Source organism: Larus michahellis, chromosome Z, assembly GCF_964199755.1.
Source record: "Larus michahellis chromosome Z, bLarMic1.1, whole genome shotgun sequence".
Lineage (NCBI taxonomy): Eukaryota > Metazoa > Chordata > Aves > Charadriiformes > Laridae > Larus > Larus michahellis.
In genome coordinates, this window is record NC_133930.1 from 16,154,668 (window position 1) to 16,298,846 (window position 144,179).

Genomic DNA, 144,179 nt, shown 5'->3' on the forward strand with positions numbered 1-144,179 from the left:
CCGAGACGGAGGTGCCAGGGCAGGAATTTAAATGGAAAGAAAGAGAACACACCCGTGCAGAACAGAAACAGCAACAGCAAGCACAACCCAAGTAGTTTGCCCTAAAAAAAAATAAAGTCTGGAACAGAACCCAAAATCTCCCAAATACCCGGCGTGCATCCTGCCCTGAGGGCAATGCTGCGTTGAATCCCTCCTCACTCCAGCAGACTGGCAGAAACATGTCAAGATGACACAGTCCTCAAAACATATTTTCCAATTTGTTGGGACCCAACAGCATATATATCCTTGAAAAAGAAAAACAACTCAGAGCTTCCTGCATAGCTTCATTTTCCAGTTGCCTTTGCAGTTGTTTTTTTTAATTCTTATTTTGGCCAAGGAAGTGTTGTTACACAACTTGAGGACACAATTAGCAAACTGATGTTCTGCCAGATCCTTATTACATTGTGTAAACTTGTCATGAGAAATCAAAATAGCCATCACTCTGGCTCCATGGTTGCTGCTGGGTGGGATTTGTAAAGTTATGCGAAAAATACTGGCTTCTGCCTTTCAGAGAGCATCTCCTAACCCTCAGCACTTCCAGCTCACCGAGGGCAGCCCCTCCAGCCCCAGCGGGACCCTGGACAGGAGATTCCTGGCTTCTCCCAGGCTCATAGAAACAAAGGACAGCTGTGAGCTGCAAGTCAGTGTTTATAGTAGCATAATGCAGATGGCTACAAGCTTCTAGCTGAGATACTACTTTTACACTTTTTCTTAACAGGAAAACAAGGAGTTACTAAATAAGTTTATACATTTTAAAATTATTACAAGGCAAGGGTGCTTCACACGATCTATAAGCAGCCTGTGCCGTTCATAATCAGAGAACAAGCTAGCAGACAAGCACCACAGTTAGCATTAAGAGAACTGTTAGGCGGAGACTGGTACTGGTATACTTCATACAGAAGTCAGGGCTTGAGGAGAGCATGAGTACGTCCACGTTGAATCCTTAGATTTATGTGAACTTAAGACAGTTGCCCGAAGCTGATGGGCTGCAGCAGCAAAGAGCACTGCTTGAGCTAACTCATATTTTGGCAAAGCTTCGTGCAACTGCTGATGTGCCCCAGGAGGCTGTCAGCTCAAGCAAGCAGGAGAGATGATCAGAGGAATGAAGGGTCTGGACCAGGACAACAAATCTGGGACTCACACAACCAAAGTGAATAGAGAAAGGAGGTTTTCCCAAGTGTGGCAGCTCACCTCATGACATTGCAGGACTGCTCTGCATATATATTCCTCAGTTCCTCACAGGCTTGTCTATAGGATATCCTCAGAGCCATCTCAGTCTCTTCTGCCCTGGCTGGAGAACTGCACTTGCATATGTGCATCCTTTCCTTATATCACGTTAAGGCATCAGAATAGCAGGCAATACCCTAGTGCTGACACTCAGCCTCGTGTTCACTTTTTGTCCTCACAGTCCTCACAGCTACTCACAAGGTTTCCTCACGACCTTTTAAAAGTATGACAGATCAAATTAGTCTGCTTAGAGAAACAAGCACTGAGAAATTTAGTCAGCAACATGGCGAGTGATGGCTCAAGCAAACAAAGGTGTCTTCTAGGACCGATTTTCACATGGAAAGTCATCAGCACCAAAAGATGCTCTTCCTCTGGACTGCTGTTCTGCAGGCTTTCACACCCATATAATGCTGTGCCTTACCAAGTGTCTGGTCTCAAGCTCTGGTGCAGTATTCCCCAAAGGCCAAAGCCCTATCACTGGAATCAAGTTGGGAGGAACCCAGAGAGGTCAGTGTATAGATGCATGCCATTTTACAACACTGAAGACTTTGGCAGTGTCTGTGCACATATCCATGGCCTGAATTTCATTATTTCTACAAGAAATCTTTCTCCAGCAAAACAAACATAACATCCCTTCATCTCTGCTGCAATGCATTTATGAAAGATCATTTCTCAAAGAACAGGGAAATGTTTTCTCAAAGGGACTGGAGAAATCCCATGAGTATTCTGCTTGAGATTGTAGTGTTTCTATCTGGCTTTCACAAGGTCACATCTCATTTATTTCATCCTATATCTAATTCCTCCTACCCAGAAAAACCATATTATCCTCCCAAGTCAACCTCTAACCCCCGTCTGAGATCGGCCTGTCTTCTGACCCCAAAGCTCTTCTCGAGGGAGAAACTATGACTGTAAAGGGGAAAGAGAAGAAGGAAGGGGGCAAAACATTTTATGGGAGGTAAGCAAAACAGCAGTCAAACAGCTCATCAATTTAAGTGACATCCTCTGGTGTTTTCCAGATCCCCTAGGTTCAGGGAGAGGAAAAACTATTCATCCTGTCCCATAAAATTCGCAACTGCCTCCAGTTCTTTGGATGACGAATAGCAAGAGTTTATTGAACTGCACCCCTCATGTCGCACAGATCTTGCAGACATGACTTCAGCTCTCTGCTCTCTGACAAAGTCCAGAGTTTTAAAAGCATAAACTGATAGTATTCACTAGACAGTTTTTTCCCCTCAACATCTTCCTGAAAACAAAGTACAAGAGAAATCTTTCATCCCAACACGGCAGATTAAAATTTACTATCAGGCTGGACTGAGAGGAAAATACACTTTGCACTTAATTCAATAATTCAGTGAGGTATTTTTCCTCCCCTTTAAACTTTTATCACCCTATGTGCCCCCCCATGAGAAGGGATAGTGAAACAGAAAAACGAAGGCACCTTTCAGCACGAAAGGCCATCTGAGTGGCTTCATTACTGAGCTGTTTTGACATATCCCGTGGCAATAAGAAAAGTGAACCATAAAATATCTTATTTACCCTGCCTATCACCGGGCTGTCTGATGACAGGGGTGGCAGTGTCCCCCCAGGCATGGCAGGGGGGTGGCGGCAGCCTTGCCTGCAGCCAGGCGCCCGTCGCTCATGCTCTGCTTCTCCAGGAGAGCCGCGCTGCTGCCACCACTCCTCTGAAGGAGATGTGGGATCAGAAAGCTGAGAGAAAGGCTTTGAGAAGAGGAATTGCATCAGAGGATGCTGCGAAACAGCAGCACCCGCGGAGAAAAACAGCTTCTGCTCAAGAGTTGTGTTAGCGGAGTCAGCTTTTATGCTGCAGGATTTGCAAGTGCCGAGTTGCAGCTGCCCTCTCGGGCTGCTTTGTCAAACGAACAGTCAGGCGTCCCCTCTCTTGTACAGAACTTGCTGCTCCTTGACTTTAATCAACAAGCTGAAAGTATTTGGTGCATTAGTAGCAGCCCAGGACTCAGGATTTCATTGTGGCGGGGGTCGGCACCAAGGTCACTCCAGGGCGTCCCATGGGGATGGCTGGGCTGCAGCCAAGGAGGGAAACCCCACCTCAGCACCTTCCTTTGTTTCCATGCTTTCAGGCTACTGTTTTCTCACTTCATGCCACAGATCACCTGGAAATCACCTCTGCAATGTTTATGGTTAAGGAAGGAGGTCAGAAAGCACCTGGCGCTAGTGATTCAGGTACACAGCTGGAAGGACGCATGAGCTGGGCTGCTTGACCCACACCTGGTATTAGCCCAGGTGAACATGACCTTACCTTACAATATTTTTCAGAAAAAATAAGAGCTATCATTAAGTAGCTACTATTCAAGCCGTTTGTATATTGAGGAATCTGCCTCTAAAGCATGCCTACTGTACGAAACAAGTAATTCGTTTAACTATTTTGTTTCCTGGTGTATGCTTCACAAGTACTAATGAGATGGCATCATTAGTGACCAGTAAAAGGTACTCTGATCATTATTTTTATAAGGAATCTGTTGAAATGTTTGTCAAAACTCTGATGGAAATTGCCTTTTTAACATTTTTCATAGAAAATACCTACTTGCCCTTATTTTTTTTTTAAATGTGAAAGCTTGCATTTATGATGACTGACATTTTTAAAAGGGAAGGGGTTTGGTTTTGGGTTTTTTTTTTCCTCCTGAAGAAATAGTAAAAGTTTTCACTTGAAAAATGCTTGAAAATTATTTGGAAAATGTAAACATATTTTTGCATTGCCTTGCAATTTTTTTTAACCGCAGTTTTCTCTGCTCAATAAAGCTGATCTGTGGTGTGCCCAGAAAAACCTGAATCACAGGTGTACACAGGCCCCTCCTACGATCCTTTGAGTGCTTGAATCAAGGTGAATAAGCTTGACATTAACAAATCACAGAGCAGAATTTCCTCAGTACAGTTATGGCTTAATTTTTGATGCATCTAAATCAAATAAGACTTAAAAAAACCCTGCAAGAACCTTGAGAAAAAATTATCTCCTAAAAGATGCACTAGGAGAGGTCTCTCTTCTTGCCTTGAAGGGGTTGGAGATCAACTGGAACTGCCAAAACTTAAACCCGTTAGTTTCTTCCAATGCCAAAAATGTGCCCCTTCCCCATACTGATTGTAACAGTCAGCTGCCAGTGCCCTGAAACATCACACAGCCAGTCGTGCTGGAAGTTGTGTCTGTGTTTGGCTCTTCCACGAGAAATGCCAATAGTTCTGGAGTGCTAGCAAAGGAGGGACAACAGAGCTGTGAGGCATTTGTATCCCATGGACAAGCAGGTATTCTAGAAAAAAAGACAGGAGAAAATACCTGCCATTTCACTTAACAAATAACTTTGCAGCTGTATCAGTGCTCGATGCAGATCGGTGGCACTGTGAGAACCTGTGAGCATGAACTGAACTGTTCCAGTTCAGGAGGCAGCGGCTTGTGACACGGCTGATTTACCCAATATTTACTAGGGCAACCGCTCCCCATCTGCAGCGAGGGAGCCAGGGTGCGCATCGCCTGCCTACAGGCTTTGGAAACTCCCAGAACTCCCAGGGAACCAGCTCTCAAAAGCTGACCTAAGTCATGGAGAAAAGTCTCTGTTCCAGGCCACTGGAAATAAACTTTGCAACTGCGTGAGATATCCACTGTACTGGGCTTTCTTGCATCGGGAGGGGAGGTCTAGTAATGTGCATGCGTGAGGCAAACGCTAGAAACGGAAATTTTCCTTTACAAGTTCCACAGACTGATTTCAATTTGCTTCCAGCCAGTTTGATGGTAGGTCTCAACTTCCTGAAACAGATAACATTGTGCTGAAAATGCTGAAGGTAGGAAGATAAGATCCTGCCTGATAGAAAAAGGGATAGAAAAAGCTTCAAAGGAACAATGTGAAGCAGTAAGTATTCACTATCAAAAAAAATCTGATAATAATCAATCAAAGCATCTGGTAATCACCTTGTTTGATTAAACCAGCATCTGAAAGCCAACCCACATGGACGAGGTGAACTGGGTGCATCCCTGATCACCATTCCCATCCCAGTGCTTCCAGTTCCTGCTCAGACTCACTGCCTCGGTGCGAAAAGAAATGATCCTCTGACTCCGCTGTTTTCTCCGGGGTCTTTTGAAGTCCTGGGACAATTTCCCGTTCTCAGCAGAATCTAAATCATGACAGTCAACCTTGTCCTTTACTGGACCGGGATTAGTGGCAGTTTCCCTGGGGCAGAATCATAGAATCACAGAATCTTCATGGTTGGAAAGGACCCTTAAGATCATCGAGTCCAACCAAACACCCTACAATCTCTGCCACTAGAACATGCCCTGAAGTGCCACATCTAGACGTTTCTTAAACACTTCTAGGGACAGCGACTCAACCACCTCCCTGGGCAGGCTGTTCCACTGCCTGACCACTCTTTCAGTAAAGTAATTCTTCCTAATATCTAATCTAAATCTCCCCTGCCACAACTTCACACCATTTCCTCTGGTCCTGTCATTATTCACCTGGGAGAAGAGGCCAACACCCACCTCTCTACAACCTCCTTTCGGGTAGTTGTAGAGGGCAATGAGGTCTCCCCTCAGCCTCCTCTTCTCCAAGCTAAACATGCCCAGCTCCCTCAGCCTCTCCTCATATGACCTGCTCTCCAGACCCCTCACCAGCCTGGTAGCTCTCCTCTGGAGACGCTCCAGCACTTCAATGTCCCTCTTGTACAGAGGGGCCCAGAACTGAACACAGTACTCGAGGTGAGGCCTCACCAGTGCCGAGTACAGAGGCACGATCACTTCCCTGCTCCTGCTGGCCACACTATTCCGGATACAAGCCAGAATGCTGTTGGCCTTCTTGGCCAGCTGGGCACACTGCTGGCATCTGACTGCGTCTGTGGACATGGAGCTGTGGTACTCCCTTTCCCGCAATACAGCTTTAGCAATCTTTCAGATAAATGAACCTCAGCCAACACTATTGTGCTGGGCTCGAGAGTTTGAGAGCAGTGTAATTTATAACATACATATGTGCTTTATATGCTTATATATATGTTACATACGTGTATTTAAAAGATAGCAGATCTGGATATATCAACTGCACCAACTTCTCCTTTTGTTCTTTCATTTGCCTGCGTAGACATAAATCCCAGCATGTGCTGGGGAAACCCAAAGGCTTTAGGGAGTTCATGCTGGAGGAGATTAACCCTAGGAGGATTTACCAGTGCAAATCCAGTCTGCAGGTCTTCGTCCATCAGCTCAGGCTCAGAGTAATTCCTGTACCATGGCTGGCCGTGGATAAGGGCAGAATAGACTTTTTTTGGCTTAACTGCTGTTGCTCAGGGGCAACATGGTTATGCTTGGCTCCTGCTGCACGAGGGAGCTGTGGCACTTGGCTGCGTACACCTATTTTGCAGGCAAGGGTAGACTCATGGCTGTGGGGTTTCCTCCTCTTTCAGATATTTCTCAAGGTGGTAAAGTTCAGCCCAAGAGAGGGGCATGGGTTGATGCCAGTTTGGCATTCATCAAAGTCCCTTTGGCCAATGCTTTGTCCCCAGCCTGTCAGATTTAGGAGCCATGGAGCCCAGCACAGGAGTGACCACCCTGCTGGGAACTGCACCACTTGCTGCTGGAAACGGACCCCGGGGATGGGTTTGGGAGCAGAAACATTCTCCATGTCTGTGTGTGTCTTCCTGACCGCATTGCTGCCTGGCTTTCTGTCTGATACAGAATGAGAAAAGAAACAAGAGGGGCATACCTTGTCTTACTCAGGAAATTTTATGTAGCACGTTAATGCCAAGGACAGAAATGAAGCCTAGGAAGGAAAAAGCTTTTTCTTTGCTGCTGTGTACATTTTTCACATCACAAAGCCCTGTGCTACATGAAAGAGCAGTCCTGCAAGCACTGATGCGTGCGAATGACTTTATACCCCCAAACAGGCTTTTTGAGGGACTTAAATTTAAAGCAATTAAGATACGGAATTGCACAATCATTACCAAAATTCCAGCAGCTTTACTGCAGGCAAACTTCACCACTAGGGAGCACCAACAGACAAAGTTTTCTAGAGCTTTTCTATACCGAAATCAAACCACAAATATAAAATAGATAATGCGTTTAGCACTGACACAATAAATATTTTAAATTGCGATTTTTTTAAATCTGCCCTCTGAGAAACTAGATGAATCAGGAGTAATGGGGCAAGAGATTTTAATTTATTTGTTCACTAGGCGAGGTCTGTAAATTGATACCAATCGAGAGCTCTGCTGATTCATCTCCGCAACTCGTGGATATTTTTTTCCGAGTTTCTATGTGATTGGTAACTTTATCACGATAAAAAAGGACAAACAGCAGGCACCAAAGGAATCTTTCTACACCAGATACGAACTTTCTAGTTCAAATACAAAGTACACTACAGATCCGAGAGAAAAAAGAGCTTTTTTTTTTTCTGTGGCAAATCAGGATCAGAGGTTCCTGATGGCGTTTGGCAGCGACTCAGAGGCAGACAGAGAAAATTCAGAGCTGTAGCTCAAATCCCACAGATCCAGTTGACATGGCAGAACTGACCGACCAGACATGGTTGCTAACAGCTACCCCCCTACACCTTCAGTTCCTCTTCCTCTTGTCAGAAGCAGGACTGTATGTCCTCCTCACCCTCTCTTTCTTTCTGAGTTGGACACAAAACATGAGCATTGCTGTCACATCCCTGCAGAGCCGAGTGACATTAAGGATGGTGTCAGACTGCACTGTGAAACTCTCTGGCTGTTCTGATCTTAGCTGTACGCCCCATCGGCCAGGTTCCACAGGGACACTTTCAGGAGCCTCAGGCCATTGAAATGAAGTCAAGGCTCAAGTCAGCACACCCTTGACTCCTAAATGGCTTTGTGGGTAAAGACCAATGTGTATAATAGGCTGATCATTAATGTAAAATTTCAAATCTCATCTTCTGCTTCTGACACGAGAAGATGGGGTTAGCCTCGATTATTCAGTGACTCAGGAGACACCCAAGTTGCAGCTCTTCCCAGTCTTCATTTTCCCCAGCAACCTGGACACGCACTCATGCCAGTGTCAGCTTGGAAAGCAACCCTCCCATACCTCACACCAGTTCCCGCAAAGCACAGGAGGTTTGACTGGATACCAGTCTGCAGCCACTGCTCACAGGGCCTCTCCTCCTCGGCTGGAGCCACGACCGCAAGGGAATTCTCCAAGCAAGCATGCACCTGCTGTAGCTGTCAAAAGATACAAGGTGCAAAGCTCCACACACAGCTCTGATGCAGTGGATGATGGCACACCGAGCACTCTTACCAAAACCCTTTTGGTTATTATACGGAAACCAAACTGCATTAACCTCGCTTGCCATGGTGTCCCAGTTCCAGCTGGGTTAAGGCATGTTATTTCATATCTTGCTCTTCCCAATAGTCATATCACTGTGGTGAACATGCTCTAAACATCAAGAGAAGGTGTAATTGAATTTAGTAGGAAAGCTCCTGTTCACTTGCGCATTGCAATGACATTTAAGGTGGCATTCCTGACCATGTGCAGAGGGATGGCGTCTGTGCTGCGGTGCTGCTGGGCCAGCCAGGGACGCCGATCCCTGGCTGGGGGCTCCTTAGCTCACCGCGGCACTGCATGTTTGAGGGCGATGGGGATGGGAGCCCAGGTGTGGCAGCTGAGATGAAATTGAACTGAGAACAGCAGGCGCATACCTGAGTTACGCTTGATAAGCTCTGCAAAGCTGGATGGGAGAAACCATACAGAGGGTGAAAGTTTTGAGAGTTGCTGGGTATCGCATCGGCTGTACGATGCAATACAGAAATAATGCTCTATGCAGGAAGAAGCTGCTTATCCTTTAGTATCAGAATAACTATCCTAAATATCATATCTTAGGGACTCTGTTTCTTCATAGTCATAGCACCCATCTAAAGGTTGTCTCTCCAAAACGCCCTGCAAGCCACACACTCAGTGGAACAGCTGAAGTTTGGTGGGGGGCAGAGGTGCGTGAACTGTGCTGTGAGGGGTCCCAAGGTCTCTGCTGCAACTCTGCTGTGCTTTGACCTCTGATATTTCTGGGCAGACCTAACAATCAAACCATGGCTCTTGTCAGCTGAGATGCAAATGCTCAACACCAGTGCTCATGAAAACTCTCAGTCTGGAAAGCTTTTCCTCTGGCTGGTGCATGCATAACCCAGACTCTGCCTATTCGCTGCAGGGCAATGCTGACTACTAAAGAGCTGAAGATCAGCCCCAGCTTTGCAGAGCCCTGCTGTATCTGACAGGACTGCTTGCCCTGCGAGGTCCCAGGGCCAGCAAACCCAGCTTCAGCAAACCCAGCTTCAGGGAGAAAACTGCAAGGTTTACATGCAGGCAAGCTTACCTCTGCTTATTTGTACTCATGTCCTGAAATATCTAACACACCCGCTTTCAGCGAGGCTGAGCATCAGCTACCAGCATCTGCTAGCAGTCAGCCTTCTCCAAAGAAAGCACTGGATGAATCCTACTGCGTCTTTCCAAGGACATGAACTCCCCGTGATTGCAGCCATCCTTTTGGGAAGCTGGGAGATGGGCTCAGCCCTCCCTGCCAAAGCCTTTGGCTTGCCCAGGCCACCCTGTGCCCCCATCCCAGCAGCATCAGGAGCAGCAGGAGCTGGCCCTGGAGGCAGACACTGCTCAGAAACATCAGCTGCAGCAGGACGGTGCTGTTTGCCCAGGCTCCAGCACTGATGAACCTGTATTTTGGGAAAGGTGTAGGAGAAAGCAAGGCAGCCCTGACCTGGTGTTAATGAACTCGGTCACGACTGCATTGCTATAAAATAGTTTCAACCATTCAGCTCAGCTGAGATATTTTTGTTTCATGCTAGTGAGTGGGAAATGTTGAACTTTAATGTGCATGCAGTGATTGACAGGCTCACGAGGCGATCTGAAGATACCCCACTATCTATCTATCTAAGACAGCTTTTAAAACTGAGCTTACAGTAGTCAACCCTTCTTTAGAGACTTAATGAGTTTAACGATCATCCCAGTGCCCACATCCCAATGCTCACTTGACAAAAATAAACCCAGAGGACAGAGAGGGAAGTCAGGTAGGTTTCAGCCCCTTAAGCCAGCCCCACTGAAGACAAAAGATGATTTAAGGTGTACCTGTTCTGCAGATAAACAGGAGACCTGAGACACTTCTGTAACTACACATGTGCCCTCCTCTAGAAGCAGTGGCTATTTTCATACCACAGCTCAATAAAGGAAATGTGAGAGGCATCTGTGCTTTGTTTATAGCTCCATTAGCCTTTCTTGAACTGTAAATTACTTGGCAGCAGCTAAGACAAAAGGAAAAGACAGGGCTGGATGCCAAAGAAAAAGTTTGAAGTTCACAGCTAATTCAAGTCTTTCAGATTTTACTGCCTAAAGTTAGAGTTCCTTTGAATAGTTACTCCATAATTACAAAACTCATTAGTGGAAATCAACACATTTACTACATGTTTAGTTGTACAACAGACTACTGTAAAATATATTTTTTATATATAAGTGCTTTATAACATTTCAACTATGATCATTTTCCATGGCAGTCTTCACCCTTGTCTCCTTATTCTTCATCAGGTAGTGAACAGAAAAGAGAATAGACAAATGGGTTTGGGGTCTGCCTAGCACACTTGAAATTTTCAGTGAGGGGAGTTAGGAACAATAAATTGTACTTTTCTCCCATTTCCAGCCCCCTGGTTTAACCACAATGACAACACTAGGAGAACATAAAGGCGCAGCCTGCGAGGGCCAGCAGCAGGAATCATAGTGCTGTAATGGCATCTGGAGCATTATCAGTAGCACAGTTGTGAGTAATTGCATTAATTGCCTTTAATTACACTCTGTGACCTGAAACAGGCTGCTTCCAAGAAACATGACACACAACCAATCACGATGGGTTTTGAAAGTGACTTGTTCAAGTATATGGTTAGATCTTTCTTTGCAGAGCTGCAGCTGGAATGACAGATGTGTTCAGGCATATTTGTGTGCTTGTTTTACAGGTCACCCACAACAGAAGTAGAAGAGCAAGCAGCAGGCCCTTCTTCCCCTAGGAAACCTTATGCAAACCCCCAGAAAAAGGGCAAATGCGGAAATGGTTCTATGCTTTCCTTTCCCTAGGACCAAACATCACTTCTGTCTTATGCCAATTAGTGTCCCTACCCCTAAAGAAAGGCTTTAGAGACAGCACGTTACAACACAATTCCTGCTGGACGGTAACATCTTTGCTATGCGGACGGTGAGAGTTATAAATTACCACAGCTTTCTACAAATCCTGAAAGGAATTTTGCCTCAAATGCAGCTCTGTCCCCTTTTTAGTTACAGTTCTGCAAACATGAATAAACATCTACATGTACGCATTCACATGTGAGGCAGTTCTGTCCAATGCCGGACAGAATTTACTGATTAAATTCACAAGTGGATGAAGGAGTTGCATTAGAAAAGCATGATCTCAGCTTTCCGCCCTAACCTTGGGATGGACCTAAGCTCCTGGTCCAGCATGCCGGCAGCAGAGCCAGGGGCTGTGGCTGTAGATTTATCTGATGATACTTTGCAGGTGCACACGTGCCTCCGTGGCAGGCAGGCAGGCTCCTGAGATGGCTCTGCTGACAGAGCTGAGATGGCTGTTTCTCTGTCACTCCCTGTGTCCTACAGTGGGATGGAGTTGGTGGTGTTGCCACGCCATCTTTACATCGCTCACCTGCAATTATGGGAGCTGTGCTCTTCTCCATGACTCAGAATGTTTTATTCATGATCCATTTATGGTAAGACAAAGCACAGGGGACTCTGATGATACTGAAACTCCTTTGCATGCTAATGGCTAGGTTTTCAGCTGTGGGTCTCTAATTCTCATGCCTTATGCTGACATTTGCGTGTCTGAAGGAGAGTTGCACTGCCAAACCTGAAGCGTGTGCATTTACCTGCGTGTGACCTGCACGCAGAGCACAGCTGGCTGTGCAAATTTAATGTGCCTGACTTTGTATCCGAGGATAACTGTGTCTGCGTGGCTCCTTGAACACCTGTATGAAGATGAGAGAAAAATTATATGCTATGTCATCTGGCCCAGGCAGTCACCCTGCCAGACTCTCACCCTTCCCACTGAGTTCCTTCAGAGCATGTGGTGAGACCCTCAGGCTGACCCAACTGCCAGCTCGGCCACATCTGGCAGCCTTAATCGCCTTAGCTGCACTATAAATCCTTGCATATCCAGGAAAATAAAGGGGGAATCCATTATGCCTACATGATCTAGTCATGCTGCTAAGTGCTCTGTAGCAGACATGGGTGGCAACCCACACAGCTAGACTGATGAAGAGGGAAAACCAACTCCTTCCTTGCTCCCCACTGTGGATGTCCATTCAGTCACAGGCTATCCCTTCCCCTGCCCAGGGTGTCCGTAGGTTCTCAGTGACTCATTTTTGAGTTTATGATCTTCAGCCTTACGTGTATTAACACATTTTGAGGCATTCAAGAGGTGGATCCAGTATCTCATACTGTGATTTTGTTGTTCTAAGTCTACCTGTCACACAAGTCTTAGTTTTACATTTTTTGGGGGGAACTGTAGAAAGCATACGTGCATACTTAACTGTCAAGGAACCTGACGGCTATGTGCAACAGTCAACAAATACAACTACCAACTGACAGCGCTTCTGGGGTCCATATAATTCTTCTGACCTTCTGCTTTGCAAGCAGGAGGCGAACAAAAGAACTTCAAATTCTCTAAGACACCATTTACAAGTAACTGAGATCTCAGCTTTCCAGTAGGTTTTAAAAACAACAAAATCACTCTGGAAACCAGCAGTGAGTCTCTGACTCCCTCAACTGTCCATGAAAATCCCAGACTAAGGTCTTGCTCATGTTCCCATTGAAGTGATTAAATTAACAAAGTTCAAGATAGGGCAGCAGAGGGTAGCGTAGTCCAGACAACCAAACACAAGGTTAAGAACTAGAAATTACAACACCCAGTCCCATGCCTTCTTTTCTATGGACTATGCCGAGTCACTTACTTTTCTTGCCCTTTTCCTCATCTATTTTTAGACTCAGAGATTTATTCACCTGCTTAAAAAAAAAGGATTTTTTTCACCTCTAAATCCGCTATATGATCTTCAAGTCATTAATTTTCTTGGGTAAAGATATCGCTGACAAGCAGCTCTGCTTCTCATCACACGTGTCATCACAGCCGAGCGCAGCCCGAAGCTGCTCAAACTCACACCGGAGACAGAGAGCAGGCAGCGCTGTGCTGAAGGGAGGAACGCACCAGAAAGGGTTTTGTTCTGTGCTTGGGAGCCACAAGGACGCAGGATGCACAGCGGCTGCTGCTGGAGGAAGCTGCTGAAGGTGCAAGCCCACACTGCCCTCTGGAACTTAACTCCACAGGAGGGAGGTCTCACGACTAACACACCACGCTTGGGACCCCGGAGCATCAACGTTGCTAACTGCAGGCATTTTGAGGTTTACTTTCCCACTCACGCTTTCTCCACTAAATCCTTCAATTCTCAGTGCTTGGGCACAAACAGCCCTGGCTCCCAGCTTCTGTATATGTTCCCGGTGCAAAATCACCCGAGCTGTGACACTCATCTTTGCTTGCCCAGTTTATAGTGCAGCAATGACCTGTTGCCACTGTCCTCCACTGGTCCCATCCTCTCCATCCATCCATCCATCCATCCATCCATCCATCCATCCATCCACTCACCCGCTCCGTCTGCCCCGAGCCTTGGCAGCACTCTAGGCTGCCCTGGTTATGGTTTCTCCTCCACAGGCTGCTCCAGACTGCCATCATATCCCTCTCTGCTGAGGCTTCACAAGCTGCTTCACAGCCAACTGGAGGGGGATGTAGGGCTTCTGGTGACTCTGAAAGGGATATTCCAACATCACGGTTTTGGCTATACAATTTCACATTTCAACATTTGAAGTCAGTCTTGGAGAAAGAACCTGGAACAAGTTGAACACTTAGTGCAGCATCAGCATATTGCAATGGCCAGACCCGCTGTACACGAACACTTGCTTAACAGCACCTTTGCCCTGTAAAGATATTAATAATGACAGTTTTTTTAGCACTGCTAATGATGGTGGGCCTTGTGAAGAGAGCTGACTGTACCACTGCACCAAGGGAACCTGTAGAAACAAATTAAGCAACATATATCAGAGATTTGCCTTCTTTTTGATCCTATTCACCCCAGCCAAGAAGGTCATACAAAATATCTTTCATTTTATTAAAGGCAATTTAAGTCATTAATGTCCAGCTGATACTGTACTGCTAATTCTGTTCTGTAGGGCTGAAAAAATGGCCAGTGACCGGAATTCTTTAAGCTGCATAGAAACAGCATGGTGCAATTACGATGCTTCAGCCACAGTTAGCTCCATCTCTGGGTATAAACAGGCTATTCCTTCAGAAAAAAATTAGAAAAGATCAAACTTAAAAGCAAGGTCAAAAGCAGAGCATTGGAAAGAACAGTAAAGGACTCTTAATTTTAAAATTCTTTTGGTATTTTCTGATCATAGTGGCTGGACCTTTTTTTAATTTAAAAAAAAAGAGTAAGTCAGGTGAGAAGCTTCTCTTAGATGAAATGTCAGAGAAACTCAATGAATGTAACAGAAGGCGAGTATGCAGAGGAGGGATTAGTACAGTTAGTAGAGCTGGAAGTTTGGAGAAGAAGATGATAGCAAAGAGGACCACGACCAAGCCCGGGAAGGAATTTTAATTGTTTTTGAACAAGATACCAAAATAAAACAATCAGGGGTTTGGTACCACCACATCAACTCAGCTTCATTTTTCTTATGAATGAGTGAGGTGAGATTCAGTTTCACTGACAAGCATTTGGCTTTATTGTTTTCATGATCGTAAAGGTCTTGTGGAAGAATTAGAGCAGTTGAGGAAAAGAAGCATCCGTTGCCTAAAAAAAAATTAATTACCCAGAGTGTGTGCTATCTAATTAGACATGATCCAGCTGATGTCTCATAGCAGCTGTGAATAAAGACTTCCCCTTCTAGAATCCTCACAATCTGACTAAAATGAAAGATGGTGTGATCCAGAGGCAGTTTCTAGGGTTACTAAATTAAATAAAGCAAAATACTACCGAAACTATACACGGTAGATTTGTAGGACACATTCAGCTACAGGTGAAGCAAGAGAACAGTTCTGTACAACAGGGAGCTTGTGCCGAATGCTCCCCCAAAAGAAATCATGACTTCTTTAATATAAATATTGCCTCATGTATGTCTGCATGCATGTGTGTTTATTATAGCCAGGCTTACTGTTTTCTGCCTAACAGAAAGCAAGAATGCTGAAGAGGTGCTTCTAAAATATTGATTTAATTTTTTAAATATCACTTGAAGCCTAATTGCACTATTCACTTGAGAATTTACAAACATGAGCAAGAACTGATCTTTTCAAAGTCCTTGGGGATAACCACAAAACCTGGATCTGTATTAATTAAGTCACAGCAGAACCTTGTTATCTGCATTCAGGTGAGTGATTTGCAGCCGCACCATCACCCCATGCAAAAGGAAGCAAACGCTGCCATTTAATGCCTTAGTATTCAGTGCTAAGCTCAGGGCTAACGTATGCTGAGACTGTATGGATCAGCGCTGCAGTAAGAATTACTGTGTTTCATAATTCATGGCGATATAACTTTTATATCACAGCACTGCTGAATGAAGCAGCAGAGGCTGACAAAGCCAGTCGTGCCAGCCTTAACAGTGGCTGGCACTGGAAATAATATACTGAGCTCTTGCAGAGCAACCGTTACGGACTCCAGGACAAAATGAGCACATCCTGCGTTACATGTATTTGGCTCCTCAATGTAGGATTTTATAGGTTGCTAAGCCACTGTAAAGCACTCATCTCGATTTAAGTCTCAAATTGTTCACAGTACCGCACAAACACATTTGAATGTTTGGCTGGTGGCGCTAAGGTAAATAGTCCCCGCAGCCTCACACCTGCCCACATTGCACATTCATTGTTTGTTTCCCAACAGCCCATTTTCTCCTGATTTGGTCCTTGAGCGACACTGTGAAAGGAATTATCACAGACTGATGCAACCCAGATCCTCTAAATCCTGTCAAACTTTAGTGTATTTTGGTTTCAGGCAGGAAGGGGACAGGGAAGGGGGCGACATTGTCCTGAAAGTGGATATTTTCTTCTCCCCCTCCCTGCCAAAAAAAAGTGTATGCTAAACTTTTGGGTTTGAAAACAGAAGGACCAGTAGAGGTACCTGGGAAAACCTTAGTTCACAATTAGCCACTGCAAAATTCCTGTAAAGCCCCCAATACCAGTACAACATTCTTTGCATGGGACTTGCAGGTCAGCCTGAGTGGCAGCATTTTGAACACCTGGTGATTCTACAGCTCTTTAAAGAGCTTCAAACTACATTTGAACGGGGAAAGGGAAAAAACCAGGCTCACTAGAGATAAACCCTGTACGTTAGGGAGAGTTTTGACCATCTAGAGCTTGATGATGGTGATGAAAGCGTTGAGTGTTTATGGGTAAGAATCAGGGGGAAGGCCAACAAGGCAGCAGTCATGGTGGGATTCTGTTATAGAACACCCAACCAGGATGAAGAGGCAGAAGAATGCATCTGGGAGAAGTCTCGTCATCACTAGCCCTTGTTCTTGCTAGGGATTTCAACTTACCAGTTGCCTACTGAAAATAAAAACTGCAGAGAGGGAACAGTCTGGGAGGTTCCTGGAGTGTGTGGAAGATAGATAACTGCCTGACACAGCTCATGAGTGAGCCAACTAGGGAAGGTATCCCACGGGACTTGTTGTTTGTGGGCGATGTGGTGGTTGGAGGCCCAGTAATCGTGAAACGGTGTCAGTTCTTATAGAAGTAAGGAGGGGCATGAGCAGAACTGCTACCCTGGACTTCTGGAGGGCAAACTTTGGCCTGTTTAAGGGTCTGGTTGACAGAGTCCCTTGGGAGGCAGTCCTGAAGGGCAAAGGAATCCAAGAAAGCTGGACATTTTTCAAGAAAGAAATCTGAGAGGCACAGGAGCAGCTTGTCCCTGTGTGCCAGAAGATATGCCAGTGGGGAATAAGACCAACCTGTCTGAACAGAGAGTTTTGGCTGAAACTCAGGGGAAAAAAGAGAGTTTATGGCCTTTGGAATAAGGGGTAGGAAGACTACAAGGATGTTTTGAGGTTATGCAGTGAAAAAATTAGAAGGGGCAAAGCTGAACTAGAAATTAACCTGGCTACTGCTGTAAAAGACAATAAAAATGTTTCTATAAATACATTAACAACAAAAGGAGAGCTAAGGAGAATTCCCATCCTTTATTGCATGAGGGAAGAAACACCATGACAAAGGCTGAGGAAAAGGCTGAGGTACTTAATGCCTTCTTTGCCCCAGTTTTTAATAGTAAGACTAGTAGTTCTTGGGGTAATGAGTCCACTGAGCTGGAAGACAAGGACCAGGAGCAGAACGAAGCCCCCATAATCCAAGGGGAAATGGTTAGCGACCTGCTGCACCACTGAGACACACACAAGCCTATGGGGCCAGGTGGGATCCATCCAGGGGTACTGAGGGAGCTGTGGAAGTGCTCACCAAGCCACTTTCCATCATTTATCAGCAGTCCTGGCTAACTGGGGAGGTCCCAGTGGACTGGAGGTTGGAAAATGTGATGCCCATCTAGAAGAAGGGCTGGAAGGAGGATCCAGGGAACTACAGGCCAGTCAGTCGGACCTTGGTGCCAGGGAAGGTTATGGTGCAGATTATCTTGAAAACCATCATGCCTCATATGCAGGACAACCGGGTGATCAGGCGCAGTCAGCATTGGTTTATGAAAGGCAGGTCCTGCTTGACTAACCTGATCTCCTTCTATGACAAGGTGACCTGGTTAGAGGATGAGGGAAAGCCTGTGGCTGTTGTTTACCTGGACTATAGTAAAGCCTTTGACACCATTTCCCACAGCATTCTCCTGGAGAAACTGGCTGCTCATGGCTTGGATGGGCGTAGTCTTTGCTAGGTAGAAAACTGGCTGGAGGGCCAGACCCAAAGAGTTGTGAAAAAAGTATTCTGTCTGCCATCTGGACACACAGCTGCAACATGGATGCACCTGGATGTGTTATGGAGCCATGCTTATATCCTGACATGCCTGCAAATTGTCAGGGTGGTGTTACCCATACAGGAGAGCCAGCTGCACCTCTGAAGGCAAACTTGGAGATCTAGCAAAGAAATGAAAGAGCCATTTCCACCTACCATAAAAATGCAATTAATGGGATCCCAAGTGGCATGGCTTAGATCCAGTCAGAGAGACAAAGAAAATTCTGTTGTTTAAGAACAGCTTGAAGGTATAGAAACTGTCAGTCATCTTGTAGTTTGAAAGGGAATCCTTTGCAACATGATGAAGTGGAGGTTGCCTTCCCCAGCGATGAGAAGGCTGTTGCTGCTTCCCCGTGGGCAGCTGCGCACACGCCAGACCCCAAGCCTCCCATCCCCGGCTGCCTGCAAAATCCACAGAGAAGCTCCCGTTTCCAAGGCTTTATGTTTTTTCAAGTGAATACGAAGTGCTAGAAAATTAGAGCACCAATATCTTACCCTCATTTTGTAGAGGTATAAATGTCAGGCAAATAAACCGAGAGCAGGCAAAACAGCAAAATCTGGGCACATCCTCACACCAGAAATGTTCTAAGAGGCAAGCACAAGGCAACCCCATGTTAAAAGAAGGCACTTGACCCCTAAACAGCTGCACATGTGCAAATACATGTAACACAGACAGGGAGAATCAATAGCGGTCTTCACTCAAAAAGGAAAAGAGCTTTCTGTTTGCAAGGTCAATGTGCTCTGAACCACCCACCACACAGGTTTTGTATAGCAATTAGAGAAAAGATGCATGAGAAACAACCGGAGACAAACATGTTTTGTCTTCTCCTTTACCCTCTAAAGGTACCCATCCCCTTTATAATCACAAAAATAGCAACAGAAATGTCCTCAAACCATTTTGTTTCCTTCCACCCTGTCCAATTATTAGGGGAGTACGGGCTTGAATCAAGATACTCTATTTCCACATATCTGTTGGTATTTAAGTGCTTTAAGCAACATAAAAGAGCCGCAGGAGAAGAGAATGGAAGAGCTGCTGACCAGGTGGCAGATGGACCTACTCCTGGGGAGCTGCCTGGGGCTGGACCCCAGGGCTCCTGCACCACCAAAATATTTGGCCAGCATAATAGAGATTAGCAATTTTGTGTTGAAAAACTGTGTTTCAGGAAATAAACTTCAAAGGGGAAAATGAGCAACCCCAAACCCATAGGCAAGCTTGTAAAGTATAAAACCAGGACAATTTCTCTTTTGAGGAGGTCACCTCTCCCCTTTAAGTGCATACTCATAGGCAAGTGCTCACACATATGCACGTACGATGTTTACAGGGCAGAATCACTTTTCCTTTTTTTTTAGAGGATACAAATCTATAGATTTTCTGACAAATCTTTGTAAACATAGTTTGGCTCAGCTCCTTTACATGGCCTTTCAAAAAAAATTGACTAAGTTCTTGCAACTCAGTATCATAAATTCTCAATGCATCAAAATAGCACTCAGATCATTAATGCTACAATATTTACCACCTGCTTTGAAGTAAGAGAGAGCTTGTGCAGACCTGTAAATAAATCCCATTTATATCTATCAACAAACTGTTTCTGAGCATGCACTGGGTCCCACAAGACAAGACCAAAAGTTACCACTGATACTCTGCTCCCACGAAGATTCCACTAAACCACTTCTTTCCACTCACCTGATCCAACCAATGCCGCGAAGGCTGTAACAGAACATTGGCATTAAACACCACTGGTTTATGGTATCAGGTCTTTGTCCAGATTTTGTCCACGATGCTCAAGAAAGAAAAAAAAGACCTCCTTGCAGCAGTAGCAGGTCAAGCAGTTGGTTTGATGTGAAAAGTGAAACATTACAGTCCAATTCTCTATTCTTCTGCACAATGTTATGGGACTAAAAGTTACTACAAAATTGTCAGCGTAATTCTCCAAGCTATTTATTCAATTCTTCTAGAAGGTCAAGAGCTTTTCCTGAATTTAGTAACGTATATACAAGTTCTCACATGAGTTACTTGGCCTTTTAATCCACAATCTAATCTTTGCTGCACAAAGAGAACACCAGGGGAAAAGCTCAGAGCTCTACTGTGTTAAACATTATGATTACAGGCAAATTAACACACTTTACACACATTTGTTAACTGCAGCCTTTGCACAACTGACACTTTCAATGTACAGAAAAAGCAGCCCTGAAAGTTGAAACCAGCTTCGTCATAAATTGTTGATTTACATTTTTCTTTGTCAAGTCCTTTTAGCAAGCTCTAATTTCGCCCTCAGGCTTTATAAAAAAGAAAGATGGGAGAGGGAAGATGACAAACATTCAGGAGCAGCAGCAGCCAAGCAGCAACCAGCAAACAGCCTTACGTGGCTCCAGGAAGGGTGAGGCTGCATTTGCTTTCGTGTCCTCCTGTTTCTGGTTTTAAATTGCCAATTTGTCATCATCAGGCTAAATTGCAGCCACATTTTATAAAACCAGAACCCTTTAGTTGAACCTTTAGAAAGCCGAGATCCTACCTGATGTGCTCTGCTCTAGACAGAGTGGTGGGTAGGGCGGGGCACCAGCTCTTAATAAATTATTGCCAATAAAACTCAAAGGCTAAATTTCTTGTACCTTAAGTACTCCGTAATGTCCGGCTGGGTGGTCCACGCTCCGCTTCTGCAGTGAATGCAAGGACCCTTAGCTCTCGCTAAAAAAGCAAACGTACTTCCAGCACCAGCTGGCGTTGCGTGATACAACAGCCCCCATCGGCTTTCACCAGCCTGAAGACACACCACCTTTGCCTGACTGTGTTTCAGAGAGGAGGCAGCTAATTGCCTCAACTGTTCCCTCGCTTTCGACTTTGACTTTGCTAAAGCTGAAATCCCAGTGTTCAGACTACGTAGTCGGTGCTTACGGTGGTGCTGTCGGATTTTGCAAGCGGCTTTTGAAAGAGGTTCCCCCTCCCCTCCCCGTTACAGGCAGGATGATTATGCACACATACAAAAAAGGTTCAGCCAAGTTTAGCTCGCACATTTAACTGTTCTAGTAAGGAGAATACAGATTACCTGATTTTCTTGCAGAGTACATTGTCTGCGCAAGTAGATGTACAGAGTTATAATCCTCATATTACAAAAAAGCACCTGATCTGACCACATTAGAGCTTTAGTAATGCAGTAATTCAAGCAGACGACAAACTCGTCTCTAAAAGGTTTGATTAATTGGAGCACTGCTATTTTGTGCAAGTCCATGAATCGTGGGTATGATTACCTATTTGTATAACTACGTAGTTAATCATCCCAAAGCATTCAATGTGGAAGCCTGCTTTGCACCTGGAAAAGGCTATTGCGGTCTTTATTTCATTGAACACGGAGCATGAAGAGACTATAGCTTGTTAGATTGGTCTATGGAGACAAGGCATGCAGGTCGGTTTAATACCAGGCCCTGTGACAAGCTGTGACTACAGCTAATAAAGCAGTCCTGGCTCTCCACTCAGCTGTAAATTACGTGCCCAAATCTTTAGCCCACAAAAATAGTACTACACAAATGCAGGTTGGCTGAACAGCCAGGCAGCCTTATGAAAATATGTACATCAAATAGATGAGTGAAGGCATACCAGGATCTTTTCCTCCAAGATAATGCTTTTAGCATCTGATAATCCTGTCTAGCCAAGGATATTAGGATGGATTAAACATGGAAATAGATGAACCTGAATTATTCTGTGACTCTACGATAACAAATCAGTGGGGTTCTCATGGGTGCGCTACCCAAGCACAGTATACCTTTACATCCATATAACATGAATTAACTTTTTTCTTATTCATCACTAGGCAAGTGCTATTGCATTTTGATTTCTGTGAAAGGTTATGCTTTATTTACCAGCCAAATGCAATAGTTTTTCTTTGTGTTATGAGACAACAGCATCTAAGCACCATCCCAGCCCCCAGCTGTTCACAGCTTAGGAACTGCCTGAGATTAATCCATTCTCTGTGTATTTATTTTCAATAAATTCATTTTTCATGAACTTGCCTAGACTCCCTTTGGGCTGATGAAAACATTCAACGCCCACCCCAGCATCTCATGGCAAGAAGCTCCATGGTGTAACTACACAGCAGATGAGAAACCCTTCCTTTTGTTTGATCTGAACATGCCACCAGCAAGATGCAGTTGATGCCTCCTCCCACTTGTGGGCCACCAGTTGCAGTCCACCCTTTCCACGCCACTCATGGTTTCATAGCCATATGTTGTACCTCCTCCTATCAGCCTCTTCCCAGTCTGATGACTCCTGGCTTAGTCTTTCCTGGGGTGGAAGTTAGCCGCAACTTTGCTCATCCTTCTTGCCCTTCTAAAAGCCTTTTTCAGATCTGTCACATGCTCCTTAAGTCTGGGTAACAAAACTGCACTAAGTACTCCAGATGCAGATGATGCTTAGATGAACACAGTGCATAATGATGAGATCTGGCTTGTTCCTATTTCTTTCATCACAATCCCTACTGTGATTTGCTTTTTTGACCTCCAAAGCAAATGAATTTTATTGCTCCATTTTCATTGTTGATGCTAACAGCCATTAGAGGATCAAAAGGTAGAGAGATGACAAACACACGTTTCTCAATAGCCTGGAGAATAGGCTACAGCAATTCACTGTCTGTATTCATTGCTAATTGCATATTTCATTTCAGATAAAATCTAAAACCAGACACTTATTTTTGAAACAATCCAATGCCAATGGGATTATTGAAATGTATTGGCCACGTCGGGAGCTTTCAGTGACTCTGTATGAGCTACAAGGCTGCAGCATGTAAAAGTACATGCAGTATGCTTTATTTCTGACAGCTTCTCATGCTTTACTTTTTTTGACATTGTAATTAGAGGAAGATAAGAGGTGAATTTTATAGGGTAGCAGGTGCATGACACAGGGGAAAAGGAGTTCACTCAGATTTTGGGTCAAGTGTTTTAATGAACATGGGCAAATCTTCCCATTACTGTAGGGAAATAAAAGGTGATTTGCTACTAAGAAACTAAACTTCAAAAACCTTTAAGATCTCTGATGGGTCCGGTCAGACGACTGCCAGGTTGAGACGTACAGCACTAGAGAAAGATGAAAGCGCTAAACCCCGGCTGCGTCAGTGCTTTCACCCGCAGCACCTCGTCTGCCGGCTCCCTCTGCACGGGGCAGGCAGGACACAGAAGCTGGGGAATAACCAGTCGTTCAAAAATGCCTTCTGCTGTTTCCTTACAAAATAAAAGGTGAAATAACAATCTACGTGAATGTATGTTAAAACAGATACATGTTTACCCATGTGTATAGCTTACCCTCCTGTTTAGCAAAGACATACCAAGGCTAATGTGCTATTCCACAGTTGCTAAACCAGGTCTTAATGTTAATCTGTACAGATTAACTGGCCTTTAGACAATAAAAAGTCAACAATGAAAAAAGGGAAAGCAGGAATAAAATTCATTATCTAAATCACTATTTCGTACTTGAAGATTTAAACCTAATTAAGACCAGTTATTTAAGTTATTTTGATTTCAATCAATACATTTAAAATGCAATTATTTTTTCCTCAGAAGTTTCACAGTTGCTGGGAGGAAAAAAAACAGAAAAAAAATAATGCCAGAAACTGTAGCTAGGGCACTAAGGAGCAAGAAACTGGGCCAAAAATGTGGAAGTCCCATTTATCACTTACACTGTGCCTATGCCCACAAACTGCTTATTTCCATAAAATCTATTTAAAATTGACCTTCCAAGAGAATAGTTGCATTTTAATTGAACTCCCCTATCAAATTAAAAATATGTAAAACCTTTTTTTTTTTTTTCTTCCCTCCTCTCAAATCCAGTGGCTCAATACACAATTACTTTCTAGAATCAGAACTATTTCCTAAGTAACTGTCTCACCTAGTGTTACATATGATTGTTTAAAGGCATCGCCACTGGCGGTGTTCTCACATATCATCAGAGCACTACATTAACGGTTAGGACAGAGACAACCCATATTTGGAATAAAGCAGCTATTGCAACAGCAGGATAAAGTTGGCCTGCTGATTCTTCTATTGGAGTAGTTTAGGAAGGAAAAAAAACCAACAAGAGAGAGATGAGAACCGCTTTTGCAATAAGGAAAATTCATTCTGTGTACTGTGCAACCCATACTCTCCGGTGGTAGGACAGTACCTGTGGGGCAGGAAGAGGAGGAGGAGAGATGTTTTAACGTGCAGGCAAATTTCATCCATGGGTTTCTGCAGGGAAGCACTGACAGAGAGGCCTCCTTGGCACTGCTCGTCTTTCATGGCATCTTCTTCTGCAACCCTGGCAGCCTGTGCCTGACTCCTTCACTTCAAACTGGGCCAAGGGAGATGGCAGGGAATGTGCGGGTGCAGAGCACTTGGGCTGGGTCTGCCTGTGACTCGGTCAGAGAGGTGAGCAAAAGAGGTCTGTCTGGGAAAAAAACACGTCTGGCCTCGCTAGGAAGAAAAAGTACTATGAGCCGTAAACTCCCAGCTGTTGCCATGCAGTACGGCTTTAGTTTCTAACATGCCACACGTCATTGCAGGAGGCTGCAAAGCCCAGCCCTGTTGTCCATGCTCCTTGGTGGTAGAGCTTGCCTGTCTCCCCTCCGAGAAGTGGGTCCCCAAACCCCACAGGAGGCACCAGGGAGATGAGGGAGGGAACTCACCGGCTGGCTGGCATGTCCTGGAGCCAGGCTTGAGGCAGCGGCTAGTCTGCTCCACCAGCACCTGCAGGCAAGCTGGGCTGGCATCAGTGGTGGGCACTGCCCACCCTGCCCACGCGAGCTGCAGGCAGCAATGGTGAGAGGGCACAGGGAAGCAATGGGACAGACTAACACATCAGAGGTCTAGTCCCTGCTTTCCATCTCCCTCCTCACAAGATACCACCAATGGCAGGAGTCAGCAGCACGGGCCCATGCAGGCTACAGAGTTGGGTGACACGCTTTTGGTGCTAGAGGCAAACTGGGGCTGGAGAGCGCTGGAAGGAAAGAGGTAGTCGAGAGCCTGCTGTGCCCCTGGTAGCGCAAACACATCATAGCATCCTGTGGTATTCAAGGGGCCCACAGTAACCAGGTGGAAATGGTACTCCTGCTGTGATGCCCTCATGGGGTGGTCCACGTACGCCCCTAACAATACAGCACAGCCTGGGTCTAACATCTGACTCCACACCATATCGCAAAACTGTGTTTAAAAAGCCTCCTACGTGTAAAGTCTTGAATACAGCAATGAAGCCATAAAACAAGAATACAGGTACCAGAGCTTTATTAGATGTTTCACTGGATACAAAGAAACTGGATTTTATATTACTCTTTTTTTACATTAAATACACATTCCTGTCATAAAAATTCACATTTGCTATACAGAACCGTAGGCATTTTTTACACAACATTAAAGTACCATTGAATAGATCCTAAAAAGAGAAGGTGCAGCTCTGTGAACCTTTGTGGGCACAACACACAGGGAGCTCCATGTCCTCAGTGTTACACAATTGTCCTTCCCACCAAAACAGAGAAAAGTCATTCAAATGCATTAATGCTCATTGGGAATAATAAGGCTTCTGTACAGAGACCCTGAAGATGTCAGGAGGCAGTGTGTCAATCCTAATCATCACTTACACGATCCTAAAGCTACTGATGACTGAGGCAGTCAAAAACTTAACAGCTGTTCTGGCAAGCCCAGATATTCCTTCTTTTTCTCCTTTTTAGAATTGTATTTTTAACAACATATTTTTATTATCAATAATAATAATAATAATAATTACACATAAACCCAGGATTCTGCTTTAAGGATCCCAGCTTCACAGCAAAACTGATTTCAGCTACCCAAGGAATCTCTCCTGATCAAATTGACTTTTGTGGGACCCAGAGCTGAGGGAGGCTCAGATGACATGTCATCTCAATGAAGTAAAAAAAAAAGCCTAAATGTACCTCCGTCTTAGCATATACTCATTGGCATATCATGCAATCTGGTTTTAATTTGGAGGGAGAAAGTTTATAACTGAATTCTCATCAGCCAAGGTGAGACCCATCTAAGAGGACATGTGTACATAACTTGGAGTGTAGAGATAAACCATCCCGGGGCATCAGATGTGGGACACTGTCATCTTTTAGCCCCGTACTTAACATCTTATAAGAACCTGTGGTTTGCTATGGTCTACTGAGGATGCCAAACTGTAACACTCACTTCGAGCAGTGCTGCTCACAGCTGGCAGTTAAAGGGGGGCGTATGCAGAAGTTGAGATAACGAGCACTGAGCAGAGGCAAAGGAGAAGAATGGGAGGATGCTGCATTTTACCTAGACAAAGATAACAGAAGAAGGTCTGAAATCAGACTTCTGCCTTACCTCAATCACTGTTCAGGTGGGTCTGACTGAAGCTGCCCTCACACCAAAGGTACGGTAGGGCAGGCACACTCTGCCTACTCCTGTCCAACTGGCCCTCTCTGTGTTCAGCATGTCTTTCAGAATTACCCTTGGCATCAGGCAGAGGCATGTCAGACAGAATAGCTGGAGCTGGCTATGGGAATGGCAGAAGGGTCGTACCTGTGGGCAATGAAGAGATTTCTAAGTGGAGCACTAGGTCCTGTGAGCCACTGTGGAATTACTATAGCCTTTTAAATTAAAGCTGCCATGGCTCCTGAAAGCAGAATGCTGTATGTGGTCAGGCCAGGCTACGCTGCTCAGCCTCTGACATTTATCATTTTCACATAAAGATTTTTACAGTCCAACCTAGACTGCAGCAGAGTTCAAAGCTCTTCCTGTGAGTTTACAGCTACGCTCCAGCATGGGACATGAGCAGGACTGCACAGCACCCAGGCACTTCCCCAAAGCCGGGTATCACCTTCCTGCTATCGTGTCTGTATCCCAGAAGATGAATTTTAGGCCATTCAATTACATGCTCACAATTCCAGCTGGCATCAGCAGAAGCTGTGTGTGCACAGAAGTGATTTGATCTGTATCACACTGGAAATCACGTCTGTACCACCTTGTACAATCAAGGTAGTCAGTCAGGCAAACGTCCTGTTCTTTATTTACCAATACGTAAGTGAGCTCCAAGTAACTCCAAGTTTGACTCCTTAGTGCTGAAAAGTGAAGGAGTCAGCCCTACGGACAATCCCCATAACATTTGAAATCAGAACTGATAATTATGGGATTTAAACATTATTATGCAAATGCATTAAGGCAGGTTACATAACTGCCCTTTTCCTTTAGGATTAATTATTATTTCCTCATACACTGTAGACAATCCATACTCCCATACACACACATACCTACAAAACAGCAGCACGGTAAAAACTAAACAGATCACTGAACTCCAACATACTTGTAATCAATACGTTGCACATACTATACAGCATATTTTAACCTCATTATTGGGTAAACATACACAATTCAGAACAACATTGACTGTATGTAACACAGAAGCTACCACTGAGATATGGCAAACACATCATATACGCTATTAGCTTTTACTTCACTGAAAAGGCGTTTAGAAGTTTAAAATGGTGTTAACTGAACCATTGAAATCACCAAATAGCTTACTCAGTTGCTAATACCTAGTGCTCCCTATACTATATTCAGGATGAACAGCACTGGAGCTGTGTTTTCAGGGTGCTCCACTTTTTTGATATTGTGGAGTTAAGCTCCGCAACTTTAAATTTCTGTTGCAACACAGCACATGCTTACTACACACTGACTATCAGCTCCCCTCTCATCCCAGGGTAAAGGTTTAGTAACTACTTTGAAGTTAGTAGAAATGGCCTAGATGACAGAAAGACTTCGCCCAGCCTACAGGATCGTACATTCCCTCTCACACACATATGTGTATATATATACACACACGGGTGTATGTTTAAAAGAATGGCTTGAAATGGCAGGACCTACAAAACCATTAATGTAACAAAAAGCAAATGGATATATAAATAACCCACTGATTTTTAAAACTAGGCTCCTGGGGTCTGATTCTGATCTTACCCCTCTCCACACAAGGCAGGAATCAGACCCCGGGACCAGATGCTCTTTGGTCCAAATTGCTGCAGGTTGGATCCGTACCGAATAAAGACATCTCAGCTTGTGTAAACCGAAAAAATGTAGCCAGGCAGGTTTACACCAGCCAAGACACTGCAGGTGTTGTGCAGCGCAGTCGCAATTTTTTGAGTATGACTGAAAAGAAAGGATCAAGTAATGACATGAAAACGTCAGAAAACAAAACCCTTGATGTGTACATGATGAACACAGAAAGGGGGGAAATGAGCACAGGAAGAAAAAAAGTGTTTTGGCAGAGAATGACATGACAGTTTGAGTAAACAGATGCTTATGAAGATCAATAGTGTAGACAGGTATTTTTCGTCTGATGGGCTGATTACAGTCATCTAATTTCCCATGTAAGATTCCTCATAATACGTGTGTAGAAACCTCCCAAATGAATCGAGTCAGAATAACTCATCTGACCCAACCCTGCAAGCACATTTCTGGTTGAAATCAAAGACAGTTTTAGCTGCATATGGGTGGTAAAACCGGGCTCTTGAATGGTCCAGTTGTGCTGCATAGTCCCTTCTGGCTTATTCTTTTCTGGCGAGATCTCCCAAACAGTATCAACAGGGAGTGAATCCCTATCAGGACTTACAGTTTTGGGGCCTCGCAGATGAAATCGCCAGAAAAGCGTAGATAATATCCCCAACACACACTTTTTTGTTTTAGTAATTAAGGCAAGTTTGTTTACCTGTCCCTAACATAAAGTGCTGTGCTTCTCCAACAGAAAGAAGATCAACAGCTAAATGAAAAAAGAACTTTTCTGACCAAAATTTAACATTTTGCTAAGAGTTTTTTTCCCCATTAATGGAGAAACTATATGATTTGTCTATTATCCTTCTTATCAGAGGATTTTTTTTTTTTTGCTTTGCTTTTATTTACCAGCACCCAAATGATAATTACAATAAAACTGACGCTAAGCAAACATTTCATAACAATGCTAACAAGCTCAAGATAGCTCTATGTTTATTCATATATACAGGCACACACACACACTTTTCTTAAATACAGCAGAACATTTGCTTTAAGTACACCTCTGTGTAAGCAAAAAGCCTGGTGTGTCTGGTGTGTGTTTGAGTGGAGGGTCCCAGGAGGAACTCAAGTGTCATTGATGCTCCCAGATTAAATAGAATTTCAATCAGAACCCAAAAAAAGAAACCTAGGTTTTGCTTCACCCAAGGATTCAGATTACTTTGCTATATTAAAAGGATAGGTTAACTCTTTTGACTATACGTAAGCAGCTGAAGGATGACAGTAAGAGTCTGGAAGGAAACAAATCCAGCTAAAGAGAAAAATTAAAAAAGCATTTTATACCACATAGCCAATAAATAAGCAAACATTTACATGTTTCTATGTGGGACACCCACATAGGGTGGGTTCAAAAAAAACCATATGCTCACGTTTCATTTTATGTGTCTGTTACATGAATTTTGCTTGGAGAGCCTGTGGAAAATGGAAACGAAGTGCATCAACCCACCCCTTACCTTGCTCAGTTGTGGGTGAAAGCACTAGAGTCCTCCCCCTTGTTCAATGCAAATATGGGCTGTGACTCTTGGTAAACTTTTGAGGCAGTTCAGGCATAGTTTTAACACTGTAAAAAACCTAACTGGCTTAGATCACAGATTTCACTGGGGATGAATCTTAGAGTCCTAACCTTTACAGAAAAAAATGCCACTGAAGGAGGCATCATAACTTTGTAATAGGTTTTTTCAACCAAATTTATAATATGCCTGTCCAGAAACCCGAGTATCATTACACAAGTGTGTATGGATGTCTTTGTGTCATATACGCACATTTAAATGTCTCATTACACTACACATACACTTAAGTGTTTCTTTATAGCACACACTTTTTCCAAGGCACCCTCTCAGTACAAAATAGCAGCAACTGTTCATTTTATTCCACTACTTCCTAAATTAAAAACAACAACAAATCCCCTATAATCTGTCCATAACCCACCTGTTCAATAAGACCATTTTTGTTTTTCTAAACTCTGATGTTAGATGGTAGTCCTTATCATCTGACAGAAAATAGCAAAGGACCGTATGATGCCATTCTCTTTTCTCACTCAAAACAAAAGTTTTAGTAGCATCAATGGGAACTTGAGCTTAGTCTTATCCCATAAAGCTCTGCAATATTTCAAAGAGCATTTTCTATTTTTCGTTATAGCATCTAATGTTTTGCATAAATGAAATGTTTTACTTTCCAAAGTTGTGTGCCTGTGCATGGATGTGTCCAGGAGATATGACTGATTGCATTGTATCCAGTTAGGTGTCATACAGTGGCAATGCTCTCATTTTATAGATCAGTAAATTTTCCATATATTTGAGTTTTACATATGTTTCAGGATGATCAGCGATTCTGCTGCTAGAACAGTGCCATTCAGTAGACTTCCAACCATGTGTTACGCTGTATTATATCCCACAAACAACTGAAGGACTATATTGTTACTAGCTAGAAACTGAACTACTCTTCAGTACAGCAATTTTTCACTGATGAAACCAGCACTGACTTTTTTTGTAATCAGCAGAAAAGTGTTGTATTTGTAGCTGCCTTAAAGAGAATCTTAGACTGCACCTATTTTTTTTTTTTTAAATGCAGTTTTAGTTCTGCAGAAAGCAGGTTTCCACTATAGGAAAAAATCCTGTCCATCTTACAGTACACACGATTTACTAATCCTATGCCAAATCCATGCTAAACACAGGAAATTTCCCTATTAAATTAAGTGGATGACAGATCAGGCTCTTACATGAAATGAATCCTGGGAGGGAGTGCTGCTCCAAGCTGGCCTAACTTTGTTCCTGCTACAACCAGGGAAAATACACCCTGGCAGCTCCTGGTACAGAGTTAGGCCAGCAGGACGTATCTGCTGACTTGGCCTAGGGCAGAGACGTTGGAAATCCCCATTTTGAGAATGAAAAGCAAGCAGTATTTAGTCTGTGCTCTGTGCAAGCTATGTAATACACCATGTTTACTGTCCACTGATGATGAGTGTGTTAAAGGCATGACTTTGGACTTACTTCACAAAGGCATTTAAACCTGTAGCTCACTGATAAATACGATCAGTTAAACCACCTAAGAGATGAAGTGTAGCGGCTTAAAATTTTTGGGCCAGATATACTGTCCTCGGTCTCCCGGTGTGACGTGCACACCATTAGGAATCCTGCCATGGGCAGGCAGAGGGCAATATACATCCCGTTGCTCCGAAAGCAGCAAATTTCTTGGCACTGTTCATAACCATAGAAGACAAATGAATCGTATTTGGTACCTTATGGAAAACATGTAAATGGCCTTCTTTTATCAAACACTGTAAACATGTTTGGTTTTGCTCTTCACATGAAACAAAAATGTAAAAAATGATCATAATTGATTAAAACATTTCCCCCACGCCCACCCACTAAAGCCCTAAACACCTCAGTGTGTTATAGGAAGATCAGTGTTTTACAAGATAATTCTTTTAAAATGCAATTTTTTTTTTTTAATTCTAAGTAATGCAACAACACACATATTATAGTACTATCAAGTAGTGTCATCTTCACCTTCATCCAGGTCATAGTTGAGCTTTATGACTGTGCTGATAAAGTCACCAAGTTCTACAAAATCTGCAGTGATAATATTCACACCACTTTCTCCTGGTTTCTGAGTTCGGACCCACTGCATCATTGCAGGAAGAGCCCTAAGGAGAAAACAGGAACAATAATTACTCAAAAATCAGCAAGACAAATGCATCAAGGCAGGATTTACCAATAGTGACTCTAAGGGAACCATGTGAAAAAGGACACAGGTTACTGCTCAGGCTTTTTGAAAACGCTTCTTTGTATAATTTTCATTCTCTGTGGAAAGAATATATGTTGATTACATTTCAACTTCTCAGTAGAAAAGAATGAAAGGAAGATCATACAGGCTCACATTGATCTTGCCTAGGGGCAAGGACCAGATACCGTTTTGATGTTATCTGGCCATATGACTCCATTGGATTTCTTAATGGAAGAAGAAGTAACAGAGAACTCAAGTCGTCTGCAGAGCATGTTTGACACATTTAAGTTAATACTGAAACTAATATTTTGGGGGACGCTGGAGCAACCATGATTTCTGCAATATAAGTACAGCATATACCAATGACCCTTTCTTTCCCAGTATTAATATCCTAGCCATGGATTATATTTAATCATAAACCAGCAGTTAGTAACTGAAATAAAGCACACCACAGTCATAACAACTCTTTTCTAAGATGGCATATTTTATTATGTAGGACCCTTAGCATGGGAATACTGAGGTGTAAAAGATGTCTGCCTAATTGCGTTTGTGAGTATAAAGAATTTTTTCTAACACCATGGAAATATAAATTAATGATCACAAGAAATATCCATGGGAAAATAATGGAATATGGCTCAGTCCTTCTGAGCAAGTCAAGCAGCAAGATCCAGAAGAAGTGATCAGAGTTCCAAAAAATAAGGTACAGATTTTTCAGAGAAAGTGTATTTTTCAGAGAAAGGGTAATTGGCCATTGGAACAAACTCACAATGACTGTGACAAACTCTGCAGCACTTGGAGTCTTTAAATCAAGCCTGGATGTCATTCCAAAAATACACTCTCGGTCAACCTCAAGCTGCTGAGTTAAATAAAAGAACCTACAGATTGGGCAGGACCACAGTCAGTTTAGATGAAGACTGTGTTCTCCCTTTGCTCTAAAATCTATACATCTGTGGTTCCCCCTCAGCCAGCATGTTGTACAGCCTTTTTCACAGAGGCAAGGTACATGTAAAATGTTGGCCTGACAGAAATTTAAATCAAGCTGAACACGCTGAACATAAATCTGCTCCCCAAAGCCTTAGGAAAACAGATCTAAAGAAAACAGAACTATTAGCAGTCACAGACTGTACTTGTCAGTGGCCACCAGAATCAGTCATTTTTTAAAACAATTTTGTACAGTAAAAACCCAAGTCGTTATAATTAGCCCCCTCTATGATTTTGCAAGAGAATGAACAACATCAAGGTTTTGCTTCAGCAAAATGGGCTTAAATCCAGAGTAAGATCCACATTTAAGACTAGCAACACATTGATTCAATATGACTGAAGCACATGAATGTATGCACATCAGCTCATAAAACTGAGCTTAAGCACTCTGCTATATAAGAACCCAGCCAGAATCTTTAGATTTAAGTTTATGCAATCCTGAAAAACTGCACTCCGTGGCATTGTAACAGGCACAGGTCAGGTGTTAAATATCCATCAATGCTTGGACTGTTTGAAAAGATCTGTGAGCAACCAGCACCAGGACAGATCTCAGCAGAACAGCATGGACCACCAAGGTGATAAAAGGCAGCTCAGAGAAGCTGAAAACTCCACTGCGTCTGTCACACGCAAGAGAGACTGACGAACACTGGGCAAAGACACAAGGCTGAACTTCTAAGATGGCAGTATGTTGCCTTTGTCTTTAATATCATCCTACTTAAGTTCAAAGAGTTTCAGATTTAAAGGTGAACTGACTGATCGTAGACAAGCACAGACTTTTCCTTCCTTCCTTCTGCGTAAGTTGATACCCTTGATATTTTACTCCCCCTTGAGGCGTAATTAACTTCTTTTGGTGTCCTTTATTTGTTCTAAAGCTGGTTCTGATGTAATTCTGTCTTCACACCATAGGGTTTACTGTCTATACACTTAGCCTTATAGACTGAAACACTGTTTTCTTTTTCCTACTGTGCTCTTATTAAGCCAGCCTTTAATAGTCATGCCTCCTTTTGATTCGTGCTCTAAGTTAAACTCAGTTTGCCCTGCCATTTCATCTCCAGTTAGGCTTGATGGTTAAATGGGTTATTTACATTTTACTGATATTTCACACAGGACACAGTTGCTTGACCCTTTGCTCGTATGCAAACTGTTAGATAAAGTCACAGATATCTTTTGTTCATGAGACTAGAGTGCATTTAAAAATAAGTCAAAAAGTGAATCAGATTATCCAACAAAAAACTTATTGCATAGAAAAGCAAATGAACAAAATCCTGTAAAAAAACAATATCTGAAAAAAGATTCCACTGACCTTTAAGATTTGATCTAGGCTACGCAACCCTGCTTATGATAAAAATTCATAGAAAAAACCCATACAGATCATCTTCCTCCCACAGTGCCATCTTGAAAGTAGATCACATCAATGACTGTAAGAAGCCCTACGTTGCTCCGTTTCAGTACAAATATCTCACATGCTCACAATAATTATTAGAATAAGCGTGCTTTAACATTCCTCAGGGTGCCTTTGTGCTAGCAGCACAAACCTTGTTCACCCTTCCTTGTAATTTCCACTCTCTGCATGCCTCAAACTTGTAATTGTTCTCATTAAGGGTTTTAGTCAGAAGAACAAACCATGCTGTGTGGCAGCCACCTACATGACTGTGCTCACAGAAACCCAATATATACTATGGTCTTTGTAGATATCTTGCAATGTTGATAAGAAATGATCTTGCGCACGAGCAACAGCCAACATGGCTTCACCAAGGGCAAGTCATGCCTGACAAATCTGGTGGCCTTCTATGATGGTGCCACAGCATTAGTAGGTAAGGGGAAAGAAACAGATGTCATTTACCTGGACTTATGCAAAGTGTCCCACACAACATCCTGGTCTCTAAATTGGAAAGGCATGGATTTGATGGATGGACCACTTGGCGGATAAGGAACTGGCTAGATGGCCGCACTCAAAGGGTTGCAGTTAACGGCTCAATGTCTAAGTGGAAACCAGTGATGAGTGGTGTTTCTCAAGGGTCAGTACTGGGCCCAGTGCTGTTTAACATCTTTGTCAGCGACATGGATAGTGGGATTGAGTGCACTCTCAGCAAGTTTGCCGACAACACCAAGCTGTGTGGTGCGGTCAACACGCTGGAGGGAAGGGATGCCATCCAGAGGGACTTGGACCGGCCTGAGAGGTGGGCCTGAGCAAACTTCATGAAGTTCAACCAGGCCAAGTGCAAGGTCCTGCACCGGGGTCATGGCAATCCCAAGCACAAATACAGGCTGGGCAGAGAATGGATTGAGAGCAGCTCTGTGGAGAAGGACTTGGGTGTACTGATGGATGAAAAGCTGGACATGAGTGGGCAATGTGCACTCACAGCCCAGAAAGCCAAGCTTATCCTGAGCTGCATTAAAAGAATTGTGGCCAGCAGGTCAAGCGATGTGATTCTGCCCCTTTGCTCTGCTCTGGTGAGATCCCACCTGGAGTACTGCGTCCAGCTTTGGAGTCCCCAACATAAGAAAAACATGCATCTGTTGGAATGGATCCAGAGGAGGGCCACAGGTGATCAGAGGGCTGGAGCATCTCTCCTGCGAGGACAGGCTGAGAGACTTGGGGTTCAGCCTGGAGAAGAGAAGGCTGCAGGGTGACCTTATAGCAGCCTTTCAGTACCTAAAGGGGGCCTACAGGAAAGATGGGGAGGGACTCTTTATGAGAGAGTGTTGCAATAGGACAAGGAGTAACATTTTTAAACCGAAAGAGGGGAAATTTAGATTAGATATTAGGAGGAAATTCTTTACTGTGAGGGTGGTAGGACACTAGAACAGGCTGCCCAGAGAAGTTGTGGATGCCCCATCCCTGGAAGTGTTCAAGGCCAGGTTGGATGGGACTTTGAGCTGCCTGGTCTAGTGGAAGGTGTCTCTGCCCACGGCAAGGGGCTGGAACTGGATAATCTTTAAGGTCCTTTCCAACCCAAATTATTCTATGATTCTATGATATGCAAGCGTTTCAAGAGTGCAAACCCCAATAGCACCACTGCCTCTGTGTTATGCAGGTCCTGGCTCTCCTATGGAGGATGTTGATCTCCATGCTTAAGGTCTCACTAGAGCTCTGGCACCAATGGTTCAGATCCCAACCTTGCAAGGGCTGAAGACAGCACAGCCATGGGCGTACAGGCCATGTCTGTAGATACTCAAGGTTAGTAATCTCTGCTGTTACTCCACTAACAACAGAGGTGTAGTCATACTGTAACTACAGACACAACTCTGTTACGCTGGTGTAATAATATTTCCTAATAAAACAGTATCATGCTGGTAACAATGACAGCAACACCACTACTGAAACTGCATGCAGGACAGGCTCTAGCCCTCCTGAGGGCAATCTCAAGTCTTCCAGCTCTCCTGTGCCTCAGCTGCCTCTGCTGTAAATGATACAGTGAAAGCTGGATGAGTTGCTCAGGAGTCCTACTGGCCTCAGAGATGTGTTATGAGGTTTCAGCACAGTGAGTAAATGTTCTGAAGGGCATATAAGATGAAAAGTACTACGTTAACATGCTAACAGATGGAAAAGCTGACAGATGCAGAATACTTGCAGCCCTCAGACTTACTGAGTCGGCTGCATCCCGCAGCTGTGCAGTCCAGCCCTTGCAGCCACAATCCCAGTTCTTGCAAGGAATCACTTCTAACCCTTAGGGGTTGCAAAGACCACTGTGTAACATTGAGACACACACACACACGTGCTGCTTGGCTTAGCCTAGAGCCCGGGAGGAGAGAAGGTGTATTTGTCAGCAAAACCTGAGTGGGGAGAAAGAGAGGAGTCTCCTCCTCTGCTCTACCACCTGGGACTCCTGCAGCTCCATCAACCTGGGTTGGTGCTGGCCAGATCTGACCCTGCCAGGCCAGTGCAGCACTCCCCCACAAACCAGCATCTGAAGTCAACTACTTTTTCCACATCCCCATCAGGAGAGGAGAGCTAGCAGCACAAGCAGGGCAGGGATGGGAAAGCCACAGGACTGGGGGACTTGAGCAGTGGTGGGGAAGGAGGGGAATGGCACATTGCCCGGGTTTGACTATGGATTGAGATCAGTAATCTTGGTCAAAAATTTTCTGTCCTGAAGGGATATGCAGAACTATCATTTATTTGCACTGACTGGGAACCAGGTGGTACCACACTGCTGTCCCTCACTCCCAGGAGGGTGAGAGAGCAGAGGGATGAAAGCGATGTGACTGGATGTGATGTGGAAGGACCTCGTGGGAAGGGCTGTGGTCCAGCCCAAGCCCACCACCGCTGCACCTTGCCACCAGCAGCCAGATCCACCCCACCACCCATGCTGCCCAGCAGCCTCCCACAGAGGCTCTTGGATGCATCAAAAAGCCCGCATGAGAATGGGGAGAGCAGAGGAGATCTGAACGGTAGGGACCTATCTATGCTGGACAATGCAGTGTCATGCAGAGATATTTAATGTGGCTATATTTCTTCTGAAACCACAGCTTTTATCTCTAGGTGGCGTCCAACTAGGTCAGTCAGAGGTATTAATCATGGCAGCATGGCTTGGATATCAGGATGGCTAACCTCATGCATGTCCTACATCACCGTTTCCAGACTTTTTTTGTTGAGGAGCCACATACTTTGTCATATAGGATTGAAATAGTGATTTTCATTTACAACCCAGTAAAATCTAGGTTCAGCTTTGACAGTTATTAACTCTGTTTTCCCTGTTCTGTTTGCTCGCTCATATAAACAGCAATGTGTGCAGATTTCTTCTTAAGTTTTTCATTTCTTTCAGGAACCATTTTCTGATGCATTAAACTCAGCTGAGAAACACTGCTCTAAACCACAAAACATGCACAGCCCTTTTCAAAGCTATTGAATATTCAAGACTTTTTTTTTTTCTTTTAATCTATCAAAGACCTCAAGTGAACTCCAATGGTATTGAATTTTGTTTAAAAAATAATAATTAAACATTCAAGTAGCTTCAGTTCAAGTAGCAAAACTGTGAATCCCACTATGAGCTTTCATAAAGAAAATATGACATAACTAATTGCATTAAAATTTGGTTTAAAAAATTTGCTCTTAGGCTATTTTAGTTCAGAAAGAGAGGTGGTCGGGTTTTTTTTTTTAAATGTTTGAGTCATCAAAGCCTGACAACGTGACAGAAGACTAATGACAGCAGCGCTCTAAGACAGGACCTCCTGTGGCGAAACAGCCATTCCTCTCTGCAGAGCTTTCAAGGGAGAGGAGGAGGAAAAGCAACTTCGTAAACACAAAAAAAAAAGAAAAAAGGGGCTGTTCATTGTTTAATGAGAGTTTGGTCACTAAAGGCAGGGAACAGATTTTCTTCTGGAGTGCAGGGAGCCAGCAGAATCTAATCCAGACTGAGAAACCGGTCTCACTTACAGAGCGTGATGCTGCCTAGCATTAAGCACCCATTACCAATAACACCAGTGAGAACTGAAGCAGGTCCACTTGCTCAGGGCAGAAGTGACATATGGCATTTTTTCCCTCTCCAGCAAGGCACACACCCCGCTTTCCTGCAGCCTTTTGCAAATAGGCATTACTGTTCAAGAAAAACAGCACTCCTCTGCAGGAGGATGTATTCACATGAGCCTGAATCCCTACTCTTTAACTTTTTACCCCCTCCATCCAATTTTACCCATGTTTGCAAGTACACTGATTAATTCTGGAGCCATAATTCAGCACATGCTGACTTTGGCTTTTCAAGGATGCTGAGAATTCATCGCTCCCATGGGAGCAGTGGATGTCTCGTGTGTCACTGAATCATAAACAGCATGACTGGAAAGAACCTTGAAAAGTCATTCAAGTTCATCCAGCGCATCCTGGGCAGGATCAACTACACAAAGATCAACTATTCAAACCACTCCCAGCAAATGTTCAGTTTAATCAGTTCTTACAGGGCTCCAGTGATGGACACATCACAAGCTTCCTCTGAATAGAGCATCCCTAAGTTAATATCCTTATGCATCCTCATTAGCTTCAACTGGAATTCTAGATGCCACCAGAAATAGTGGCATTAAGGTGTGCTATTCAAGAGCGTTCACCATGTTCTCACTCTGTTCCTGCTTAAGATTTACTGTTCATCAGTAAATAAGTTTCCCTGCAGAAGAAGAACCTTAGGTACCATTCCACAGTACATCATTCTACCATAATTCTCTTCTATGGCAAAACTAGTTTAAAAGGTCCTCTTCTTTCACATGCCAGCCATTTGTTTCTGCCCCCTGATCAAAATTTACCTCTGATTAAAATTTATCTCAGTTGTGCTGAGAGACCTGTAACGACAAAGTAAAAAGCAGCATATGGAAATGGTCTGGATTACCAGAAACAAATCAGCCATTTTTGCTCTCCCTCTCTCCCAAATGGCTGTAGTTCATTGAAGAGATTTGATTTACACCAGGACTTCACGAATTGTCGAATTGTCACAAACAAGGAACAAATTAACTGAAGCACAGAGATTTACACGAGCTCAGCATGAACAGGCTGTGAAGGAACTCCTTAGATGCACTTCCTTACTCTTCAGATCCTCTTTAGGCAGCAGTGGTGTGGTCATAAAATCGGCACTACCAAGGCCAGACCAACTAGAACCAGAAAATTTGGGCAATGCTGGGTGACAGGTTATTATTAATAGTCTCAATGGCACACAGGTGGGAATTCCTTTCCCTGGATCCTGAATGGATGTTACACTGCCCATTGGCTGCCATGTTGCAAAAACTACCAACATTAACATCCAACAGCCCTGAATCCATTACTCCAAAATACTTATCTATAATTCAGTCACCTCCAATTGCTTTATACAGTTTGGAAACACATCTAATCAGATAACACAGACAACTGTGCTGGGGTCAGATGAATATTTTAACGTAATTGATCATAGCACTGTACTCTGCAGAGTCACCAGGGGCCAGATGTCTTCACTCTCCAATTGAGCTGTTCTTGGTTTTCTGGGTTTCATTTTTAAGGGAAGGCAGATATGAGCTCAAAAGGGCCTTTCCTGCCCTCCCTTCAAAGAACATTTCAGCTGAATTTATTGAACCTACACCTCTAACTTGTACAAAAACCCCACAATAGCAGCAAATGATGGTTCTGGAGGTGATTAATGTTCAACATCCTATTTTTTTTGCCTGATTCTGTGTTTTTAGACATTGCCCCTACAACAACAACTAACAGCACGAGGAATGCAGACAGACAGCAAAGGAATCAGCGGACCCCATAGTATAAAAGACTTCATTAATGAGGCAACTTTGGTATTTTGGCTACTCTCTTGGTTAATGTACTCTTGAGCTGACGTGGGAAATGCCAAAGTTAAAAGCTTGACTGACTACCACACACGAAGTGAGGCATTTAGCTTTTACATCATAACTGAAGAAGGCCTTGTAACACACCGTAGTTACACTAATATGGACAAATATGTGATAGCCCATGGATTAACAGGAAAACTACTGCCTGCCATGAGGATGCCTGTGATCAAAGCCTGTTTTTTTTTTCAGCGATCCAATAGCTTAAGTTATACAAGCTCATCAATTGCTCTTTTAATGAGTTTTATCTTTGGAGATTACATGGGGGAGTAACATCTTCCATTTCCATATCAGTGGTGCATGTTTTAAGCTATGAAAAAGATGGGAAAGAGAGATCTGAGTGCTGTTCAGATGTCATTCCTTTCAAGCTTTTGTGGCCCAAAGAGAGATAAGCCTGAACATCCATTTACACAGGTATCTGCATGTGGCATAGTTTACCTGCTTGACACAGTCACTCCTGGTCCCAGTTCCAGCCACAATTCTGTTCAAGAAATGCGAAGAAATTCACAGAAATGACAGAAAACATGGACTATCTATGGAAATAGGAACTGAAAATTATTCCACTGCCAGTGAAACAGAGAAAAACCTCTGTGGAAGCTGGAAATCTTATTCATTCGTGAAACATCAGTGAGTATACTACAAGGAAGCAATCCACCCAAGAGAGTTCAAATGGAAAATTATGACAAAAATAATTCCCCTTGATAAAAGGTACAGGGAGAGTGTCATTTTTCATCACTGCTGCTATCTGGACAGCAAGAAGCAGCAGAGAGGATAGTAAGAGCTTCAGGCTGCACATCCAAGTAATAGAAATTGGGCATAATTACAGCTTTCATTTGAATGATATTGTGATTAAAACAAGTCAGGAAATGAGATGGTGGGGGACAAAATTATATAGGAACATAAATTTCTTCTGTTAATTAAAAAAATTAAATGTCTAGTTAATGTTCAATGTAGCAAATTAAACATTCTTTTCTTACTTTTTGGTCTCTTAAAATTTAAATAATTTTAAACTAGGTGTCATTTTAAAATAAAGTTATTTTGAAACTGTCAAAATACTTCAATATTTCTAAAACATTAAGTTAGAAAATATCAAGGTGAAATGTTTTCCTACATATTTCCCTCAAATTCAATTAGTCATCAAGTTTGACCCAGTTTCCCAAATAGTACCAATCGTGCTCAGAGATCTATTTTTCCAGCAAATTTCTGTTTAGCACCAAAATTCCTCCCTGCTGTACCTCTCTCCATCTGAGGCATCACCTCTTCTGCTTCCTGCTGTTGTTACTTTTGATAATATTAGCAACCGCCTTTTTGCCTGGACTGAACTTCCTCCGCCTCTCTCTCCACCAAGCCTTTACATGCCAGGACAGTTTTAGCGTTTCCCTTGCAAGGTCTGTATCAAATAGATACACAGTACCCAGGATCCTTATTACACTGCTGTAATTGCTACCCGAGGTTTTGCCACCCAGCACCCCAGCCCAGCACCTGGAGCGCAGGCTGCGGGGGTCTAGGCTCATCACACACCCACCATCTCCTGCGCAACAACTGCTTCATCTCACCAGTGAAGGAGACTAAGCTGCTTATTATCCTTTATACATTTCCTGGCTTCTAGCTCTGGCCTCACACAGCTAAACCAGCTTTGTTAATCAGCTGGATCCCAGAGGCAATATCCTCCTAAATAGCATCCTGGGCACTGCTGTGAATCATTTACCAGGAGCAGCCTTCCCCGAGCTATTCCTCATTCCTTCCACTTGCTTTCCTCACCGCCCAGTATTAACAAGCCCAAAGCATTCATATGATAAAACCTGTATTATACCAATTATAATTATGCCAAATACAGTACCCAGGAGACATTACAGAATAGCCACTGCCCTTTCACAGTGAAAAATGTTTGTTCTGGCTACAGCTGGGGGAGATATGCTCACCAGGCCACCTTCCTGCCAACGTGGTCCCACATCAGGGGGATTTTTCCCCTAACAGAGACTTCTCTGACTTCTCAATAACCAGTGGGTCTATGAACGATACTGCAATAGCAGCTGCTTCCCCCATCTCTGGGTGGTGGCTTCTCACATGCCTTGAGACCAGACTGCTCCTGGGGCTCCCATAAGCAACCCAGCAGGGAGAGGAATGCTGCGCCACCCAGTCCTGTCCTCCCATCTCCAGCAACAAACCAAGTGGGATGGACAGGGCCGTGCACAGCTGGCTGTGAAAAGGTGGGTTAGCAGCCGTGCCGTCCTCCTGTAGAAGGGATCCTGGGAGGAACCTGGTAATGATCTCTGTTCCTCTTTCAAAAGCTGAGAGAGCTCAGCTTAAAAGCAGTCAGCTTTCTCACTCCTGCTTTTCCAGCTGTAAAACTGTTGGAAAACTTGACTGCTCTGATGGGAGGGAGCCCTTCTCTCACTTCTAGCCTAGATTTATTTAGTCAGTGTATAACTGTTGCTCTTGTGAGAACACTGGCCTTTAGCCTGAACTGTTCTTTTCCCTCCCTGGTATTTATTCCCCTGTGATATTTATAGACAGTAACCACATAGCCTCTCAGGCTTCATTGTGCTAGGATAAACAAGACAAGCTCTCTCCATGTCTTCAGCAATTCATTCCCTGATTATCCTAGTTAGTAGTCCCTCTCTGCATCTGTTCCAATTTTAATCTACTCCCCAGAACACGGATGATCAGAATTGCACAGGATATCCAAAAAGATACCCTACCTGCACCTTGGCAGCAATATCCCCACCTTTCTGCACATGCTAGAAATGCCTTAGTGCGTACCAAGAGGATACGGCTCTTTTTCCCAGATGCTTTCCACTGAGGGCTCAGCTTTAGCCAGCCATGGGTGACACTCCAGCATCTGCTGTGCTCGGCTTCCCCAGATGATGAAAACCCACTTCAGCCACGCTCCCACCATTATGGCCTTGCATTTTATACCACTGAATTCCAGCTTATTTCTGAATATGGCAGGCATCCGCTTCTTGCCATATGCTACCCCTCAGCTTTCCTCTGTTACGATGATAGCCTCTTACTTTGTGTTATCAGCAAAATCCATTAGCAGTCTCCTACAGCTGAATCAAAGGTCCTTCATGGAAATATTAAAGACAACCGGGCTCTTTGAGGAATGCTACCATTACCTTCTCTTCAGTCTGACACTTCCAACCAGTCTCAGCTCCATTTCTGATTCCCAAATTCCTTTTCGGTTGATAATATCCTACTTAACACTTTACCAGCTACATTATTGAAATCCAAAAAATTTCCTGTAAAATTTCCATAGAATTAGTTACAAAAACAAATCAAGATCATTTGACACCACCCACCTTTGGCAAAACCTCATCAAGATTTATCCTATTTTCCATTAACCTCTGTATCTTTAATTATCACTTCTTTCCAGTTAAACTGTTCAGTCTTGCCTTCTGAAAGCTTGGGGGGACTCAGACCATTCCCCTGACATTTTTAGATAAGGGCATTATGTTTGCTGCTTTTCACTCTAAGCCACTGTTTCCATATGTCTGCTTTAATGCTTGCACTGCTCATGCTAGTCCTTCAGCAATTCTGCTATGGAGATTACACAGATCACACTCCACTCTGCTTGAATGTATTCACTTCCTACAGCTTTTGTAAAATATCTTCCCCAGTGATACTGGGAGTCGCAAAGAAGGGTCCAAGAGGAATCCTGACAATTTGAACACTGGATGAAAAACTATTTTCCAGGCTCCACACTGAATATAGAACAATTTAACATGATGATAAGCAGGATTAATGCAGTTATTTTAACCAACTCATGAGGGCTATCATTAAGGTAGAAGAGGTACAGTTTACTTACTGCACTGTGCAAAGGAATGCACTCGAAAGAATAAAATTTGCTTGTTTCACTCTGGTAGATATTTTTGCTGATCTTTTAGCCACCCTTTTTAACATTTATTACTGGCAGATTTTGTAATCAACTGCTAGTAGTCATACTTTCTTTTAACTCAGCATTATAGCCAACAGTCTTGAAATGTCTAGGTGACGCAAGCAATGGCAACAGAACATGACTGACAGCAAAATCAGATCAGCCATAAAGCTGGGTCAGGCTCTTCCACATTGCACAGTCCCAAATCAGTAACTCTAGACTACATCTACCGTCTTGCTGCCCATCTTGGCTTCAAACCATTTTATATTTTAAAGAGGGCAGCCATAGAATCATAGAATTGTTTAGGTCAGAAAAGACCTTGAAGATCACCGAGTCCAACCATTAACCTAGCACTGCCAACTCCACCACTAAACCATGTCCCTAAGCACCACATCTACATGTCTTCTAAATACCTCCAAGGATGGTGACTCAACCACTTTCCTGGGCAGCCTGGTCCAATGCTTGACAACCCTTTCGGTGAAGAAACTTTTCCTGATATCCAACCTAAACCTCCCCTGGTGCAACTTGAAGCCATTTCCTCCTGTTCTGTCGCTTGTTACTTGGGAGAAGAGACCAACACCCACAGCTGGGCCATTTCACTTTTGGTCACAATAATGAGGTTGAACTTTCTTAGAGAAAAATTAAAAAGAAGTTCTGACTTATTTTTTCTGCAAAAAAGTAAAGATCCTGGAGATGTGTCACAGTATTACTTAGACGATAGTGTCTCCCTGAAGAACTCTGTCCTTCTGCAGGTTTTATTACCATGCACGCTAGGTGAATTATTATTGTTAATAATACTGCTACTTTGCTTAGACAGTGGTATTCACTCTATATCTAATGGATAAAACTGTAATTTCCAATATTCATAACCAAACTTAAAATGGACATTAGGAATGACAGAAAAACTATGATATTGACTGCAGACTGTCATTTGATCAACACTGATATTGAGGGACAGGTAAACGCTGAGTACTTTAGTGCTAGACACCCACTGTGGTATTAAACAGATCTGGCTCAAACCCAAGAACTGCTGTTCTGTGAGAAATTCCAGCATTTCAAAATGTGATTTTGTTTCGAATTAGAATGCAAATACAAAATGTTGGCCTTTCCCATCAAATAAGGTTCAAGACCTATTTCTGAATAGAAAAATTAAAAGCTAGGAATACAGAAACAGCATTAAATATTGCAATTAACACTGTAACATAAATCTGAAGAAAAGACAGAATTAATAGAAGCAAAAAGTTGAAATGTTTTGACATAAACTATTTTGCTAAAATAGACTTCTCCCTGGAGAAAAACACCGAAAGATGCACTCCTGAAAAAAACAGGAGACATTGAGATATTTGCAGTTTTCAATAAAAAGCTGCACCAATGGGAAAAAGAACAAACGTTTTTGTAATCTCTGGGTTGAAACAATTTACGCAAACATGCACTTGCTGCCACAACTAACAAAACTAACAACTGTAGACCAAACTCTTAAAAAAGGAAATAAAATATTAACAAATACACTACTGATGTGATCTCAAATTAGCTTTAAAAACAAAAATGTTTTGTGATACAGAGAGCTCTTACTGGTTCTGATCAGCACTAAAAATAGGCAGACGTTGTAAGAAGTCTCATGTTTCCAGTAATACTGGTAACTGCTGAACTGATCTCATATTTTATTTAATGAGAACTCCACACTGATGAACTAGGGTTTCTATACCACAAATGAAACAAACCACATCACAGACCACGAGGGAAAAGGCAGACTAAAAAAATACATTATGTAGCTCGTAAAAATATAGCAAGGGATTGCAGAGGACACATCAACAATAAACTAAAATCCTTGTGGAGTGAAGCCAGGATAGATATTTGGTTGAGACACACCATAACAAAGAGGTCACAGAATCATAGAATAGTTTGGGTTGGAAGGGACCGTTAAAGGTCATCTAGTCCAGCCCCCCCTGCAATGGGCAGGGACATCTTCCACTAGATCAGGTTTCTCAGAGACCTGTCCAATCTGGCCTTGAGTGTTTCCAGGGATGGGGCATCTACCACCTCTCTGGGCAACCTGTGCCAGTGCTTCACTACCCTCATCGTAAAAAATTTCTTCCTTATATCTAGTCTAAATCTTCCCTCTTTTAGTTTACAGCCATTACCCCTGCTCCTGTTGCAACAGGCCCTGGAAAAAGTTTGTACCCATCTTTCTTATGAGCCCCCTGTAAGTATTGAAAGGCCACAATAAGGTCTCCCCAGAGCCTTCTTTTCTCCAGGCTGAACAACCCCAATTCTCTCAGCCTCTCCTCATAGCAGAGATGCTCCATCCCTTTGATCATTTTCGTGGCCCTCCTCTGGACCTGCTCCAACAGGTCCACGTCTTTTCTGTACTGAGGACTCCGTACCTGGACACAGCACTCCAGGTGGGGGTCTCACCAGAGCAGAGTAGAAGGACAGAGTCACCTCCCTCGCCCTGCTGGCCATGATTCTCTTGATGCAGCCCAGCATATGCTTGGCTTTCTGGGCTGTGAGTGCACATTGCCCACTCACGTCCAGCTTTTCATTCATCAGTACACCCAAGTCCTTCTCCTCAGGGCTGCTCTCAAACCTTTCATCACCCAGCCTGTATTGATACTGCGGGTTGCCCCCCAGGTGCAGGACCTCCTTGCACTTGGCCTTGTTGAACCTCATGAGGTTGACATGGGCCCACTTCTCAAGCTTGTCTAGGTCCTGCTGGATGGCATCCTGACCCTCATGCATGTCAGCTGCACCATTTAGCTTGGTGTCACCTGCAAATTTGCTGAGGGTGCACTCGATCCCACTGTCTATGTCATTGATGAAGATATTAAACAGTACTGATCCCAATATGGGAACACTACTCGTCACTGATCTCCATCTGGACATTGAGTCGTTGGACCACTACTCTCTGGATGTCACCATCCAACCAATTCCTTACCCACCAAACAGTCCACCCATCAAATCTGTATCTCTCAAATGTAGAGAGAAGGATGTTGTGGGGCACCATGTCAAAGGCCTTACAAAAGCCCAGATAGATGACAACCATAGTTCTTCCCTTGTCCACTGATGTAATCACTCCATCAGAGAAGGCCACTAGGGTGGTCAGGGAGGACTTGCCCTTGGAGAAGCCGTGCTGGCTGTCTCGAATCACCTCCCTGTCCTCCATGTGCCTTAGCACAGCTTCTAGAAGGAATGAGTTCCATGACCTTCCCATGCACAGTGGGGAGGCTGACAGGTTGATAGTTCCCAGGGTCCTCCTTTCTATCCTTTTTAAAAAGGGGTGCAATGTTTCCATTTTTATGGTCACCAGGGACTTCACCTGACTGACATGACTTTTTAAATATCATGGAGAGTGTCTTAGCAACTACATTAGCTGGTTCCCTCAGGACTCTGGGATGCATCTCATTAGGTTCCATAGACTTCTGTATGTTTAGGTTCCTCAGGTTATCACAAACCTGATCTCCCCTTACAGTGGGAGGGACTTTGCTTCCCCAGTCCCTGCCTTGCAGTCCATCCACTTGAGAGGTGTGGGAAAAGAGGTTGCCAAGAGAGGTCATTCCCTCCTCCTTCAATGTGACACGGAGTCCTGCTGGACCACTCTGCTCCATCACCATTGAACATGAGAGTCTGTGCAGTGGCTCACTCTCCTCTTGTGGGATAAGGACCAATCTGCACATTCACCATAGAGCTGCTGCAGTCCCCTTCCTCCTACAGACCTCTCACACCAGATGCTGATGGTGGTCAGCCTCAGCTAAGCATCTGCCTCGCATCAAGCATCAAAGACCAGCCAGAGAGACCTTGCACCCCTCCACCCAGTACTGACACAGGGGGAGATCTGCTAGACAGCACAGCCTCTGTTAGTGTGACCCAACGTGCTGGTATATTGTGCATCAGCACACACATTATTTAAGAGAGTACAAGAATTCACAAGCATGGAGAAAAATACACGCCACTTAAAAAAAAAAAAAGGCAGATGTGAATCTGCATCTCAGAAGAGCTGCACAGCCAGTATGGTTGATGCTGGCTGTAGGCAGGAGAAAAGCCCAGAAGGTTACTGAGAGGGAATTACAGTAACTGAGCCTTGAGGTCAGCCCATCCAACACGTTATTTCCAGTTACTACAGAATAGAGAAAAATCCTGCCTGAGCTGGAAAATATTTTTCCAAGCGATGGCCCATCTATAACTCTAATGAGAAATAGCTTAGAAGGGAAAAACCCCAGATTTTCATCATATGGATTACTACTTCCACAAATGTTCCTCAGACTGCAGAGGTCAAAGGAGGGAGCTTTCCACCATGAGAAAAGTGTTCAGTTGGATTTATGTCTCTTCTGTTCTAGTGCAGCCAGACAGTAATAGCACTGAAATGCTGTCTGATGGAGAGAGGGAGCCAGCAGCCAATGCCACTAGGTGAGACAGATCATTATCACCCTCTCAGCTGAGATTAGCAACAGGCTCAGAAGAACTCACTGTGCCTCGTGTGAGCGCAGGGTGAGAGACCAGCTCTCATTTCCAGTGCCACAGTGGTGACCTTACTCACCACCCTTGGTGAGCCCTGTCCTTTACCTTCTACAGAAGGATGCTTAACAGATGGACCAAATGGGGCGCAGACACTCGCCATGCCACATGCTCATACTTCTCAGAGAAACACCACTGGTCTTAGACAACACTCATGTACATTGATGACCTTCCAACAATGAGCTTCAGGACTGTCTAGCTAGCACCCGATGAAAGCTTGAAATGAAAGCCTGAAACAGCCTCTCAGGGTACAATACACCCTTTCGTAATTCCTCCCAGAGGCAACTTCAAAGGCCAATGGTAACACTCTGGTTTCAGATTTAATTATCTCATCTTAACTGTCCAAATCCTAATCATCACCGCACATGCAGCTGAAGCAAAAATGAAACTTGCTGGGCTGACTGCTTGCAACAGCCCAGAGGAAGAAATGAAAACAAAATAAGAAAAACTGTACATGGGAGGAGAGAGGTGGCAAAAGGCAGCTGAGGAAAGGACGCAACTGCAGCAGTCATGAGCGGAGGCAAATCCTCCTCCTGACACAGGGACAGCAGCCACGAGCCCCACACAAATGACGGCTCCGTTGAGACATCAGGGAAGGGCAGTGAGGAGCTGAGTCCTCGCTGCTTCAGCATCTTCCTCTATCAAAGGCAGGGAATGGAGGGGTGGCCCTGTTGTTTCTCTCCTGTGGTATCAGCAAAACCAAGGCAAACCATAATGAACTTAGGTCTGAGAAAAAGCCAGCTCACAAGGAGGCAAGTTTCTTTCCAATAGCCACTCACCCTTGGGAAACAAGGCAGCAAGCACACTGGCTAAAATGATCCCCTCCTAGTTTCTCAAGCAACACAGTACACTACCATACCTATAGGAATTATTTGGATTATGGCATTGCCTCCGAGATGTAATTTGAATGGGTCTCACAGGAAAAGGAGAGAAGCCAGTTTCAGACTTCAGAGTATGTAAATCTAAGTAGGACGGGAATAAAGGTCCATGGCTGTCCCCCTTCGCTTCCACAGCAAAATTAAAGAGCTCATCTCCTGAGACCTGATTTCATTCTCGATTTACTACACAATAGTGTTTGCTGGCACAACTGAGAGCGCCACAGCGCTGGCTGAAAGAACGTTAAGCCGGTTTTGATACCTCACCCTGAAACAAATCACTGTAAGGTTCCTCCCTTGTGCTGTAGCTCAGAAAACAAAAATTTTCAGTGGGAAAGTGCCTGCATCTCACCACAGCCCCTACTCCACTCTAACCGTTCAGTCTCCTTCAAATCTTAATACTGTTTTATGATATAATACATTCTGGATGACAGTTGCTTAGTTACAAAAACTCTCAGATCAACAGCTACAATATTAAAATCTTGCCAAAGGTCAAATCCCATTGTATGATCATTCAGTGTCTTAAAGACATGTCTTTTATAATTTTTCTTAGTGTCTGACACAAATATTGAAAGACATTTTACTGTAACAGGCTGTGCTCTGTTGAAAAAACTGTATAGCCTAGGACAATACATGCAATGCTATCATCATAATTATAGACAAAACTCTTATTATAATCTTTGACTACATGAACTTTATATCTTATCCACAAAAAATAGATCAATCAATCCTGGAAGAAAATGGAATTATGAAAGATTTGCCTAGGAGTAAAGCTGTAGAGAAAAGATCAATAAAATGAGGTTAAACATTTCCAGGCTTTAAGAACAAAAGAAATCAAAAATAAGCCTATATTTTATCAAAAAGGCATCTTTCATGATAACAGTGGCTCCCTAAGAAAGAAATGCACTGCACCCCACATTACTGAATTCTTAGGGAACAAATCTGTGTTTTAATAGAAGAAAAACATAGGCATTTTTATAGCCTATGCAAGTTCTGCATTATACAGAAGGTGGTACATCACCAAGATCTTTGGCCCGGCTGCTTTTCCTATTTACAAGTCCATTTCCACTCCCTCTATTCCAGACGTTTCTTTTGTGCAAACGTGGCAGCAGGGTGACACTGTCCCTTACTGCTTCCTCTGCGTGGTTTGCCCCAACACAACGCTGGGGATAGCCTGCACGCCCAACTGCTCATTCAGTCTGCAAAGGCTACTTGTTTGTAAGCACAGGGAAGCATTTAATAAAATTAACTGCAGGCTTGGTGCACCTTCTGACAATAGATCACAGGGGCTTTCTGTAGCTAAGGTTTCCTTAGCCTACCATCCAGGTGGAGATAGCCAGGTGTCTTCTCTAGGGACGGAGTGGATGCATTCTCTTTAGATTACAACTGAAAGCCCTCTGAGGCCTTGGAGGATGCTGAGAATTGCCCAAGTCCATCTGGAATGATACAGTATGTGCAACAGGGTTTTAAGAGCTCACAGAATTTTTTTTTTTTGACAATTTCTATCCGCATCCTAGCACTCTGGGACCTACAGGGGATAAAAAATTCAAACTTCCAAACATATGCATGTTACTGCATGTTGGTTAGCCCAGAACTGCCCAGTTCACTGCTTAAAAATTGCCAAAGATGTGCCTATAGATCTACTAACTCATATAGTCCTGAAGGCAATGGTTTGCAGCATGCAAGCACTAATACAACATAGAGACACGGATGTTGTCATACCTGGGGAGTTTGTATTTGCTTGAGTTTGTATTAAATGTCTTTGTATTACAGAAAGTCATTAGCAGCTTGAAAGCCACCTTGAGAATAAATCTGGAAAGGCTTGTTTGTGTAAGTCTCTGCGCTCATTTTTTACCTTATAAATGAAGAGGAGAAGGACCAACCCATCAAGGAACTGTTTCCTTCACAACAAGGTAAAAGCAGCTAGGCAGACCCAGGCCCCGCACCAACAAATGCATTTCCCCCAGGGTCAGCACTTGTTAGCATCCATTAGCTGTAGAGTTTCCTTAGCAATCTCAATAATGTCAGAAAGATCAAAGAAAACCCAACTGGCTTAATGAGCCATTTGCAATTTCACTACAGCAGCCACGCAGATTGAAGCATGAAATCTTTGAGACAAGTAGGTGTTAGTGACAGCTTACAGCAGCGGGGCTGGGGGAATGAACATTTCCTTTTTGTGATGAAAAACACTTGCTGCTTTCTGTATACACAGGGTCAGACTGTGCTCAGACTGTGATGATGGCATCACATAAAATATCTTTACAAGTAGTCACACAGCATATACTGTAACTGCAAGTGGGTGTTTTGGTGCATAACATGATAAAAGTTACAAGCAGGCCAAATAGAGGAAAAGACTGTGAGACACCCCCACCAAGACAGCTACCCCAAAGCTAAGCCACCAATAATGCTGGTGGTCACAGAGCTGGTGGTCACCATGCCAATCTCCCTTCTAGACTAAATCCCACAGGCTGCTAATAGGTATGTAGATAAATACTTTTCCCTAAGGAAGTTATTAAAATTCCTGTGCTCTTGTATTTTGTGGCATTTTAATACTACTCCAGGTTCATGACCAAAGCCATCAGACACAATCACCCAGAACTTCCCCAGGGAATGCTATACTAAAATCCCCATGCAGACGGATACTCCGATGATGAAATGCCGCTAAAACGGCTGCCGGCAAAATCAGCCTCAACATACACGGCCCATTCAGGATTTTACTGTGCAGGCCTGTTGACACAGCAGGTAGATGCTTCAAATGAAACCAAGGTCTCCCTTGTGCTGCTCTCTGTTCAAACATGGAGACTGCCTCTTGTGTGGAAAGATCAGGGAAGTAATGAAGGATAGTTTGAGGAAAAACAGAAATACTAAGGATTTGGCTGGATTGCCCAGACTACTTTTGAATTCCCTAGTAATATTCCAGAACGATAGTTTGTGCCTTCTGGGCCAAAAAAAAAAGGGGAAAAAAAAGGAAAAAGGAAAAAAAAAAAAACCAAACCAAAAACGAGAACCACCTCTGAAGTCAAACACGTTGAGAGACAAGTGTGCTTGTACCATACACGCTAACGAGGGACCGAGTCTACACTTGCTTCTTGGCAGTCAAAGAGCTCACATGCTACCTGTGCTGCTATGGGGTCGCCAAGTCCTAAACCCAAACCAACTCATCAGAGCCTGCTGCTCTCCTGCAGCCTATAATGGAGACAGACATCAAGGTCACAAGCAGGAAGGATGCCCAGACAAGTAGCAAAATACAGTTGCCGCAGTTGCTATTTCTCTTGTTGTTTTTCTTTTTCCACATAAAATAGTTTAAGAATGGCATCAGTCAGTACCAAGTGCGGATCAAAATATCATCAAATACCACTCTTCCAGCAACACAGAAACTCTCAAAAATTCAGCTGGCTGAGATACGGCTTGGAGAAGGAGCATGCCCTCAGTAACTGACTCAAAAATCCCACTTCTTGCAACTTTAGGGATTATTTTTCGTATAATATCCACCTATTTGCTAGCCAAATCTGAACCTGCCTAGTTTATGACTGCACCCAGAGATGGCTTTTCCCCAGACAACTTCTGTGGCCTACTTACTACCCCTGCTGCTAATAGAGTGGCTGCTTTGCCTGTACTTCAAAGGCTCATTCTTGTGCAGGATTCTATTTTTTTTTATTTGCTTTGGTTGCTAAGGGGGAAGCTTTAGCATAGTGGGCAAGGATTTAGTCACATGTGAGCTACAGAGAACATTATCCTTAGAGATTAATTTGGAAATCAAGTGACAATTGGCTGGGTATGTGTTTCTTTCTATTTCTTGAAAGCTCTAAAAGTACCACAGGATTTTTGCAGCCTCTGAAGGAGATCTGTTTTTCTTCTTCTATATCATTCAGCCTCAGAGACAACAAAAAGAATATCATGCTTGTCTCCAGTGTCAGAGATAAAATCAGTAATTTCACTGCAAATCAGAAAACAAACTAGATTATTATGAAGAACAGCTCTACAATCATCAAAAGGTTGTTTCACAACTGTCTTTCAGATGTATTAAAGGCAGCTGCCTAACAGTGAAGTTAATTCAATAAGCAGAGGGAACGTAATTCATTTGGTACATAGTGTTTGCTAATCAAAGAGTATTTCCTGGCATCTAAACTGTGCGTGACAGAATGTTAAGCCTGAAAACATATTGTTAGTCCTCGAAGTTTTTCATCAAATCCAAGAAACATAACATGCATGCATGCAAGTGATTCTCCTCATTTAAGTAATGAAGATGAAAGCTGAATTATAAAGTTTTGTAACACTGAGCTGTGGTCCTAGGCAGAGCTTCTGAGAAATGGTTTTTCCTTCTTGTATTTGCGCAGGACAGAAAGTTGGATGACTTTATAATTTCTCCTTCTTTCAAATTATTGTCCCACAGAGCATTAATGTGATGACAACAGCAAAGCCTATGAGCAAGCATTATCAGTAAAAGACAGACCTGGTACATCTTTACTGAATTCAGTCTTAAGAACGTGAAACTTTTTTCCTTTTTTTTTTCTTTTTTTTTTTTTTTAACCAAGGTTACCGTGGGCCTCCCATCTTCCACATCTGTGCTGTGGGGAACAGGCTGAGGAATAACACCACTTCTCCTTCTGAAATACATCACATTATCAGACTGCTCTGCTGCAGTTGGAACACGTGGACCCCCACCACCACCACAAGCAGCTGCGATGAAAACCTATTAAACCAACCATCTTGCCTACGGAGGAATATTTCACCACGATATCTTTCACATGAGATACAAAGCAGCAGAAAGGAGCATAGATTGCTGCACGGTGTCTGCTTGCCGTTTTCCTGGTGTGACAGATGCTGCAACTGAGACAAACCAGCTTCTCCCTCTAAGGTGGCCACTGCTCTTCAAATCATAAATAACCTCATGACTAACAAACAACTTCAGAGATCAAAACCTGGTGTATTTTATCGGACCTGAAAGGATCTAAACTTTGCTCAATTTTCAGAATTAAATCGGTATGTAAATTAAAATGGCAACTGTACAGACTGGGGCGGGGGGGAAGAGGAGACTACGGGTTTTATGTGAAAATTCCAAAGGAACAGTTCTTAAATGTAAAATTTAGTTTAGGGGAAAAAAACCCACCACACCAGAATTATTTGAAAAATTCAAACTTATTCCACATTTGCTTTCAGATCTTTCAAAATTCAATGTGAGGGGAAAATCCTACCCAAGTATTGTTACAAAACTGCTGCCAAAGGCAAGATAATTGCATTCTTAATGCAAACCTCTTTGCCAGCATTTATTAACAAGTAGAAAATAGGACGTATAAAACTATGCAGCAACTGGCAACAAAAGCACGTTATCTACCTGGACACAATAATGAGATTTGATCTGTGTATTTGTTCTGAAAAGGACAGAATAATCTTTTTACAAAAAATTATGAAATGTTTCAAAGTGGCAAACACAGTGCAGCTGGAACATATGCTCTGGCTCCTTTTGTATGAATTACATACCTTTAGGTTACTGAAACATTAATGCAGTGAGACTGAAGAGAATTCTGCAAACTCTACTAATCGTGCTGCATACTTTAGTTGCTCATCTATTTTTTTAACAGGATCATCACCAAATGAGAAGGAGTTCTGAGCGTATTTGATGTTTGCTTTTAGAACAGTTAACTCAATATACAAGCTCAGTTTCTATGCTGATTAACACACATTCCAAGCCAGTACCTTCCTGCATTGTATTTTTGTAACAAAAATACAAATGAAAGTTCAAAATGAGATGCCACACTTGGAAGACTAAATACTAGCTTTGGAGATAATTTTAAAGGTCAATTTCTTTTGCAATGGTTAAAAGAGTTATGCAAAGAAGGAAAGAAGTAGTCATGCAGCAGATGTGATTACACACTTGTGGCTCATGTGAAAAATCTCAGTTGCAATTTGGAAAAACAACATTTCCAGGTATTCTGGCCCAATTATTTTCTGACATTTCAAGTTAGTAATAATCTCAAAATTTGCTGCAGAGAAAGGCATACTAAGAGTTCAAAGGCTCAAATCATTCAGAGCTTAGTCAAATATAGCTGGAATCCAACTGAAGATTTTATTTTTCCGAACAGCTTCAAGGAAGCACATTATGAGTCAGAGAAGAAGAAAAGGTTTTTTAATGGCCATTTTATTGATGCAGAAAGTTTTAAGAAGAACGTGGTAGTTTCTTGATTGTCCTACTTCATGTTCTAAAGAACACTCTCTCTAAACAGCTCATGTTCTAAAGAATCCCTGAACAACAAGGTGAGTGTTTAACAGTAAAATCCATCAAAAAATTTCAAAGTATTTCAAGTAGTGCTCTTCAAACTCAGCAGAAAGGGAGATTCTGAGTCCAATCGTGCCTATAAAAACATATGTGGAGGATGTACAAACAGCTGCAAGTGCAGTCGCACAAGCACTTCTGAATCATATCCCACTGCTTATAAAAACCTTCTGTGTCAGTGTTTTACCATTTCAGGTAAAGTTTTCCCAGTTAACAGTCGCTTGGGAAAGCTGCCATAAAAATGGCTCAACCTTTCTTAAAAATGAGGCATGCTGTCTTAGCTGGTTGCAGTGTCACAGGCACTGCATCATTCATCTCATAGAAGAGGACAGCGTTCCCAATACACCTTCCTGGCAGAGGCACATCCATGCAGAGAGCAAAACGTTAGCAGGCCATTGATCCCCTCTCTCTCTCTGTCTCTGTCTCTCTCTCTCTATATATATATGTATGTATTTATTTTATCTATTTATTTTTAATTGTAGGTGAGGTTTTTGGTTTATTTTTTTGGTTTTTGTTTGTTTGTTTTACACTCTGCAACCCTTATTTTATTTATTTATTTATTTTTATAAGGGGGGAAAAAATAGCTCTTGTGTCTTGGCATTAAATTTCAGGTTTCCTACCAAGTTGTCAAGAACATAGTCACACATATATGCCTTTAAGCTGAAAATTGGCTGTGATTTATCAAAGTCAGAATGGTATAAATAATGCATGTCTTGCACAGATGGCTTTTTTTGTAATGTAACAACTAATGGCCTGTCAACACAATATTCCAGGTACAGAATCTCTACAACGATCTGCAGTCTCTTTCCTGTATGATAGATGATAGCCTGTTAGGAGGCAAATGTGATATAATGTGTGATGATATGCAGAGATGTCATGGTTTGGTCTGGACTGGACACTAAACAAAAGACAGATGCTCTCCTTAACCTCTCTGCCTTCAAATAAAGGAGAGAGAGTAAGAGAGAGAGAAAAAAACTTACGGGTCAAGAAGAAATTAAACTACTTTAATGAAATATTAATAATAAAAAGAAAATATAATAATATTAATAAGAAAATAATGAAATATATACAATATATACAAATCCAGTATCGAGGTCCCAGGGTGACGATCACATCACTGGCAGGCACTGGGGAAGCCCCAGACTGGACTCAGCAACGGCTGGGAACTGGATTCTGGATCTGAAGTCAGGAACGCACGGATCAGGATCAAAGGCAGATGAGCAGACAGAGTCCTCCTCGGACACTGGCCATTGAAGAAAGACGGATGACCCTTTGATCCCTCAGCTTTTATACTGAGCATGATGCAGATGGGATGGAATACCCTATTGGTAAGTTTTGGGTCCCCTGTCCCGTTCACTCCTCACTGCAGGTGCGACCACTCTATGCTTTGCCGCTTCCGACCCTCCAACAGGGCACACCACAAAGTTAGTATTGGTATTAACTATAAACATCAGGCCTTATCTGCTAGAAGCAGACACTGCCTGAAAAATGTGCTGTTAATTTCAGAAAGTGCTGTTAGTTAAAGGCAACTTAACTGAAAAGTAAAATCACTAAAAGGAAAATTCCTTCTGTTTTACCTCAAACCAAGACAAGTGAGAAAAGCCATGCCTCTTTAAGGTGTATAAAGGTAGTTAGGGATGCAAATTCTGCATTGTCTGGCTTTGCTGGTGAGCCAAAATGAAAAAATTATTTACCCGATACCTGAAGACTGATACATACACAAAAACTTTAATGATCTAGATCATTCAGAAGAGATTTGTCCACATCCAGTAAGGAAATCCAAGGAAAGATGTTCAGTGCTCATGGTAAGAAACCACATTTGAAAAACAAAACAAATGGAAAAATCTGCATTCAGGAAGGGAAAAAAAAAAAAAGGTAAGCCAATCTCATAAAATTTTATTAGGCTTTAGTGCCAGATTTTATTTCAAATGCAAAAGCTTCTCCTTCAATGTGTTTCTCTTTAAATATTTTAGGATTATGACAAAGTTCTGACTAATCCACAGTAGCATGTAAGAAACACATCTGCTGGAGTTTCTTTAAAAGGAATGAGAAAAGCAGCATTACCAACACACATATTCAGCACAATCAGCACACGTTGCCCACCAAAAACGTACCTTTCTGTGATCGTTTCTCTGAGACCACTAGCAACCCCTTTCACCACTGTACTAGCCTTTGGCGTCAGCACTACTTGAGATATAAAAAAGGAGCCCTTCTTTCTTCTTTCGGTGATTGACGCCTGGAGGAACTGAATCAGTTTTTCCGGATCTGTTGTGTTTGCCCAAGGAGCTGGCATCATCTGGCCTGGCCAAAGAAATGGTACCTCTAGAGCCACTGGACTGTGGTAGAACACCAGCACTTGGTGTTCCTTTTCCCACAGGTACTGGAGGCTGACTTCATGGGCAAATATAGCAGGACACATTTTGTTTCCGTATGTGTCTTTGAGCATTTGGACAAGCTTTTCATGATGGTATTTCTGCATCCCGTAGAAGTGATTGAAGTCCAAGAAGACCACTTCTTTTGGGTGGTCAGCAAGAAATGCATTGATCTCTTCCAGACCCTCCTTGACTTTGGCACTGAACAAACCATGAGCAAAGTAGAGTTCATTGTCTGGGTCTCTGGGCTTGGTAGAAATTCTAAGATCAAAATACCGTATACCTGCCCCCAGCTGGCTGGTGAAGTTCATGGTCTGTGTAGCCAACCACTTCCTCATCAGCTTTTTAGCCACAGTCCCAAAAACAGACACAAAATTCTGGACCGTCTCTGGCTGCTCAGGCCCAACTGGAGAGGCTTCATCGATGTAGAAGCTAAATGAATCATGAGACCCTAAAAACAAAACAAAGGGAAATGATCAATATTGTTTTCATACATTTAAAGTCATTAGTGATTCTTTCTTAACAAACAGTTTTCTGACCTTTACCATCGCTCATCAACAGACTCCTCCCTTGCACTTTTTCTCAATACACTACATTTGTCTGGCAGCATTTACGCCACCAGCACCTTGCAGGAACTTGAAGTAAATGTAGTGCCTGTTTCACTGCTTGTCTGGGCGCTCCCTCACTCTCTTCGACCTCTTACTTATGCCTTTAAGTTCACCGAAGTCAGGAGGCTCTGAATGTCAAAGCAATTCTGGTGCAACTCCAGCAAAGCTAGTCACATAATAAATCCCCAGAGTCAACGAGAAGCGGAGAGTCTGGCACCGTACACTGAATCATGCACGGTCTGGTTTGCAGAACCAAAGAAAAAACTAAATCCAAACAAAAACATCCACCACACTTCTTTATAGCTAGCTAAAACATGAGTTGAAAAATGCCAAGGACATGTAACCTTTCTGACCTTTTTTTTTTATTTCAAGTCTCATCTGGTCATCAACAAGGTTACTGAATGCTGTTTTCCTTCTTAAATTTACCTCTAAAATTCTTTGCTTTCCTTTGCTACATAAATACAACAGATAGAGCTAAGGATAGCATTGCATGCCACTGCTAAAATACAGAAACTCCACTGCATGCTCTTGACAAGAATGAGACGTACTATTTAACACACCTATGTACAGAAGTTATCATTTTCCACAACATAACAAAGTTGAATACAAATATGTTAGACACTTTGCTAGGAAAGATTCTCTCTGTCTCAAGGTACATCCATTAAAAAAAACCCAAAACGCAATAAAACACAAAAGAAAAAACCAACAACTTATTTTGCTCAGCATTTAGACATTTACATGAAAGCAGCTGATAAAGCTAAGGACATCTGCAAACACATGATAATTCCTCTTTAAGAGACTTTGTCTTGCTTTATGGTGAGATGAGCTGACCCTAGAAGATGCTCATCACCCTTGTCTACCACTAGCTTTCTGGCCATTCACACAGAAATATTGTCTGGCTGCAGGCAGAGCCACACTCCCGCAGTCCCAGCCAGAGGGGATGCTTCTGGTCAGATTCACCGTGGCAAGCAGATTGGCTCCTCAGCCACTTGCAAAACTCCTTCAAGGTCAGCAGGACTTGTATTTCTGAAATGGACTGCAGCACTAGGCCCTCAGAGACCAAATCCTAGCATCAAAATGAGTTCAGTGCACAAGCCTTGCCTGCTACTGATGCTTTTCTAGGTGCTTTTCAAATTACTTTCCGAAGCACGCATGCTGTGGCAAATAAATATCACATTAATGAAATCCTGCTAGTCAGTCATTTCTGATGGCGATGCTATTTTAACTGAACTGGAACAAACCCTATAAATTGAAGTGACAGCTATAACATTTTCTTCTTTAACAATAAATGGAGTCACGACAAATCATCTTAGACTCTAGCTTCGATTTGGCTTTGTTTAATCTGAGAAATGTCTTAAAATTTTGTACACCCCTGCTTTTCACGGCTGTCTCTTTGAACTGCATTTTAATTTAAATATTAGATGAATTTTCCATTTTGATCAAGCTTTCTACTGCTAAGTGTTGAAGCAATAGCATATTCCTTGCAGAACCTGATTAGATCATGGACTATCTGGTTACACACAGATATCCCAGGGGACCAGATCTGCATCCAGAATTTTAATGGTAAAACAAATGATTAGAGCAGTGACTTGTGTTTCGACGGTATTACAGGGAAAAATCAATGAGATACATTAAATGTTCTGCTCAATGTAACCCGCACTAATCTAGAAATCAAAGTAAATCCAGTCTTGTTTAAAACAAAGCATAGCTACAATATTAGCAAGGGATGGATCTTGCAAACCCTCGCTTTGTCCATTGAAGTCCCTTTTATTTCAGTAGGATTTTATGTCAGAGTAAGTACAGGTATCAGCTGATTGCAGCAGTAGGCTCAAAATGGTATTAATGTTAATTAAACTATTTGTCCTTTATTGTCTGATGTACAGCCACTAGCAATCTGCAGTGCCAAATGCTACTTAAAACTACTAAAACAACTAAGTTGAGACAGGCAGCACAGTTCTCATGACAGAAAACTAAGGGGATCAACTTGTCAGCAGGTAGCTTTTAGCTACTGGTAATGCAAAACATAGAGAAGAGTGTAGTGAGGGGGGAAACACCACAGTTAAAAATGACTGGACATTACAAGCAGCATAGTTTAGAAAAATATTTTTTCTTAATCAAGGTCTTCATACACATATTTGACCCTAAAAATGGGGATTCCTATGTGGAAGATCCAGAGAAAAGCGCACAGTGCACTGAGAAGCTCCATGTTTTGTAACCCAAACAAGGAAGCCCTATTAAATACTACAAAGAAAATAAGTCTTGACTTAACTTGGGTGACACTGAATGAAGCAGATACTCTATTCAACAGTTTGTAAAGCTTCCTCCTGACTGAAAAATGCAGCAAATGTTTTGTCTTTCCACATGTATAAGTAATTTAAACAGGTCATTTAAATATTTATTTTCATCACACACTCATACATTTCCTTTTGCCTTCATCCTGCCCTACTGTCGTAACCAGCTTACTCATATAACTCGGGGAAATTCAAAATCCTTACACTTGGCAGAGCAAATTAGAGTATGACCTTTTCCACTACCGCGCCCCAAATCACTATGTTCCTGGTAATGAGAGAATCCTGTACAAACATACACTTGTTTTTAGCAACGACGTTTTCTTACAGCTTTGCTTTGGTGCGTGGGGACATTCCCATACTACTTTGCCACTGGGAAGTGGACTTGCAGGTTCTCTGCATCGTCAAATCTCAGCTCCCACGAAGGCAGGATGCAGGGTACATTCAGAAATACTAATGCAATGATGCCTGCAGTCTTTGGAAGGTAGCAGTGCTTGCACATCAGCTATCTTTATTATAGTAGGACAGGGGACACATTGACCTGATGTATGGAACAGTCTCTACCACAGAGACTTCACAGTCTGAGATGTGGGGAAACAGAGAAGGGAAATGACTCGTCTCAAGTCACCGAGGGAGAAGGAGTAAGCCGATACTCCTTGTGTGCAAGCATATTTTCTCACCAGTATCTAGCACTTCCTTAAAATATTGCACACTGTTTTCCCACTGTTTCAACGGCACAACATATTGTTGATCCGAGGAGGCTCATGGATCAGGATCATGGGGGTGGTGAACAAGGGGTAAACATGGTGTGCATATGCTATTGACTGACCAGTCAAGACGGGAAAGTAGACAAGGCCTTCTTTAAACAACTGGAAGAAGCCTTGTAATTACAGGGCTTGTCTTCATGGGGAACTCTGAGACATTTGCTGGAAGCGCAGAACAGCAGGGCACAGGGAATCTGGAGAGTATCAAAGACTTTTTTTCTGCAGGCACTCCTCTGGGTAGACAAGGTGCACTGCTAGACATGGTACAAATTAAGGAAGAAATGGCTAGGGACACGAAGGCCTTAGCCAGAATGCCTATGAGGTGATACAAGAACTTAAAATACTGAGGAAAGAGAGGAAGACACATAGCAGAATAAAGATCCTGGCTTTCAGAGCAGCAGTCTGTGAGAGAATTACCTTAAATGCCAGGGGACTCAGCAGAAATGGTTGAACTTGAAAGACAACCTCTCTAAAGCATACAGTGTGCAAGAAAACAAGCAGGTAAGGCAGGAGTCAAGTCTGGCTGAACTATGGGTAACTCCTGAGTGAGCTCAAACTTAAAAAGCTATGTACGGAAGGTTTAAGCAGCGACAGGCTCCCTGGAAGGAACAGAGGAGGAATGCAGGGAGGGAGTTAGGAAGGGCACAGGGTGGGAAAGCTGTAAGGGGTGGGAAAGGCAACAGAGAACTCCTGCGGATACGTCAGCAGCAAAGGGCTGCAAGGAAAATGCTAGCCCACCACTGAACAGGGCAGGAGACCTTATTAACGCAGGACAAGGAAACTACTGAAGTACTTGGTATCTTCATTGCCTGATTCTTCACTGGAAAGGTCCGCTCTCAAGTGCCCCATGTCTCTCTGCCTAGTACTTTCTCTTTTTCAAACTGCTTCGCATTAGTAAAAGGTGACAGAGTTAAGGAATACTTACATGGATTAGACACATATAAGTGTGTCTAATATGGGACAGGACAGGATTCATCTAAACATGCAGAAGGCACAGGCCAAGATCACTGTAAGGCTGCCCTCTCTCACCTTCAACAGGTCATGCTGACAGGAGGAGGCAAAAGTTAACACTCATCTTCAAAACGAGAAAGCGGGACAATCCAGGGAACAACAGTCTGCCAGATTCATTTCAGTCCTGGGGAAGATGACAGAGCAAGTCCTCATGGAAACCATTTCCAGCTTATGAACATTAAAAAGGTGACTGGGAATAGCTACCATGGATTTAGCGAGAGCAAATCATGACTGACCAACCTGATTGCCTTCTGTGATGGAATGACTGGCTTTGGGGAAAACAAAGTTTTCCTTTCACCTCAGCAAGGCTTTTAACACAATCTCGCTTAATATGCTTGCAGTCTAACTGGGAAGACACCAACTAGACAAGTGCACTATAAAGTATGTGCAAAACTGCCTGGGCCATCAGGTTCACAAGGTTGTGGCTGAAGGTTCAAAGTCTACTCGCAGCTGATGACATGCCAATTCTCTTTAACATCTTCATCACCCAACAAAGACAATGAGATGGGGAGCACCCTCAGCAAGTTTGCAGGTGAAACCAAGTTAGGGAAAGAGGTTAATGCTCTTGAGAGAAAAGTTGGTATTCAGAGAAACTTCAGCATAACAGAGAAGCTGGACGACAGGCACCGTAACAAGTTTCAAAGGCAAGATGGATCCAGGACAGACAACCCCATTGAGTAGCACAGCTGGAGACAAACTGGCTAGAAAGCAGCTCTGCAGAAAAAGACTTGTTCACACTTGGACATAAGGAAAAAACAACTTCCTCACAAGACCAGTTAAGCTCTGGAGTGGGAGACGAGCAGAGGTGGACTCTCTATCCCTGATTATCAACACTTGGGTCGATAGCCTCATCTAACTTGCAGTTAGCTCTGCTTTGAGCAGAGCATGGACTGGATGACTTCTGGAGCCCCCTTCCAATGCGAAGTGTTCTGTGTCTGCTTATTCTTCCCTCCCCCAAGATAAAAGGAGATTCGTTTCTTGTCTCTCAACCTCAGAAGCCATTATCAAGAGATATTTAAAATGTCTGCACCAGCCGTGATCCAAAGAATAAAACTGGCTCGTTCCAGCCACCAAGACATTAAATTTTCATTAAGTTAGTTGTGGCCAAACACTATTTAGATATTCAAGCCTGAAACACACAGTATCACTTTGATTGCAAGAAAACAGCTGCTAGTACTTTTACTAGGGAGAACGATCTCCTGTTTTCTTTACTGAATTCCTGTAATAGGACAATTGGGAATATATAACCCAGTACAGCTCAGCTATGGACATATTTATGGCTTCCCTGGAGGGCTAAACCCCCCATTTACAAAATAATTGGGCTCAGTGCTGAAAAAAGTCCCTCAGAGAGAGTGCACTTCAGTTCAGAATCATGTCTTCAGTCCCACAGAGGCACAGAGAAGCTACTATTTTTGGTGGCTAAGCTTTAACATATCACTTGTAAAGCTGTCAAGCCTAGCTGAACTTAGCTCTGTCCTCCCCTTGCCTCACTGTTGGCTCTGTCCATGCCTTGTAACAGCCTGGTAAACAGCACCTAATACAGAGGTGCAGAATCAAACGGTTCTGCCCAACATGCTCCTTTCGGCAGCAATCACACCCTGAAGATCCACAAGTTACAGAAAAATCACAACCATATAGAAGCAAAGTTTCACAGTTTTTGGCATGTTTTACTCTCTTCCCCTTCTCCCACGAATCTCAAGCTCCTCTTGTCTCTGTGCTGGGAGTGGAGTCTTTCACTACTGCTTTGAGTGTCATTAAAAGCTTTACCTGCTGTTGTCTTCCTATATTTAGAAGATGACATCCTTTGGTGGCTATTGCTGAAATGTCACTTACAGGGCAGCCTAACTTTTTTGAAAATGTCCTTGTCAATGAGGGCTCTAAAGTGAATGACTGCAGATCACAACGCGTTTCTTGGATGTTGTGGAGAACAGCTAGGACAAATTCCATGACGCCTGGTACACAGGAGACCAATGCAGTCTCATTTGATCTCTTCTCACTCTCTCGTTTGGCCTCAAAAAGAATCAAAGAAAGAAAAAGCCCTATGAATCTTTACCTGGCTGCACTGCAATTTCAAGGAATAGTAAAGCCTAGTCACAAACACTAGATTTGTTGAACCTCAATATTGTGTTTCTCCTTCTTTTTAAGATGGCTGAGCACTGTTGTCTCTATCAAAGCCACAGCACATCTCAGGAAGTCAAAAGGTGCTGCTGAGAGCAATGCAATTCAGACTTTACAGTCCAGTTTAGCATTCAGACTGCTTGGGTGACACAAGCTTTATTTGATAAAAGGATTAGCCAGGAGAGCAAAACAAAAACAACTGGGGAAAAAAAGAGGTTATACATTGTTCAGTGACTCAGCCTCCCCACAGGTAACTGCCTTGCTTACCAGCTGTTCTTCCAGTGTTCATCACCAGTTGTGTACCCCTGACACCACGCAAAGGCCACAGGGCTTAGGCACTCAGCGCTCCATGATACAAAGGAAGGGAGAGGCAGATATGACCTCAGGTAATGCAAAAATCCAGGTAATGAATAAGTCATCAGAATCAGAACAAGAGTACGTGTATGACCCATGCTTATATACATATGCCCACTAGCTATACACCCGATCACATTAAGTTATGATGTAATGCGTACAGACAACACTTTGCTACCCATAAAACCTCTTTCTAGGCTCACAAACTCTGTCAAAACCCTATGAGAAACAGCTCAGTTCTCCAAGCACCACGCTGCTGTTTCTAGGTGAACCAGTTAAAGATGCACAGACAGCACCATGCAAGTAAACTTAGATTTAGGTAAACTTAGAACCGAGAAGCCTAAAACTGCATCTCTGCAGGGAGACCAGGGAGCTTTCTCCCTGCAACCCCCAAAACTTTTGTTTTGTTCTGTGTCTGAATTAAGAACCCTACAGAGACTGAGCTGGCCACCTCCCAGGTCTCACCCACCCCAAACTCCATGGTCACAACAAGCCAAACCGCCACAGTTAGCCAAGGGTACCTGGCAAGGAAGCTCATCCAGTTTCGTTCCTCCAACTCAACCTCCAACAGTCACATGGGATTTCTGCAACTCCCCAACCGTAAGCAGTTCCCGCGCTACCCATAATTAGGAAAGCTTTTCAGGCAAGATTGCCAGCAGCACCAGGAGGATGCTGCCTACCTTTTGGCTTTCTGAAGGCTCAGGAAGCCTTCTCAATGGGAAGTCAGAGCAGTGGGTGCTCTTCACGGAGTCCTGGCCAGCCAAACAACCACACGTTCTTGGACCTTGGTCTTAGCATGGAAATTGGGATTTTCATTAAAAATAAATATCAGACTTTTCTTTATATGAGAGGAACATTTTTTAATATCCAGGAATATCTGGGTTTTATTCAAGTGAATCATCTGATCAGAAAGCAAGAAAAAATATTTTATAAGCCTGCATTTATAGGTGGTGAGCTACCCATACATAAATCAAACTGAATCACTCCCTCTCAAGCAGTGAAAACAGAGGAACTACTTAACTTTTTGTATATAAAGCCCTGAAGTTTCTATTAAAAAGAGACAAAAGCCAAAATGAAGACATTTTTAAAATAAGCCCATTAAACAAACTTGAAAAGTCTGTGAGGTAACATGAACACAAATCATTCCACTTTTTAAATCAAATCTTTTTCCAGGTCATACAGCACAAATAATTTTACATCCAGACAGTTAAATCTTGCAAAGTCAACAGTTTTAACCTGTTAAGTAAGCACTTTAATGCTTTCCGGCTATAACTACGTGATAAATTAACCTTGGTTTTCAATGGGAGATTACTGGTGAAGTACAAATCCAGAGCCCAATTCTAAGCACACTTAACTGTTTGAATTATTTTAATTATGTGCATGAACGTCTGCAGGAAAGAGACCCATTTTTCTTGAGCTTCTTTCAGAATAATAGAATTCCAAATTGCTCTAGAGTTACATTAACACCAGATAAATTGAAGTCGTTGAATATCAGGGAGCAAGAAGAAGCAGGCAGTGACAAAAGAGAAAATGTATTCCGGTCGTGTTTGAGAACGTAAGCAAAAAAGGTGACAGGAGTGACAGAGAATGAAGCTGTTAAAACACCATTTGTTACATTACTATTAACTACACAAGAATTCAGATGGTGCTTCAGCTACAGCACAATTTCCCCATCAGAAATGCACTCCCCAATCTGCCCACCTCCTCTGTGCCAGTCCTATCGTCTCTTCCAAAAGAGTCCAAGCTCTTTTCTTCCTCCCCTTGTATCCCCTTCTGCCTTGAAGACTTTGGTGATAATGTGGGAAAAGGAAAGGAAATGTTTGCTTCCTTCCTGCCCCGTTACTTCCCAGAACTGGTACCCTCCGCCCATTCCCTCACCCCAGGAGATAAAGGTGCATTTTCCCTCTGCCACCAGGTGAGTCCTGGACCAGCCATTGGAATTGCATATAACCGTAACTCGGACCTTGGTCCTGTGCCTAGGGACACGGTGGTGTGCTGCCTTATGGGGACTGTTATTGCAGGCAAAGTAGTGTGTAAAAGGGACAATGTGATAAACCAGAGAGATACGCAGTAATTAGTATGCAAACATTTTAACATGGTTTACTTGCAAGGGTGACCAGAACTATTTTGTACTAAAAATCACTTCAAAGTAGTATTTTGTCAACCTCTGCCAGATACGGTTTCTTATACTACTTCTCCTATATGTGGAACCCTGCATTTCTCAGCCAAACTATCTCAGCTGGAGCACCTTAATCCACATCAAATGTCACAGCACAACTACAACAGACGCACCAACTACTGGATCAATGGACACAGCCTAGAGCTGCACATGGCAAAGTACAAAACATTCAAACGCCAGCACAAAGCAACCACTCTGTGATCAGCCTAATATAGAACAGAGACTTCATCCTTCAGAGAATCACAGAATAGTTGAGTTTGGAAGAGACCTGTGGAGGTCATCTGGTCCAGCCCCCCTTTCTCTTGAGTCTGAAGAGAAGTTAAGTGAAAGAAAGAAAAACATCTGCACAGATGATACAAATCATTGAAGACTGCTCAAAAAGACCTTCCTGAACCAGCATGTTAGCTAGGAAGAAAGAACTGGTAGTCCATCAGTCTGGAAATGGCATCCCATATCTAGTGACCAACTTTCACACCTGACTCTATATTTTTGTTCTCCCTATAAACAGATAAAATTTTCACACACAAGAAAGGATTTTAAGCAACTACTAACTCTTGCTCCTCTGGCTTCTCCTTATCACCTGTAAAATATTCCTGAGGATCATTTTGTTTTGTGCTTTTTAACATGGCTACAATTGCCTTCAAGGGGAACCTATGACTGTTGACATTACCAGTAATCTCCATGACCGTGACAAACTGCTTTTGACTCAGGCCAAAGCTGTTACCACTCTAAGTTGTTTTGTAAGAGACATCTTGTGGACTATGGCAGTGCCTGCACTGGAGCCAAGATCAGTGCCTCACCTAAGCACTGCTTCTTTCCTGTAAGGAAGTCACTTCTAAAAATAAAACAGGTTGGAAGGTGGGGAAGGATCTACTTGGCTTTAAGGCTCAAGATAACTGGCAATTACCACAGTACAACAGGCAAGCTTGGCTAAAAATCTGATTAGGTTACTCATTATTCAATTCATACTAATACATTTAGTGTACATAAAAGTACCCACATTCAGTCTCTTAGAGCTCCCTCCCACAAACATGAAGACCTGTTCCTGCTGCTCTTAGAACACTACATCAGTTAACTCCACATTCCAAATTCTAAATACTCTGTTGAAAAGTAAAGAAATAAAAAAAAAAAAAAGCTGTAATTATATTTCCAGCTCTCCAAATAGTGTGAGCATGTTCACAACTATGGACATCACAAGGTCAATTCTGCTAAAGAAACTATTCTTTAACAGAAAATTAGCACAAGCTGCCCTCCTGAGAGCATGTTTCCCCTCTCACTTAGTAACTCCCTTACTGTCCTGTAATTATTTGCGTGTAGGAGGAGGTGTTGTAATGTTTTCTGAGACACTGCTAAGAGTAGATAGCCTCCTACCTCTTCCCAGTCAAACCACCTCCAGACAGATTTCCTTGCAGACTTCACGCAGACAGCACACAGAAGACAGCAGAGTGGAGCAGTATGCGAATGGTGGGGGCTTTCCAAGAGCCTCAGATTACTGTACTCTAAAAGTTCACCATTAAGTGAATTATTAGTTTCATCAAATATAGGTTCTAAATAAGCCAGTCTTTACTCCGACAAATGTAAGATTAACACCACTGTAAACATGAAAAAGGCCTCCAAGATCAGGCCATTGCACAGAACGGAGCAGGCTAATCCTCACGTTTAATCAGCTCGGTGGAGACCTGGCCCCAGGCCACCATGGCCGCAGGACGAGCTCTGGGCAGCACCACTGCTCACCACCTCTCCCCATCTCTACCTCCCCGAGAGCCATACCCAGCTGCTCCACCAGCACGAGTCAGGCCACCAGGTTTCCTGGAGACATCGAACCGCAGAGGGCGTGGGGAACATTTTTGCAGTACAGATGTAGAAGTGGAAATGGTCATGCTGAGGACTGAGAGAATCAGTTGGTGTGCTTTCCCCACTATTTTTTCCAAACGAGATCTAAACCTCCCAGCTGTACACAGATGAAGAGGTGGAAGGCAGTAATATATATGTGCATATACCAAATGCAAGAAAGACCCCCACGCTGTTGGACATTTGTGCACTGCAGTGAAAATTTTAGAAGGTGCAAAAGCCTCAAAACTTTTAAAACCTGCCCTACAATAAGCCACTAAAAAGTGATTTTTATTTCTTCTGACAAGTGAAACTGTAAACATCATTTCATGATGGTTTGTGAGCAGACTCATAGTGCAAATTCTTTAATAGAAAAAGGCTCCCTTTACCTGTGAGGCTAAAACCCACCAGGATTCATGGAACAAGGACTTCAACTAAAGTTATAAAAATTAATAAATCAGCTCCTATTTCTGACACAGCAAGAGTAACTACCAGTTTTTTTAAAGAATCTTTACATCAGGATTGACCAAGCACCTAAAACATACAGTTTAAGATCATCAGAAGTTAAAACCTCAACAGCAGACCGGACACAACACTATGGCTTTCATGATGCACATCAAGCGCTGTGCTGGGCAAACTGCCATGGCCACCTTATTTATGAATTTGAATGAATTTATGAAGACCGAACAGAATATTCTATATCACATTAGTAAGCATCACATACAATCTTGTATTTTATGGACAACTATAATCTGAAGACAAATTGTCTATCTAATCACTTGGATATAAAATAGTCAGGGGCAGAGCTGTAGCTACTGTCAGTCACCAGCACTCCACAAATGACAATTCTCTCAAGTTTCTGCTTTTTTGGGAACACTGCAAACAAATCTACTATGCTATTTTTTCTTTTTGCTCTCCAAGCTCACTGCTGCGTGTTCACATGCATCAGAGATCTCTATCAGATCTGACATTTTAGTTAAACACTAGTCTCAGAAGTACCATATTAGCTATTTTTCTTCTTAATTCAGGCACTAGCATACAAGAATGTGAACATTTCAGGGAGGAAAAAATAGCACGAAGTATATCTGATTCTAAGCATAAAATTAATGTGCCAGGAATAGTTTGGGGCATATTTCATTCTAGCACCAGCTCAGTCTGGCTGAGTATGTCATCAGCATCCAAGTCATACCCCCTGGGGAAATCATCATCACTTGAATTGTGAGCCAATAGCCTTGTGACTAGTGAGAAGCTGTGATGACCCCATGCAGCTCTGCTGAGCATGCGAAATGGCATCTCCCCACAGTGAGTGCCTTCCGACCATAATTCTTGTTCATAACCCTAATGCTACCATTGACAGGACACGCGTTGAAAGGCAGTATGCAACCGAGAAGGCATATAAAAAAAGAGAGCAGGCTGTTGATCTGTTCATATCTCTTCCTGCCCATGCACACATAAAGCACTACTTATTATGTATAGCCACAAGTAATTCAATGTTCATACTCTAAAACAGGATCAAATAAGACAAACTCTGGTTCTTATGGTTTTATTTATTTGATTTATTTTCATGAAAAATGTTCTTTAATACTCTTGGTAACAAGAGAAATTTCCCTTGAAATAATTGTTTCTGATTACACAGATCCCTCTTGCCACTTACTGCACCTTTTCAGCAGCACAAAACATTTTGGATACTTGATTTTGTGCTTCCCCCATCTCTTTGCCTCTCCTCTCATCTTTGATCAACATTTTTTCTTCTCTGGCTTATACAGTGTAGTCCTTTCGTAACTCATGGCTGCATTAATGCATGTATTAGCCTCAGCATAGCTCTTATTTCATTGTGTTCTCCCTTCTATTTTTTTTTAAACAAGCAACAAACAAAAAAACCAACAGTGCAGTGTTTTCTATTAAATCTGAGCATCATTACTGAACAGTTCTAGTGATCTTGTAGCTGACAGAAATTACTTGCACAGCATATGCAGTTTCTGCATCATTACTCAGTATTTTAAGGCCAAGAAAAAGGAAAAACCAGGAGGTGCGGCTGGATAAAACGAGGCTGCATCGCAAAGCCAGTGGAAGAACGATGCTTTAAGGTTTTCTGTAACTTTTCAAATCCCTACAAGAAAGCTACTGCCATCCGAGATAGATCACCACAAGAACTTCAAAAGGCAACATTTTTCAATTGTTTGTATAAGCATCAAACTCTGCTGCAAGGACACTTGCAACACAGAGAATAAGGACTCCTCCTGCACTCTAATGAGCGCACTGACAGTCAGTTTATCAGCACTCCAGGAAGGGCTGTCCTAGGGACAATATTGACAGACTTTTCTACCGCCGTGCAAGAAGTCCAGGCTACGTTCCTTTCATTTTCTCACTCACTGAACTTGGAAAGCTGGGCCAATTCTGAGCAGTTCATCTGATTCTTGTGGGAGAAAACTGGGAAAGCAGGTGGGAGAAATATTATTCCCTTTTCTGAGTCAGTTCGCAAAGGCTTTCACATACATACCCTCTTAAAAGATCACTTTTAATAAGCTGTCCATCTAAATTTAGCTGACTGACCATGCCAAGGCTGAGAGATAACAAACGGATGTAAAATACTGCAAAGGAAGGGAAGGAAGAGGGAATCATGTAAGGTGTTATATTTTGACCATTCCCCTTGCTCTGCACATTTCCTTATCCTTTGGTTGCTTCAAATCTTCACATTAGACATTGTTCTACTTTTGTGTATTGCCTGGCACAGTTGACCAACTGCTACAAACAAAATACCTCCCTTAGCCACTGCAGTGAATGCAAGACATGTCTCCTGAGACAAGGTGCTCAAGAAGAAGCCTTTCTCGTGTAAGGTCTCCTCAACTACAAGCAAAGACACTGCAATGTTTGACTTCACGTTCACTGGAGGGAAATAACGCAATACTTTCCCTCAGGCCCTGAGATGGGAATGGAAAATACTACGTCATCTTTGCCAAAGCATTTTTTTCCTGCAAAAGCCAGAAGAACATTCCTAAGTACTTGAAGCCTGGACATTAGGAAGTCACCGGGAGTAACCCTCTGGCCCAGAAGATCCCCCGCAGTCAGTTTGCTTTGCAGGAACTCAACAGAGTGCAAGACCACGGGCAACTGCAGCCGCGTCATCATGAGGAAACGCAAAGGCTCATAAATATAACCCCTCCACCAAGTTACCACACTGTGGTGTCACTGGCCTTCTCAAGCCCAGAGGTCAGCAAACACAAGCACAGCTCTGCTTTGCTACGTACAACCAGTGCTTTACAACGTGACTCCCTGAGAAAGTACTACAAAGGAAAAAGCCTTTCTAGGAGGCCTCACTGTCTCCTCCGCGTAATCCATATTTGACTTCTATATCCAACTGCAGAACGAGGAAAATAATCTCATTCAAAGATTTTGCATGTGAGGGTTCAAGCCAGTTGTGGCTTTCATAAGACATCAGCTGCAAGGCATCATGAACCATCAGACAACAACACACTCAGAGCTTGCTGGCACCCAGAGTCGGAGGTCAGAGCACCTCCTTGCACCACGCTCTGCTGCTGAGATTCTCATGGAAGATCTCTACAGTGATGTGTAGTATAACACCTGTAAAACGCTAGATCAATGCCAGAAAAATGCCTCTTGCAGGCAGACAACACCAAGATCAGAAGACAATGAGCCAAGAGGCTTTAGAGGGGAACAGTGGAAAGCTACATGTAGTTGGAAAAGGAGAATCCAGAGAACAAGTTTAAATGAAACTGTTTATTTGGTCACTACTGAATGGAAACATTAGCAAAGATGAGCTGCGTTTTAGTCCTTGACTTTGAGGTGTGGATAGACAAGAAACCTCTCTGCAGCCACAGAAGGAGGTTTAAAAACAAGTCCTATCCAAGCTGGGTGTATTTGCAGGCCAGTGTGGTCCAGGTAAGCATTTTCAGCCAGACCAGCCACCCTGTGATGAGGCATCATCCCATTTTTGCCAGGGGCTCTACCTCAGCAGAGTTCTGACAGTCCTCCAGACAGAGGTGTGGGATAATGTGCCCGCCCTTCTTCCCTACAGGTTCACAACCTGACTTCCGAATAAGGTTAAACCCTAAAATATGAAGTTTAATAATACCCTTTCCAAAGTTTTCATGCTTTTACTTATAACTCTGAATAATCTTCCTATCCACACAAGTGATTAATTTCATTTTTGACCCTTAAGGCCAAGATATATCACAAACGAACAGAAAGGAAAACACAGTGTAACACCAAAGCCTAAAGAAAGTCTCAATCTCAACCAACACGCAGGAAATGGGACTCACTTGGATGCTATTTTAGCTGGTAGATAAAATAAAAAAAAACAAAACACAACATACATTCTAATACAGGTAAGCATTGCAAGTGCCACTGTTGGAAGAGTCTTAGCTAGGATTGCAAAATGTGTGTATCTGCCACATCATCTGGTGCACATCCTCTCTGGTCCAGGAACATAAAGAGACTAATAACTTCATTTTGCAAACTGAATGGTGACAAGTAAAGACACACAGAAGAGAGAGGATTCAAACTGTGAATGCCTGCCTTTCACTTGTCTCTTCTACCGTAACCGAACAGGCAATTTAAAGCCCCACACGATCGATCAACCTAGAGTCCCGTCAAACACACTGTGCCTAGCAATCCAGTTTCAATCCAGTTCTTGCATTATTTGTTGCTAACAGCATCCCTGCTTGATTCAATACGCTATCAAATAAGCCACTATACAATACAGAGGACTATAAGAAATGAATGAAAGAAGTTACAAAATAGGAGTATTCCATTTCCTAAATTTTCAGCCTACAGTCCGCACCAAATTCCCAGTTGGTATTTATCAGTATAGCTCTAATGACCCATTAGGCCAATTTACGCGCTGCAGATCTGGCTGTTAGTGTTTACCATTTAGCATTAATAAGTCAATGAAAAAGCACAGGCAGTACTATTGATTAACCGAATGAACAGTCAGCTGATCTGCACTTTGTCCAGGCTCAGGATACATCCAATTGATACTGGATATGCTTATGTTTTTACAAACAATAATTAGTTTAGCTGTTTCATACTAACAGTACATAAATACAACATTTCATAGTAATTTCCTAACATGTAATTGGATACTATCCTCATCCTTTAACTCATTTTGGCTGCTTTCGTCCCCCTAGTTCAAAAGTTAACTTTAACATTGATACAGTAAAACTTACAAATTCGTAAATGTATTTTAAGGACCTTTCAAAGCATCTGAACATGGAATGTTTTCAGTCCTGAATGTACCCCAAAAAGCCATGTTTTTTCTGAACATCATGGCAATGGCTGCAGTCCATCTAGACTGATTGTGTTTCGCCTTTAACGTGACGCTTCATCAGCTTAGATGTCAAAATATTGTTATCTGCAGTAATCCCACAGCTGGAGATACTGGTAAAGCTGATGATACTGGTAAAGCTGACACAGTGCAGTGATGATGCCAGCACAAATTCTTTCATGCTTTTTTTGAATTCTCTAATAACTTCTGTATCACCCTTTTCTTCTCAGTAGAGATTGCCCTTATTACTCAGGCAGGAATATCACAGACCAAACTGACTTAACATCCCCTTACCCTCTGCTCTCTAGCTCTATGCCATCCTGAATATTTATTATCTCAAGACATTTGCAAGGACTTGCTGAAGACAGCCCATTTCTGAGCCAGTTGTGAGAGGATGTGAGTGGCTTGTATTAAAGGAGACCCTTTGCTTTAAACCATTAAGTAATTCTTTAATAAAATGGCACTGGCAGACAGCATCTCAGTTCAGCAGTCCCACTCCACAGCTAAACACAATGGCAGCTGTTCTATACTGCTATTATTGCTGTTTTTCAAGGAAACTGTCAAAGCTGAGTCTTTATCAGACAGTGTCTTCTTTTTTTTCCTCTCTCTGCCTTTCTTCCAGTTGTAGACATATATATTAATTCAGGAATTTGACAAATTTTGAGTAACTGTGATATTTCGAAAAATAAAATTCTTGTTACTTTTAGGAGCAGCTGTACTAGGGAAAAAAAACCAACCCGGCAAGCCACTTGCAATTATCTAAAAGCGGATTGAGTTGGATAGAGACCTAGATCTTCATACTTAACTTTGTTTAAAAAGCTTTGTCACAACCTTAACCTCTCTGTTGGATGCAGAACTGCCCTCATGCCGTGACATCACTGAAGCTGTGGAGCACATGGTGCCAAAGTTCTCGGGACCCCCCCCATCCCTCCAACACACAGTTGTGATCCAGAGCGTGGTGTAGAAGACAAATTCAGCGCTTAGCTTTGGTGGAAATCTCTTCATCGCTCAATTGTCATTTCTGCAAAACAGAGGACATTAATACACACTCTCATTAGAAGTTTCCCAGTAAAAAGTGCAGCGTAGGAGCTAGGCGTAGCTGAATTTTTAGTTGAGGCAGTACCTGGTGCAAGGAGACAGTCAATGGCTGACCAATATTCTTGTTAATGCCTGACACAGACCATAAGGACATCCCTCTCACCCACTAGAGCCACCATGCTGCATTGCCACCCTCCAGCCCGCAAACCTGTGTGCCATGGGCAGCCAGGCAGCCCCTCAGCGCTGCTGCCACTTCAGTGAGACCAACACAGCCACAATGGCAGCTGCAGAACCCATATTTCATCCTTGGAGGCACACGGTGCTCTAGATGGTGCCACAGCAAGGAGGACATTGCCCTCCCTTCCCGCCCCAGTAGCATCATCACTGATCAGACAAATCCCACGTACAACACAAGAGGCCTTTTTGAAGAAGTTTGTTTTTGTGCTGTGCGCACAACCGTAAAACATTCACCCTTGCATACAGTGAAAATGTTCAATATTTTAAAAAGAAAACATCAAAATAATTGCACAGCAAATTATTTCTCACCTATAACAAACACCTAGTCCGTAATCTCTTGTTACTAGCAACAGCACTGACATATAAACAAAGAATAAATACCTCTTATCAGAGGGCATGTTTTGAAATCTAAACATATTCATCAAAAATTAAAATTTGCAGGAAGCTCCTAAATCTGTTCCCGCAACTGGCAATCAGCCATTTCGTACATTATGTTACTGACATACTTTAATTAGCTCTAATTCACACATTATAATCACTGTCTAGAAAATTTGAAATGCATTTGTTATGAAGCAGTTTTGCATCTTTATCAACACACAGTTGCTTTAGTCTTACAGAAGTCACTAACACAACAAAAAAAGATCTCGTTTTGCATTATGAATTATGACATACCTGTCTTCAAATTAAGTACTCTGGGTTTTTTTGCAAGCCACTTGCACACTAATAGCTAGAAGTATTACAATCTCTCTTCATTGAACACAATAAAGAAAAAAGGAAGAAATAATTCCTTTGCTATAGGGACTAGTATTTTTTTAAAGACATTTCAACAGGACACAGAAACTAATCTTCTTCAGTTCCTCTGAAAAACCCTCTGAGCATATACTTCTATCTTTCTGTTCCCGAAGACCTTTGAAACTCTGCCTTGCAGGAGTCTGTCTATTGCTGGGAGTCAGTGACATGTAGGCTCTTCCAAGTGAGATAGACAGCTTTAAGCCCGGCAGTGCTTAACTACAACATGCAGCTTCATTGCTATTGAAGAAGCAGGAATTTAAAATTGAAATTAAAGATTTCTACCCTTTATAACAGTGACGTAGCTGTTGGTGTTACTAAAGTTCAGATCTCATTAACTATTCAGTTCTTCAACATCCACAGTTGATTTCCGAGCATTGTTTAATGCAGCCCAGTTACCAAGTGAGAAGTTTTATGAATTTGCTGGATCTGCTAGACAAACTGTAATTCCCCCTAAGTAGCAAGAATAAAAAGCAAAGCTGGTGCAGGTGAATGCAAGCCAAAGGCACAACCAGCACAAAACCTTGAGAAGAAAAGCTTTTTCAATTGCAAACTATTTTGTCTGAGCACAGACTGGCAATACCATGGCTTCTTTATTCACTGCAATGCACTTCAAGCACAGGTTACTTCTCACTCCAGGTGCTTAGCTGTTAAAAAAAAAAAAAAAAGCTGGAATTGCACCTGATCCCCAAGCAAAAGATATATTCCGCCTTTTGCCTTGTTTCACTAATGTGCCTCTCTCTGTGCAGAGGTAAAAATCCACATTAAACACTGTTTCCGTCTTCCACAAGTGAGCCTCCTTTGAAGAACTCCAGAAACAAGAGATTCAGTTATTTGCATACAGAAAGCCAGACTTAATGGCACTGATTGATTTTCACCAGTGAAGCAGTAACAAAGAGGCATGAAAGGGCATTGCACTCGGGACAGTAAATGAAGCATTCAAGGATGACGAGGCAAGCGTGGACGCAGGTGCCAGGCACCCGTTTGAGTCCGATGCCACACATAAATGAATGGCCCATAAAGCAGAATAGGAGACATATGGCAACTGATTTGTGCTGCAATCCATCCCTGTCCGCTGCACGCTCTATTTAGTGGTTCCGCACAGGCACATCACCCAAAATGCTCGCTCATCCTGTGCGGCTAGAGCAGCTGCAACGGAGGCAGAATCTGCCCCTCAGTGTGGGAGGAAAATGAATAGTGAGCAGAACGGTCCCCACCCTCGTGCCACCAGTTAACAGTTTTGCCGGCATGTGACCTTTTGTTTGCCATCAAATCATCTCCCTAGCAGTCAAATCATATGTTTGTCTATTCATCATATCCTCTGAACATTCAAACCACCTGTTCACATACACAAAGGCTGTTTGGATCCTTCCTGCCCTCTATTGTGGCAGCTCAATAACTAAGACAGGGAGCTCCCAGCTGGGTAGGAGCAGTGGAGAAACACTACACAGCCAGAGGGGAAAGAGATGTCGGCAGAGCACACTTATATAGGGAGAAAATTAGAGTCTGGAAACTCAGCGACAAGTCATCCCTTTTCTTGTGAGTGTCATAAAAGAAAGATGCTCAGAATAATTACTACAATAGCAATGTTAAAATGTTAATTTGTACAGTACTCTGTGGAGCATGCAGTTCTGATTGACGTTTTGGCTGGAAAAGGAGCCTTACTTAGCAATCTCTGTTTGCTGAATTAAAGCACTAATAGAGGCAGTTTGATAAAAATGATGTCACCCTATTTGAAACCAAGCCAAAGGAAAGAAATGTTTTTATGATTTCGCTCCTGCAACTGTACAGTGATATTTAGACATAGAGATTTCCAGGATCTAAGTATGGGTGGATTTGAAGCCTCATCATTAAAAATTTAAAATTGGGGGAAATCTCTAAAAAATTGTAGCAGTAAAACCACACCCAGCTGAACACGTGCTGTTTGCAGAAGCAGCAATCCGTTGGTATTTAATTTCATCACACAGATGAAGATCCACTTACTTCATCCATGTTTATCACCCCGACCACCTCATTCAATTGTGGCCGTTTCAAATTAAGCCTCTCATCTAAACTGGTACTGGTCATCTAAATTTCTGCAGAGATAGGAGAGAAAGAGAGGAACCTCTGGTGTGTACTTACCTTGTCCAGATACAGGTGTCTAATATAAGTTAGGATAATTCACCAGTGGAGGCAATTCTTCTTCTGCACTCTTTAAATGAGTCAAACATCTCACTTCAAGTAACTAAAGCTCCCTTCAGCATACATACTTCTGCAACTACTGAATGCTGCTTCTTTAAGGGGAGGAAAATATTATCCTCATATTACTAATGGGCAAGTTAGGGTCTCAAGAGGCTGAAAGTCATACCTTAGAAGAATTTGAAGTCCACCTACATGGAATTTAGAAGCTTAAAATCTAAAATCCCTCTGTGGCAGACAGGCAAAGTAGAAAGAGTAGAAAGTCTTACTTCTTACTACAGTATTTCCCAAGCAGTAAGGGTTGCCCAGAAATGAGTCAGTCTTAGCGCCCAAATGATATATAATCCCTGTTTCGATGCACAAACTTAAAGTGTCCTTGCTCTGAATCCCTACTTAGGAATTAAGCTGTGATCCCAACAAGAGAACATCAGAAAGACCTGAAGGTGCTCAGTAAGTCCAGACATCACGCCACATAGTCCAGAGCATGAAGTTATGTTTAAGGGAAAAAGGGTGTGTGTTGCGGGGTGGAGGTGAAAACAGTTGAGAGTGCAAGAAGTCTGCAAAATCCAGGCCCACAGTATTTCAAACTGAGCACCAGAAACATTCCAGGGGTTTTTTTGTGTTATTGGTTTTGGGTTGGTTTTTTTGTTTTTGTTTGTTTGGTTGGGTTTTTTGTGTGTTTTTTTTTGTTTGTTTGTTTGTTGGTTTTTTTTGTTTTTTTAATTTTGAAACTTACTCTCCCCTACTCAGCGATAGCTCCATTTCTTTTCTGTCTCACTGACGCACAATTACATCAGTAACATCTGTATTGGGATAGCCTGAAGAAGACCTCGCTAAGGACCATGGCTGCCTTGCTCAAGATACGAGTTGGAGAAGCTTCTACAGAGACACATCAGAGACAGCCTGTATCTCTGCAAGAATCGAACCATCTAAGGATAAAAAGAAACACATGAAGTAGAAATAAAAATCAAAAGAGGAGACTTGAAAGACACACTAAAATAATAACTAACAGCTTAATAAAAGGTCACAGCTCATCAATTGCTTGCTAAGTGCTTCATGCTTTTACATCACAGTAAAGCCCAATTTTAGGCAAAGACTGGAATAAAACTTCCATTCTGAAACAGTGTTTCTCCCCCTCAGAAATACAGAAAAAAAAGCGTAAGAGAAACGATGATGGTGGTTGTGGGAAATGCTGACTCAGGTACAGGAGAAGGGTGTGCGGGCAAGAACCAACCCTCCACAGCTCTCAAGGCTCACCGGTTGGGCTGAGGCAAGGTGGGCTCTGAAACCAGGAGTGAGCACCCTGTGTTTGGTGGGACGGGTAGGGAGGTGTGGATGAGGACAGGGGAGCCTACAAAACCACAGCTGCTGTTACGAGTCCAGCAGAAACACCCATGTGGAAACACACTGTTCTGTTTGTGCGTTTGCTCTACATGAGCAGTGTAGAGAGGAAGGTACATAGGAAGGTACAGAGTCCCACGCAGCCCCGAGAGAGCCACCACAAACCCTACCTGAATGCTCTCTGTAAGCTATGAGACAGACATACTATGGGGAGAAACAGCATTATCACCCCATAACACTCTGTGTTGGACAAACTAACACTACACAAGCCATCTTGGTATTTCCCTCCCCATAACATGAAAACAGTGCCCAGATGCTCAGTCCTTGACGGTTCGAGGGGAAGCATGTTTTGGGATATGCTCAGCATAACCCAGGCTGGACTCCATTTGATATCCAGACGGTAACACTTTCATGTTTCGCAGATTGAGCTACTCAGACTGTGTTTATTCTTAGACGGCACTAGCATTAGATTAGTGTCAGGCTGTATTTTTGTACTTAGCTTGAAGTCTGCTGCTTCCATTTCAGGCCTGGAGAAAGTTTTCTATACCTAAAAGTTTATCCAATTTTTTCCAATTATAGCTGCCGGTTCTCAAAAGATATTATCTTTTAGTGCCTGGGACTATCACAGCTGTAAGGAAACTTCCCACAATATGGGAAGATACTGAATTTGGTGCCTGAATAGAGATTGCCCAAAATGAAGAAAAATGAAGCCACATTACCATTTAGTTCTCAAATTTACACACCATCCCCAGAAGACCTATATCTTCAAACCTCTAAATATTACTCATTTTTAACTACTATATACAACTAGGTAGAGACTGTCAAGCACTGAGAAATCATCTGTTTCACTCAGCTACTCAACTCCACAGGAAATAATTTAAACAAGAAGTGTGCTCCAACACAATAAAACAAACAAACAAACAAACAAAAACATTCCTGAAACAAAACCAAGCACTATAGAGCAAACCCTAGAATGCTGCCAAAATAATTTGGTAACAGACAAAACAAGGAAAAAACAAAAAAGAAATCTCATTAACATGATGAAAACACCTACTGCCAGCAACAAATTGACCTGGAAACACTATGAAAGCATCAAGAAAAATAACAATAACATTAGATTGGACACCCTTGGACACAAATTTGGAGCAGAGTCCTTAAAAGACTATTTCCTGAACAGCAGGAAGTTAATAAAAACACAAACCTCCTAAACTTTTAATATTTTCGTGACCCCTAAATTTCTTCATTAAGCTAATTCTATTAACCCCTGACCAACAGGTAACAAACCCAGCTGCGAGCTCTAACGATACAGCAAACAGCACTTGGCAATCCATGGCAGTAATTTTCTTTTTTCTCTGCCAAGTAAATAACTATTAATCTCAGACTGCTCTAATATCTAAGGCTGCATCACTAAGGCGAGAAAGAAACCCCAGAAGCTGCAAGAACTGCCTTGCTACAGAGATGGCACTTGCTCAAAGGCAAAGTCCTCTCTCCCCCAGCCACTTCCCCAACCCCTCCCTGCACACAGGCGTGACTTTTCCTTTTGATGTGCTACAGGCATCCGGGGAAGACACACACAGTAACAGGCACCTCATGGCCCAAGAGAAAGGAAGGATGCACATTAAAAGGAAAGAACATTACACATAGGCAAATGTGCTGATGTTTTGCCCATGTACTTCTTTCCACCTATACAGCATGGGAAATCAATTTTTTTTTATTTGGTTGAAGAGATGCATAGAAGGTGAGCTCAGTCTTGTGCTCTCTATGGTTTACATTAGCAACTCGATTGCCAATCAGTTTAGTATTTCCAAATACAGTCCCTGTATGTCTCTTTCTGAAGTCTCCATCAAAGGGCTGCACACAAATTTGGTTGTCCCTGTTCCCAAAACCAATTATGTTCAGTGGCAACTCCCCTCCCATACACTCCCTTCCCCATCCCCCTCCACTTCCCCCAGCCTTCTGTTAGCAGCAAAGAAACAAGAGGACATTATAACTAACATCAGGCACACTTCAACTGAAGCCTGATATGTCATTTTCCTATAAATCTATCAGTTATTTCCTAATAATAATTTATTTATGTATTTGTATCCAAACATACAATAGCTTGTGTCACAAATAGCGCACAAAACTGAGAGAACGACAGAGTTTCTTAACATGGCTGTATTCCTGCTGCAAAAAGTGGCAACTCTAACAGGCTTTGGTTTTGCAGAAAAGGCAAGAGTACAATGGTGAAATGAAAGGTCAATCTGACCTTCACTTTGACAGATTTTATACATTAAAGGTTAACACACATAAAAGATGTAAGCTCCATCTCAAAGACTCCTTTCCAAGCACTCTTTTGTGTACAGAAATGATGTTTCTGCATGAGTACAAGTGAGTCTTAAAATGATATTTTAACTGGCTTTTGATAAATCAATGCAAGCCTCTTAGTGGACACTTATATTGATTTAAGGAGTTCAGACGGCAAGATTGCAATAAGATACACCATGTCCAGGCATGGTGCTCCTCTCCGCCTGCCCCGGGGGGGTCCGGCTGGGGCAGCAGCCCACCCAGGGCCGGCACTCCGGGGCTGGCTGCGGGGTGATGCTCCCAGGAGCTGCCCAACCCCTGTGTGGTCCCACCGTGCGACAGGAGCGGTATCGTTAGCGATGCATCATAACCTCATTTTTCTTGACGAGGGTTCATCTTCTTTTCATTATGGATGCATTAATTAGTTAATGAGGAGGAACTGCCACTGTTAAAAGACTGAATGGTAGTGCAAGAATCCGACTGGCATGAACTGGATTTCAAAACCTGCATGGAGTGATATTATCTGTTGTTTAATGGGAGATTTTGCAGCTCTCTCCATCACACTGAAATTTTTACATTTGCATTTGATATGACAGAGTTGCTAAATTTCTCCCCCTGCCCCTCATCCCCAGTAATATACACTTCTAAAGGAAGCGAGAAGAGGGGATCAATTTTCAAAGACAGGTGGAAATTTAATTCCACAAGTACAGAGACATTGTGAATAGAAAAATTTTATCTAGGTAATACTCATGAGCCAGAACACGGACAAGGACATATTGTAAACTGCAGGCTCCAAAAAAAAAAAAAAAAAAAAAAAACACAAAAAAAAAAAACAAAATCCTGTTCTAAAATAGAAGCAGCACTATTTAATTACTTCACCGATTTCGCTTCTGGCAAAAGCATCAGCTAAGTAAATAAAATATTTCAGTGTAGAGCTGTGATTCCTTATGGCTCTAGCTTTGGCCAGGTTGACAAATAAAACTAGCATAAACCTCAAAACCTGAGAGGCAAACAGTTATCTCATTAAAGTGCAGCACATTAACTTGCAGCCATCAGCTCTGCTGCATGCTGTGCTGTGAATAAATTAAATGTGAATTCAGAAGAATTCTGGCTGGCTGTGTCTGACAAGCTTTATTACCGTGCACATACCAGCAATCATCTCCCCAGTTTTTCAGGGAAAAAAAAAAACGTTAAGGAGGCAAGAGCAGAAGAGTCCAAGCTTATCTTCTCTGGCAGTGGAGCAGCTAAACTCCTAACGCCAGAGATGGCCTCACACGAATGCTTCAGTGGCAAATACAAAACCAGAACTGATCTTTTGCACAGCCACCAGAGAAGCAGATGTTTTGGTGACCTACCATTAGCAGCTTCTCCCTGTGGCCATACCAAGTACGTATCTATTGCTTATGCAAAAGCAGTCCATGCTCACTCAAACTATGGGCACCAACCACGTTGGGTTTTGGCTCAGTCAGTCACATACCACACTGTCAGTCACTGAACAGTGTATTTTCCTGGCGCAGAAGGAAACATTTCCCCACCTTCTTCAGTTCTTTGCCACTATTTCTTGTAGTTGTTAAGCTCCTTTATCCTGGAAGCATGAAGAGTCTATAACATGTTAGTTGTGTTTCATCCATTTCAAATGAAACATTTGACTATGAAAAACAGGGATTAACATTTCTTTTCCACTGTACTTTAAGTTCCATCTCACTAATGAAAACCAGGATTTGTGATCATCATCCTACATTTCTAAATACAGACATAATAGAAGTTCATTAATTTTAATTACCTGAACCCATCAGACAAAGAAAATGTGAATGACAGCCATCACTCTAGCTGGCTCAGGTCTTCCAAGCCACCAGCACAAATGCAGGCATTCAAGACTGAAGCCACAGCAGGTCCCTGATCCAGCACAAGGAAGGAACACATAAATACACATCAACAAGTTTTACATCGGTACTTACAGGATATCATTGTTCAGTTGGGCTCAATAATAATTTATTAACATATAATCTATGGCATGAGCTCTTTAAGACTTTATGGCTGGATTAGCTCAATGGAGGTGGCACTATGTGACAAGAGTCAAATAATATGCAAGCGCAGAATTTGGGCCATGGGCACAACTATAAATAGAAGCATACGAAACCATTTTCTTCTATTAAAACTAACACCTTGGTCTCCGGGAAAGTAAAATCCTGTAGCTCCATGCTTATTTAAATGTGCAGACACATTAATGTCAGAAAGTCTCTTGGACAAAAGCACATTGAATTCCAATTAGTTCAGATTGATGGGAAATTAAAAATTAACCTTTTATTCATCAATATTTCAAAGCCCTATTAGGTTCCATTCAATAGAGAATGTCCTTAGCATGCATCCAGCAGCGTCCTACAGAGCAATCACAGCGAAGCTGGGGAGGATGACAGGCATTTAACTGAAGAACGTAGAAGGACACGGAGTTTGCCTAAAGCCTCCAAAGCCAGTGGCCATTTTACTGCCAAAAATTTAATTCTACATCTGTATTCCACACTTTGAAAAATTTTGCTACCTCTAAGGAATCCTAGCAAACAAGGTTCCTGTGTCCATTTTCTTCAGTGAAACTTTCACTTCAAAAGCAGCATCACAGCGAAATTAAGCCTCCTCCTTCAGTCCGACTGTTGATATGTGCTATTACAGAGATAGCATCCATTTCAGCTTGAAAACGCAGTCCATATATCCTTTGCGGACCTCTGACGTGGCACATGTTCTTCATGATATTGTCCCTGGAGAGGTGACTGCTCTCTCCACAACCATCACCATTTCTGAAGCCCTTCAGACCCACCAGAACACCACCAGAAACTGTGGTACCAGGTGAATGTGGGTAATCTGACCGCATCATCTTAGAAATTCCAATCTCCCTGTAGCAGCTCTCTTAACTTTTACTCCATGCCTCTTTCCTTAAGAAGGGAGTTGAAATATGCCTGTGTCTGTCCAGAGAAAGTAATTTTTAATCCTTAACAATGATGATTTCTGGCCAAAGATGATGGTCTTGCTAATGGTTCCTAACCCCTGTACCAAACACAGATATTCAGCAGCCACTGGGGGTCGGGGGGGTGGAGTGGGGGAGGCCAGAGAGAAAATACTGAAAATCACAACTCATAAATGGAAAATGGAAAAACCTCAAAGAAAAGGCAGGAAGAGACAGTGCAAAAAAGCAGATCACCTATAGCAGAAGAGGCCAGAGAAGAACAGAAGACAAAGCTGTGTGAGGGGACAGAAATAGAAACCAAGTCATAATAACCTACAGGGCAGGAGATTTTCAGCAGAGCCAAGGAAACATAGAGGACGTTTTGTATATAGGCATTTGTTATTTCGCTTTAGATGAGCCATGCTTTAGTCCACAGGTAAAATATGTGTATGGAAGCTTCTGTGTGAAGTTTCTGTTAATGGTCAGGGTCCTGAAGGAGCCCACTCTACACTGATGTCCACACACAGATGGAGCTTTGCCAAAGGGATGCTTTAGCTACTAAAAAGGCTTCCAGGCAGAGAGATGGCACTAGAGTCCTATAGTTTCCTAACCTAAGAGAAGTATCAACGCCCAGTTATTTGCCAGGAATGCGCCCCCAAGACGGGGTTACTGAGCTTAAGTGTAATGTAAACATGCAAGATCCAAGCATGGGGCTGCTACAAGTGCCTGGCAGGCACCTGCAGCGGGAAGGTGGGCTGCAGCTCTCACACGTAGAGGACGCAGGGAATTAAAGCCACCCTGCACTAGAACACAAAACCCGCTTCTTCAGGTTTGCTTCTCCCCAGCAGCTTTTTCCAGCCAAACCAGACAGATCATGTGCAGGCGCTGGGGAAAAAAAAATGATTGAGAGAAAGGAAATAATTGTCATTTGCCTTTTAAATAACTTTGAGACGTCCAGACACTGCAGTAGATTGTCTGTGCAAGGATCTGGGAACTGAACCTAACTTTTCTGGGGTACTTCCATTTGTAAGAGGTAAAGATATGAACTATGTAGTAAATGAAAATAATTTGCCTTGACAAATACACTCTTTTCTTTGTCAGACAGTACAGCAACCACTACTACAAAGTACCTGAGCAGACAAAATTTATGGATGTGCTCTGAGAGTTCCCATATGGGTTCTTGTGAGAGCAAGACAGGTATTGCTGCTCAACTGCATCTGCACCACCTGGTGTAGGGTGCCCACACGTTCAACAGTGCCACACATGTGGAGAAGAGAAAAACAGAGAATTGGAGAGGACGGTGGCAATGTTTACTCTGAAAAAGGATTGTTCAGCTTTTGAGGGTTTTCTACAAAAGCCAGAATAACTTTCTAAACAAGTTTTGCTTTTCTCGCTCGTTCACCCATCACTCGATTTGTCCCATATACCTTGTGCAGCTTGCAAAATAAATGCTAATTTCATTCTTTATGAACTTTCAACAGCAAGTTGTCACCTGAATGAGCTAACGTGGAAAAAATATATTTACACATATGCAAACACACACATACACACACATGTATTGGAGTCAATGCAATGATTAATGCATATTCAAATTATTATATTTATTAACCAAGTGATTAATCTAGCATCACGTGAAACCTAGCTCTTTATCCTTTGAAGGGGTAATCTGCTTTCCTGGGGAGCAAAATTTTGTCTTGTCTTCAAAAAGGCAGACTTCAAAACAAACAGGATTTGACCCAGGATAGTTTTTCAGTTCTTGAGACCTCTACTCTCACTCACTGATCAAAAAAGTTCAGCAGCTAGTGCAACTCCAAACATGATCCTTTACTCTGGGTTGTTGGTTTTTTGTTGTTTTTTTTTGTTTGTTTGTTTGGGATTTGTTTGGTTGTTTTTTAAATGAAATTTAGGATTTTACTAAAATTATCCCTGTGTAGGATTTAAGCATGCTAAGCCATGGGCGGTGTCTGCCCTGGATATAGGATATAATACAGTTGAAAACAGGGACAAGAGATGGGCAGACAAAAAAAGAGTCCAAAGGAAGAAAAAAAAGACAATGCTGCATAACACTACTGGTGGCAGCCACAAATGGAGAGAAAATTCATTTTTCAAATCCTTGTTCACAGTTGTGTTGTGTTTGCATACATATTCCCAGTGCAGGAATAGTAACACAGTACTGCCAGGGACACTCTTGGGTCTCCTACCTGGAGGGCTGCTCTAACGAGAAGCTGACTCACAAAAGTAACATCGTGCTCGTCTCTAGCGAGCGTTTGATCATGTCACTGTACAAATTCAACAAGACTTTAAAATAACGTGTCTCTAACTACTCTTTTCAGCATGCAAGGTCTGTGCCCAAGTACGGCATGGAGCAAGCCCAGGCTCTTTAATCTTCAAGCCCTTTCAGTGTGCACAGCAGGGAGAGGGCAGGTTGGACCGATCTGACCCTGGGAGTCCATTTTTAACAACATGCTTCAAAGACCTAACTTCCAGAATTTAAGAAAGAAACCACAGTCACTAAAGCATCTCTCCAGAGTAAAGGTAAGCAAGTAGTCTTGAAGTCCAGATACGAGTGATACTACTACTTTCATTCAACTTTGAGGAGGTAAGCTAGCTACAAAGCCCTGTGTTCAGCTGGTTACAATATTTGATGAAGAGAAGTTAGTCGTTCAGGTACTTTTAATAACCACCTCTCAAATCAGTGGCACAGCTGGTGTACAACACAGAGCTAAGGACACTGAATATTGCTACCTCCAGTGTACCCATTAAGTAGTGATGAACTTTGAGCAGAAAAGTCATACTGCATTTTTATTTCTTTACTCGGAAGACCTGTGCCCAGAGGATAATTTATTGAGAATATCACTATAGATGAAAGCCTAGCTCAAGTTGGAAAAAAAAAAAAAAGAATGAATTAATTATGTATACATAGACACAAATTTTTTTTTAAAAAATATTTTTTTTTCATTCATATATATAGTGGGCAGGACTCCTTTGCATGGGAGCCTGAAGAGTTTGCTTGCAACATGTACAGCCACCTTTACACAGCTGTGATGGATCCTTGCAATCATTTGTTATACCTTAATCCTACTCATTGCCCTCTCCAGAAATTCAAGGACACGTGGTGAAATCAGGACACCCAGAGAGACACAGAGACTACTTTGCCCTATGTTAGGGAAGAGACAAGCATCACAAACATGGTCACATAACGGGGCCACTTCCAAAATGCCCTGAAAATATATTAAAAAAAAACCTTGCTGTCCTAAGGGAGGAGCCCACATGCATTTACTTAAGGTTCAAACAGGCCAACTTAAGGCAACACATACATGGACCTCAGCACTGGCCTAATTCTGACTTTTTGAGAGTGTGGTTTCATGAATTCCAGGTGCATTTGAAAATCCACATTTAAACACTTACCAGTTCCCGTGAAAGTGAAGTCATATACGCATGTTACCTGAACAAGTGCCAGCCTGAAAAATATATACAGGCATCATTTGCTTCTTGGGAGTCCAGTGCTTGTGTCATAAGCGGGATTGAAAAAATGTTTTCATGCATGTTATCTTTACCTTTTGCTGATCACCTATTGAATAGATTCACTGCCTTTATGTGGCTTATAGGGTTTTTTTTCATTATCTTGTAGCTCAGCTGTTCATGCTTCCAGTTCTTAACACATATTCCAAGCATGTAGACTCACTCTTCACATTATGTAGCTTAGTCCACGGTTTGCTTTGAAGCAGTGAATTTGTCTGGAACTAAGTACTCTGCATTTTGCAGCCTATTTATCAGTCAGATTCATCAATTTATTCTCCTATGAATAGTGAGTGGTGAGTAAACTCCCTCAGATTAGTTTCATATACATAATTGCATCTCACAAGAAAGGTTATGTGAGTGTTCATGAAAGTTCACTGGGTCATTGCATTCAAGAACTACCTTCTCACACTTTTAGTTTACTACATCCCAAATGTTTTTAACCTATTGAACCAGGATCACAGCCACATTGTACCCTGTTCACATTCTGACTTTTTCCTGTTTTGAGGATATAAGTAAGATTTTAGATTTTGAGCTTTTATAAAACATCTGGAGAACAAAGCTCTACCTAAGCAACTCTGATACTGGAAGATTATACTTTAGCTAGAAAAACTGAACACAAGTTACAGCTGACAACATCGTTTTCTGCTCTGTCTACCCCAATCTACCCCACGACAGTCTAGGCTTATAAATTCACTCTAAACTGTCCATATTTGAGATCTCAGTCTGCTGAAGGAAAAATATACATCCAGAGAAAATCCCTTATCAACCATTACTTCTTCTACCAAAAAAGGCTGGAAAGACCAAAGAAACTACCTAATTCCAATGCTATGAAATAATGGTTTGATTTTTAAAAGGTTGAAGATGAAAAATCGCATAAATAATGTCAAAAGAAAGTAAGAGCAAGGAAAGCAAAAATTCTGGGATTGCCCTGTTTTGTAAGTCAATTAAGTAAATCTAAAGACTATGAAGGAAGAAACAAAGTGAGAAAAAAATCTAGTTATAAGAAGTTGTTGCAGCCATGATTAAATGCCCTTGATTAACTGTGCCACAATTATTACTCCTGGTTCAATGTGGAGAGCAAAACTATGCCAGCCCACGTATCCTCTGCATGTTGTTTAAGTGAGTATTTTCAGATATTGTCTGTTTCTGGCTCCTAAAAAATAAATTTTTGCTCCTAAGAGGCTAAAAAAGACTCACTGCTTCACAGCATGCACAAGTAAACCAGTCAGGTAGCCATCCAGGTAAAATTCCTCCCGAAGCAGACAGCAAAATTGGCATTGCAGTAAATCATTCTTTCATAACGTTGTCAGGAGTAGCCTCTTGCAGGCTTTTTTTTTTTTTTTTTGAAATAAAAAGAAGTGATAATGGTTTGGTTTCTGACAGAGATCTCAGAAGCCCTTGCAAAGTGGTGATACTACCACACTTTCCAGGTCTTGCAGATAATATCAAATGGATTGGTTTTGTTAGAACATTGATCATAAACTAACAAGACACGTCCATTTCATAAAATATTTTCTACTACTTAAATCAGTAAGAGATAGCATTAATTTTTTATGTGTGATCACCTATGAATCCAAGCTTACACATTTTATTTTTCAAGAATGCCTGCAAGGCATTACTTTAGAGGAAAGTAATCTTCCATGGTTGGTTTACAGAACAGAAACACCCAAGGGAATTAACAGAAAATAGCTACAGATTCACATGGAAATCATATTAGAACTTGATATACGCTATTCAACAAAAAAAGCCTACAACAGCCAGCTTCACAAAAGAAGTAGATTTAAAACACTGGAGGCAGAAACGTACTTAGTTCTCAAGTATTTCCAGCTCATCTTGGCTCTTTGTCAAGAGTTTCCATGCTGCAAGTTCTACTTCTGATCTAAGTCCACACTCACCAAAAACTTAAACGTGTAACGTAAGTGGTTTTTGGTTTTGGTTTTTTTTTTTTTTAAATAATTCTATATTACAGATGTCACAGAAAGGGAAGCTTTCAACTAGAAATCTGTTCATTTTTGAAACAGTTTTAAAATAGGAGCTTAATATGGGGACTCTCGGTGGAGTACAGCATTCTGCACAGAGGCGTTCAGCTGCCTGCAAATGACTCCTTTATAAGAAATGTCCTATCTCTAAAATAGAAAGAAGTTCGAATACCCTCAAGATCTGGAAAAACTCACAGAATAAAAAGTGACTTTGACCTTAGGGCTTTCTGAATAGTACTAGCTGAACATTTTTCATGGTCTTGAAAAAGCATATATCTCTCCATCCAAAGATTTAGAAGATGCACAAGTATTTCAGTGAAACAAAAACAAAGTTTATGAGATTTTTAGTACCTGGAAACTGCAAGAATGTACATGGGAAGTAGCAGAGCTGCTTGCCCCTGTTCTTGCTCTTCCCTACAACTCTGCATACAGTCACTGCTGGAGAGCAGGACAATGGGGAGATGGCAGTACATCTATTTATATGGCACTTTAAATGTGATATCTTGTTTGAAATAAATCGTTTAGGTTTGATATATCTTGCGATTACTGAATTAATACATTTAAATTGGCCTATGACTGAAGTTTTCGGGGTTTTATGCCTTTTTTTTTTTTAAATCAGAAAGTGCTTATTTTTCCATCCCAAACAAAGTATTCATTTTTAATTGTTTTTTGTTAACGGCTAATGAAAAAAAACCACCATCTGTTACTTTCCAAGTTCTTTTCCTGCCGATATGGAATTTACTAGAAAATAGGCTTAGGGGATTTAAGATCAGGGTCTCTTTACAGACCTCTAACACCATTTACAGACCTTTACAGGCCTCTAAGGCCACTAATCTGATAGCCTTCTATGATGGCATGCCTGGATGGATAGATGAGGGGACGGCAGTAGATGTGGTCTACCTTGACTTCAGCAAGGCGTTCAACATGGTCTCCCACAGCATCCTCATAGGGAAGCCTAGGAAGTGTGGGTTAGATGAATGGACAGTAAGGTGGATAGATAACCAGTTGAAAGACAGAGCTCAGAGGTTCGTGATTAGGGGCACAGAGTCTAGTTGGAGGTCAGTGACGATTGGTGTTCCCCAGGGGTCAGTACTGGGTCCAGTCCTCTTCAATACATTCATCAATGACCTGGATGAAGGGATAGAGTGCACCCTCAGCAAGTTTGCTGATGACACAAAGCTGGGCGGGGTGGCTGACACACCGGAAGGCCGTGCCACCATACAGAGAGGCCTGGACAGGCTGCAGAGTTGGGCAGAGAGGAACCTTATGAAATTCAACAAGGGCAGGGGTAGGGTGCTGCACTTGGGGAGGAATAACCCCATGCACCAGTACAGTTTGGGGGCTGACCTGCTGGAGAGCAGCTCTGTGGAAAGAGACCTGGGAGTCCTGGTGGACAACAGGATGACCATGAGCCAGCAATGTGCCCTCATGGCCAAGAAGGCCAATGGCATCCTGGGGTGCATCCAGAAGAGCGTGGCCAGCAGGTCGAGGGAGGTCATCCCCCCCCTCTACTCTGCCTTGGTGAGGCTGCACCTGGAGTACTGTGTCCAGTTCTGGGCTCCCCAGTTCAAGAGGGACAGGGAACTGCTGGAGAGGGGACAGCAACGGGCTACGAAGATGATGAGGGGACTGGGACACCTCTCTTATGAAGAAAGGCTGGAGGACTTGGGTCTCTTCAGTCTGGAAAAAAGATGACTGAGGGGGGACCATATCAACACTTATAAATACTTAAAGGGTGGGTGTCAGGAGGATGGGGCCAGGCTCTTCTCAGTGGTGCCCAGTAATGGGACAAGGGGTAATGGGCACAAACTTGAGCATAGGAGGTTCCACCTAAACATGAGGAGGAACTTCTTTACTTTGAGGGTGGCAGAGCACTGAAACAGGCTGCCCGGAGAGATGGTGGAGTCTCCTTCTCTGGAGACATTCAAAACCTGCCTGGACACATTCCTGTGCAACCTGCTCTAAGGTGACACTGTTCTGGCAGGGGGTTGGACTAGATCTCCAGAGGTCCCTTCCAACCCTATGATTCTATGGATAATGGTTATTTATGCTGGACTGTTGCATAGCACAGAAGAAGAAATCAGTTCAAGCCACAGAATAATTCCATTCAATAGACTCTACTGCAACCCTGAAACCTTGTACTGAGATGGAGTGTTTTTTTCTGGGAAGAACTCTAGCCTCACTTTAACAGATTTCACTTCTCAATCTATCAGTTGTGCTAGCAGTCTCATTGGTAAAAACGCACAGTTTAATTCCGAGCAGAATATATATGGAGTAAAAATGACATCTATATTTCACTTCTTGACTACCCCCAGAGCATGCTGTGATAGTTATGTTCCTACTGGAGATCCATCCTGAAAAAACATTCCTTATATTCTCTAATCAGACTCAGAAACATTTTCATACTCTGTAGGAAGAGACAGTTCCATCAAAAATACGAATCGCACATGGTGTCTAACATCAACCTTCTTTGTGGTCTTGATGTAGCAAATGGTCTCCTCAGGATTTCAAAATTTCTAGTGTCAGAATAAAATGTGTCATTAAAAGCTTTAAAAGGGCAGCTCATGGAATAGTTTACGGCACACCATCTTCAGCTGACCTCCAAAGATACTGAGATTGAAATGCACAGAAGCAGCAAAGATTTCAGCCTCTTCTCCTGATATCGCCAGCTTCCCCCTTCTCCCTTTGGCTGGCATAAAAAATTCCTCACGATTTGCTCTTTTTAAGCTTTGAAATTCTACTCTGACGTACTACTCAGCAATACCCTCTTCTTAGGAAACCAAAGAACTGTGATTACGGAGCATAGCACAGTCAGAAACATACTCTTTTATATACAGAATGATGCTGCCATGTACCTGAACCTCAAATACACTTCGAAAGGCGTAATGTCTTTACAAAGGTAAAAAGAGGACTGTATTAGGGATGAAAGGGCTGTTCAGGTAGTATGAACAGAGTAACAAACGTGGTGGTAATTGTGTGGGGTTTGGCTTGGTTCTTTCATTCCTTTGCAGATTCACAAACAACTCAGAAAATAAGCACCACTGTCTAAAGGAGAAGAGGGTAATTTGATACCATGTGGGCTCCCTGCTAAGCATCACAGCGTTGTAACATGCACATTCAGGAAATGTGTAAATTAAAATTAAGAGGCATTGTTTTTAAGCGTATATTTTTACAAGATAAGCTTCAGAAAGCAAGACACCAGTCATTTTTTGCACATCACCAAACCTCTGGTATGCCTTTGTCGTACGGATGTCTTTCTGCAACAGAGGATGTGACCAGCACCCCTGAACCACGCATGAAGGGACCAAACTTTCTCTCTGCCTGGACTTGCAGGGGTTCTTTCATGTGGTTAAGGCTGATGCGGTGGCAGAGCAGTAAGGACAGTGTAGGCAGTAGCCAAAAATAATGCCTAGCTCAAGACTGATGGGAAGCAAGCTACATGCAGCATAGCTGTCAGGAAAGTGCCCTGGTACAGTGTTTGGCCAAGTGTTCCCCACGGCTCAGGGACAGCTAACCTCAAAGTATTACTGCGCCTTGGAAAGTAATATCGCATTTAATTGTTAATACATTTCATCACATCTTCCCTGCTTTAGATTTTCTTGTAACACAGAGTGTGCCTTGATTCCAGCAATGCATTAAGGCATGACTTTAATGTTCACCTGAATTACACCCATGACTAGTTAAGGCTCAACTGTGGTTCTCATCCTCCAGGTTTGTAAGAGGTTTCTTAAGGTGCAAGCAGACTTTCCAGCAGGCCTGTTCATGTGAAAAAACCTCAACGGTAAGAGAAAAAGAATTCAAAATTTGCTTCTTGATGAGGAATGACTTCTGCATAGTCATCAGGCTGTAATTCAATGGGCTAGGCTCTGCCACACTCACAAGCATCTAGGGAGAGGCTCCTAGGTCACAGTTCTTGGCTCTTTACCAGATGGAGCTACTCAGCACAAAACTTCACTGAAAAGGAGCACTGCGTTTTGACAGAGTTTAAGATGCCCCCTGTTGAGAAGAGCTCAGAGTGCAGGTCAAGTCATGGAAGAAAATTCACTGCTCCAGTGCTTGCGCAGGCTTTTTGTACAGCGTGGCAAAAACAACCTTACCAAGTCATTAACATCATGAATTTCTACAGATCAAGAATTCCAGTAACTCACCCACAGTTTGCACTAGCAGCAAACTCCCTGAATTTACAGTACCCCTCCAGACTTGTCCCTGATGAAGAACTATAAAAAGCATCTTAGTTGCTACTCTCTAAACTCCTTCTCCTAAGTATTTTGTGCCAGAAGGTGATCTCAATTTGAGAGAAATCAATGAGGCATGGATGAACATTTTTCATCTCTTAAGAAGTTTCTAGAAGTGTTCCATGGAAGGGTCCCTTACGAGTAAACCATCACTGATGTGCTGCCAACCCCCAAGCAGAAAGTCCTCTACACAGCTGATGACCCTTGCTTGGTGGAACCCATCTGATGTAACCCACATGCAGTGTAACTTCCTCAAAAGTCCCAACAGCTCAAGCTCCTGGAAAAGAAGGAAGATTCGGAGAGAGCTACAAGTAATGGTGGAGATGTGTCAAGCTGCAGCTTCAAGAAGACTGCATAAGCTTGATCTCCCAGGAGTTTTTACACACTAACTATTGTGATTTGTCATTCATTACTACAACTGAAGCTAGCTGAAAAACACCACATTTCAACTTAGGTTCCCTGAAGATGAGTAAAGGATGAGAAGAGAAGGTTTCTGAGGTCAGGCAGGGCACCCACCTGGTAACATGATTGCTTTGTTTTACAACGACGCACTCTTTCCAATCCATGTTTAAAGGAGCTCAAAGGGATCACACCTCATTTCTTTTCTTTGCATCATGTAGTAAGTTAATCCACCACTGATACATTTTCCTGTTGTTGTCATCTCTCGCTGATCTCAGCCCAGCTTCCAGAATTCTACCCGGGTGGCTTCACTATTCCTCACACTGACACACTATCTCAAAGGGCTTTCTCACTTCACTTCCAGCTTCCATTTCTGTCTGTATTTGCAGTAACGATGAACACCATACCTTATTTGCAGCCACACCAGACTACGATCTCTACGCTACATACTGTGCTTCTAAGCAAGTAGCTGAAACCTGCAATGGTGATTTCTTCCCAGCTGCCTCACCTGTCAAAATCCCAGCCACCACTGCCCTCCAGGTCTCTTCCTGAATTATCATGTTTTAAATCCCTCTTCTTAAAAAAGAACTGCCTTTTGAATAATTCTACAGTTCAGCACCAGCCTGTTAGTTTATTTTTATCCAAATGAAGTTCATTTCACTGTGGTACAATATGGGCTACTGTTTTCCTCATGTGCTTCTTGCAATTGTTATTACTCACATATTTTCATAAAGAGCTTGTTCTCATCTAGGTGATTAATGAAAAATATTAAATGAAACAGGACCTAAACATTGCAGTGGTGGCAAAAATGCCCTGCTCAAAACCAATTTTACCAAGTTGGTGCTGTCTTCACCTGAAAGCTGTTCAGACTGATTGGATGCAAACACTACTACTGAGATTTTATTTTATTATTTTTTTAGCAAGTACCATACACAGCAGTAAACAAGTTTTAACCTGTGGTTTAGCCAAAGTCATTCATCAGCTCCCCTCCCGCCCCCCCAACTTTGTTTGACAACAATTCATGTTGACTTTCTCTAAAGTCAACATGAATTCACTGTCAAGGAGAGCGGCAAGAAGTGTGTAACAGCAGGCACAGATCCACCGGCAAACATCAATTTAGACCCTCAGCAATTCCATATCCTGATTTAAATTCGGCAGCTATAAAAAAAATAACCTTTCATCAACAGCTTTCACGTTAAATATCCTAGCTTGGCACTCATGGAATATTTCAATACTGCAAAATAGCTTGATCTCAGCGCCGAACTGTCAGAACACACCCCCATTCTGCTCAGAGCTCGCAGAAACCTTTTTCCTGCATGGTTTATCATTTGCTTTACTTAAAGTTCTCCACAGGAAATTCTGTCACTTTCACATTTTTTAAAGAAAGGCCTGGGATTCAATGGCAAACAGACAGTTCTTTCCAAAAAGAGGTCCCAAGGACAAAATTTAATATATAGGGATGTTGCAGTGATACATATTTTTGGAACACATGTAAGAACTACAGAAGTAAAGTAGTCTTTTCAGAGCCCACAAATGAATTTAGCCACTGGTGAAGTGCTTGGGTATAATCTTTTATTTAGGAGTAAAATGTGGGTTTTGTTACTGTAAATTTCACTTATTTTCCCAATAGCAGCGCAATACCTGTGCTCCTCTTTCTGAGCACATATTTACTTTCAATTTTGCTCAAGTCTCAGAAGAGAAATCAGGCAGCAAACCACTCCTGGCTGTGCTCTAGATGCTTTCTGAAGCAATGCTTTGCAAAGAGATGGAGCTAAATCTGGTAGCACACACTCGCTAATCTGCAGGCATGGATTTAGAGCAGTAACCTAAATGGCTTGTCCTCATCCCTCCAGCCTTGAGTGTATTTATTCCCCTTTTAACTTACTATATTCTCTCTCTTGCATGATTTCGGGTGAATGGATGAAACCGCTGGTGCCTTCAGGCTTTCAGATGGTGCTCGAGGAGGCTTCTGATCGTTCACACCTTGTCCCACTCCCACCTAGCATATATTAAAGACTACAGTGATACACAACTTGCTCAACGATCTTCACTTCAGGAAACAAATCACGCACTCTGGTTCTTTGCACAGGTGACTGAAGTACACAGATAAAACCAGCTGGCTATGGTTCACCTGCTGAAAGTGGAAGAAGTACTGCTGGATGGCACCGGGAAACATCCAGCACAACAGCAAGGCAGTGTTTGCCTCTAAACTCCAACGGACGGCACATGCAATAACGCAGAATTTATTGCTAAGTGGCAGCCCTTCCTCTGCAGGCCTTGCAAACCTTCCATTTAGCTGAAGCTGCTGTAACAAATTTCTTTGCTTGTCAAATGAGGCCAGAAATCTCATCTCCTGTGGCTCATGCTCTAACCTGTGGGGATCTGCCACAATTGCTTATGATCTGATCTCACCTCTGGCTGGTCCTTCTCTTCAGAGACCACCTCAGAGGTGGGCAATGCAATCTAGCACTCTGTATGCCATCACACCCTCTGATGGCTAATGTACTTGTGTTGCTTTCCAGTGGGAAATGTTTCCTTTCCTTGCTGGTATGACGAAGTGCAAGCCACACAAGTGTCACGTACAAGACATCAAAACCTAACATGACAGCTGTCATGAGAAGCTTTGGATGCCCTCTTCGTCCTCTATTATACAACACCATAATTCACCGTCAGAGCAGAATACACCAATTCGAAATTACACTACTGTTCAGGAAAAAACATGGTTCAAAGGCTAAGTCACTAAATTAAGATCTATAAAACTTGGGTTCATTTCCTGCTCCTGCCTCAGCCTCCTGCATTTTAAGCAAGCCATTTAGTTTTCTGTCCCATGAAATGTGGAAAACATCCTGTCGTAACACAGAATATGAGTCCTTTACAATTTGTTTGTAATGTGGAGGCTATGGAGATGGTCAAATGATGCACACACTTTCCATGCTCTGACCATTTGTTTTAGACAAGCTTTAAGTGCATATTTCTGGCTCTAAGTCCGTTTTACTGAACCCCATCTCACATCTCCCTCTGGAAGCATCAGCAACAGTCAGAGGTCAGAAGCCCTGTCCTAAGTCAACCACACCCCCAATCCCCAGTGTTTTTGCACATTGATACAGAGATGCGTCTGCTGCCTGCTAACATCAAAGTCACCCAGTCTGGTCACTTGTACTGCAATACCCAGCTCTACTGCTCTTCTCAGCGCCCAGTCCAGGCATCAAAAACTCCATAAATCCTTGCCTTTAATGCAATACACAAATCCATGCAGTGTTTCTGACAGCTGCTCTTCTGTTCTTGCCTTGCACCTCAGTATTATTTAAACTACTTGTTTTCAAACTATCATGACATGAAAATCCAGCCAAGATCACAGACCAAAACAAGAGGATTGGTCTTTTGCAAGAAGCTGTTCAAAAGAGATATGAAGAGCCTTTGTGTTCCAGGGCTTCAGAAAACAGACGGATACTGGTGTCATCAAACAACCACACATGGCCTCAAATACATCACAGACATTTTAAAACCCTTTCCTGGGGAGTCTTTTCTGTTTCTATGTGTTTCTCAATTCCATAGTAATTCTAGAAACAGATCACTATATTTGAACTGGGAGACAGAACCAGAAATTCCAATCTTTACTTGTCCCAGGAGTTCTCCAGGCTTCAGTTATATGAACACCTTAAAAGATACGTTAAGGCACTGAAAATAAGCTAGCTTGGTTTTGAAATACTGCTGCCTAAATATTAAAACATATTATTATAAATAAATGTTAGTACATTTGAAAGCCTAATATATTTTTTAATTTTACAGTAAGAAAAGAGTAAGTTTGTGAAAGGCCAGACGGCTCCAGTATCATTATAATTCAGACCAAAACCAAAATATTACTTAATGGTACTTCAGCAGCCCACTGTCTCAAAAAATATTAGATTATATGCTATTTCCTCCTCTTCTGCATGTTCCTTAAGTCACTACAGTAACAAACTAACAGCATGATCTAGCACTATTAGTCATCACAGTGTGTCTGTCAGTTGATTTCAAAATGCAGTAGGTAAAATCCCAAATCCTACTTTTCTGTGGTTGTTCCCTAAATTATATTTAGGTCATAATCAAAAGACAATGGAATTTTTGGATAAGGCTGAATTGTAAAGCTTGTGATTTTTTTCTCTTTGAAGACAGATTATTTTTTCTTTCATGTGGCTACTTAATAACGGTTGGAGACTGGAAGCAACATAAACTGGTACTCATCTTTCTGACAAGTGAGTTGCATTAGGTAGTTTACAGGGCCATATTTAAGTCCATGATCTAATCAGCATTGCTGTCTTCAGCTGGTCAGAGCAATTTATTCATCAAGAGCTAACCAAGACAGACACAGTTCCACACCACATAGGGCACACAGTAAAAATACAGAGTTACTGCTCTGATTTAGTGACACTTCATACAGATCTGCATTCACAGATGGTACAAGGCAGTGGAAAACCAGACCCAGTCAGACTAACATCAAAATTTCTCCTGGCAGCCGATGAATTCTCTTATCCAATAAAATGTCCAAACCCAAACCAAACAAAAAAACCCACCAAAACTTAACTGTGAACTGGGTTCAACTCATGCAAAAAGCTTACTTCAAGTATAATCTCTCCTTTCCTCCCTCTTGTATCCTTGTCCCTCTTGTCCATAAATTGTTGAGAGTTTTGAAAACAGATTACTTTGCCTTCTAGATTAAAACAGTGCTTACAAATTATTATCCAAGACAGAGAGGCACGATTGCTAGCCTATCCCCACTTCTTTTTAAATGTTATTTCCATGTTAGAAGAATACTTCTGCATATTTCTACTGGCTTTATATATTCTTCAAAGTATTTCTGGCTTGTATCCCACACTTAAGACAGAGTTGAAATGACACCTGAAGGGAAGTGCGACATAAAAGGGATAGAGTTTAGCTTGGCTTCTGTGTTCCAGGAACAGCACGCTCTTTCAGACAATAGCAATTTTGAAAGGAAAGGGCATTATCTCCCACTTGACTCAAAGAAGTTGCTTTCAATGCATTAAGTTTACTTATTGGTGCTTCTGAATACCATTCCAAATATGAAAACACCTACTCTAAAAACCTTAAAATTACAACAAAACACCATCACCTCCCATCTCTCTGATAAACTTCAAGCTAATTCACAGCCTAGAAAGGTGGTTTAAAGATTAAGAAACCTTATCTCTCTTGGTACATCTGGGAAAGCAATGCCAAAGAAAGATAAAATCCAGTTCTGAAAACTGGAAGCACCAGTGGCTTATTGTTGCCTGAAGACCTACTTGAGAAGCAGGCTGGGCTGGAAAGAGGCCACCACAAATGTTAGGTCCTCTAGGGTTGTTGGCACAATGTGCATGTTTCAGAAAGATGTATGTTTCCTCCAGAGTAGAGAAATGTTGATTTATATGGACTGTAAATAGCCAGAAACTACTGAGCACTAGGAGAATGAAGAGGATGTCCTCCAGCTATGCACTGATAACTCTGCATCAGTGGGCAAGATTCACAGGCCCCAGGAGACCATAAACAAGATGAACATCCACACTCAGTTGGGAAGGAGGTGTTCAGGCTGCATCCGCTGCCCCCAGCACAGGTTCTGTTGTTCGACTCAGTATCTACTCAGTGTCAAAAACCTAAGCAATTCCAGAAGCGGGGACCCAAACTTGTCTCAGTCCTCTCTTGTCCCAGTGACATTCTCCCATGACTGACCCAGTGTCACAAACCCTCTTGTGCCCTCTCCCCATGGCCGTACAAACCTCACACTCTCCAGAAGCCAAGGGGAATAGTGAAAGTCCCTACTCCAGCCTCATTTACAGATAAGGGGACACAGATCTTCCTTGAACGCTGCTGGAAGAACAGTCCATCAGGCATTACAGAATGTAATAATTTGGACGCAACCTTTTGGCTCAAGAAATCCACAGGCCAGAAGAGTAAAGAGGTACAAGTTTGGGGGAATACCCCTTTATTCTGAACTTTATTCTCAACTTTATTTCCTTTCCCTGACACTGGCCAGAGAAGATGCCAGAGCCACGGCACTGAACTAACTGCACCTTTGTTCTTTACAGCACTTCTCACCCTGGCCTTAGATCTCCACCATTGCATCTTCCATGCTGTGCAACCCTGGCTCAGTTTAATCCCAGTTATTTGCCCTAGTTACCGACAGGGCTCTCCTGCAAAACTGAAGTCACTTTCCAATAGCAGAGATTACTCTTGTTTTTGTAAAGGATGCAGCCTCAAAGGAAACTGTAATAATTTTGTGGTGTAGAAAGCACATTAACAAACAGCTAGAAATTGAAATCATAAGGTGGACCAGACCAATCAACCTTTCAGTGACTTGTTCTGACCCCTGCAGAGCAGAAGGATGCAACGGGATCAAATACATAATGGCACAAAAGCAAAACATTTCTCTTCAGTACCACCACCGCATCATACCGAGCTCTCAGACAAGTCAGCGTCTGGTTTTATCAGTTCATACTCACATCATTTCCAGCCAGAAGAGCCTGCATCATCAACAGCTATTAAAACTGATCTTAGAAATTCCAGTTTTGTCCATATTCCACACTGTGATTTCTAAAGGGATTCCTGCACCTTGCACGCTAGAAACAACAGCATTCTGCTTGTGTCCTTCAGTGTCCCTTGGCTTGTTTCCCCTATAAGACAGCTACATCCAAAAATTACTGAAGCTGGCTTGACTTCTCTGTATTTATTTCAACTTACAAAATGTTTCTCAAAACACTCACTAGGCACACGCACTAAATAACACTTGGCTAACGGCACGAGTCCAGCTCCCTCTCACAGCAAGAGCCTGCACTACTAGATAAGCCTTGAAGCATGACTAGAAGGTCAAAATACATGCACTCCCCATTCCCATCCCAGACAGGACTCTTTTGAGGCAACCTCTCTTACTGGAAAGCACAAAGGCTGACAATTCTGCATCAGAAACACACTAAGCCAGAACTCCAACCTAGCAATGCTTTAAGATTAAAGTTCATCAAAAACAAGCATCCCTGTGCCATTGGAAAAGCCTCCACTTCAACCCGGGAGACAGTGAGAGAACTATACCAACGGGGGCAAAAGCTGAAGCATTAAAAAAAACAAAACCAACAATGAAACCAACCCAGAAACACTGCCTGAGACAGAAGATCCCAGACTTGGATTCATATACTTACAAGTGCTGAATTTAAACATGCAGTTTGTTGACCAAAAATATACTTTGGTCATATGCTGTATGCTGACCAAAAATATGCTGTACTATGAAGCCCACTATGCACAGGCAGCAAGCACAGCTAATTCCAGCGTGCACCTGCTGAGAAGAGGTTCTGGGGATGCAAAGATGCAACCCCCTAAAAGCTCTTTTCTTAGTGCATTGAGGATACTGATGCAGTACATTATTACAGAAGTAGGTAGCTTACCCCCAGGCCCGTACCAATGTACTAAATACCAGAGTACACTACTCACAGTAAGCGTGCACAAAACCAAAAGTACAAACAAACACTTATGCAAGTTCTGTACTAATACCAAATGTATACCCTCAGGCACTAGTAGCCTGGTATACGGCACCCTGCGTAAGATGGCTCTTACGACTTATGGGAAACCCCTATTGACCGGTCCCTTAACCCAGAACGTGTTTTACCTATATACCAAAAATTTAAAGAATATTTGAAGAATACCTTATTAGATGGTCCTTGTCTGCTCCTGCAGTGATCTGATTGAGGCGAAGCTAGATCTTGTCTTATGTCCAAGCTAGATCTTTGCCTTCAAGAGAACTTTCAGTCAACACTCTCCTCCTTTTTGTGGCTGAAGGTAACTGGGGAATTTCTGTTCAAAACCAGCTTCATCTGGCCACAGATTTACCCCTACTGCAGTGCAATACAGAGCACCAATGTAGTCCTCTTTGCTTTCCATCAATGGAAAAAGCAACTGGCAGATGTCTTCTACAGAAGTTTCAAAGTGATCTCCTGATCTGTCTATCATACACAGATAAGCTACTTTTGAGATGTCGAAGCAGCACTTCAAGTCTGAGGGAACCAATTGAAGAGACTTACATTTTTTGGATCACATGATGGGAACGTGCATCTGCACTCATGATATATAAGGAACACCACCTCCCCGGCTTGCATGTCTACTGACACAGTATTTGTGAAGATGATCTACATGATTGGAACAGACAGTCTGGAAAAATGTAAGGGCTTCAACAGAAAGAGATAAGACTAATCCTAAAATAGCAAACACATTGGGGTTCTTGTGCTAGCACCTAGAATCAGTACCTACTCAAACTTCTGTGCTGACAAAGAGACTTCTGGGTAGCATTCACATGGCAGGAGACCAGCACTCCACCAAAAGCTTGTGTGAGCTTTGCAGTGCACAACAACCAAACAGCCTGCCTCCCAAAGCACTGCCTAGGTCAGTGAAATGTTCCACAAGCACGGAGCACGGAGCACTAACCCAGCTCTCCTCGTAAGAACAAGGCCAGCCTCAGTATTGGTGGTCTTCCTGAGATTACCAGCCCTGGCCTACAAAGACGACAACGTGGCAGAGATTTCTGACAGCTTTCTTAAGATCATACAGCAGCCTCACAGATAATGAAAATGACTAAAACTTCTCCATTTCTCTTCTACCCTTTAGTGGCAGGCATCCAAGTGAAACACCAGGAGACAATTCAAGTCACATGATGGTTCAGAAGATGTACAAACATGTCATTGGGCTTTGGTATGAACATCCAGACTAGTCTGAAGCATATATTTTTCAAGAATACAAAGCTTTAACCAAAGGATTTAGCGAAAACAAACTAATACACTTGGAGGCCCTAAGTCAACAGTTCGATTGCACAGCACTACATGTACTCATATATCATACATCTTTCCTACTCTCATTTAAGTCCCAGTTTAGCAACCTTTCATAGTTATAAAACCAAGTTGCATGGCTGCCAAAGTATAAATACATGCCAAATGTTTAATAAGATTTTAAAAAAAAATAATTCTACTATCAAAACAAGAATACTTTGTGGATGATAGCATGACAACAAGGTAAAGCATAAAGTATACTATTAATCTCCTAAGTGTCAGACAGAGAGGTGCAAAGCCTGGAACCACAACTAAGAAAATTCATTTTTTCTCCCCTCCCTTTCTTGCTATTCTGCAATATTTTATTTCATTGTTGAAACCCTACGATGAAGTATTTAAGCATGAGGTATGTGAGCTAACCAGATAAGAGATTAGATGAAGCAAAGGTTAAACTTTATTTAATATGAACAGAGATCTTTTAAAAGGTGTCAAAGCATCTGAAAACTGTTCTAGTGATTTGTTTTAAATTAGATCATGGTGAAAACTGCGAGATGGTTTTAAAATAGACAGAAAAAGACCAAATCTGTACTTCCAAAGAAATAAAACAATATATTCCACTTCACCTCAAGAAAAACAACTTTTAAGTGGCTATGACATTTTTCTACAATAGGAACATCACATTTGGATACTTGGACCTGAGCTGATGGAAGACTGAGGACCCTCGGCTTCCAAGGGAGCTGGCAGCACTCAGCAGCTTTTAGCATTTAGTCCCCATCTACCAGGCACTAATCTATGAGGGAAGGAAGATCTTCAGCTTTGCCTCAAGCATTCTGGACAGATGACAATTTAAGGAGGGGTTGCTACTGGTATTATAAATTGCAATTTCTATGTTTGTTGTTTAGCTGTTCTTCCATCTCACCAATGGTAGAAACAAATTAAATTATTCAGACCTCCAGATTAACCAACCACTTCTTAGCAGAGACTACTTCTTTGCTACCTATTTGTATCCAGTAAGGAAACTAACCTCTTCCTATAAAAACGTGAAAGTGGTCTAGCTGTGCAAACATACGCAGCACCAAAACAGTTTTCTATCAATCAGAAGTATAAATACATGAAAATAAGCGCACAAAATACTCATCACTGAAATCATAGAATTGCAGAATCATTTAGGTTGAAAAAGACCTTGAAGATCATCAAGTCTAACCGTTAGCCTAGCATTACCACCACTAAACCATGTCCTTAAGTGCTACATCTACACATCTTTTAAATACCTCCAGGGACGGTGACTCAACCACTTCCCTGGGCAGCCTGTTCCAATGCTTCACAACCCTTTTGGTGAAGAAATTTTTCCTAATATGCATCCTAAACCTCCTCTGGTGCAACTTGAGGCCATTTCCTCTTGTCCTACCACCTGTTACTTGGGAGAAGAGACTGATACTGACCTCTCTACAACCTCCTTTCAGGTAGCTGCAGAGAGTGATAAGGTCTCCCCTCAGCCTCCTTTTCTCCAGGCTGAACAACCTCAGTTCCCTCAGCCACTCCTCATAAGACTTGTGCTCCAGACCCCTCACCAGCTTTGTTGCTCTTCTTTGGATGTGCTCCAGCACCTCAATGTCTTTCTTGTAGTGAGGGGCACAAAACCAAACACAATATTCAAGGTGCGGCCTCACCAGTGCCAAGTACAGGCGGACGATCACTTCCCTGGTCCTCCTGGGCATACTATTTCTGATACAGGCCACAATGCTGTTGGTCTTCTTGGCCACCTGGGCACACTGCTGTCTCATATTCAGCCAGCTGTCGACCAACACCCCCAGGTCCTTTTCTGCCAGGCAGTTCTCCACTCTTCCTCAAGCCTGTAACACTGTATGGAATTGTTGTGACCCAAGTGCAGGACCAGGCATTTGGCCTTGTGGAACCTCATACATCTAGCCTTGGCCCATCGATCCAGCCTGTCCAGATCCCTCTACAGAGCCTTTCTATTCTACCCTCAAGCAGGTCGACACTCCCACGCAACTTGGCGTCATCTGCAAACTTACTGAGGGTGCACTTTATCCCCTCATCCAGGTTGTTAATAAAGATATGAAGCAGAACTGGCCCAAATACTGAGCCCAGGGAACACCACTTGGGATCAACTGACTGGATTTAGCTCCATTCACCACAACTCTTTGGGCCTGGCCATCCAGCCAGTTTTTTACTCAGCAAAGAATACACCCATCCAAGCCATGAGCAGCCAGTTTCTTCAGGAGAATGCTGTGGGCAACGGTGTCAAAGGCTTTACTAAAGTTATTCCACAACCTTTCCCTCATCGACTAACCAGGTCACCTTGTCATAGAAGGAGATGAGGTTAGTCAAGCAGGACCTGCCTTTCATAAACCCCTGATCAGTGGGCCTGATCACCTGGTTGTCCTGTACGTGCTGTGTGATGGTACTTGATATAATCTGCTCCATAGCTTTCCCCAGCACCAAGGTCAGACTGTCAGGCCTGTAGTTCCCCAGACCCTCCTTCCGATCCATCTTATAGATGGGCATCCCTCAGAGGATATCACTAGTGTTTCCCATTTCTGGCAGGCTACTTGAGGAGGGAGAAGACTCCTGATTTACAGGGAGTCACATGGAAAAGGAAAGGGGTAATGGGTACAAGTTACTCCTGGGGAGATTTCAATTGGACAAGAGAGAAAAAAATTTCACAATGTAACAGTCAGCCATTAGAATAATCTGCCCAGGGAAGTGGTGGGTTCCCAAAAATTGGACCCTTTTAAGACTCGGCTGGACAGGCTGCTGGGCAATCTTGTCTAGACTGTGCTTTTGCCAAGAAAGGTTGGACCAGATGATTCTTGAGGTACCTTCCCACGTGGTATTCTATGATTTGTTTACATTGATTTACCACAACATTTCAGTATTTCTGTACCATTCTGAACCAACTTTCTTCCAAATCCCATGGCCTTTACTGTAAGGACTGCACAAGCAGATATGTTCACAAATTAAGCACCTATAATTTGTACTACTTTGAACAAAGGAGAAGATGGGCATAGAAGTTATTCTCCCTACAATTGGCTGCTCTTTGTAAAGAAGTACTGTTAAATCATAGAATGGTTTGGGTTGGAAGGGACCTTTAAAGGCCACCTAGTCAAATCCTTCTGCAATGAGCAGGGACATCTACAAAGAGATCAAGTTGCTCAGGGCCCCACCCAACCCAACCTTAAATGTTTCCAGGGATGGGGTATCTACCACCTCTCTGGGCAACCTGTACCAGTGTTTCACCAGCCACCCTCATTGTAATTTTTTTTCCTTATATCTAGCCTAAAATCTACCCTCTTTTAGTTTAATACCATTACTCATCCTTTCACTACAGGACCTGCTAAGAAGTTTGTCCTCATCTTTCCTATAAGCTTCCTTTAAGTACTAAAAGGCTGCAATAAGGTCTCGCCTGAGCCTTTTCTTCTCCATGCTGAATAACCCCAACTCTCTCAGCCTCTCTCAAGAGTTGTAGGAAGAGAGATTGCCAGTGAAGACAGGCAAAAAAGCTATTGAGTACCTCAGCCTTCCTCTCACCCGTCATTACCAGTTTGACAGTCTTGCTCATCACAGGGATGTACGCTTTCTTTGACCTTCCTTTTCTGGCTGACATACCTGTAGAAGCCCTTCTTATTGTTCTTTGCATTCCTTGCTGAGTTCCAGCTGTGCCTGGACCTTTCTGACCCCATCCCTACACAACTGGGCAGCATGCCTATGCACTTCCTAGGATACTTGTCCCTGCTTCCACTGTGCATTTCCTTCTTGCCCTGTAGTTTGACCAGCAGGTGTTGACTCAGATATGCCAGTCTCTTGCCTTCCTTTCCAAATCTCTTGCACCTAGGGATTGAGAGTTCTTGTGCTCTATGGAAAGCACCGTTAAAGATCTGCCAGCTCTGTTCTGCTCTCTTGTCCCTAGTTTCCCAGGGGGTCCTATTGACTGACTCCTTCAAAAGCTGGAATTTTGCTTTCCTACAATTCAGGGTCCTGACTTTGCTCTTCGCCTGATCCATATCCCTCAGAACTGCAAGCTCTACCAGTGCATGATCACTGCAGTCCAGGCTGCCTCCAATCTTGATGTTTCTGATTAGCTCACTTGCATTACTGACCACCAGGTCCAGCACCACATCCCCTCTGGTAGGGCTGTCTATTACCTGGCTTAAGATGCATTGCAGGAGTTTGGATTGCTTACAGCTTGCTGTGCTACTTTTCCTGCAGATGTCAGGGTGGCTGAATTCCCCCAGTAAGATGAGAGCCTGCGAATGCAATACCTCCTGTAGCTGGAGTAAGAAGGCTTCGTAAATAGTCTCCCCTTGATTGGGTGGCCTGTAGTAGACACCAACCGCAAGGCTCCCTTTGTTGCCTTGGTCTCTAATTCTTATCTGTAAGCTTTCAACCTGCTTATGGCTATTCTTCAGAAAGAGCTCCTCACACTCTATCCATTTCTTGATGTAGAGGGCAACTCCTCCACTCCTTTGTCCCCACCTGTCCTTTCTGAACAGTCTGTAGCAATCGACAACCTCACTCCTGTCACAGGATTCGTCCCCCCAAGTTCCAGTGATGGCAACTAGGTCGTAGCTTTCTAGCAGCATGGTGTCTTCCAGCTCCTCCTGTTCGTTGCCCTTGCTGCGTGCATTGGTGTAGAGGTACTTCAGCTGGGCTGTTGGCTGTGTCACCTTCTTAGAGGAACACCCCTTAATTTCTTTGAGGTATTTCACTGTTTCCGTGTTGGCTCCTATTACCTCAGGAGCCCCTGGATCATCTCTGTAAGGCTTCAAGTGTGCTGCAGTGTACCCAGCATGTCTCAGAGCAACCGGCTGAGTGCCATCACTAGCACCCCCTCCCTCTAACCCTGATGTGTGATCCCACAGCTTGTCATAGGCATCTCCCCCCCACTTCAAATCTAGTTTAAAGCTGTCAATGAGGCCTACTAGTTTGTGAGCAAAGACCCTCCTCCTCCTTTGAGAAAGGTGAATCCCATCTGACACCAGCAAGCCTGGTGCCATTTAGGCCATCCCATTACCAAAAAAATCCAAAACTGGGGCAGTCATACCAGCCACGGAGCCATGTAGTAATAGACCAGATCTGTTTATTCCCTTACCAGCAGTCCCAAGGCCATGAAGTCTCTTTTGATCCCCCTTGGACTACACATTGTGGCTTCATTGACACCCACATAGAATAGCAGTAACGGGTAGTAGTCTGAGGGCCGTACCAGGCTAGGAAGTTTCCTAGTGATGTCCTTAACCCGAGCCCCAGGGAGGAAGCAAACTTCCCTAAAAGGAAAGTCTGTCCAGCATATTGGACCCTCTGTCACCCGCAGAAGGGCGTCGTCTACAACTATTAACCATCTTTTCTTCCTCATGGAAGTGGTCATGATACAGGGATAGGCCTTTCTGACCTTGGCAACACCTCTGGGTGCAGATGGACCATCATCCACACCATCCATTCACTGGCCTTCTACATCCTAAGCCTCATACCTATTGTACAGAGGCACCTGGGAAGGCACGGTGGGCAAGGAGGTTTACTAAATCTGGAAAGTATTTATTAAAGATATACAATCGATTTCTAATTAAGTAGCTAAAGTTTTAATTAACATCTTTATGCAAAGCAGTAGAAGAGATTGCACAGCCCTCTTAAGGGGCTTAAAGTTATAGTCTCCGTAACTTTGTCTACTTTGCACCTGCATTTTTGATTACTTGCACAGTTGAGTATGTCTGAGGATCTTCTAAGCAAGTATCATTTTGTGTGAAAGACACAGTACCAGTTGCACTATAGTAAGAACTGTAAAAAGTTACCAAACGTAAAACACATACCAAACATAAAGTTAAAAATTTTCAGAAGGTAAGGGCAGTTTGAATACACAGAACAGTTAAGAACTTTTCAGCCAAGAGATGAAATGAAACAAATTCAATGAGGTGGAAAGAGAGGAATAATTCCAGATGGCAATAAAGCCGTTCCCTCTGCCGCACCTGCCATGGTGGCAGGATGCAAGGCAGGTTAGAGAAGAAGCCATCTCTGCTGGAACTAAGCCGCAGGAGACAGAATGGACAGAGATTGCTGGATTAAATAAATAGCTCCTGTTGGGAAACCAAGCAAAAACGGTTTCAAATTACTTCTTGTAGCAGATGGGCAAGTAACTGAAGGGCTTGAACTGTTTGATTTTTATGGCAGTGTGAGGAACAAAACAGCTTCATTTTGTACATGCTAGAAACGTGTCACGGCAGGGAAAATTAATGATATATCACACAGAAATATTTCTGAAAGGGTTGGAAGTGACACATTAGCATCTGCAGGGCCAGTGAGAGACTGTTTTGTAGATCAAAGTGATGTAAAAGGAAGTCTGTCAGTAAGGAAGGAGAGAGTTACCCTAAAAAAATTAGGAAGGTCAGTTATGAAGATCTTCACTCCTTTCCTGAGAAGAAGATAAGGCATTAAGTACTTATTTCAGGCAGAAGAACTCTGAAATAGAGTACGGAGTGCACTGGAAAAAGAAACAGTTCTTCCAGGTACTTACATGCATGTCAAAAGCTAATGGCCAACCTGCATTGTAGGTTTATTTATACATTTACCTGCCTCATCAGTTTACAGTTCTAAGCGAAGCTAATTTTGCACAGAATCGGACGCTGGCAAGTGAAGCGGAGGTACTCTGTTGACCACTAGTGGACAGACAAGGTTGAAACAGGTCCCAAGCACTTCCCAAAGACAATCAATCTTCACTCGAGGAAGATCCAATTTATCGGCTATTCAAGCTCAAAATTAAAGAGCTCCCTGGTAACATTTAAACAGTGAAAATGTTATGTAACTACGTAACCACAAGGAACAAGAAAGTATTTCTAGCCTTTTTTAAGATGAAATAATTTCCCTGTGGGGCTGAGAAGCATCTGCCCAAGAAGTAATCCCTTGAACATAAGCAAAATTATTACAATGGAAGGCAGGAATTTAAAATATTTGAAACAGAGCTGCTATGTTACTTCAGCAGCGCTGTCATTCAAAAAAATGAATTCCAGCTACAGTAACATGCATGCTTTTCTCAAGTCTGCTTGTACCATCTCACATCTTTTTTGACATCTTGGGCACTCTCATCTTTGACCCTAACACTTTTTTTTCAAAGCATGATGATGGTGGGATAGTGGGAAATACAAAATTGAAGTCACAGAGCCTGTTTCTAAAGATGGGTAGCATAAAAAATTTCCACCTGCCAATAGCTTCTTATTTAAAATGAGCCAATTTTAGCTCTGTTGTGTCTAGTAATTGCTTTCTTTCTGACGGACAAAGAATTTTATAGGTCAAAATACCAAAAAAAAAAATAAAATCTCATCTGAGAAACAGAAGAACCCAGTCAGGTCCTGTGCATTCCTCTTAAGGAGCTACATTAAGCAAACACAGCTGGCAAGCTGGTATCACTGTGAAAATAATTTTCGCTGAGAATTGTATTGCTCTCGGTGAATCCTCCAGCAACAAGAGCACATGCTGAGGCCAAAGGTTTCATCTGCTCAAAGAAAGTACAAAACACTCCTATGAAATGAAAGCCTGAAGAGTCCCAACTCCCAAAATTATGCATTCAAGGGATATTTTAGGTCTCAAATTCATTCAGAAGATTTTATCTTCACTTATATGAAGTACACATCAAGATTGCTTCTACAGCAGATCTTAGGCTAGCACCAATTTTGGTAGAAGGCTTAGTTACTTGGGGAGGAAAGTGCTTTCTTCCATCATAAATTATTCTTACAGACTTCTCAGAGGCTTGGTATATTAACACCAGGGGAAAAGGCAACATGTATCACACATATTATTTGTACAAAAACTCAGACTGATATAAAACTAGAAACATATTTACAGATTGTCAATAAGAAAGGTAATTGATCAGTAAGTGGGTCAATTCGTAAGGAAATGCTGCCTACTGATGTCTATTTTACTGCATTGCACATAGCTCACACCCTCAACCCAGATGAAGAAGAGGGCATTAATACATCAGAATACATAGGCTCTCTGTACCTTGCCTTCTAGCCTTAACTTGGGGGCACAAAGATTTCAGTTCTATAAACTTACGTTATCTACAACAAACTATTTCTTATCCTGGTCAAAGAGGCACAGGCATTGAATAAAACTACACTTTACCAAATACCAAAAGACACACCCACCTCGAACAACAACAAAATAATCCACAATCCTCCACCTTTTTCTTAGCCTTTTTCTTACCCAGGCAGATCGTTTAACATAAGAGGCAATTTACAAACACTAGGAGACATACACTTTGGGCTGAAATCCTAAGAACATATCCTTTCATTGTTCTAACTGTCACAGCAATAGAAGATTAAATATGGATGGTATTTTCTGGAAGCAAAAAGCGTATACTATTATTTGCTACTGGTATCCTTCACTTGAGGAAAATCTGCCATTTGCAGTGCAAGAGGACACAGGCATAGACAGCACAGTGAAAGAAGAAAACATCATGGTATAACGCATCATTCTCAAATTTGGAACAAATCCAAATGGAGAAGTTTCTGATTGACAAAGCCGGCTTGATCTCTGCCTCATCTACTGGATTCCTGTTCTTAGGAAAACAAAAGTACCTGCTTGAACTGCAGAGAATGAAACAAGTAAATGAATTTACTGGAATACTAACTATGCACTGACTATGGAAGTAAAAGTGGCGATAAATAGGATAAATTTGTGCCTGCGTAATCTTAGTAACAGACCAATTGGAAAAAAAAAAAAAGATTAAAAAAAAGATATACTATGAGCATAACATACCTCCAACAGTTTTGTTTAAATCAATCATGGCCGAATACTATGGTGTTTGTGCTTCTCTTTGCAACAGTTAAATTAGATGCCTGTCTATGCAAAAACAACACAGTGTATCATCTCAGTTCCAAGCACTCCTTCCAAACAATGAGAAATGTACTGATGATTTCTAATAAAACAACAACATTTTCTCCCCAGTATTGTGGAATATCATCTGTTTTGTATAAGTGAGGACACATTCATTTGGAAAATTCTAACATTTTCAAGCTAATCGTTTGTTTTCTTCAACATTAGCATTGGACTGTTACTCTGAAACGGAATTCTATCCTGCTGAATTAAGGTCAAAATCAGAATTCCTACTGCATAAGGGAAGTTTACATTCTACTGTAAAAAATAAAAGTGTACTGTTAACTTCTTTTGGTAAGGAAAAAAAAAAGCAATGTTGACAAAAAGCTATTTAAAAGATATAGCAGTAATTCTATGAATACATTAGTAATTAAATGTTAGTTTCCAAACCAGTTAAAAACTCACAAGTTAAAACTATGAAGATTTGACATATGAGGGTTTGCATTGTACACGTTCCTTGCACTAACTACTCGAATAGCAGTTATATGTTAATAGCTACTACGCACACGTAACATTAATGTTCAGCTATGGTCATATGGCAGGAAACTTCCAAATAAACATTATGAATGTCTGAAAGGTTATTTCTTCTTAAGGGATGAAACCAATCCCATGTTTGCCTTTGTATTGTGTATTTCCACATTGTATATTGAATATCATAATAAACCTACTGTTAGAAGATAAAATTTAAATTGCACTGATACCTACAGCCTGTGTGCCAAGCTCCCTAATTGACCAAGTCATACAAAATATTCAGTGTTCATATATTGCCCCCTCCCCATAAGGCTCTATTTGCCAAAGCTGGCATTTTAAAAGTGAGCCGGGCGGTTAAGTGAGGTTTGTGTCAATTTACAATAACAGAAGGGCACATTTCAAAGGTCTTAATGCTACATCACTCAATTCGTAGAAGTTTTGCTGCTAATTTCACAAAAAGCAAGACTGGGTGCATGGCTGTTACATAACCAAAACGCTTCTGTCAATGTAAGGCATCAATCTCTGCGCTCACGGGTGCGGAAATTGTCCACTGCTTAATGCTGTACCGGGAGTAACTGGCGCTTACAGCCCACAGTAGGTTTTCAGTTTGTTTGTTTGTTTGTGTTTGTTTGTTTGTTTTAAAATTTAAACATGTTAACAAAGTGTGAAAGCTTATATTATTACTGCCAAAGCTCTGAAAAACATACTCTGTGAAAAAATGTCCTGTATTTTACAAAGAGGCTATAAGAAAGTAACCGAGAGATCTTGGTGAGATAGATGCACCAATAACAGCCTCGTGATGCTTCAGTCAACGAAACCAGTTAAAGGTGATGCATACCAAAGGCAATTTCTTGCATCTGGACGACAGTAAGTTTGATCGTGATCTCCTCAAAACCAAGTCCCTAAAACAATACATTTAACTTGCAAAGGTGCAATGAATCACGAACAGACTCATTTCTCACCATAGCCAATATTCTGCAAGAACATAATGAAAAGTTATTAACATGAGCTTTTACAGCTCCATTGTAATTTGAAATAACAGTTACACCCTCCATAATTGTGGAGGGACACAATTTTATACAGCATATATTCAACCAATAGCAAAAACCCGTGTAGCAAGTAAAATACTAGGCATAGCTTGTGTAAACTTTAAGAAACTTAGACACATGATTTTAAAAGGGCACACCTGTGTTTAAATGAAACTACAGAAAACACATTCTAGGAAATAACTTCTGCAATTACATTGCAAAAAGAAAAAAAAATCTAGTGTTATGAAAATTGCTGACACACGAGCAGCTGCTAACAGAAAACTTGCAAGAAGTGAACGTGTCTCGTAAGGAGCTCAAGAGACATGACAGCTTCAGCATCTCCAAAACCTCATTCCTGTTAGACATCTCAGAGGGGATGGGATGCTGGAAAAGAGCAAAACGCAGTGCCTCCTCAAACCAGAAATCACCCAGATCAGTTACCGATTTGGATCCTGACATGTATTTTGCGTAAGTCTACAGCTACCGTTAATACCTTACACACACAAAACAAAAAAACGCAGAGAGTGCGGGGAAGAAGGAGTTCATAGCCGGAGCTCCGTGACCTTGCCGTTTCTCGCTTTACTTAAATCACTGTCGAGATCGAGCGTTTTCCGAAGCCGACGGGGAGGGAAGCGGTGCCGCCCGCCCGCCCCGCCGCCTTCCCCAGCCCCCCGAGCCCGGCCCCGCCGCACAAGTTTCGAAGTAAACGGGGCAAATGCGGGGCGTTCGTGCGGAGGTGAGGTCCCGCGGGCGGTGCGGGAGCGGCAGACCCGGCCGGGCGCCGCCCGCCGCCGCCTCCAAGTTCCTCATGGTGCGGGGCGGCGGGAACCGCGTCCTGCGGGCACCCCCCGCCCCGCTTCCCGCCGTCCGAGCCGGCACCCCGAGAGGAGGGAGAGACACGGCACCACAGCCCGGGGCTCGCTGCCGCCGCCGCTTCTTTCCTCCTCCTCAGCGGAGAACCGCGCTCACCGCTGCGCTCTCCCCGCGGCCGGCGGGGAAGGGGGATAGAGGGGAGCACCTACCTGGGATGGCCAGGTTGGTGAGCGGGGTGCGGTGGATGCTGCCGGGCAGAGCCGCCATCCAATCGGCGAACCGCAGCTCGTTCTTCCCTTGCGACGAAGCCATGCCGCCGCCGCCCTGCCGCTCTGCCGCTGCCGCTGCCTCGCCTCAGCCCGCTCGGCCCGGCCCGGCCCTGCCCCGGCCCGGCCCCGCCCCGCCCCGCCCCGCCTCCCCCCGCCCCGGCCGCTGCCCCCGGCCGCCTCCCAGCGCCGTGCCGGGCCCTGTCAGGCCCCTCGGGGCCGGCGCCGCTGCGTTCCCCCTCAGCGGTGGGTGCTGGCGGGGCCGGCGGCGCGGCCCGGGGTGCTAGGGAGGGCGAACCGCCCTTAGGAGGGCTCCGGTGAGGGAGAAGGGCGGCGGCACCGGCCCCTCGGACCCGCCGACGGGCACCTCTCCGGCCGGCTCAGCCCCGTGGCCGCCCCAGCAGACACCACCCGAGGGATCGGGCGCGGAGCTGCGGCGACCAGGCGTGTGCTCCCGGGATGGCGTCCGGGGGCACCGGCTGGCGGCGGTCGCCCGGCGCGGCCCTGGGGGTCGGCCATGACCTGCCTGTGGGGCGCCCTCTCCCCTGGGGCTCAGGGCTTCTCTGCCTCGGGTACAAACTTCTCCTTGTGTAATGGGTTACACTCGTTAACAAAAACATCGCACCTTACTTGAGCGCTCCTTGGAGAGCTGTAACTTTTTTGGCCATAATTTTTTGTTGTCCTTTGATCCTTTATTGTGCTATGTTCCAAAGTAGTATGTTCCGTTGTTATTCCTAACCTGTCTTTGGAGAAGCATCTTAAATGTTGGCATCCACAAAGCATTTATGTTACTGCCTCCAGATCAATGAATGCTTTAAACTGAAAGAGAGCAGGTTTGGATCAGATATGAGGAAGAAATTATTCACTATGAGGGTGGTGAGACTCTGGAACAGATTGCCCAGAGAAGCTGTGGATGCCCCATCCCTGGAGGTGTTCAAGGCCAAGCTGGATGCGGCTTTGTGCAGCCTGGTCTAGTGGGAGGTGTCCCTGCCCAGGGCAGGGGGGTTGGAACTAGATGATCTTTAAGGTCCCTTCCAACCCAAACCATTCTATGAGTCTATGATTCTATGATGAAGCTCCATGAGCCATCTTGAACTGTTACAACAAGCCTGATCTTTTGACTTCAGCATGACTGCTTGCTTTTCATCAAAGCTGTTGATGCACGTGCAGAAGTTCACCTGGTAGATCTGTCAAAAACAGTGCCTGGAGAGACACATGCCTGAGCCAGGATCAATTATCCATTCACCTTGAATTCCTGGGAGGGTCAGCTGTCATCCTGTAGCTTGTGTTCTCACTCTGCATCTTCTCTCACAGCTGGCTTTGGAAATAAAAATTCAGGGAACAACTAATAATAATCGTCTTTTATCTTTCTGTCCAAGTTTCGAGAGCAAGTATGAAGAAAAGCTCATCCTTCAGCCACAAAATAAAAGAATGATTTTTTGGAAAATGAGGGAATATTTCTGAGGTATTTAAATAAAGGAAATTTTGCTGACTCACTTTTTGCAGTAGAAGTAGCTCTTAAGGTGGGATTTGAATGGGGAAATGTGAACAGATGGTTGACCTTGGGGGAGATGTTGAATCTGAATTGAGTAGTACATGAAAAAGGGAGAGGAGTAAGGAAACAGTCACTGAGACAGGTTTAATTTTTGCAGCATTACTTCCCGCCTATTAGGATGCTAATTTGCCCCTTCCAAAATCACTGGTATTAGTAAACATGAAAAAAAAAAATGAATACACATTTTGGATACAAAGACAGAAAACCTGCTAATGACCTAAAGATGGAAGATGTTACTTTACATCCTCTTCAAAGGACAGGAAGAAATTATAGTAAAAAACTTCAAGATTTCTAAAGAGCATTCAGATAAGGAGTAATGAATGCTTTTATCAACATGATTGGATCACATCAGTTTAAGTGGCAATGTTATTAATGGATTGCATTGGCCATCAGGAAAACTGCTGCTGAATTTTTATCCACTCCACTACTGAAGTATACAGCTTTTTGAAAGGTTAAACACATTGTTAATACTGTTGTTGATCTCTTCCAGTCTCTAGAGCTTTGGGTGTAGCTCAGAGCAAAATAAAACAAATACCTGCAAAACCCTGTGATTTTAAAATGTATTATTATGTATAGTAATACTGAAACTGGCTGATAGCATTCCAGGTCTCTCAGTAATACATTCTGCTTTACTGGAGAACTGTAAATGTCCCTCTATGCACTGACTAAAAACTTGTTGGTCTTTGCTTCCACAAGTAATTAGAGCTTTTGTATCTTCTTCCTTCTTTTAATGCCCAACGTAAGACTCTTCATAGCCTGGCTTTTCAAACCATGGATACTCTGCTGTGTAAAAAACAGCCCCCTCTAACACGTCTCGCACTCATCGTGTTTGAAAAGGTTTGTCTCTGTTTCTAGTGCACTGTAACTGCTAAAACAGCAGGTTTATAATCCGTCACTATGTCTCTGTGAACTTGTGGGAACACACACTTAAATAATTTTGAGGGAAGTGGAATAGGAGGGGAAGCTTTTATGGTACAAAGTGGGGAACATTTCTACAGCAACCTGGGGAGCATTTATGTAGAAGCTTTGACTTAAAAAGGTAGCTTTTTGGAGCTTCTCAGTGGTTTGAAACTTCAGCATTTGTCTATGTATCTGCTTTTTAAATAAAAAACAGAGAAACTCTTTGCTTATCTTGACTGAAGAGCAGCTTACTGTGGTTTAGATTGAACCCGCCATTTTACTAATTTCAACTGATTTGTAAACAATGGCAGCCTGTAAATCAAAATCAGAACATCCGTACAAACTTTTGTTCCTATTTAAAAAGACTAAAAAATAAAAATCATATTGTTGGTCAAATTACTGAAATCCCTATGCATTAACAAGCCTGAGCTGTCAAAGAAAGTGGATTCCAGGAATTAAATACTTTAAGAGCTTAAGAGAGACCAGGTAGAACGAAAATGAAAGGCAGTGCCAAGATACTGAAAAATACCATCTTTGCTCTTCTATTCACAGCTATGCTGAGCTCACTGAAGATGCCATGGAGAGAAGGAAAATTGAAATTGTACTATCTGTTCATCATGTATTGTGTTCTCTCCGGTCTGCAGCTATAACAGCATGGATGAATAGTGACACCTCTGATTCTATGGAAAAGAAAAACAGAGTAATTTAGCCAGTAGGAATGCTACTTCAGCTCTCAAAATTAATTTAATTGTTAAAAAAAGTTTTCCGTTGTTTTTGTTCTCTTAAAAATTAGCATTTTAATGGTAAACATTCACCATTACACTTTGTCATTTTAACAGTCAGATATTTTGCCTTTTCATATGTCCTTGGCATCTATTTTAATCATGTGAATAGAAAAAGAGTAACAGGATCTTTTTCTCTAAATTACATAAAGTAGATTCCACTCTGAAAGGTGAAAATAAAAATGGCTTAATGGGGCATTGTCTCTCTGTAATTTTCCTATTATATCTGATTTATTTAGAGGCTACTCTAAATCTGTTGTTAATGAATTCAAAATGAGCCTTCGAACAGAAAAATTACTATTGTTTAACTATTTGAAGTTTTTCAGTGGATTCTGCTTCTGAGGTTTGGTCTCTTCCTCCTTCTTACTGCCCATTTCTATTAATAGAAGTTTTTCAGAACAAGTCCTGGCTGCCATCCCATGTTTGCAGCTCTCATGGCTTTAAATGACGCCATCAGTCACATCTGGGCAGCAAAGCCATTCCAGTTGTTTGCAGCTGAGTTCCAATTATCTGCTTGTTACCTGAGAATGCAGTGGATCTGCGTTTTTCTCAACTTCATTACTCCTCACAGCTAACCGGTATGAAAAGTCATTTTTATCTGTAAGACAAGCACATAAAACCCTAAAGAGTCAAAGTAAGTAGACTGAATGAAAAGCGATCATTTTTAGGTGACCATACAGGTGAATAGAAGAGGTGACAAGTATTTTTGTGGCCATTGCATACTTCATCTGGCTACTGTGACGATCTCACCTTGCATTCATTAAGCAATCTCTATTTAGCAGCATTCATCCTGTCAAAACAGTGTACAAAATTTCTGAGTAGACAGAAAAAAAGCCTTGTAGAAACAGGGTAAATAGTCCTTTCTTTATTTTATGGGAAATAATATGTCTGTTTCTGCTTTTCAAGCAAAAGAAAATGTGGTTTATTCTGCACTCTGATTTGTTATTCTTTACTAAGACAATCTGAGCATCCTTGCTGGTGCTGATATTGAATCTGAGAAGGAGCCATATTTGTTCTTGGCAGCTGACAAATGTCAGGATTAGTTATCCCCACTCTTTGTTGTTGTGAACTACAGAGACTGTGAACGTGATGGGTTAATTTAAACATATGTTTCTATTTGCGTACTTTATAACCAAAGCAGAGACATTACAGTGATATACAGAGGACCCAAGGAAGTATATATGTCTTAATGCAAATAAAAATCAAGTCCAAAATACATACTGCATCTACTATTACAAAAGAATAAAATAATTAACGTGTATGGCAAGACACTTTGTTATAGTTAACCAAATTCTGGAAACTTGAAATAAAGAGGCTAAGAGATGAATGATAATGTTTGTATCCACTCCTCAGGTGGAAATCAATTTCACCATAGCTACTCCTCTCTGAAGAGTATTTCTCAGGTTTCTGGAAGAAGGTTTGTGGTTTTTTTCCTTTTCTAAGTTTGTCATGCGGAGTCATGCTGTGTCTCACCTAAGATGTTTGCTTAAAAACACAGCAGTGGCTACTTTTTCACATGGTTAAAAACAAACAAGCTTGGTTCTGTTGGGATTACTGCAAAATCTCTAATGGCATTACTGAGAGCAGCGATGGCTGAACATGAAAAGCCCTATTTTCTAGCCATTGTTACAAGATCACAGTAAAGTATGCAACTTCAGTACAGGGAAGGATGAGAGGGAGGTTGCTTTTTAATTCTAAACAGACCTGACAATGTTTAAAAATTTTCCATAGAAGCTCATGAACGTTGTGTCTCTGTGACTTGAACGCCCCACATTTAGCTTGGTAAAGAACTTGCAGAGAAAGCATGATTCAAGCATTTGAATTGCAGCACATTGTCAAGGTAGAAACCTGTGCTTTAACAAAAAAAAAAAAAGGAGCAAAATGAGCTAGTTTAGTGGTGCAGTTACCAGAGGCAATACAAAAGCAAGCTCCAGCGCTGATCATAATCCATGTAGCCAACCAATGACTGTTGACGTGGTCACAAAAGATTTTATCAGTATGAAAATATCTACCTTTGGATAAATAAAACAGAGTTGAAAGCCCCAAACCAACCTCTCCCCTCCTAACTTTCATGTTTACCAGCAGCAGCAAAAAAGAATGAAAAGTTTTCAAGGCAGTCAGATAGTGTCATGACTCCACTTAGGTTTCTCAGAAAACAAAGTCCTTTGTATGAATAGAAAATTTTGACCAGTTCAATTAAAATCTTCACTAAAAAGCAATCGGACAATAGACAACACACTCGAGAAGAATTCAGATTGTCTGGGTGCGGAGATCTTACCTTTCGGGTTGTAGGTAGCACAGGCAAATTAGGAATGTTGAAGGCAGGGTAAAAACTGTTAAAAATGTGAGACAGAATCAAGTCAAGAAAAAAAGCAACTGTTTTCATTGACAATATTTATTATATTATCACATGGCGGTAAAAAAAGACAAACTTATACACAGAAAAATCAACAGAGGCAGCAGAAATTAAGTGGATGAGATAATCAGAAGTGGATAGTGCTGTCAGGATTTTACACTGGACCACAAGAAAGAGCAGATGCAATCAGTTTGGATGTGTCAGCCAGTTAGGATGTAGTTCAGACCTACCCGGCAAGGTATCTAGCAACTGAGGGAGAAGAGGAAAATAGTATTTCTAAATAGATAGTAAAGTACTTTTGTATTTGTTAAGTATGGCAATTAAGTGCTATAAAAAGGGTCTCAGATTTTACAAATGTCTCTTTACCATCAAGATATTCAGAGTGACATCTTCTAATTGATCCTGGCTGTGGCAGAGCAGCACATAAGCGCTATTATGTAGTTCCTGTTTCTTTGCTGTAGGATTATTTTTAAAAGAGCAAGCATCAGCCAAACCATTCATGTTCTGTAGGAAATACTATTTAAAAGAGGCTAAAAGATATGGGAACTACATTAGATGAGAAAATAGTGAAACCAAATACATGCAAAATGGCTGCTTAAGCAATGAACGTTAAGCAATAATAAACAAATTATTTTTATTTCTGCATGTGTTGGAGAATAGTCCAAAATCAGTGAAGATAATGAAGTGACTCCACTGAATTCAGTGGGATTTGGATCCCCTGGATGGAAAACTAGTGTCAGTTGGTTAATAGCTGATACATCTAGTGTGGTTGTATCCTAAGCCACTGGAGGTGAAAAGTTTTTTCTATTTTTAAATAGAAAGGATGATGGATGACACAGAGACTTTCCAACAGGAGCTGCAGAGTTGTTAGCAGTGGTCAATTTCCCTCTTGGCAACCGGAGTCATGTTTGATGAAAGATGCATTTCTGCATCCTGGATGAGGCTTTCCAAACAGGCTCTTGCTGTTTGCATAGTAATGAAGCACTCCCAAAAGGGGTTGAAAGTAGTCAGCAGGACTAATGAGATTTTAGCACACTACTCAAATCGGTCTGCTAGCCACATTTCACAGGCTGCAGTCAGTGCCTGCTGGGGGGATGAGAGGTAATGTTCCTTTTTAATTACACACACCCCATGATCGATGTGAGCGGTGCAGTTGTTCCAGCTTGGTGTTTGCAGGTTGCGTAGTACAGGTTGCAGGCCAGTGTCTCAACCCCAACGAATGGGGTGGTGCACCTGGCTTCTCTAGAGAAAGAGGTAAGAAGAGGTCAACAGGGATGCTAGAGAAAAAAGGATGACAACTACTTGTGGGAAGTCAGTGTTTCTGTGGTGTGCCCCACTCCACCTTGTGATGTTAAGGAAAGCTACATGTTGGTCAAAGGTAATACCCTGTAAAACAACATAAAGCTTCTTACTTGATCTGAACATGAGGAGGAACTTCTCTACTTTGAGGGTGGCAGAGCACTGGGACAGGCTGCCCAGAGAGGTGGTGGAGTCTCCAACTCTGGAGACATTCAAAACCTGCCTGGACACATTCCTGTGCAACCTGCTCTAGGTGACCCTGCTTTGGCAGGGAGTTGGACTAGATGATCTCCAGAGGTCCCTTCCAACCCCTACCATTCTGTGATTCTGTGATTCTGTGAAACCATGAATATTTATTCTCCCAGCCCAAGAAAATGAGGTGAGAGAGAAAGATGGATAGAAAAAAGAATGGAGAAAGTGGGTGGCAACAAAGAGAGGGAAAGAATCCCCCAAGGGCATGGAGAAAGTTGATATGCAAAGGTGGTGGTATCACCAAGAGGTTAAAGACCAAGTCGTGGGGCTTATCTCTGGCCTCGGACTTCCATCCTCTGGGACGACAGGGTAGAGGAGTTAGTCTTGTTTTTCCTTCAGAGAGTGTCTGTCCCGCTGGTGTCCAGCTCCTCCCAGTTCCCGTGGACTCAGCTCTGCTTCCCTCTGCTTTGAATTGCTGCCTCACCCTTGACCTACATGGCAAATTAAATTATGCACCTAAGACCTTAATTGCCTGACCACGCTGTACCTAATGAACTGTTCCAAAAGGCTGTAAATATTTCTAGCTAGAGCTTGGAAATCAGGCATCAGTATCTGAAAGAATTTTCTGCCCACAGGATTGGGCCCTAATTGCTGTGCATCATGACCAGAATGAAAAAATTGTTAAAAACAGTTTCATTAAATGCAGCACAGCTCTGGATTATAAAGATAATTAAGTTTGAAAATGTAATGATCCGTATGACACTGAGCGAAGAAAAGAGATGAGGAATTCCTAATAAAAATACAATCTCTTAAGATTAAAACTCATTATTTTTTGCAATATAGAGTCACATATTTTAGCTGCTTAGGCTGTAAAATATTTGCCGAATTCTCGTGGGAAAGACTAGGGTTAAAAAGACCATCAGAGACTTCTCCCGACCTAACCTGCAAGCACCATAAGCCAATGCAAAGGGCAGAAGGTGCAGTCTGGCTCTGACAAGCCTTCTCCCACTGCTCCCAGCAGGTAGGAGACCCTGGTAGCTGCCCTCCAACGCACTGCAAGTGCTGCCCGCTTCCAGCAGGTTGCAGCTTTAATACAGTGCTCCTCACAGCATGCCAGCATTTTAACAACGTTTTCCTGTTTAACCCATTTTTAACTGTTTTTCATTGGATGCAGTAGCTTGGAAATCAGAATGAGACCTTGATCCACTGAAGCACCAACATATGGTTGTCATCTGACAAAGAGGGTTTTGGATTCAAGACCTTAAAGTCTGCTCGCGTTTTCCTGATACCCAGAGCCCTGTTGAAAAATACACATCAGCCAAATTAAAATCATCCATTCAAAAGCTGTATTTTGCCATGAAGGGCAGGGAAGACGGATCCCAGCAGGAGGGCAGTGGGAGGGATGGGGCCGTTGGGGATGAGGAGCGGAGGGAAAGGCAGTGCTTACGCCCTTCCCAGAAGGACCGGCACTGGGCTGGGAGAGCGGATGTTCATGCCCTATGCCCACAAGACCAGCTGCAAGCACTAGATCAGCTTTTTTTTTAATTATTTTTTTAAGGGGGGAAGGATTTCTCATCAAAAGTGGAGTCTAAATTCAAAGTGTCACTTGCAAAGCCGAAGCGTCACTCCAATAACAAAACAAAGCCCCAGTGCTTCCCACAGCAGCACTGGGAAGATCCTTTCCATGACCCATTGTCCCATCACTTTGCCTTAATATACATCTGATCTATTACTCGTCCTGCTTGTTTTTTTCCAGATACTCAGTCTTCTCATTACAATTTTGGGAGGCAATAGGGAAAACCAGTCCTTTACAGCAATGAATATTCCCTGTCCTTTCCACAAACCAGCTGCTTTCCAGGCATGTTTTTGCAGCAAGGGCCGAGCAAGTCAGAGCATGACACTGCTATACTGTGCAGCATCTGCTCTTCCCCATGTCGGCCCCAGACCCTGTGAAGGTCAGTGGCGGCTCACACAGATGAGACAAAAAACAGCCAACGAATTTTGCAGTGATCTGCACGCAGACATACAAACTGCACTAAAATACCCCTTCTTGTGTGTGCAAAGCAACGGATTGCCAATTTCTGTTGCTGTGGGAAGCAGAAACTTAATCTGGCCAGTGTGCCTGCTGTGTGGTTCCACCTAAGGGGAGATCCAGGATGTTTTCCTTGTGGCAATTACAGCTTTGCAAAGCCCACATACTTGAGGATGAAGCTAAACTAGCCTCGGGAAGGGTGCTGGGAATGTCAGCATAGGTTGAACGCAGTGCAGAGGAAGTTCCTCAGCTGCAGGGCCTGACAGGGAGCCTGGATGTGGAGAGTCAGGGCATGGGTAGGTTGTGTCCACAGCTGCTCCCAGGGCCGTCCCCAACACCAGCAAAGGCACCATGGGATGAAGAAGGCACAGATGGACTTAGAGAAGAGAAAGAAGCTGGAGAGAAAAAGACCAGTGTCTGGAGAAGTGAAAAGACATTTCTGAGCAGAACACAGTGGCAGAACATAAGAATCACAGAATCAATCACAGAATGGTAGGGCTTGGAAGGGACCTCTGGAGATCATCTAGCCCAACCCCCTGCCAGAGCAGGGTCCCCTTAGAGCAGGTTACACAGGAACACGTCCAGGCAGGTTTTGAGTGTCTCCAGAGACGGAGACTCCAACACCTCTCTGGGCAGGTTGTGCCAGGGCTCTGCCACTCTCAAAATAAAGAAGTTCCTCCTCATGTTTAGGTGAGGCCTCCTATGTTCAAGTTTGTGCCCATTACCTCTTGTCCCGTTACTGGGCACCACTGAAAAGAGCCAGGCCCCATAAGAAGTATTTCAAAGTATTTATGTAGGTTTAATTAATGTACTTTTAAGTGCTAGGTTAAATTTGAAGATCTTTAAGTAGCCTTTAGTTTTAACAGTATTCTTCCTCGAAGTGTGGTGAGATGCAGTTCTATGTAAATCAAAAGATTTATGCAAGTGTACTTATATAAGCATATAAAAAACCAGACAATACGCATTTATGAATGGAAGAAAATGTAAGTTGATTCAGGGCATAAGTAGTTTGTTGAAAATCTCTGTGTGGAAATGATACAGCATGTTAAGCAGCAGCTAAATGGTAAAGATAAACTGCTAATGTCTCCTCACTGTAATGTTAAGCATACACCATCTGAAAAATTGGAGCATTGCTGTGTTATTCCACTAGCCGTATGCAGTGAAAAAGCCAGCAAAACTCGGTCCCATTTTTAGAATTTCATTTTGGAAAGAATTTTCCACTGCTGAAAGAGAAGTGGCAGCGGGAGGTTTGTGAATGGTCTGGATGATAAACAAGCTGAATCACGCACAGACTGAGGGGACACAGTGGGTAAAATCCTCGCCCCTTTGAAGTCGATGGGAGGCTCGGTGCCGGACATGAGGGAGCCAGCCTTCAGGAGTGCTGTTTTGGCTTTCCCTGGGATGTAGGGAGAGCTTTGCAAGCCTCTCTACTGGCTAAACAGCCAGGGTGTTGCAGAAGGAGGAGGAAAAGCAGGAGCTCCTTTTTCCATTGCAAATGAGAGTCTGAAATATGCACTGATCTCCTGCATCGTTCTTCTTCCCTGGAAACAAACTTGGGATCCCAGGTTGAAAATTTTCTTGACCTGTGTGGAGACAGATGTCCTTAATCCCCCAAACTAAAGGCATCCCAGAGGGTAAATTAAGTACTTTGAAACCCTACTGCCTCCAGGAAAAGCAAAGCCGTTTTGAGAAATGCGCTTCTTGTACACACACTTGAAGCTGGAAGTCCATCTGGGACGTGCTGCATCGCTCGCGCTCGAGGGATTTCAACATTCTGAGAGAAGAACATCTATTAGTCACCACCCCAACTCTCTTTTCCAGTATTTCTCACTATAAAATATTCTAGAACTCTCTCTATTGGGAGAAGCTGTTTGAGCAACTTTCAGTAAGTTAGAGAAGTTTAGCTGAGACTGATTTGAAATGCCGCCTTCTTTTTGCTGCATGGAGAGGAGCTGTAGAACAATGAAGAAGGATAATTAAGAAAAATACAAGAGCAAAGTATTTCAGAAGCTGTGTGTGTGCCAGCAGTGGATAAATGGTTTGCCGACCAAGGAATAATACCTTCAGAAAAAAAAATCCTCACAAAAGTACATTGGAATAATCTGAACGCCCTTTTACTGTGTACCCAGTCCTTGAAAAAATGAAGTCTTGCTAGATACAGAAGGAACTTCTGACATTTCATGTACACACAATTCTTAAAGAAAATATTTTAAAATATAAGTACGAAAAGGCAATAAATCTCTCTGCTAAACCTGCCTGTGTCTGTGAGAGATAAGAGGGCAGGAGAAAGGAGAAAGAACAGTAATTTCTTTTACATTCTCCTTTTAATCCACTTACAGCACAGCACCTACAAAACACCTTGCAATGGTTGGGCAGATGCTCTGGCAGCAGCACGTACTACCCTGACCAGAAATCCCTGCGGTGTCCTCACTTTTCCTCTCATCGCAGTTCACTTTCTTTGCTATATTAGTAAATTCTTCAGCTCAGATGTTGTTGGCAGTGACATGCTAATAGGGACCTCTACTCACAAATGCAACACAAACTAATAGCCTGAAGGAATAGTTAGTGTACTAGTATTCAGCTGGTTAAACGTGCATGTGAAGTCCGGCGTGGGCTTTTGCTTTGGCATTTCTGCCACTTGCCTTAGTGGCTCCCACAGCTCCGGAGTCCCCCATGGTGGGGAAAGCTGCAGGACCCACCGCCCGCATGAATCTCCACCAGACACCACCGGGCCAGCCATCAGTTGTTTGTGCCATCACTCTTGCCTTGCAGCAGAGGGGAGGAATTGCTGGGAAAGGTTTGTGTTGTTTGACATTTTTGTTTTGCCTAAAGAAAGGTATCCTGGTCAGGGCTACAAAGCCCAGCTCTGTTTCCTGAATTTTGAAGGCAAAACTTCTCAGGAGGATAAACAATGTGCATTTAAGCTGGGGTCTTTAAAAGATTCATAAGAGGGAATAAATGTTGCTTGTGCTTTGTCTGGTAAGGGTTGGGACGTTTAAGACAAATATCAAAAGTTACAAGTAACAAAAAGTTACAAGGTCCTATCTACTTAGGAACAGAGATAGATTCTTCGCTTATTGGTTGTATAAATCAAAATAAAGAAATGAGACATAAAGAAATTATGAGACCTGTAAATCAGTGCCAATACTGGTAACAGACTAAATTTTTAGGTACCTCCAAACCTCTTAATACCTCTCAGGAGTAAAATTTCCAAGGACATGTTTCCCTGTAGTGATGAACTTTTGTTTCCAACACGATGCAACACATGGATTTGGTATGCCGTGCTGCTGATTAGGGACTTACATGGGCTTTGCAAAGGATAAAAGATGAGACAGTTTGTCTTATTTGAAAAAGGGCAAAATAATGTACACTGCAGATTGTGAAGTCAAGCTTCACAAAAAGGGAGCTATTTGCATGCCATTTTCGCCAAGGGGAGGGAATAATTCATAGCAGAGGATGCCCGACTCCTTCATGCTGCTCTGAGGGACTGGCAGCAACAATAGGTCCATCCAACCAGCCTTCATGCCTGTGCTTCTTCCCAGTTTCCTCTCAGGAAAGAAGCCTAAGGAAAAGCTGGAAGAGACTGAGAGATGTGTTCAGAGATTCCCTGTTTTTCCCCAAATACGTTTTCTTAGCTAAAACTCTTTAAGGAGTGTTTTTTCAAGGCCAACTGTAATTCTTCATTAGCTTGACAAATTCATTCTTTTATGGTTTTCCTGAAGGAAAAAGTAGGTTCTCAAGTCCAATTTTCACTTTTACAGTCAAGCTTTTGTTAGCAAAAATTTCTTTTTTTTTTTTTTTTTCCTTTGAAACTCCGTAAACATTAGGAAGAGCAGCAGGCACTGCTCGGCAAGTTTAAAAAACCTCCAAAAAAGTTTATGGAGTTTTTATGCCCCAAATCCAGATTGTGTCTAATTATTCTCTTCCATCACACAATGTGTTTGAATCCTGTGCTTCCAGTAATCACCTCCAGAAGAAAGCGAATGCGGTATTTGTTCCCCAGGAAACTGTTACAGATGTGCATTATGTAGTTTCCTTTTCACTTTTGTTAAATTAAAGCAATATTTCAAATATCCTGAATATGAATTTTGTTTGTCTCTCTTATTACAAGGCCTGAAGGAAAAGCAGGAGATGGTCTTATTTCCTTAGCAACAGAGTCAGGTGTGATTTATGCCACCCTGCGTCCTTGCAGCTGTCTCCAAGCAACAAACCAAACTGCAATGCCAACTCCTGTACGCACAATATATGGAGGGGGCTGAGGGAAAACTCTGGAGCCCAAAAACCTACCCCTAGCATCAAACACGAGGCAAGACTGAACAAACACGGGATTATCATAGAAATGGAAATCAATCGAATAATCTAAGCATCACAGTTCAGCCTGCCAAATGCTCAGTATGCAAAGAACAATCTATTTTAAATCAGTCAGCGCTTAAGTGACAGCTGTAGATGTGCGTTAATACTTTACCAAGGCTTTGCCGTAGCTTATGAACGTGGTACCACAGTGTCTGCTGTCCCTGAGCTGGCTCAGGAGGAGTTCTCTGTTTCTCAGGAAAACAGAGTAATAGTGTAGCAAAAAAATGTTTTCAGTAGTAATCCACTGTTAAAGTAGTTGCCAAAGTTTGCCAAACTTCATTTGCCATTTGGAAGCTGTTTCCCCTTTGAAGTAAAGACTTGCATCTACGATTGTATCATGTTGGCAAACACTGTGTTTCTAAATAACAACTGTAAAGCTAGTGAGGCTTGCCAAATGCAATCATGACAGATAGCACTATTTCCTGGAAAAAATTACTGTTTTTGTTAAGGTGAAATTTGCTTTGGAAGCTGAGGTTTGGCAAGCAAAAGCTGCTGTTTATGCATTGCTCTGCCTGAGACAAAGCTTTTTAGGTGGTTTTCAGGTGAAGTGCTAACACCCGTGGGTTACAAAAGCCAAGCAAGCAAGTACTCCCTCGTGTCAACATTTCCTCCCCACCCCTACTTTACTATTACTGAAAATCCATAACACCTCTGAAATACACTGAAAACACAGTGGTTTTTGTAGGGAGCGCCGAATCCTGTGACACCGAAATTAAGGAAGACCTGCTGACCAACAGGTGAGGATGCAGCCTGGAAATGGTGGGATCTCACCAGGGGTCCACCCCCGGTGGCCCTGGATCCAGTGCAGCTGTTTCACATCCCTGGGCACGTGCTGCCCGTGCCAGGCCCAGTGCAGAGGCAGAGCAGGCCGAGAGCATCGCCTCTCCCTGGCCATTCCCTGACACGTCGCCATCAGGATGAACTTCTGCCCTTGGAGAGAGTTTTCTTTCCGTGCTTCGTGAGATGGAAAACCCACCCAGGCCAACACCTCCCACCTGCATGTCTTGGGTGCAACACCACCATCTACAGCCTGGAAATACCAGTAAGCAGAGGTGAAAAGAGTGTTAGACCACCCTTCATTTTTAGGGATCGAGCTCTGAAATTGCAGTGACGATGTGGGTGTGTGAAGGTCTCCAGAGAGCCGGGTGGCTGGGAACAGGTTTCTATCACTGCTCAGTCGGGGTTTCTCTCAGTCCAGCTAGCCACCGTTACCCACTGTTCCTGCCTTCCCCAGGAATTCATTTAATGTCATCCTTCAAGCTTTCAACTTCTCACTTCTTGGAGTGCTACCTAAGTGGTTGTACTCTGAAGCCAACCTGCCTAATTTCAGCACATTAGGCAATAGCTGCCTTACCTTCTACTTGCAAAATCTTCCAGACCTCTTGGGGTTTTTTCACTTGCATAGGTTTGTGCTAAATGGTTTCCTCCTCTTTTTATTTTTTTCTTGGCTTTCCTTTGAGTCACACTCTTTTGTAAGAGTAACAGTGAAATCTTATTGCAGAGCATTTCCTGCTTATTAGGGCATCATCCTTTACCTCATAATTTTGTCCCAATTAAAAAAGTTATCCTTCTGTAGAGCTTCTCTAAGAGAGCTCTGACTTAAAACCTTTTATGATAATCTAAAATTCTCATCGGCTGGCAGCTGTTTCTTAATTTAAGAAGAGCATAAAACTGTAAGGCATAATGTTTAAAATACTTTTTTATAACTTTTTTCCCCTGAAGTGGTAAATTCTTGCAGTGATAGAGGCCTAGATTTATGCTAAATATTGAACAAAAAAAAAATAATTAGGATTTGTTACCTGACTGCATATATACGCTCCTGTTGACACTGTTCCATAGCTCAGGTCTCACAGTTTGTCTTTGAGATCTAATCCAGTACCAAAATCAGATTTGTTCTCCCATTCCCCTTTTTTAACCCAACATAATCAAAGACAGATTTTTACATCAAACCACAATCCCCTAGAGGTTCAAGATAGTGCCCTATCACTACAAAATACTTAAATATGTCTAATTTCTTTTATGAGTTTCAGAAGAACTTTAATCAAGTGAAAAGTATGACCAAATCTGTGTGACTAATTGCATGCCTGGTGCTATCAACAAGCTCAGATATCTTTTTCTTTAATTTGGGATGCAAATTCTGATTCAGTTTTATGGCATGCACCTGTCTTCTGCTCTCTGCAGAGAGGCATGATGTCTCCCTCTGCGAAGTGATACAAGGTGCTAAAATCAAGACGCTGATCCTCTTGAAAACACAAGGAGAGGCTGCCTGGGTCCTTCTCATCTGGGCAGCCAAAGGGTCTTAAGGTCCTTCTCGAAAAGTGAAAAACGCAAACGTCCTTCTTGTATATGTAAATATAGGTGAATGAATAAGGTTTTTCTGGTATAAAAACCCTGCAAAAGGAGAATCAGACCTGTGGAAAATACAAGCCCGTTTCAGTTGTTTTAATGTTCACCTGCTTATTATTTGTGTATGTATTTTTACTAATTCATATATACTTTTAATATGAGGTTTGAAAGGATCACAATGGAAAAAAACACCTGTAATTCACGCTTTCCATAGGTTGCAGCTTTTTATACTTTGAAAGAGTAAAAAGAATGGTTCAAGGCACCGATTTTTTTTATTTATTTTTTCCATGGTTACCCCTTCCTTATAGGAGTCTTTAAAGGATGAGCTAGAAGTGCCAAAAGTTTTCTTATTCATCATCAGTCTGTCCTTTTCATTAGCCATAATGCCTCATGTGCACTTGTTTGCTTCTGGCAAGCTCATTTTAAATGGCACGACTTTATTTCAGTTCGTTATTTTAATTAAAAGAAGCAGACTGCGGTTGTTAGAGAGAAGTTTTTGTCTTAATCTTTTACCCTTTAGCTTGTTCATAAATAGTGATTTCTCCAGCGTCCTAGTGAGACTGCTCATGGTTTTTCAGTGTATGTTTAGGGCTGCACAGAGAAGCAGACAGACTGTGGGATAATAAAAGACTGATTTCAACGCTGTCTTGCATCAGTCCTAGTAAAACTAATTGAATTCAGAGGCGAAACAGTCTGTCAGGGGGTCTGCATGTGGCGGTGCCCTTAGCGGAGTTGGAGGCTGTCTTTTCACAAATACTACCACCCCAGCTCTAGGAGTAAGTGGATGCAGAGTACTAATGACTAGATCCATCATCTGAGACGCCTGAGAGGAAGATGAGTGTGAAGAAACCCAGACACATCCATGGGGTGTGTATGGGAACTGTGGCGTGGGGCTGGAGAGCAGCACCTGGGGACCCGAGCACCGGCCAGCAACTGCAGGTTGGCGGATGCCCACTCCAACAGTGCATGTTCTCCATATCCCTCCCCTCCTCAAAACTCCTGAAACAAACCTGAAGTCCACCAGACACCCTCCTCTCCCCACAAATCCACAAAGCTACAGCTGGTCATGAGGGGAGAGGCCAAGAGAAGAGCGCAGCCCTTTGTCCCCTCTCTTCGTTGGACAAAAAAGATCCTATGGGATGATGGCAGACAAACGCTGTCCCTCCCGGAGTGACTCACTACACCTCAGGAAAGAAACAGTGAACAGGCTGCACTGCCGGACCCTTTGAGGCAGCTCACCATTGGACCCTTTATGTCCTGAATTCTACACTTTCTGCTTTTCCTTCCTTTCTTATTGCCATAGAAATGGAAAAGCATTTGTGAAATGTCTATGCTTGACATTTCTGAGATGAGTTTCCAGCTCTGGTACACCTCTTCCAGCAGCAGTTAGGTATTTATCTGGGAGTTTGTTAATTTTATTTTTTTTTCTTTTGGCTTCCATTGAACTGTGTTGCAGATTTGCAAATTTCTCTCAATGAAATACATGTTCATTCCTGAACATTTTTCTCCAGCCTATGTGACTTGAAAAAATGCCTAGCGAAGTAGTCTTCTATGACTGTACTCTGCATCATAAACACGCACATTATCCCTAGAGGTACCAATTCCCGATCATCATGCAATACCCATGTGCAAAAAGTTGCTGCTTTTTTACTCACTACCCAGAAGAGTCATTTCTCATTCCCCAATGAAGCTTTAACCAGTAAGGGTTCACAATGGCACCATTTAAAATTTCCCTAAACAGCAATAAAATATTATTAATCCCTGCCTTCTCTCTGGTCCCAGATCACTAACAGCCATCATAAACACAGCAAACTGGGCTATTTGTCTAGGCTTCAGCTCTTGCAGGAATAATTTTCAGTTTAATTCTTCAATCAGATCTGCAGACTTTCCATCAGCTGCCTCTTTTATTCTCAACCCACACAAGTCAGTAAAATTGTCATCTTTTAAAAGCAAATATTGTACCTTCACAGTTACATTTTCATTTAAAAAGTAAATCAATAGAGTTTGTAACTGATAACCAGATTATGATTGCTTTTAAGATTCTGGTATCTTTCCCATGAGATAATCTGACAGCACAATAAAACAAATCTATTTATTAGGAGGAGCACTCACATGTTCAGTTGGCCTGTTTTAAAAGAGACCATAAATGAGATTTAGGATTGTAAACAGCCTGGATGACTTTCCTTCCTCTTAATTTCCAGCTGCTTGATTTTTATAAGTCCTCCTTTCCTGAGAAGAGTTTTTAAGAACTATTCAGGACTTTTATATATATATACACATAAACATATATATACATACATATGGACACATACACCCCTACCCATTAAAGAAGGAAGAAGCTTCTTTTCATTCTCCTTTCACAGAAATTGTGAGCCACTTTGTTCTCTGCAAAGCTCATCTGAAGGCGTTCTTCTCTGCATTGTCCCTGCTTCCTCTCCACAACCTTCACCCCCCGCCCTAACACAAGCACTGATTCCTGCCTCAAAAAACTCTTCTGCAATCCACCTGAAAGAGGAGGCAAAGAAAGATCATCATTAAAATGATTATATCCAATAGTGCCCCAGCACTGGTTGTCTTGCAGTGTGGGGCAGTTGTCTTTTTGCAATACAGGGAAAATGTTCTTTTCACTCTGAGGCTGGAAATGAAAAGTGTAAGATTTGCCTGATCCACCTGGGAAATACTGAGTGTTATTAACACTTCATGAGGAGCGTAATTACTGCCCAGGTGGTGCTGGGGTTACACTTTACCACTAAGAAAACACACAAAATAAAGCAAAGCAAAAAGTTGCTGAATTGGGAGTGGCGATGGGTGGAAAGCTGTCCAGGCTGTGGCTGCGGGCTGGGGGCAGCGCTGCCCTCATGGGGATCACGGGCATGACCCCTTGCGGGTGGGAAACTCTGTCCCAGCAGACAGGCACTCCCTGGGTTGGTAATTTAAAATTTTTTATCTTAATTAAAATGACCCTGTTTGGTGATTTAAAATGGTTACATTTAATGGTTAAAATATCAGTGTGAAGGAGGCAAGCGTTAGGAAGCGGGGAGGTGAAATCTCTGGCATCTGTGCCCTGCAGGCTCCATGTGGAGAAGGAGGGTCTCTGCAGAGCAGTGGCAGAAGGTGCAGAATCTCACGTGCTGGAGGAGAGCAGCAGCAGCCAGCTTTTCTAAGTGTTTATGCTGCTCAGAGTGGGAAAAAGCAGCCAAAACCAAGCTTGAGTGCCATTACCAACACATAAGCAAATAGGCAGCAGGTGCTTGTGTGTACCTAGGTGTTATATATATTGTATGCCAGCATAAAAACATAAATAAGATGAAGCAAATATTACTTCTATTGCCAGATTCAAATCCGTTTAGCATCCTTATTCCAAAAGGCCCCAGAATTGTGGTTGTTGCATTCCTGTTGCATTGGAAATCTCAAGACACAATGGAGAAAGGACACCATTGCTTTTCAGCAAGGTAAACCACTTTTTATTTCATTACGTTTTTCAATTTGTGAACTTGTAAGTGCTGTCAGATGAAATAAAGTAGTCACCCACAACCTTCTACTAATGCAACTGCAATGACAGCTTAAAAATCTTAAAATCCTGTTGCTCACACATAAACAAAACCTGATTATGATGTGAATTTTCAGTTTTTCAGTTGATCCTGATTTTCAAGAAAATTTTAGGGCTTCTGAGATTACCATCTAAAGCAACTGTTGGACTTGCAGTCAGGCCCAGGTTAGCAACTGCCTAATGCAAAGGAAAATTTCAAGAAACAGCAGCACGTTACCATTTAACACCCGGGTTTGCCCAAAGTTCCAGCCTTCACCCCAGTTTGATGCATCCCTTGAGTGCGTCCAGGGGAGCTCTTGGCTTCTTCCTGCCCCGGCCTGGGTGTTCTTCAGAGCTCTCCAAAAGGAGACAACCTGTTTGACCGTGTCCTCTCTCCTGGGCAACAGGCTGCGTGGCTAGCAGCCGCCATCCTTCATTTTCCTCGGGGAGCTCCACCTCAGTGGGGCCACCAACCACGTGGGCTCACAGGGCTTGGGTGGCACTGGGACACGAACGCCACAGCAGAGCTTTGAAGGCAGGCAGGTGCCGCAGCTGAAAACCAAGCTGGGCTGTTGGAGATGGCGCTGATGGCTGCCATGCCCCGAGCAGCAGAGCTGGCAGGCTGCGACCTCCCGTGGAACCAGCCACGGTATTTCGAGCTACCACTCTGTTGTGTGTGAAGCCTAACTTTGCTGTCAATGTTTTTCGTGAATATTTAGATACCATAACAGCATGAAAAGCAAGACAGCAGAGGCGTGAGAATGTATTTTAAAAGTTTTCCTGTAACACTTTAAAATACTGTTTGTTCACTGGATGTTTCTGCGTGTCTGAAATCTAAGTAGAGTCGCTGAAGATTTTTGCCATTAAAAAAAGAGCATTATTTTTGCTGCTTTAATGCTACAACATTTCACCGATGGAGAGACTGAAGTGGTTAGCTTATACCTGTGATTACCTCCCACCGTGGCCATGGGGCGGCTGAATGGGGGTATTCATCACCCCACCAACACGTGGCCCGTCACTCCGCGGTCCCTCCAGCTCCCCATCAGGGACACACGGAGGGGGTCACCACACTGTGCCCCTGCGCAGCACAGCGTTTACTGTTAGCCAACAAAGTGAGTTAACCTGCTAACCTTGCCGGAAAGACGTGGTCTTTGGAAGGGATAAAGATAGGATAGGGATAAAGATATGGTAGAAACTCTAATAAGTTTTGTAGCTTTTCCTTTCTTCCCCTACATTTTACTCTGTTTTCATGACTGCAGATATTACTACAGGCACCTAATCAAAATCAGGTCAACCCCATCACAATGGGAGCAGTGCTTTAATGTCATAAAAAGGCCAGAAAGCTGCCCTTCTGGAAGGAGGAGATTTCCCTGGAGTGAGAGGCAGCTTTAATGCCAGAGACCCTGTGACCCCGGACTTAAGCCTCTTACATCCAACTCCCCAGCTAGAACAGGAGCAGTCAGAGCACACTCTCTGTTGGTAAAAATTACTAGCTGTGTGTACTAAAGCAATCCCAGTGGTGCTCCCTGCCCCGAGTCAGCCGTGCTGGTGGTAAAACCTAGGGGAAGGCAAAGGCAAAATTGCTGCTGGCTCGTCCCCTGTGTGGCTGCCTGGGGCTACACGGGCACTGGCCATCCCCAAGGTTACAGCTACTTTGATACTCGGGCTTCCGCAGAACTGCTTTAATCAGAGATGAAAGTTAAAGCTTCTTCAGTTTTGCTACCACTTGTTTCTAGCAATTTCGTGTCATTGTAGACTTGGACCTGCGATGTTTTCTGGCGCAGCCATTGACCCGATGCGGTCTGGGCCCCCTGGGCTGCAGCACGTCCCGCTCTTGCGCTGCTGCGAGCCCCGTGCCCGCTGTGCGGTGGGCCGGGAGAGGCACCTCCCGAACTGGGACCCACTGGTGAAAATGGAGAGTCACTCAAGCTCCATTAGCACCTTTCTTCCTGTGACTTCCAAAGCTGGTTTTCCCTGCTGCATTGGCTTTCTGGGTCCTTAGGAGTGATAGGCGTGTTTCGCTGGTGCTTAGCAAAGACAAAGACACAGCCCACTGTGCTGGCTTCGCTGTTTCTAACATTTCATAATGCTCAAATTTTGCCAGACTGACTCAAAAGCCTGATCTACACAGTATTTTCAGGATGAATTGATATAATATACCCTACCAACACCACAGAAGAGGTCTTCATTCATGTTGTCATGCATTTTAATCTCGTTCTCTTTTTATTTTCCTAAAGAAAAGTTGATTCATGTTGTGAAGCTGTAATTATATGTGAATTTTCAACTGCTATAGTTCTTTCAACTACTCTAGTTCTTTCACTAGATTTCGTAATTCTTGGTAACACAAGGATGCATACAATGTCTTCACAAGATTAAATAAGACTGAATAACTATGTTAAGCTACATAACCATTTACAATTCAATAGCTGCTTACATAAATGTAAACAGCGTATGCCCTGTCTCTAAGAAACTTTGTATTTGTGATATGTCAAAGCAACATTTAGATGGAAATTGGAAGTCAGCTAAATTACATGGAGCAGAATTTAAGAGTAGTTTTATTTGTTAAATTGCCTTGAATTTGCTGGACACAAAAGAAAAAATAAGTTTATCAAATCATATTCTACATTAAAACTTGATTTATTAAGAAATACAATGAACTGAACAGATTGTTCCTGATGACTATGTCCTTCAAGATTTTAGAACGAATAAATTTCACTTCCACGCTTCGTTCTTATTCGTAAACTGGAAAACAAGCTTGCCTACTTTTTCTGCTCCTGATTGGCTTTTCATTTTTGACAGAAATCATCTTTGGTAGAACTATTTGAGCAAAATGAACTTGTATCTGCAGATGCAAAACAGGCTATTCCAATCAAAATTTGGTTCATCATTTCAAGCAATTTTTTTTTTTTTCAGATGCATAGCCAGTGTGTAATATTTCAGGATTTTGACGTGCTTTAAAATGGTGACAACAAACATGCACTGCATGGCGTTGTTTTTCTTGGTGCAGCACAGATGTAAGCATGTGACATATGCCAAAATAGAAGATAGGTGAGCAAGAAATTAAAGAATCAGAGATGCCATCTCCCCTTGTCTGCCTCTGAGGATACAGGGATAACAAAAGGGGATAAGACGATGATAGTCCATTTAGACCTTAGCGTTTCATGAGATCAGCTTCAAAGTTAAACCGCAAAAATGTTCTTTGTTTTTAAAGGTGTGTTTTTCCTTGCTGATGCTGATGTGCTGGTTTCATAACAAGAAGGCCACCACCTCTTTAGTGAGCTTACAAGAAGCATTTGTATTGGTATGATCCTTTCATACCAGTGCAAATGTCCATACTAGAGAAAGGTGCAAAATTAGCTTCTTGTTTCCAGTTAGTACAAAATTTAACATTACTTAACCCAAAACACGGAGCTAGATTAAATGGGTGGTGCAAGACAACATGGTTAAATCAGAAATATGAGAGTTAGTGCCATAGGAAGAGGATCTTTCATGATCTTAGTGTGAGCCTGTTCTTTGCTCCCTGGGGCTGCCCACATCTTCCTTCTGCCCAGGTGGAAGCAAAAACTCAGCTCAGCCCTCTCGCACTTCTCTCTGGCACCACAATAAACTAACTCTGTCCTTACAGTGCCGTAAGGCAATTTACAGTAGTCTGAAGGACATTGCCAGCTCAGACTATTGTCCATAAGGCATTTTAATCATTAGAGCTATTACAAATAAACACTTAATTCCTGTACTCTTGACTCTGTCTAGAATTGGAGATAAGAGTCTAGACCATTTGGTAGGAACCTGAGGAGAAATAACTGGACTCCAGACGATCCAATGTGAATCAACAGAAGCCGTTTATTAAGCACAGATCATCATCTTTTATACCCTGTGTTGTAGCCGTACACGCCACTTGCTTATTTCTGATTAGCTAGTTACACTGTCCACGCGCTGTGCATGCAGTTCATTCACACATCAGATTGGTTACAAGAATTCACATAGTAAATTGCTTAGTCATTAGCACAACATGTTTTCTACCTTCTCAGTTCCCATTTTTCCCATGTACTAATTCCATCTTCTACCAGCTGTTTTGCTCTTAATCTAATCTCTCATAGTAGGGAGGCTGGCTCACATGGCCATTTTCTCTCAGACACATTCCTACAATACCCCCTTTTTCTTCTTGAGCCAGCCAGACCTTATGCATGGCATTTTCTATGATGTCAGTCACTTTGCGGAGAACACACGAGGCTACCATAATCAATAATAATATAACCAACAATAGCATGAGCCCTTGTTTTATTAAGTCTGATAACCATCCCGTTATACCCCATGAGCTTAACCAATCATCGATACCGTTTTTAACCGCTTTTAATTTGGACATGTTATCCTTCAGCTCCCGTAACTGCTTATGAATGGATGATAAGTGGTCAGAAAGGTTCATACAACACATACCTTCAAAATCTTCACATCCATGACCCTGAGCCAACAGCAAAAATCAATCATCACCCCTGTGGTGTCTCCACAAAAGTTCACTAGGGACGTGTTAAATGTTGGGTAAACTGAATTGAATCCTGCTGTATTAAAAGAAGCCGAAATACCAAGGGTTCTCAATTTTGTGCTCAGCTGCAACTTCCAATCACAAGGATAAGCCCGACACTAATTCCCAGTGGCATCTTCAAATATCAGTACCCTTGCCCTTCTTTCTGTGCTGTAGATGACCAAACCTGTTGCTACAGTGACGTACTACCTGTTCCCACTAGTTCTCCGGAACCGACCAAACCTCTGGCAGTAGCACTGTGTAACAGCACTGTATGCCACACCCTGACCAATCCTTGTGAATGGTAGACTTCCCTAATCTCCTGTCGCTCAGCCAGCTCATGTTGAGGTGAACCTGACTCTATGTACTCCATTGCAATAGCTAAACAAATTAAACCCATCACCTTACTTAGTTCTTTATTAAAACACACAGCATACCAGATTAAAAACACACAGCACACCAGATTTAAAACACACAGCACACCGGGCCGCAGCATGTGGTCTTTCAAACCACCACCAGCCTCAACAATCCTTACAAGGCACAAGGATCTATGCGTCACAGTTCCACATCTAGGGCACTGCACTTCTTCAGCCCTCATCGTCGTTGTTGGTACTGTGGGGTAACTCATTCGAAACCGTCTGCTCAAACCAGGGCTTTATCCACTTGGCTGGTACCCATCTGGTTCCGGCATCTGTAACGACACAGGCATATCCTCGACCCCAGGTTAATAGTCTACACAGTCCTTCCCACTCCCCCGTCACACTGTTTTTAACTGCTACCATGCCATTTTCCTGCCTAAAATCTCCCAGGTCTCTCTGCAGGCCTGCGCCGTGCCGCACGATTGGAGGTACAAGGCAGTGTTGAGGGAGGCATAGGAAGTTCAGGACGTAAACGGCCTTGTTCAGTCGATCTACAGGACTCAGCCCTTGCTCTCCCCCTTTTTGTTTTTGAAGCAAATTTTTTAAAGACTGGTTCATGCGTTCCACTATGGCTTGACCCGTCGGAGAATGTGGTGTGCCAGTCACATGTGTAATGCCCCACAGCTGTAGACATACCTCTGTTGAACGGGCTACATACCCTGGGCCATTATCAGTCTTTATCACACGTGGTACACCTAAGGCTACAAACGCACATCGCAAATGCTTTCGTACATGTTTACTAGATTCACCAGTCTGCGCAGTTGCCCAAATTGCAGTTGAATAACAGTCTACTCTCAGGTGTATAAATTTCAGTTTTCCAAATTCTGACACATGGGTTACATCAGTCTGACAGAACTCCAAAGGTCCATGTCCTCGGGGACTGACGCCTGGGTTGAAGTTAGGTATAAATGGTTGACAATCAGCACAAGTTCACACAATATCATGTGCTTGTTGTTGTGTTAAAGAAAAGCTTCCTCAATGCCTTCGCATTTTGATGAAAAAAAAATCATGTGACATTTCAGCTTGCTGCATAATGTTCAGAGTTGTTACCAACAGTGTGATAATCCGCAACTGTGTTTCCCTCAGTTAAAGGACCAAGTAAACAGCTATGAGAGCGTACGTGGACAATAAAATAACGAAACTGTCTTTTTCATAAAAGCAACATTAATTGCAGTAAGAGACTAAATAACAATTGGTTCTCTACTTGTTTTATAAATGCTCCTTCAAGTCTTTGAACAATACCAGTAACATATTGAGATTCAGCCTACATTTAACAGTTCCTGTTGAAATAAGTCAAAAGCATTTACTGTGTCCCTGAACCATCTACAAACACCGAACAGGTGCCATCAAGAGGCTTTGGCGCTAGCAGGATGCGCGGCTGTAAAGGAATTTGTGAAAGTGACTGTAATAGTCTGTGCTAGGGGAAAGAGTAATTTATTTGCCCAATATAATGTACTAAGGAGGTTAAGACTTTGTGATAACCAAGGGTCAAGGTCATCCTTTTTGATGGGGACACGAATGTGACTTGGATCCGTTCCAGAAAGCTGGTGACAGCACAAACAACCCTGGAAAAACAATCTTGGTAACATTTCAATCATCATAGTTACTGTTTTTTCAAAGGTATGTGGGAAAAATACCCACTCTAATGCAGTCAGGCTCTTTGTGAGTGCATCATCCCACTGTCCTAACAGGGCATAAAGCTGAAATTCTTGTCGGAAGGTGTTCAATGCGTCTTGCAGCAGTAGTAGACTATCTCTTATCTTGCAACATTCTGTAATGCCTTCGGAGCTGTTGGGGTTAATGAACATAGAACTTATGGGGGGGGGGGGCGGGGGCAGACACAGTGCTTCAGGGCATCCCCTGTACCTTCAAAGTGCGCTCATGTCTCTCTCCCCCTCTCTGACCCGAGACAGCCCCCTTATATCCTGCACTGGATTGACTGGAGAAGTACAGGCTAGAGTTGCTGCATGCATGGCCAGTGCACGCAGCGAGTCCCACCAGACTCTCCTGCACTGGATTGAGTGGAGAAGTACAGGCTAGAGTCGCTGCACGCGTGGCCAGCGTAGGCAGCGAGTCTCACCAAACTCCTGATACAGCTCTGCTGACAGCGGCTGCCTGATAGGTGACTACATTGTTGTAATCCCTTCTTGTTATCTTCTTCTGTGAAGGTCAGGTTCTCATGGATACACACATAGTTTTTAGAGCAACACATTCTACAACTCGTACAAGGGTACGATGCAAAGCGGCATCTACAACTGATCGTATAATGCTTATTAAACACAGTAAACAGCATAATAAATATAACAGACAAATTCCTTCCACACAGGCAATGAGTATAATTTGCTTCAACCAACCCCACCCCCAAGTCCATCCAGCAAAGAGATTTCACCCAGTGGACTCCACAAGTTGCTGGTTCGGTCGGTGCAGTTCCTGCAACTGGGCATGGATGGATTTGGAGTGGTCACTTAGATTCATAAAATACAGTCCTTTAAAATCTTGACAACCATGTCTGTGAGCTGAAAGCAAAAAAATCAGTAGCAGTTCTGTTTTGCAACATCGCATATCGAATACTATCTACATCTAGCAATAACTCAGACATAGCTGGACTAGTAGCATTGTTAAACTTATCCCTGGCAGCAAGAGAGTCCTTGTTATCACGAATCCTTGGCAGCAAAAGAGTCCTTGTTAGCAAGAGCGCATGCGGACTCCCTGTTCTTGCTGGTACTGTGCTTTGATCTTCTTCCACAACAGGCCAAGATTCTCAAGCAGCTGGATAAGGTGTCTGTGAGTCCATTACAGGCTTATGTCATCCAAATGTTTTTCTTGCCAGCACCCGAGACTGAATAACAATTGGTGTGATATATGTGTTTTCCAGCACCCAGGTGCGAGTCCCTTGCGTGTATTTACAATCCTCCTCGCCGACCTTCCGTTGCTTTCCCATATTCCACCCCCTTGCTCAAGAGACCGCTTCTGCTGGGGTTCATTTTAGTCTCGCAGGGTATAACACAGAGCAATCTACTAAGGCATGCAATAACATAGACACATATAGGAAAAAACCCAAAAACATATCTCTATGGTACTGCTTTGAATCAGGTGTCCTATTTCTCTTTTTCTGATGCTTTCTCGTAATGCGTATGGCACACTTTTGTGCTAATGTGGCACATTTCCCATCTAATTGTTCCTGTTTGGTTTCTTTTTTTTTTTTTTTTCCTTTTTTTTCTCTTTTTCATTTTTTCTTTTTTTCTTTTCCTTTTTTCTCTTTTTTTTTTTTCCATCACTTACGACTGACATAAAAGTCTGCCTTTGCAACAAGAGCTCAGTTTCTCATTTTTCCTTAAGTTTCTCATTTTCATACAGAGCATCCTATAGATTTTGGCTCAACTCCTTTTCCCAATCAACCATGATCTTACAGACAAACAACAAACAACCAGCGATACTCCCTGCACGGGCGAGCCGTTCCCGAGAGTGTAAACGTGTCGGCTGGTGAAAACTCCCCCAATATTTCAGGACTTCCATCGGTTCTACAGCCCATCCTGGTGTATCTGCCTGGGGCGCGCTCGCCTTACGTCTAAACATTGTGTATATACAAACTTCTTCACTTGACGGAGTGTCAGCCCTAGATGCATACGAGAACAGCACCACACCGGGCAGAACACCTGCTCAAGTGGAGTCACCTAACGACACTGCACACAACAAAAAGCAAACAGTAGCACACATGCTGATCAGCAGGTATAAGCTGGTGCCCACACACACTTACACAGCAGACATACAAACCAGCACTTCTATCTCAGGGAGGCGACTGGGGAGGGGAGGGGGCGAGGCGGGCAATGGAGGAGCAAAGAGCTCCGGCTCTGTCCTTCTCTGCTGACATTCTGCCTCCTCCCTCGGCCTCAGGTGGAGCAGAGGGGATCAGCAGGGGATCATCCCAGACCTTCGGACCTGGCCTGTTCGATCCCCCTCCCGTGGGTTGTAATGCTGCAAAAGCCCCGGCTGCCGTGGCTCGCTCCACCTTCATATCTTGTAAGGTCGATAACACCAACCACCATGTCGTCGCTAACGGTGATGCC

General features: G+C 42.7%; 1 protein-coding gene across 1 annotated transcript; it reads right to left on the reverse strand.

The window, feature by feature from the left end:
• Nucleotides 1–25,491: 25,491 nt before the first annotated feature.
• On the reverse strand, nt 25,492–115,955 carry PLCXD3 (phosphatidylinositol specific phospholipase C X domain containing 3). Its single transcript, XM_074569929.1, has 3 exons — nt 115,774–115,955; nt 57,957–58,665; nt 25,492–31,950 (listed from the first exon to the last, which is right to left on the reverse strand). Exons 1-3 carry the CDS (start codon nt 115,874–115,876, stop codon nt 31,794–31,796), a joined length of 969 nt encoding a protein of 322 aa, XP_074426030.1. The 5' UTR covers nt 115,877–115,955; the 3' UTR covers nt 25,492–31,793.
• Nucleotides 115,956–144,179: the final 28,224 nt, after the last annotated feature.

Excerpts from the sequence above, each read along its gene's own strand:
- PLCXD3 (XM_074569929.1), bottom strand. The coding sequence starts at position 115,876 with ATGGCTTCGTCGCAAGGGAAGAACGAGCTGCGGTTCGCCGATTGGATG. Across the intron at positions 58,666-115,773 it reads CACCAACCTGGCCATCCCAG|GGTCTCATGATTCATTTAGC; the intron begins GTAGGTGCTCCC and ends TTTTGTTTTTAG. Across the intron at positions 31,951-57,956 it reads AGAGAAACGATCACAGAAAG|GGCTCTTCCTGCAATGATGC; the intron begins GTACGTTTTTGG and ends TTTTCTCCTTAG.